Below are 102,633 nucleotides of genomic sequence, written 5' to 3'. Positions count from 1 at the left end.
GGAATATTTAATTGACATGAGCACCCTACATTTTATGGCTTTCTTATAACAAGCAACACAATATAGGAACGCATCTTTTATAAAGCTTTCTAAGAAGACTTTTCTTTAAATATTGATATCGATTAATGTTTATTTTGAATATGTTTTGGTACCCTTATGTGTAACATGTCAATTAAAAAAGAAGCTACTCTATCCTCATCCTGGGAGATCTTTTACTGACAAGAAATGATAAACAACAACACATTGAGCATAACTTTATTGTCCAAAGTTTTCAGTTTTGCAATGCTATCAAACATGTGATTTATTTGCTCTTGCGTTATCATAATTGTAAAACTATCTCATATATTACCATTTCAACTTGTTCTTTCAATTCCAAAGTATTCTTTGAAATGATACTTTCATAATTTAAAACTAGAAATATTTTCATGAAATGTATTCAATTGATACTTTCGTACGTAAAAATCAATACCAAGACAAAGATTAAAATTATCATAGAGTTATGAATAAAACTGATATAGATATATATATATACAAAATAGGCTAATTTAAGGTGCAAAATCTACAAGCTTTTGCTTTGGATACAAATCATCTTTTAAAATGTAAAGACATAAGAAAGAGCTCAATCACAGAAAGGAAAAGGACTTTTACAAAATTAAAGACAACAAAATAAATAAATGGGAAAAATCTTTCAATGTGTTCATTTGCATTTTCCTCCATTTCTAACCCTTGATAATATAATAATAAATAAACAATTCCACATTCTAGCCTTTCAAACATCCTGACTGACAACAAAACGCTCAGTGAATACATATACATGTTACGACATGAAGCCTGATATAATACTTTGCCATGTAGCATGAGCAAGAAATCATATATTGTGTGCTTCACACTTCGTCCATCTTTTCAGTATAGAAAAGTTTAAGCCATATGAATCCTTGTTTTTGTTCCGTGGATTCTTTTCCTTTGCCATATAGCTCAAAACGGCTAATAACATTTCCACCTTTATACGATCTTCGATCTCCCATAGGTATTGTATACTGTCCAACAAATTCGTCTTTTATCATGTTGCTGTTCCACACCTAACAGAAAATGATAGTAGTATTAACAAGTGTCTATTTTGTATTAATATATCATGCATTGATTTTTTGTTGGGCTAAAAATAACGAGAATTTTATACAGTAACATAAAAAAAAAACCAAAACACAAGATCTACTCCGGTCCAATTTTACCAGATCTGGCTGAATGAGGACGAAAAGAACAACTAGTACTGGTCATAAGAGCTGTATTTATTGATGCCCGTACGAACCTCGACAGATTAAATTCTTTAACGTTTGCATTTCGTTATGAACTTTCAAATAGTTTAGTATCGAGAAAAATTGAAGAGACAATATTTGTCATAATGGTCATGTGGTGCAGAAGGTACCGTTAAATGTTATATTACCGAGGGGTTGATATCTGGTTGACTTTTAATCTCCAAGGGTATTACAAGCCCAATAGCTTCATACTTTGTAGCTGGCCTGGAGGAACGAATATTGTTTGTATGAAATATTTAGGGATGAAATGTCGTAAAATATTTGCAATTCAGGAATTAATACCCTCATGCATAGCTCTGGTCCCTTGTCTGTATTTAGCTAAACTTCCTTTTCGGCTATATAAGCTTCTGAACATTAATATTATGTTTTGGATTTACAAAACGATTGTCCTATTATTATATGCCAAGAAAACAATTTTGGATAACCTTGAGGTCAAAGATCATGGTCGAAGTTTGATTTTAATTGTACATAAAATACTGTCTTATATCGTTCCTGCATACGATCAACAAGAAAACAATGTAAAAATATGATGATAGGTAACAAGACACAAACAGAGTAATATTACAAAAACGATAACAATGAATCAGGATAAAACAATGTGTCCACTTTCATTTTAAAGGGAGACATACTAAAACCGACACAATGTGAGGAATAAGATATGGTAAAAAATATTGGTGTCACTTCAACATTATCGATGATTTGTTTAAGAAATTTTGCACTTAATTTATTTTAACATAAAACATTGTCATATAAAACCACACCTCTATAACAATGTCTTCGTCTGGTTTCTTCAAGTAAAATGTGACTCTTTCATTCCATTCAGGATTCACAGTATCTCTAACAACTTTTGTTGTTAATTGTTTCTTCTCACAGTAAACTATGCAATAACCATCAACAGCTAATTGATAGGAATAAAGAAAATAAGATAAATAATAACATTTAAGGAATTTCTGAATTAGATTAACACAAAAATATGACACTTATATGCTGATCGATGACAATAAAAGTATTTGAGTCATGAAATAGCAGTTTTTTTATAATATAAGTTCCAAATGGAAGAGATATTCATGAATACTATTTCCACTGGAATAAATAGTATAGTATTTGTTCCTCACGGAATAAATGGTGTTGCCCGGAAATTTATATACTATCCGGGTAAACTTATCAATCCATTAAATAAATTTATTGTTATAAATATTGATTTTGTTATCAGTAGATTAAAATCATACTAAAACAGTTTTGTTATACACGTATGCACTTTAATGGTACTACTATCTGTCGATACCTTGATTCTGGCATTGCACAAGGTCATGTTTTTCTCTTACTGTTAATGACGTCTTTACACTAAATCCACTGGATGTTGGATGTGTACTGATTGATATTTTAGTCTTAGATACATGATCGTTTTATTAGTTGTAAGTTGTAATTGGCTTTGAACTAGCTGTCAGTAACTGTGAGTACTCTCATATCTGCACTTAGTGTCCATTTTGTTGTTAGGGATGAGGGATGGATAAATACCCTGGCACGTCGTCCGGTCTGTGTTTTTGTTTGATTGTTCTGCTTTGTATCGATCTGATGAGTTAAACCTTTTTCAACTGATTTTATAGTTTGTTCTTATGTTGTGCTGTTTCACCACAGTCCCATGATAGGGGAAGGGTTGAACGCTCACAAACATGTTTAACCCCGCCACAATCTGTATGTGCCTGTCCCGAGTCATGAGCCTGTAGTTCAGTGGTTGTCGTTGGTTCATGTCTGTCATACTTGTTTTTCGTTAATTGTTTTGTTATAAATTTGGCCGTTAGTTTTCTCAATTGAATTGTTTCATATTTTTTTATATCGCGGCCTGTTATAGCCGACTATACGGTATGGGGTTTTTTTCATTGTTGAAGGCCATACAGTTGCCTATAATTGCTTACATCTACTTCATTTGAACTATGGTGCAAAGTTGTCTCATTGGCAATCATACCTCATCTCCTCATTTTTATAGTAAATTTGTTTCAACAGGAAAAGATATTCTAGCATTGTATATAGGGAAGTTTCCAAAGGAACATTTATTACGAGGGACAAATATACATTGACAAAAATCCCGCTATGATGTGAACGTACAGATTTCAATATCAATGTATGTGAAAATAATATCGTGTGCTCCAACAAAAGTATTCAATACTTCAAAACTGATATAGTGCCCATTTTTTACTATTTCTAACTGCAAAGACTTAATGTTGTTTACAATTAAACTTTTACACAAAGCAGCATTTAATTCATAATAAGACTTTATTGCACATTTATGTGTATATAGATTTTACGACTAAATTAAGTGAGATACGATTTTTCTCCAAGCTTGAGACAATTTTTAATTTCAAATTTAAAACTCAAGGCTTGCCGAGATTTTTTTAATATTGAACATTTAACTGTCGAGAGTGGAGAATATGGTATTGCACGAGATCCAGTAATTGAATCTGTTTCTTTAATGATTTTGAGACGATATGACAACAAAATTGTTTACTGGTCTGCAAAAGAAGATGTTCTTTATATTTAACGTCATCAGACATGGTCGTCTTTTTTCATGATGCCACAATAGGAAATTCAGAGGAAAGCGAGAAAATGAAGAACTGAGATCAAATGAACCACACGTTGATTATAAAAAAGTATAAATTGGATAAGAGTGAGAGAAAATCAGTTACCAGCAGTTTTGACTTAAAGGGGCACTAGCTGTCAAATTTATGTTCACCGATTTGACTCAAATTCTCATATTTGATTTTTAACAATGTAAAACATTTATCCAAATTATAAAAAGTCTAAAATAAACAATATTCCGGGCGTGGGCTTGATAATATGTAGCTTCGTTTCGTGTGTATTTTAGTCTTAACGCCATCTAATTAACTGTCGAGTTGACCCCGAAGACCTCCGATTGCCATATAAGCGATATAACATAAATAAACATACAAATAGATAGCAGAATCGTGCATTTGGACTTTTCTAGGTCTGTTTAATTTCATATTATAGATTAAAAATATATGTTAATCATCGTTTTTTTCCTGTATAAGAATGATTTTTTGTGGATCGAATCAGTCAATCAAATGATTTACCTTTGTTTCACTTTCAATGTTGATATTCTTTTCCTTTAAATAATTGAACACGCACAATGCATGCGGTATCCATCTCTAGCCAAGGGGTTAAATTGAAGTTCACATGAATACGGATTCAATAAGGTCGAATTAATCACTTGCAAGTGAATAATTCATCCTCAATGTTTCTGACAAAATTGAACCATACTGGCTGCTAAAAGCGATATATTATTTCACTATTTCACTTTCATTAATGATTGAACAAAATAAATCGTATTTTATATTTCTTATATATCTCGTAGCTAGCGCCCCTTTAAATACACCTAGTTCAGGCAAACTAATATCAGTATTTCATATTTATTAATTGTTATGCAAATATTACAAAATACCTCCATCTTTATCCTGGGGTGGCAAGCTTGTTCCTCGTATAATCGATATTTGCATAGCTCCAATATGAGGTTTAGCCAAGCCTTGTATGCCACAGCATTCGGGAGGCTTTGGTTTATCGTAAAGCAGTTCTCTGTAAAAGAAAAGATTTGTAATCAAGTACACGTATTAGAAAATGCTTATATATTATCTTCAGTGTACAATTTAACACTTGACAAAGAACCAATATGAGCTTTTCATTATTTATAAATGAAAGGCTAATGAAATTGTAGATTTCTAAATCACGACAATAGTTTAGTAAACTTGATACGATTTTATGCACAGATAGCTTTAATTAAGCCCTCAAAGGTGAGCAAAACTGGTCCAAAACTGTCTAGCTTTTGGATTTGAAGTTAATGATTCATTTTACTAAAAATATTGAAATAATCATTAAAGGTAAACACAAAATTCAAGATTGATCACCTATCAGTAATAAACACTGGAAACAAAGCCTGTTTTGGAAACTACATACCGCAAATCCATGTCTAGTGTACTATACATTCTAAGAACAAATTTTCCTAATTTTCCAGGATCAAAAGTTGAAGGAATAACACAGTATCTTCCTTGTGTCAAAGGTACCCTAGCAAATACACTTCTACCATTTGAGAATGGACCAGAATGTTCCTTGGTGAGTCTGTCGTGCATCCGGAATTTTCTATTCATGTCAGTCTGAAATAATTAAATATTTAAAATGCCTAATAAAAAGTGTCCAAACGTGATATAAATGTACCATGTTTAACAATATAAGTTGAACTGGGAAACAGCGGATGATAGAGAAATTGTGAAAATTAAATCGGGCTTATTTTCAAAACAGTTATTGTCTTAGTTGTGGCTCAAGCGTATAATGTTTCAAAACTAATATATCAGAAGGAATGCGCTATTTCAAATTTAGTGGATTTACATAGATGTTGCATAAACAAACCGTTTATTCCGAGAATAATCCACAATTGTTATTAAGTTACGTAAAAAGTAGAATTTGTAATATTTTTCATGCAAACGCATATAATTTTAAAGGGTATGTGCAGAGCGTAGAAGTGAAACGATGCCACTAACGTAGTCGTTTGGCATTCTTCCAAACCTTTAAACAGACTTATTTAGAAGGGATATAGTTACGATACTGTTGTCAGGTCATTAAAGATGGCATATTTTGGAATTAATATTGATTCACTCATAGGGTCTTTGCATCGGTATTCTAAAACCAGTTGTTGGCATGATACGGATTATGTTCTTCTCATATATTTTATGATGGTGTGATACTAAACCCCTAACGGGAGGGATTGTGCTTGATTTTCATATCATGAAGGCATTATCTTTCAATCAGTTTAATTGAGGTCTGGAGCTGGTATGTCAGTAACTGCTAGTAGTCCTTTGTTAATTCATGTATCATTGTTATTTTGCTTAATTTCTTCTGTTACCTATTCTGACATCGGACTTGAACATCTTTTAAACTGAGTTTTACTATGCGTATTGCTGTGTGTTTGTTTATTCTACATTGGCTAGAGGTATGGGGGAGGGTTGAGATCTCACAAAACATGTTTAAACCCGCCGCATTTTTGCGCCTGTCACAAGTCAGGAGCCTCTGGCCTTTGTTAGTCCTGTATGTCTTTTTTTAATTTTAGTTCATTTATATGTTTCGGAGTTTAGTGTGACGATCATTTTCACTGAACTAGTACACATTTTTGTTTAGGGGTCAGCTGAAGCCCGCATCCGGGTGCGGGATTTTCTCTCTGTGTTGAAGACCCATTGGTGGCCTTTGGCTGTTTTCTGCTCTTTGGTCAGGTTGTTGTCTCTTTGACACATTCCCCATTTCCATTCTCAATTTTATTAATTCTAAAAGGCCAGCAACTGTTTTCACAAAAAATCTTACGATTAAAATTGATCGTAAGTTGTACTGAATGTATGACTTACGAGTATTTTCATTCTTGAGATTTTTTGTGAAAAGAGTCGCAGAATAAGTTTGACTACTTTCTTTTTCACCGATTTAATCACCTACAAACTATTTTTAAACTAAAAAGAAAAATGTGTTGCTTTGTGAAAAGCGTTCGAGGATTTTATATGCATATTTATACCATTATGTATCTTCTATTAGTAATAAGAAACATTATCGCTATTTTACGAAATTTTCCTTTGATCTTACTAACTGATAATTTCCTTTCTCAGCACAGTAGAGTGATATGAAAAATTATCGCTAGAAACTAAAGGCGCACGTGCCGTTGTCAATGAAATTAACAACGTCGTCATAGGTAAAATAGCGATAAACAGATTATCATTGGTCATCTCAACTCGATTGCTTTTCTCACTTTCGCCGTACCGGCTCAAGCGAGAAAATCAATCTCGTTGAGATGACCAACGATAATCTATAAATATCATAACTCAGTTCTCATTCTTTATAGAATGAACAACCGAAACAAAAAACAAAACGTTTGGTTTTAAAATCCAGACACAATACACATAATAAAGCAGAAACAGTTTAATAATTATAACGATTTTCTGGTATCAATTGTTCAACCATTCAGTTGTCTTCCTGAAAACCAGAAAAAAAACTTTGCATGTGAAGTTCAAATAAATTATGTGAAATTAGTACAACATCTTACTTGAAAACACGCTCAGTGGCATGCACTTCTTTTAATTTTTTGTAAATATCATGATATAGACTATCCTTCTGCAAAGCATAGAAAATTATGCTCCCCATTCTTAATACATGAAAATAAATAAAACATATTTCACTTTTTATAGTGAGAACAAATGTTTTGTAGTCGATCAACTTAATGCAGTATTCATTTTCAGAATATATAAAATTTATATGATATAGCTCGATAATGATAATGTTCATAAGCTGAAACTGTTTTAGACAGACAAGTATAACAAAAATAACGAATTCCAAGATAAATTCAAAAAGGAGGAAGTCCATAAACTGACAAAATCAAACGTTAGACTTCATCAATCAACGGAACAAATGGAAAAAAGACCGCCATGTTCATGACTTTGTAAAGACAAAAGGCTTAAAGATATGAAAGAAATGATGAAGCAATAATATATAAATATCGAAACATTCAGGAGAAACAAGATAAAGTAAGCAAACCATACCTTCATTATAGTGAATCCAATGGTATCATTGGCCTTCCCTTTATCCATGTCTATTCGTTTATCCCATTGCTCTAAAGAAACCATTATTTCGTCCTTAGGTTGCTTCACATCAAATATATACTACAACAAAAGTATACAGAGTTAAATGTGTTATAAAGATCGTGCAAATGATATTGATTAGTAACAGGATTCACAATCAATCGGTTTTAAAGGACGTTATGTGTAGAAGAAGAAAAAACAATCAGTTAAATACATGCATTTAATTTTGAACTAATTTACAAGGTCTGACTACAATATCAGCACTGAGGTATTTTCTCCAAGACATTATTGTTAAATATTCTAGTCAGCTAGCGCTAGGCTTAATAAACTAATCAGAAAAAGAGCACTGAAACGTCAGAAAGTTACTAACCCATCTGTTCAAGGAAACACAAACCGAAAATATAGAGATAATCACATCCGCTTGAATCATCACAGGCACTCATAGCAAGCTGTAACTCACCCAAAGATTTGACGAATGGTGGTTATTGTCAAACACACACTGCTGAAAATAACGCTTACAAATCAAAAATGCAGTGATGTTCATGCAAGGCAGAACTGACAAAAGACAACCAAGACTGTGTATTGTGCGGTTCAAAATACAACTAGAACTAACTAAAAGCAATAAGAGTGTGTTAGTAATTTTGACATAAACGCCAACTTTGAAATTTTGTCTAAAATAAATGTTGTTGGTATTAAATCTGGCTACAATCTGATTCTTATCTATGAATTATCTAAGCATGCTTTTTATCAGATGCCTTTTATACGCCAAGTACTTATCGTTTTATATTTAAAATGAATTTGATATTTCTATTTGCAGGTGAACAGAAATTGCTTTATTTGCTTCCCATAAATTCTCATGACCATAAAATGAAATGAATATAAACAGTCCTTATAATCAATGTATTTTTTTTTCTTATTTTGGCATCCAAATAAGACAAATGCTTTTCTCTCCATTTTTATTTGACGATTTACCTGTGGATTGTTGAGGAATGTGCCATTGTTGGAACAGCCGCCACACCTGTCTAGTTTTCGCCATTCGCTCATTGCCTTTCCCTCCCTCCAAGTCTTTTTTAAAGAAAATATAGAGGTATTCATTAAGTGGCAAATGTCCATACTTGTGAAATATCGACAGAAATCTTCAAATGACATCCTACAATAAAATGTATAGCTATTTCACAAAGAGTGGTAGATACTGTACTGAAAAAAATCTTACATTTCCGTGACAAGCTTGCATTTGCTACACATATTCTACAAAGGACAGTTATAAGGGTGTATAGACTCCGTGATTTGTAGTCCTATTCACCTCTTTCATTATACATGAGATTTCAATTTCGATTTTATGAATGGACTGGCCTCCTTGACCTGGGGTCATTTCAAAAGTTAGTCTATTTGTATTTGTACATTTAAAAAATAATTGACTAGATGTTTTTCCAAAACTTTTTTTACTTAATCAAACCAAAATGGCTAAATTTTAGGTCCGCTTCGAACGAAACAAGTTTGAATTTCCTATCATAATCGAAACTATTCTTTTAAATAAATGAAAACAACACGTTATATATTTCATGCGTTCGAAGCGCTTTTTGTGACTCAACTTCATCAGGAACGAACAAAGCCGAATATTTGAAAGCCAATGATGTACAAGAACTGAAACAGTTGAAGAGCTATATGACCAAAAAGGACCTAAAAATAGCCAAATCCATCTAAGGTCAACTTTGCCTAAGGGAATTGAAAACTGAATCTTTGGAAACTTAAATATGTGTAGGCATTATATTTGTCAATATTTTACACTTTGTGTATGCTCGGCTTAAACGCTCGGTATAAGATATTCACAAATATAATACCTACCTATGAGGCTATGTTAATATTAGCATAGAGCGTTACATTAAAGAATAATTTCTTGACTAAACATAGAAAAAGAATTTTGATAAACTGAATCTATAGAACATGTTGATAAAAGCAGAATGGTCAATGTAGATTTAAACATTTGTTTTAAGAAGGAAAAAAATATGTTATCTGTACAAAACACTGGAGATCAAACATGTTAACAAACTGAACAATGAAGTTGACCTCTGCATATTCAAACATCATTTTTGAAAATTCTTATCAGTTCTAGCATTGTACATTGTAACAATATCATTCTGCACACGACTGTGATAGTTGTTATGTCATTTGCGACTGGTGGATATGCCCTGAACCATTTACACACAGAAAAACATACATATGCAAATGTTGTATAATACATTTTCACGGACAACAAGGCACTCCTTCATAAACATACCCTATTATCATGACTTAAACAAATCTGATCACGACAAAAAAGGAAAATAACACTTTATAAATTTATGTATTCCTGGATTTACCTTCACCAGGAACGCTCAAAACCAACTGTTTAAAAGCCAAGGATAATTGTGAACTGACACATGTAAAAATCTATATGACCAGATCAATTTTGCCTGAGTGAGTTGGAACCTTAGTTTCTTAATAATTATGAAAGTTCCAATAAATACATATATTTACAACTTATCACAGTCGCTAAATATATTTGTTTAAAAAATAGAATTAAAAGACTTACCAGAATTCTCCATTGTCATCAAAAGTAAGTCCTAAAGCTTTCTTTTCACTCTCGCTAACCTTTTTCCATTCTGGTGAACTATAAATAGCAATGTATGTGTATAAATTCAGATCTTCTATCAGTCAACACAATAATTTTTTTTTTTAAATGCCAAAATAGTGTAGCAGAACATCTTCAACCATTTTTTCCTCGAAAACAGCATACAAAATTATGTATGGAAAGAAAATTAAATTTTAGTTGAAAGACTCTAGCGTAAGGTTTATAGGATCGCACAAACATGGTAAATTTCTTGGGTTTTTTTTATTTAGATACAGCGTATTTAAAAGAGACAAACCTATAGCATGCTATACGGTATTGTTGAAGGACGTACTGTGACCTATAGTTGCGTCATTTGGACTCTGGTGGATAGTTGTCTCATTGGCAATCATTCCATATATCTCTTTATTTTATATACATAGAAAACTCTATGTTTAAGAATATTAACCTCTATTATTTCATTAGTGGACAACTCATCTGATGAATGAGTTTTCTATTGGGTTCGAAAATCATTTAGGGGAAATATACGGAGCTCGGAGTTCTGTAATGTTACGCTTAGAATTTTAAAAACTTGATTCGAATCAATTATTTGAATAAAAGCTATTTGATATGATCTGTTGTCAAATTTATAAAGTTTGTTAATGTCCAGTGTGGTTGAATTGAATTCAGTGTAACCTTTCTTGGTAGTAAAAATAAATTCCATCAGAAAATTAAAGTGAGCTCTTTGCTTATTTATAAGAAAACTATAAAACTATATTGAATTATTGGAAGCATGATTTATTGCCGATATTTATCTGAATGTGCATTTTTATTCCAAACCTTAACTTTAAATTCAGGGCAAAATGAATTTCTTTTTTAGTTTCTTGTCGCAAGGAATATTCACTTTGTTTTATTTAAAGTAAGTAGTTTGGGCGGAAAAAATGTTAAATGTTTAAATTCACTATTAAGTAAATTTCGTGTGTAAACTTAGTAGATATTGTATTTGAGGATATTCATTAAAAAAAGTTAAAAACACATTCGCGTGTAAGTTTTTAACCTTCGTATGTCTTAAAGGCTTGTATGGTTGGAATTATTTTAAAACGAAATAAAAATACATTACACCATTTCATTGCACATGAAAGGATAAAATTACGAAAAAATCATAGCGAAAATGGAATTAATATGAAAAAAAATGTTAATCCAATCAACAATAAAAAAAATTTCATACACACTGTAAAGTAAAACAAATAGTAGTCATACCCATCGCTCCATGCACCTTTCCATTCTGTGCCTCCCCATGGGTTACGACATCGGATCATTCTTATCTTTTCCCTGTTAAACACAGATATAAGACTCTTTCCCAGTCGTATTTTCTTCACGGCGTTTACACTGTATGCATGTCCTTTCACTAATCCACAAGACATTTCAGCTTCCATTTCATTACCGCATGCCTAAATGGGAATTAACAGGTACATTTATTCTTCTAATGCAATATTTAAACAGGTATATATGGTCAACAGTCATTTACCAATGTTCAAATCTCATAAATCGAGGTAGCAAATAAATTGAGGGAATCACATGAACTCCAAAGGGAGCGAGACCTGGTCCGTCGACAAGGTAAGCGTCTCATGCTTTACATGCATCACCCGCATTGTGAATCCATACTGAGTGAAAATATGTCACAATCGGGAATAGGACACAATCTGTAAAATTACAGATTAGACGATTGTTCTTCTATCTAAAGATTTCAGACTGCGAAAACATGTCGCTAGTGAGTTGATACACAAATATATCGTATCGGTCAACCAATTTGTGATGGTGATTGTAAAACTTTTGTAGTATTGATTTCAGTTGTTCTTCCTCGTAGCACTGTCCGAGCAGTTTTGTGAAAGTAGCATAGCTCTGCTAATGAAGTTCGTAAAGCATGAGCATACATAAGCGTAACGTATCAATTCAGATATCGATACGTTACCTAGTGCACCATAGATTAAAAACAAAAGATGGATGTGTCTGTTACTGCTGAGAAATGGGAAGTTGACAATTGTAAAATTGAAATCATCATGTTTGTCAGAGATTCTAGTCGTCCATCTGTGTCAATATCGTAGCAAAATCAAGATAGATAGCCGACCTTATTGTCGGTATTATATTACTGTACGGTTGTGAAGTATGGGTTATTGGAAATAATGAGATAATTGAAAGGGTACAACTAAAATTTTGTAAATTATTATTAGGTCTGAAAACATCAACACCCTCTTACATGATTTATGGGGAGCTTGGAAGATATCCTATAGACTTGGACATAAAAACTAGATTGATCTCATTTTGGGTGAAATTAAATTCTGGTAAAGAGACAAAACTATCATAAACTTTATATAAATTGTGTTATCATATGTCTATTAATGACAATGTGCATTTTTCATGGTTAAACAGAGTAAAGACTATTTTAAATAAATGTGGTATCCCCAATGTGTGGGAAACGCAATCTTTTATGAATTGTAAATGGTTAGTTTCATTCATCAAGCTCGGACTTAAAGATCAGTTTGTACAAGTCTGGCATTCTTTGCTTGAAAACTCACCAAAAGCACTTAATTATAAACTTTTTAAAGATTTTTTTGGAAAAGAAGATTATTTTGAAATTCTTGGGAACAAACTGTCTATTGATTTTTGTAGATTTAGGACCACAAATCACAAGCTCCCTATTGAACAGGGTAGATGGAATAATAAAGTTAGAAACAATAGACTGTGTCTTCTATGTAGTAAAAATGACATTGGTGATGAATTTCATTACATATTAGAATGCAAATACTTTGAAGAAAACAGGAAATATTGTATGTCACATTATTATTTTAAAAATGCAAATACTGTTAAATACAAGCAGATTATGTATTCAAAACACAAATCAGAACTGATTAAACTTTGTAAATTTATAAAGATTATCAACACAGGTATATGTGCTCCCGGCTAAAATGTACTTCATATATTGTCTTAGCAATTGTTTTGTTTGTTCTGTCTTATTGCAAATATTGTACATAAATGTCTTCTCTATACCTATGTATATGGTTTATTGAGAATAAAGATATATATTATCCTTAATCCTTAATCTAAACTTCACTGTGATATTTGAGGTCCAAGCACTAAAATGTGGGTTATTGATTGACAGAAGGTTTTAAACGGATTCTGCTTCGTTTGAGTTGGCAAATAGGGGTGCACAATTAGTATCACTTGGAATTCCGACTGTCTGTTGAAATATCAATCTACCCAACTCAACTTATATGTTGGACATTTTGATGATATCATCTTCGGTATATTTGTTTATGGAATCAGTGTGGTTCTTCATATACATAAAATATATTTAAAAAAAAATGTTTCCATTTTTTATTTTCCAAAATCTTTAAGAAATCCAATTTAAATGTTTTTGCATGTCTCACTATAATTTCAAAAAAAATCATACCACTATATCTTTTAAACAGCAAAACTCTACAATCACTATTTACAATGTTACATCTGCTTTAAATGATTGAGGAGGGTTGAATAAAATTGAGGCTCATGTATAATGGATTTACAGACCACAAGTCAGGAATCATTTTATGTTTGTCTATGTAGAACTTAATGTTACTGACAGCTATTTCATGTTTTTTTTTAAATCTTGATTCGAGCGCCACTGATAAGTCTTATTTAGACAAAACGCGCGTATGTCGTTCTATGGTAGAATTGTGAGAATCAGTTTTTTCCTGCAATCGACCTTTCTACTATACTAATACAGGTGTACAGATAACACGAGGCGTATACAGTCTCCTGGTATCCTGCTTCTGTTGCGAGTGAACGGTTATGTCAAACTTCTGTTCACGACACAGTTCAATTTGGGGTCCTCATTGCGGTCCGCGTTTGAGTCATGTCGATTTCTTTCAAAAACAAATTCAACGATTGGGATGGAAAAAAAAGTACAAAATTAATTGCAGGATAAAGACAATTACTGTTTAGTGTCTTTAAATATCAGCTGTATTTGTACTCGGTTCGAAACAGGAGTAATAGCTCGCTGAAGCTCGCATTACACCTGTTTCTTAGCCTCGTACAAATACAGCTGATATTTAAAGACACTAAACAGTTATTGTCTATCTATCTGCTCAGCAGTTTTACTAATGAGGAAGTCAGGGACAGCTTGCTGGCTGCTCCCTTTAAGGTATATTTTAAAGAAAGGGATTAAACAGTTAAATTAATTACAGTTTTAGATACAGGTTAGTTCTGCTATTTCTCCATGAGTATACTAAATTCTAATCAAAATAACTTTATTTGTATATAATAATGCTGAAGCAGTAGAGGAAATAAATCGTCTTTTAATATTTCCGTAATTATTATAAAAATAATTTACATTTACATAGTTTAAGAAGCACTGGTAAAATATTTCCATTACTCGGTGACATTTTCATTTTTTCAGGAAGTGTTTTATTCCTGAGTTTACCTGATAGAACATTATGACATTATAAAATCTTAGTAATGGTATATATGGGAATTTGTATTATTGTGTACAGTTTGGCATACGCTTATAACAACAGTTCTTAAAGCTAAAAAAAGAAGAAAAAAAGGATTATAAAAATGATAGCACTTTATAATAAATTATCATGAAAAATAACAACGATATCCCAATATATTCAGTTTGAAATAAAAGGATAAATTAATAAAGAAAAAGAAAATAAAAAAGAGATAAAAAGAAAACGAAAACGAAAAAATAAATAAGCTATGAAACAAATAGAGATGTCAAAAACTGTTTTAGATATAGACCTATCAGAATCACTTCTAGGAAAGAACTTTTAAATAGTTCTAGTGTTCTAGTTAGAAACGAAACGCGCGTCTGGTGTACCATTTATAAGCATTGTATCTTTGATTAGTATTTAGAACTGTACAAAACTGTTCTTGGGTAGACCAGAATCTGTTAGAAAGTGTTCTTAAGGTGCGAAGAGAACTATTCTGAAGACTGTTCTAGATAGTTCTCCTCACATTTCCTGGCAGATTTCAATAGAATTAAGAGGTGAACCCAACCGTAGAGTTGTCCACATAAAACATACCCTTATTGAAGCACTCATCAATGATCTGTCTTCATATGAGGAGCGTAATATTTTGAATAGTTTCTTTTTCAGTTCTTCGGTTCTATAATCCTCTAGTTCTATAGATTCACCAACACCTCCTGTCATGTCTACCATTCCATCTTTCGCTTTGCCTGCTGTTAGAGATTCGTAGTCTCCAAAAAGTCTACAGAAATATTAGAAATATATTGCTGTTAATTTAAATACTCACAAACTTACAACGATGATTTAATGTTTTTACTTACATTGAAGGAATAAATCTCTTTTTCTATAGTCGCACAGTTTTAAATTCTCAATTTTTCAAACAATAGCACCTCATTTTTTTCAAAAATAGTTTGGATGTATTCTAAACACTCACTTCACACTCTACCGATATACATACTGCCTGTCATAGGAAATTTTTAATAAAAACTCCACCTGTAAGAATGTTGTGTTTAATGGTTAATAATGTGGCACCATATTATATAAAAATAAAGAGATGTGGTATGACTGACAATGAGACAACATAGTTCATAAATGGAGTAAAGTTGCTTTTACTATGCAAATATACTTTGTCATTATGCGGAAAAGTAAAAACAAACTAAATTATTTTATGCAGGTTGGGAAAATATCTTGATGAATGACCGTGCGCACAGAGAAACTCATTTTCAGTTTCCATTTAAAATGTACCATTTGAAAAGTATCGATTTAGATCAACAATACCATTATAGGCAAGGTTACTTATTCATTCTATCTCCTTTATTTCATATCAACGATAGTAAATCATGTTTAACTGCTTTTTATATATTTGCACAATATCACACTTTAAAGGGGCATTTGCTGTCAAAGACATGTTCACCGATTTGACTCCAATTCTCATATTTGATTTATAACATACTAAAACGTATATCCAAATTACAATAAGTCTGAAATAAACAATAAACATTTGCATAGACTCGATAATATATATCAGCATTTCGTGTGTATTTTAGTCTATACGCCATCTAATTAACCATCGAGATGACCTCCGAAGCCTGCCGACGGTTACATAACCCGATATAAACATAAACATGAATATGAATAGATTGCGACCACGTGGAATTGGATTTTTCAAGGTCTGCTTGATTTCATGTTATAGGTTAAAAAAATAAGTTAATCATCGTTTTTATCTGTATAAGAATGATTTATTGTGGATCGAATCAGTCAACGAACTGGTTCACCTTTGTTTCACTTTCAATGTTGACATTCTTTTCCTTTTAAAGGCTGAACACGCATAATACATGCCTAACCAATCTCTAGCTAAGGGGTTAAATTGAAGGTCACATGAATACGGATTCAATGAGGTCGAATTATTCACTTGCAAATGAATAATTCATCAGCGATGTTTCTTACCTTATTTTGACAAAATTGAACTAAACTGGCTGCTAAAAGCGAATCATTATTTCACTATTTCACTTTCATTAATGATTGAACAAAAAAAATCATATTTTATTTTTTTTTTATATCTCGTAGCTAATGTCCCTTTAAAAACATGGATAAAATCTAACTTTATCACAATTGGGCACCTCTAACAAATGTTTCATTTGCTTAGCTGCCACTTCTTTATTCATCAATTTACAATTGCATTGACTACAATATTATGCTATTTACCGTGATGTGCTGTTCCCATTTGTAATAATATCATACTATTAAAATTTTCACGAGAGTTTATTCTAACCCTATCATACAATAGACTTACTTTGCATAAGCTTTTTCCAATAATGCTGACCAGAATTCATTTCTTGTTTTAGAATGAAGATAAATTAGCTGACCATATCTGGTAGGTAAATAGTCATCCACTACTACATCTATCCACTGACCACACTGCCAGAACTTAAAATGAAATATCCCACAATATTGATGTTCCTTTGTCCATCCTTGCTGGTGTATATCAGGAACAACCTAAATTAATGAAAATAACACTTATAAATGTCTTGCGTCCGAAGCGGTTTCCTGGGTTAACTTTCATCAGGTACGCTCAATATCTGAAATTCAGGGATGTATAAATACGTAGAAACGTATGGTACTTTATTACCAGAGACACTTAAACAGAATAGCAAAATTCATCTAAGGTCAACTTTGCCTGAGGGAGTAGGAACCTTAGTTTCATAGTAATTTATAACAGTCAAATATTTCATTGATGAACAAATAGTTATCCCTCGTTTCATTAGACAAAATCTAAATTATTGTCATCTTGGTGAAAAGTTATACAATGTATAAAACATTTAATTAGAACATCACTTCACCAGTGTTGCAGACTCGTTTCTTTTTAAATGATCGTGATAATATTATGTTGTCCGTCTGTTGTCCTTTTAACTTCAAGTAAGAAAGAGAACACCTTGAAACTAATTACTTTTATTGTTACGTAATACTAACAAAGGACATATTTTTTTTTTCCAATTTACGTACTTTATCGTTCGAGAACCCATTCCCAAGTTTGCAGTAAACTGCCAGTCAAAAATAGAGTAAAATAGATGGCGGAAAAAATCCTCAACACTCTATATAAACAAGAATTCTGAAAAATTTAAAATATCGACAAATAAGAAGTAGGTGTTCTACAGATTTGAAAAGCGCTCACATGTTACAAGTTATCATTGTTAAGAAAATGAACAAATATGTAGTTGTTCTGTTCAGCAGTACTTAAGAAAACTGTGACAAAAATGTAAGTTCATTTACAATATTGAACTATTCAAAATATTGACAAACAGGAATTAAGTGTTTGTCATATCTTTAAGTGCTCACACGCTACAATTCATTACTATTCACCAGCTGACCGAATACGTTCAGTCATTTTTGAGAAAAGTGTCGTGAAAATATTTGTTAGACGAACGGACGGACAAGGTGATTGCAATGTAGCTCCATTTAGGGTGGTTGTATAAAGTTTTAACATATTAAAATGAAATTTTATGTAGCTCACTACGAAAACATATAAATAGCATAACAAATGGTGTATCGTTATTCCGATAAAGCTGCATTTTCGTTGAACAGAGATAGATTGTAATCCTGCGAAATGGCGTATATCGTATAACATGTACTCCAAAACACCCTTTTTGAAACTCACTCAAAAATAAGGCCAAAGAAAATTCCCTATGCGTACGAAAAATTAACCACATGTACTACTCACAGAAAAATATTGATATTGTGTACATAACATATACACATTACTAACACTTTGATAAACAACATGTACATGGAAACGTGCAGCGCAAAATTTTTAAATTTCTTGATTTTTTTTTTAATGAAAGCGAAGAAAACGAAAATTAACTTTGTTTTGGATGATAAAAAAAAATGTGTATGCATTTAGAAATCGCGGAGTCTTATCTTAATTGCGAATACACATGTAGCATGTTTACATCCAGATGTACTTTTTTAACAAATCTATAACTCTGTTAGATGTGCATCAAAGCCGCTACCCGTTTGATTTAACGTCACATAAATATCATACATTAACATTATTACTAAAAATTTCCAGTTTTGCACTTTATGTACACGATACTGCGTATTTTAAGCAGCATGTTCATTTTTATCCTGTCTATATATATAATCTCTTTTACTATACATTTTACCTTCTTTAGGAGTTTGTGGTCTTCGGCAATGCAAGCGCAAGCTGCAACAAACCAACAATTTCCAATACTTCCTTGCGTAAAGTCATCTGCACTGGCTCCTTCAGTGAAGAATTCCGGATTTTGTACTATATCCTGCATGTAAAAAATATGCATTAAAACCAAGCTACTCTTAAATCAAATTCTCCCAAAATGATGACGTAATGAACAAGTATTTGGATATAAATAGAATTCACAAAGCTCATAATTATGATTTGTAAGTGAAGATTATAAATTATGTTTCTACAGTTTATTTTTTCAAGACAATATAATATATTAGAAAACAAGTGGTTCTTGAAAACCATTTGAATTTGCAAAGTACAGTATAAAAATTAAAAAAAAAACATAGCATAATTATAAAGATCATTACATATACAACTATAATGAGATATGAGAAATATATATATATTCATGAGAAAAATCCAAAAATCATCAAATAAAAATTTATTGAATCTAGCGTAAACACTGCTTCACTGATTGTATCTATTGTCTGAGAAAAGCACAAGACCAAAACAATGGAAACAAGCATTCTGGGAGTATTGCATGGCAATACATAGTCCCCATTCGTTTTACTGGAACAAAATGCTAACTTGTTCTATAACTTGTCATGGTGTAAACAAAAAGTAAATATCATGTCAATATCTTCAAGCATGACTAAAAACAGTGTGGAAAACTGATTATATGAGTGAAAAAAACATTAGATATGTTTAATAGTTCTCTAAAATTAGATATGATGTAATACAGTGTATATCTATTTTCAAATTATAATCAATTATAATTAATAGTTCCAAATATTTTTTCTTTCATTTGTCACAAACTAATATAGATTTGTAACTTATCTATAAAATGTCAACAACATTTATCTACACAGTGTAATGTATTGAAATATATACATTAATAAAAATAGATTATTATCTAATTAAAGGATTTCTCTTCATAAATTTTTCTTTATATATATATATAGCATTCATAAAATTAGTTTATACTAAATAACAAACAAACCTGCTAAAAAATTCTTCAAATAATTTAACAATGAATGTCTTTTTAAAAATGAGTTATCTCCCTTTGTACAGAAATATGGTTTAACATAGTACTCTTAACATTAGATATGGTCCCGAGTTATGGTCCATAACTCTGGACTAAATTATCAGACCGGAACAAAATTCGAACTTGATCTGTAACTTGTCATGATAAAACAATATACCAAATATCAAATCAATATCTTCAAGCATGAAGAAAAAAGTGTGGAAAGCTGATTTGCCGGACTGACAGAAGGACAAACAGACGGACAGACAGACAGACAGACGGACGGAGTGCAAACCTAAAGTCCCCTTCGACTTCGTCGGTAGGGAACTAACAAGAAAACTGACAGGCCAGCAAGGTCCCAACCTAGACATGTTTGATGAGGAATAAAGACTAATGCATGCAAAGCAATTCATGCCCACCGGGAATTAATTTAAGATGTGTTCTTGTAAAATATAAAGTTTGTTATAATCCAAACATAATTATATATTTTGGAGGGCATTTCTGAAAAGTGTAGTCAGCCAATAATTTTTGACACAGAGAATCATTTTGTAAGGGAAATTATACCTACATACAGATTTTCATTGAAAAGCTAGCAAAAACAGATGTTCACAAATTTATCATTTTAACTGTAGTAATGTCTTACCACCATTTTTATTAAAATCAGGGAACAATTTGTACTGCATATTAAACCTATATATCATTCTTTGCTGAAATCCTAACGCAAAAAGATGTTTCTAAAGTAATTGTGATTTTGTTCACAACAACGTATTGTTTGTCTCATATTTGACATCGCGAATCACGGTCTATTGAAATGATTCAAGAGAAACAGACAACACTTTGTTTCCCTACTTGTAGAAAACGACACTGAAAATAATATTTCCTTCATAAGTAATAGAACTATACGCTACAAATTCATTATTTTGGGATATAATTCTACATATTTTGTTAAAAGTAAGCCCGAAAATAAAACATTCTACATCAAAGAACAAGTGATCAGTATCCTAGAGTTTCTCATTGACAACATATTTGTTGAATTTGGGGGTATAACTTTCCTGCAGGTTGTCCGCATTCATATGAGAGCAACTGTGCACCTCTCCTGGTCGACCTTTTCTTATTTTCACATGAGTCGAAGTTCATTCAGACACTTGTAAAAAACAAGAAGATCAAAGAAGCTAGATCATGTAATGCCACATAGAGGTATATCGATGATGTTCTTTCCATTAACAATTCGTGGGTCCCATTAATATATCCTCCAAAACTAGAGATTAAAGAAACCACAGATATAGCTCCTCTGTCTCATTTCTAGACATTTACTTCTAATTTTATAACAGCAGTCATCTCAGTACCAGAAGCTGACAAACGAGAAGATTTCAAATTTGAAATTATAAATTTTTTCACCTAAACAGCAATATACTAACTTCACCGCGTATGGAGTATACAATTCTCAACTCATACTATATTCAAAAGTTTGCCGATGCTACACAGACTTTGTAAAACGTCCTCGGTGTCTGAGCAAAAACTTTTAAAATGAGCCAGGGTTTTGTCAAAGAACGTCTCGTCCTTTTTCTCAAAAAGTACCAAGACCTAATAGATTATATATTCAGCGTCTACTACACATGGTCTTAAGTTATAGATTCTATGTGCTGAAGTTGTGTATCTTTGTATTTACTTTGCAGTTTTCCCATTATTTGTCCTCATGATATTATGTTTTTTTTTTTGTCTTATGCACTTTGATGTGACTCATAATTTATGTACCCCGCTATCGGGTTTTTATTTACTTTGGTCGTTCCTGGTGCAGGTGGGTCCTGAGGTGCGATTTGGAAGCAAGATGTTTGTTTTACAGCGTTGTTTCCATTTTATTTACCCTTATTTTTATATATTTTTTTTGAAATTTGTACTTTACCGAGAAAGTGTATACTATATAATGTATGCACTATAAACTCCAAAAAACTTTTGTATCGGTGTCTTTTTTGATCAACTAAAAAACATTTTTGTTTGCGTCTTTGTCAAATTTATTATCAACTACAGTATAATTTTGTTGGCGTCTATATCAGATTTATTTGTATGTTTGATTGAATTCTTTAATTCAGGTGTGATGTATGTTTAGACAATTTTAGCTGCTGGGTTCAAATTGTCTTATGAACTTATTATGTTTGTTTGAGCTGCTCATCTAATTTTGTCAATATAACGGACAATTGTTTTTCACTCGTTCCGTTGACTGGTGACGTTTGATTTTGTCAGTTTTTACGGACTTCCCCCTTTTTGAAAAAACCTTTGAGTTTGGTATTGTTGTTATACTTTTTTTGTTATTCGGCATTTGTATTTCGACAAGATTGACTTATTTTTTTTTTAAATAGCATCCTTTGAGAAAATATGATAGATTGGATTTAAATTCGTATCCTTAATAACTTAAATTTAAAGAATATTGCATGGTTGTAAATTTGAATATATATTTTTTTCTATCAACCTTGTGAACTTTAAATTCACCTACATTATAATTTTTCCGTGCAAGGCCAAGTATTTTTATAAGTCAACTTCATCATAAAGTAAATTAAGATAATTTTTACTATAGATCACAAATATATGTGTTTATAATAATTTATTTAGTACAATCAAGAGTGGACATAAGAATTCCAATTAATAATAATAGGATCTTACACCCATCTGAATTCTAATAAGTATTGTACATGTTCCTTATATACTACACTACCATCTGACGACATAGTAAGAATCGTTAAATTGTCATTGGATCATTACTATCTGTCTAACTGCTACAACTATCCGTCAAATAATGAATGTATTCTGCTCTTTGTCGCTTTGCCAGCGAATGTCTAGACCTGTAGCGATACTGCTATCTTATTTGAGATCAGATTATGTTATAATTGTTTCATTTTCAGTTCAACGTACAAGGAATCCTTATTCTGTTATCTTAACTGTATCTATGTTATAATATGTAAATTAGCGATCTCATAAATTTGTTTTGAAATTTTGCATTTAACAATAAATGCCAATTTGAATGGCACCTGATACACGACATATGATTTTTTTTCAAGGTACAGAAAAATAGATGTTTGGTATACAAAAGAATAAATGTGTGGAATAAACGAATATATCACATATTTATCAGTAATTTTACCGTAAATTGTCATCTCTCGAAACCTTGTCTTTCAATTTTTTTATTGATGTGAATTTCGGAAATTTTTAATAACATGAAAATAAGGACATGTAGTTTAATCGCCAATGAAACATCTATCATGGGTTACCGTACAACCTTCAACAATGAGCAAAACCCATATACTATAGTCAGATATAAAGGGCTTGACATGACAAAAGGTGAAACAGGTCAATCGAGAAAACTAACGGCCTAATTTATGACAAAAAATTATCGAAAAACAGTTATAACAGTCTGCAACCAACCATTATCCCTGAATTAAAGGCTCGTGGTTAGGCATCCAGTTGGTTTGCTCCTACTTTGTTTCAATAATAACTGTGATTATAACATCAAACACAAGTAAGTAGATACCAACGGGTCGGTTTGATAATTGGGGTAACTAAAAGTGGGCAAACAAGGATGTAACCATAGTACATTATGTGAATTTTTTGATACTCTTACCCCACCCTTGTTTCCTTGTATTTTGGCACATCACATTGATTTCAATTAATTAACGGACGAACAACAATACGTTACCAATACGAAAACATGAATCCCTGGTGTTATGCCTTTCTGTCGTTCTTCTACGTTGACCCGTTGGGTTACATCCTGGTTTGCCCACTTTTAATTACCCCAATTATCAAATGGTTATATAAACAAAAAATACAAAAGGTTTACTGATTGGAAAATTGTATATATATATAGTCTGTTCCAGTTGTGTTGCTATTTAATTTATAGATATAAGAATATAGATACATATATCTCTGTAAAAGTCTATTGGATAAGTTTGTATGCAATTGATGCATCTTAAAAATGTATTTTTTCTTGCTATATTTGGTTGTGAAACGTTCATTTAATTGATTCTTTGAAGGAGATAACTAATGAAAATTAATAATAAATTGATTTTGATATATATTTTTAATAGCACTGAAACAATTAACATTGGCAATATTACATAAATATCATTAGCACTGAAATTTATCATTCATAATGCATTTAAGGTAGTATGTGTTCTTACTTGTGGGGGTTTTTAACGACCTTGACTGGCTATAAAGCCCTCGCACGGTCGGTAAATTATGGATTCTTTCGCCATCTTGGATAGTAAAATAGCAGAGCACAATAGGTATCATGATATGTCCATATTTTTAATCAAGTCAGCAAAATTTAGTGCAGGAATGCAATTAACTAATGCGATTTTTCATTTTAATGAACAAATTTATAAGATTTTAACTTATACATTGTGTAAATACTACTATTTTTACAAACGTAGATTATTTTTGCTTGATTTTCAAAGTTTTTAAATTGGCGTATTATGGGTGGAAACTCTGAAAATAGTACATTTTCTAAAGGAATCTATATGAAATTTTGCTATGTTTTCTTTTCATATTCTGAATGTATTTTCTAAAAGCTATCTTCTCGTATTTTATTTTACAATTCTATCATTTAGTTTATCTTCTACTCACATAATGATGCCTTTTCCTGTATAATCCATACACAATGTGTCATTTTTTCACAACCTGTAGCTTGAGAAAAAGGCATCATCTGCATGTGTCTCATGGACACAGTCCCCATTTATTTTCTTTAGCATCAAAAAGTTATAGATATCCTTTTTCTCAAATTTTAAATATTTATTTTACTTGAATCTAAAAAATGTGTTTTCATAAATTAAGATAAAGATGAATAGATAGAAATCTGAATACAATTATTTTCCTTTATTAATTTATAAATATTTGATTTTTTTTTGATTTTACAATCTCATTTTTTAATTATACTTATAGTTTTTATTATAATATTTTGTCCTTTTTAAATCTCAATATTAATATTCTTATAAAATTTATTTCTTTTTCTAATTATATTCATAGTTTTTGTTTTAATATTTTCCCTTTTTAAATCTCAATATTGAATCAAAAATATGTATTCTTCACACGATTTTACAGGTGAATTACAGGTAATTAATATGCCTTAATTAAAGAAACAGACTTTAATTGTTAAAACAACAATTCCCCTATGTTTATATACAAGTGATTTTGACCTTGACCTTTGACCTAGGAAGTTGTACATACATTAAGACACACCCTCTGGTGTTGGTTAATATACATGTCAAGTATAAACTTTGAAATCTTTACGGTTCTCTAGATATAGAGCGGACACAATTTGTTACGGACGGACGGACGGACGGACTGATCACTGTAGGGCGTTCGCCATTTGGCGGGCCCTAATTAATTGAAGTCTAAAATATAAAAATAAGAAGATGTGGTATGATTTCCAATGAGTCAACTCTCCACAAGAGACCAAATGACACAGAAATGAACAACTATAGGTCACCGTACGGTCTTCAACAATGAGCAAAGCCCATACCGCATAGTCTGTCATAAAAGGCCCCGAAATGACAAATGTAAAATAATTCAAAATTCACTTAAGTCATACTCACTTGTGGTCTTTTCCATACTATGTCTGCTGGAGCATGTCTGCTGAAATACAATGACCTAGATTGTGGAGGGAATTCCGGGTCTGTAAAAAGTTTACTTGCTCTAAGACATTCTGCCTTTAACTTTTTATATCTTTGTCCTTTGTATGCAATAGATGTACCAAACACCATTCTGTAAAAATAATACAAAAATGGACATTATATAAAAATCCATAATTGCTTATCCACTAGATTTTTACTAGATAACAGATCGTCTTTAGTCAATACCATATTACGTATTTGCCTTATCGTTTTAGATTTCTTAATTATTGGTAAGTTAAAGTTATCTTTTCGAAAGTTTTACAGGTGCAATGGTTATGGATAATATGTTTTGCAGTGCCATGGTCGTCTACGATTAATTGCTGTGCAATACCCTGAATATTTGTTCGCCGTATGGATAGTCAGAAATGACATGTATTATACTTTCTACAATCATCAATCTGCTAGGCGTTTATTCCACTGAATATTTGTTCGTCATATGGATAGTCAGAAGTGACATGTATTATACTTTCTACAATCATCAATCTGCTAGGCATTTATTCCACTGAATATTTGTTCGTCATATGGATAGTCAGATATGACATGTATTATGCTTTCTACAATCTTCAATATGCTAGGCGTTTATTCCACTGAATATTTGTTCGTCATATGGATAGTCAGAAGTGACATGTATTATACTTTCTACAATCATCAATCTGCTAGGCGTTTATTCCACTGAATATTTGTTCGCCGTATGGTTAGTCAGTAGTGACATGTATTATGCTTTCTACAATCATCAATATGCTGGGCGTTTATTCCAAAAAGTCTGTATTTTACCCAGAATCCCTTTTTAAAATCTGTTTTTAAGTGAGCACAAAATATATCATGAACCGTTGCACAGCATTTTGAGCGCAGAAGTACATTGAATGCGTTTGGATGATTTCTGCTTTTATTGAATTTTGGCCTCATCTATACCTAAAATATATGTTTGAAAATTTATAAACCGAAAATGCACGTACTGATATGAAAAAAGGGAATGTGGGATGCAAGTCAATAAGACATTAACCCAACGTCATAAATAAAAAAAAAACAAAAAAAAAACAACATCTAGTTGTCATCAAATAGTCTTCAAAGGTAGACCCGTATTACGAAAATTGTAAAGTTTGATTTTATTATAAAATTATAGAGATTTTTATTTGTCATTTCTGAAAAGGATTATAACATGGTATTTTTATTGTGATATAGTTCTCTAGGTTTGGCTATATTTTCCAAAGTAAACTGCACAAAGGAATAAAATATTTCGAATAGTAACTAATTTTTCTTTTGTATACAGAGACTTGAATCCATCATACTGATTCCCTTTCAGCATTGATATGCCAGTAAGTTCATGTCCTTTTGAAAATTATTATACCTAGCAACAAAACAATGTGTTTGCGCTTTTAGAAAACGGCAATTCGTTTTTGAAAAACAAGAAAGTAAATCCTAAATCAGTAAGGATTAGCTACTGTAACAGTTACGTATCGCCACAAATTCATTTAAATGTTAAAGGTTCTTCATTATTATAAGTCGATGTTTTAGTTGGTTGTCGGTAAACTTTGTTTATGGCACTTTGAGCATGGAATAAGATTACTGTTATTGAAAATATTTTTTATAAGTAAAATTAGGGGTTTTAATGATGTGACACAATAGTAAAACTTATCATGGAAGAGAAAATAATCGGTGTCCTAAAACTCTGAAAAGATGTATCCACGTTAAATAACGCAAACAAATAGTCTCCAATTTTCAGATACTATTTTTCTTTCTCACTATATGAATTTATGGGTTTTCGGAGTTAAAAATTAACATCAGAACTAATAAAAAGTAGATGACACCACACCCTACTGAGTGGAAGTAATTACTGAACAGTTTAGAAGATGTAGAAGATGTTCGACTATTTCGAGTTATGTATACTTTTCTTTACTAAAATGCAGCCGCACAATTCATGTTAACTTTTCACTAAGAATAACTTTTGGGGTAACTAGGACACACGGTACTGAGAGGTGATCAATTACAACAAGGATACCATTATCTTCCAATACTTTCTTTATGTTACAAAATTACATAATCAAATGAAGTGTTTTGGCTTATTTTCATACATCTGTTGTAAACACAATATAGGTTGAATGCCGAGAGAACATAGACCTTCGTTATCAATTACATATATTGATAGATTTACACAGAGATTCTTAACAGTTTACATTTGTCATAAGATGCAAACAATGGGGGGATCGACGGGTTGATTCAAGCTGCACGAATGACCTGCTTAATACAGCATTATACACTTACATGGCAAATATTTTACACACTTTGAGTTTCCTATACCGAAAACAGCAAAGGCTACAACAATGAAGGATTTTGAAACCAGATATTTTAAATAACTTGGATAATTGAAGATTTTCCTGTATGTTAAGCCCATGCATGCTTTGAATTGTAGCATAGTCAGGTTTTTTCATTTCAGTATATAAACATTATTAAAGTATAAGAGATCAAAATAAGCAAGAGAAGATTTCATTAAGAAATACTTAGAAAAGAATAATTTATAAAGATAGCTATGACAAAAATATTCTTTGAAAAATAAAATCACCTGAAGAAAGCAGAAAAAAAATGGTACAATAGAATTAAGACAAAATACGAAATAGATAAATACATTTTTCAAAATAGTTTTTTAAATAGAAAGACATTTTGTAAAATGCGAGTAAGTAACAATTTTCTCGGAAATAGAGATGAGTAGATATAAAAGAATTCAAAGAGAAACACATATATTTTGTAAATATTACAATATTAACGAAGTTTAAAATGGAGCCGATTTTTCTTTACATGCAAAATCAAGTCTTTACGGTGCAACTTAAACAAGAATTCTAAGAATTTTCTAAAAATGATAAATTGCAACTATATTTGTCATCATTTAAAATTACGCAGCTTGCTGTTCCATTCATCCAAAATACATTTTGGACGGTGGAGGAGGGACTCTATACCTGCACAAGTTATTGAATTATAACTTGCTATATGATAATGTTCATTTTATGATTTTATACATTGTGTTATTTGTTTTGAGAATATGCCATTAACCTCTAGGGGTATAAATGTGCATTTTTGAATAAGGAAATAAGTATATATTTTCAAGTGTACTCGAACTTTCCAAAAAATATTCAAAAGTAAGGTCATAAAGAGGGTACCTATTTACGTAGACATTGTAAGAAAACACTAAAAATTAAGCTAGTTAATGAATGAGATATGTGTGTGTGTGTGTGTGTGTTGGGGCCGGAGTATTACGTATATGTCTATGAGACAGCATCCCAACATCATATAAAACCATAATGCATCAAGAGATAAAAATTCTTAGTGTGTCAATTTGTTATATGCTGTTTAATTGGTTTTGAACCAATGAACTAGATTAACCTTAAGGTTTGAAAGGGGAAATAGTCAACATTGAATGCTGTAAAAGCTAAAAATGTATGGCTGATGAGGTTTCGTCACTTATAAGATACAAAATCTACTACAGATCCTAATTAAAGCGAATGTTTTATATCTATATTTCAGATTTTGGGGTTTAAACCGGAATAAGTCTGTACAAGATCAAATATGAACTATACCCGACCGATACTAATCTGTACTTGACAGTTTCTTTAGTATCTGGGATGTTGCGTGGTAAACAAGTTTAAACCTGGTATAACAATTGTCGAGTATACTACATGTAAAGTTGAAGCGAATGAAATTAAGAAATTTTCGGATTAGTGGAATAGAATGGCATGATTTTGATGATATAATTAACGTTTATGAAAGATTTGATTGTAGTAAAGTTTACTTGACCTGCTATGCTGTTAAATATGGGATCTTTTAGGGTTTGATGTATTGAACTGTTTTATGTATCAGCATTAATTTTCCAAACTTTCGTCTTCGAGCGCATTTGATGAAAAATGGTAGATTGAGTATTCAGTTTTGCCGTGCGAAAATTATTTTTTTCTTTTGTACATAATTATTCCTGCATTTTGAGTGGCATAATATTTATTTTCATCCTGTCTTGGGCAAGATTATTTATTTCCAGTTAATTCTTACCAGGCTAATATATTTATTTCTTAAACCCTCCTGTGCCCTTCCCTCTCAGAAAATCAAATGGCCGTCACTTAGCCACAAATGGAGTGGAAATTTTATGGTTAGCGTGCTCGTTTTGCTCACATCTTGTTTGCTGCTTGAAGGTGGGACGCAATCGTATCATTTATACACTTCATTTTGTGATAAGGATCGACCGATTATATAACGCACCTTCCATGTATATTGTTCAACATATGAATTTACACCTAACCACATCACTAGTTTGTGTAGATTACACGAATTGAACATAGAAGAAGAAGAAGAAGAAGAAGAAGAAGAAGAAGAAGAAGAAGAAGAAGAAGAAGAATATTTATTATTCCAATCAAGGGCCCTTGATGGGCAGCATAACATGTACACATAAAACAATACATCATGATTTGTAACAGAAAAAACATTTTTATATGTCTAAAAAACATAGATTATAAATGGACTAAGATATTACTAGAGCAAGTAAAATCCTTGTCGTCAAGTTATCCTGATAGATATTTTCTTATTTGCTTCATAGGAGTCCATCCGGAAAGAGAATTTTGTTTTTTATTTTGTAATATCATGTGCACTAGTTAATCACGTCGAAGAGGCTTTGTTTTTTAGTTTATTTCAGATTTTCATTTCAGTAGTTGGATTTTTTTTCTAGCTCTAAAAAATCGTGTATTTATATGCCCTTATGCATAACCTTGATGTATTAAAATTTTGTCTCGCCCGCTATGACAATTTTACTCTTTCGCAGAGGAAACGTACAGTTGCTTTTACTAATTTTACCATAAACTTGTATGAAGCGGGGTATGAAGGTAGAGATTTTATTTTCACGCTGAAAAAAAAGAGTTGGAAGATATTCAAAATTAATAAGTCGAGATAAATTGACAACGCCATGGCAAAAACCGAAAGACGACAAAAAGACGAATAAGTTAACAAAGACACTGCATAGCAAAATAAAGACTAAGCAACAAGAACCCCACCCAAAACTGTGGATACTAGGTGCTCCTGAAGGGTAGGCAGATCCTGCTCCATTAGGAGCACACTTCGTGTTACTCATGGTAAGTACACATTCGGTCTGAGCATTCGGTGAAGAGACTCTTCGGTGATGTCACAATTGACAAAAAGAGGAAGGGATTGTGGTTTCGACAATTACAAGTCATTTCCGGGTGAGGTGATATATATTTTTCCAACATTATTTGATATTATTCGTAGTAAAAGTAGGCTTTCATAAGGACCTGTAATAAATCATAATTATCACACACAAGATTTCGGGTAAAAGCTAGATTTTAGATTATTAATGTTTCACACTATGGTCGACAGTATGTAGTTTCTCATTATGATGAGTGCTAAATGGGCACTTATCCCGTGTCTCTTATTCCAATAGTAACTTATAAATTGCTCTTAAAATGATCGATTTATAAGACTTCCGATTTGTCATACTTGGTTTCTTGAATTTTTACTCCGTTGACCCTCATTTTCACTTGACGAAACATAGATGAGTCCATTATGCCTTAGTTTTAATTCAAGATAATGAATAATCGATTTGCTAGACAGATGTTATATTCGTAAAAAGTGTAAAATTTCTGTCTAGCCAAAAAAAAAATGATAATAATAATTATAACGGACCAATCTCCCATAGCTAGGAGCTGCTGCATATTAATGTTTGAAAGATACGTATATCATTCAGTGTGATATATACCATTGCAGAGTTTAATTACATGTAAGTAATTACAACAGAAGAATTATTCAGAATTTACCTGGATAATTATGTACACAATATCTATATCAAAGCCAACTCTAATTCTGATAATTACTTGTGTTAGAAATATAGATAACCCTACGGCACGTGGTTCCTGTCAGGTGTATGCAGACAGATGGTTTAAATAACATTGATGGACAGACCATCATGTTTATTTTGATATACGGAACTTTTCAAGAACCCTACTGTTTACCGTTTTACATGCAGAAGTGTGCAGCAACATGCTATCTATATCTCAATCATTATATTTGTAAGACTGCACTTAAGAGCTCAACGATAAAGTGTGAGTGATTAGAAATGACGATGGAATGCAACAAACATGACAAAGAAATAAACTAAAAAGCAAAGCAAACAAAGAAACAAACGGAAACCTGCATCTGATATATAAAACGGAAAATAAATCATGTAAAGCAATTAGGTTTTTAACATGTATTCAGATCCATTCGAAAACATGAAGAAAACAGATAATATTGAAAAAAAAAAAAAAACAAACCAGCTGAAATCATGCAGTATTTATAGAACGAAGGTCTTAATATCAATTATATATATCTTAAGTAGAAAGATAAAAATGCAGACGAATAGCTTACCTGTTTACCTTTTTTCAAATTAGTATTCCAAACTATTTTCTGTTTTATCAGTCGCACTGCAGACGCATCTCATACAACATTCCACTATAGTCCGCCACAGTATTTCTGAGTCATTGAAGCTCTTTATCAGTTTCTCTCTCATTCGACAAGTCTATCATCTAATCATACTATCTACCACGCGTCAGTATCATTTAAATTATTCACAAATAAAAGCAACATGTGCCTGAACCTTCTTAAATTGTGTCGTCACGCGCCCGTTAAAATACTGAAAGGGAAGTTAAGTTATGTCTAGGAAGTACGAGAATCATTAGAAATCAACCTCAAAAAGCTTTGAAATATATGCGTTCTTCGTCAAATACACGGTGCAAAAAGTGGTCGGCTCTGGTCGACTCTAAATAAAATATAAGATGAAAGCGTTATTTGTCTTCGTGTGGAATATTACCGCATTTACTACGTGTATTATGCGAAAAATCATTGTCAACGGGCCAACATTTTATTTTCCGATGTATAATCATATAACATTATAAAACAAGTTCTCGGTTTGTCGTATTTGCAGCTGGACGTAAAGCTACCTTGCATATATATCAATACGAATAAATGATGAATTTTAACAGAACTCCTACTCGACATCTGAAGTCGATTATCATTATAGTCAGTGAGGCATACTGGAGGTTGTTTAATACACAAGGAATGATAATATGAAATGGCCTGTCAAACCGAATAAATTTGAACTGACGACAAAATAACAGTGTGACCTCTGTTACATCAAGATACATAATGCAGTGCACAATGTCATTGTATAATTTTTATCAATTCATAAAAAGACATTACTGAAAAAAATAGAAGAAAACAAACAAGTAAACAATAGAAATCAAATTTAATGACGATAATTTTCTTTTGTGAAGTGTAAAGTGTACATGACACGGAAAACAATTTCTCGTTATCATTGCATTAACTATACACGGAAGTCAAACATTTTTTGTTTCTTATCTTCGTTGAATGAAAATTTCCGTTTTCAAAATGTATAAAAATAAGAAGATGTGGTATGATTGCAAATGAGACATCTCCCACAAGAGACCAACTGACTGGTTGGTTGGCTTTCCATCCAGACAAATGCACAGTCCTTACAGTATCATAAAAGAAACAGCAGTTTAAACATGACTATATCCTTCACAATCACAAACTTGAACTAGTCTCTTCAGCTAAATATCTGGGCATTACACTACAAGGAAACTTAAAATGGTCAAAACATACTGACAACATCATAGCTAATGGAAACAAATCTTTGGGCTTCTTAAAAAGAAATTTAAAAACATCATGTCAGAACATCAAAACCCAGGCATATTTGGCACTAGTTCGTCCTAAGCTTGAATATTCAGGTTCAATATGGGCCCCTCACACAGTTGAACGAACCTCTAAAATCGAGATGGTCCAAAGACGATCTGCCAGATATGTCTGTAACAGGTACCATAACATCAGTAGTCCTACAGACATGATAAACTCACTAAACTGGCCCACGCTACAAGAAAGAAGACTACGCACAAGATTGATAATGTTCTACAAAATAGTACATCAAATCGTAGCAATCCCATCTGCTATTATCATACCATCAGACAGTAGAACCCGCAAGAATCATAGTTTCACTTTCAGACACATTTCAACCAAAAAAGATACATATAAATTTTCATTTTTTCCGTACACTATTAATCAATGGAATTTACTACCAGTCAACAGTCGCTGTAACCACAGTCGACACTTTCAGAGAACAGCTTACACCAACTGTTCTCCACAAATTCATTTAACTCATTATTAGCCTATGTACATAGTTTTAATCACAATTTAAAAATTTTTTACGCACTCCAAATTCATTTTCAATTATTTTTGTGTTTTTGTAAATATATATATAGGACACGCAGCGCAAAACAGTAAATAATCTTCAGACAATGAAGGACTACTGAAAACCTAGAGAAGAAGAAGAAGATACAGAAATTAACAACTATAGGTCACCGTACGGCATTCAACAATAAGCAAAGCCCACACCATTTTTACCTGTTTCAGCTCATTCAGGTCGAGCACCAAATTTTAGGCAAGTCATTGTCCGAAGGCCCGTACTCTTAAATTATCAATAACAGTGTATTCTAAGATACTCTTCTAATGCCCCGGAATATTACGGAATACGACTCATAAACGAATTTGTATTTGCAATGAGTAATACGATGGGTCCCACAAGTGGAAAAGAAACTGCGTATACATTTCCGGATCATCTGAGTTCCAATCATGGGAACCTAAAAGAAAAACGTTCAACTATGTCTAAAAAGGAGGTGCACACCTTAAATATGTCTACAACCACTGTGCATAGTTCAAATAATGTTTAGGTAAAATGTAGGAACTAGGGATGACACAAAATTTGATGCCTCTATGTGTTTTGGACAGACGGAGTGAAGCGGATACTAAACCTGCTCTCCTTTGGCAACGCAGGTTAAAAAATAACGATTAAATAAAAAAATATTTGTTTAAATACATTTTAACTTCTACTTGTCCTATTTTTTTTGGAAAGAACACTGTGCATGATGCAATGGATTTCAAAGTTCATACTGGAATGGGATATTGAACTCGTCCATGTGCAATTGATAAAATTTATCAAAATCTTCATTTTGTTGTACTGTAAAATGGTTCTTCCAGTCACCAACAGTACCTGAAAAGAAAAACAACAAATCACAATCCTCTTCAGAATTGAATGTTTTGTGTTTTATACCACTTTAATGTAATTCGTGCGTTATAAAAGGCACCTACGTGTGACAAAATATTTCAAAAGAACTGTATATTAAGCAGATAAAGTTTAACAAAAATATCTACAGATCAACAAAAGGCCAATGTTTATACAGTAAGGTAAACTATTAAGTCATCAGCTGTCAGGTTCACCATGTTTATACAGTAAGGTAAACTATTAAGTCATCAGCTCTCAGGTTCACCATGTTTATACAGTAAGGTAAACTATTGAGTCATCAGCTCTCAGGTTCACCATGTTTATATAGTAAGGTAAACTATTAAGTCATCAGCTCTCAGGTTCATAATGTTTATACAGTAAGGTAAACTATTGAGTCATCAGCTCTCAGGTTCACCATGTTTATACAGTAAGATAAACTATTAAGTCATCAGCTCTCAGGTTCACCATGTTTATACAGTAAGATAAACTATTAAGTCATCAGCTCTCAGGTTCACCATGTTTATACAGTAAGATAAACTATCAAGTCATCAGCTCTCAGGTTCACCATGATTATACAGTAAGATAAACTATTGAGTCATCAGCTCTCAGGTTCACCATGTTTATACAGTAAGATAAACTATCAAGTCATCAGCTCTCAGGTTCACCATGTTTATACAGTAAGGTAAACTATTAAGTCATCAGCTCTCAGGTTCAACATGTTTATACAGTAAGGTAAACTATTAAGTCATCAGCTCTCAGGTTCGCCATGTTTGTAGTAAGGTAAACTATTAAGTCATCAGCTCTCAGGTTCACCATGTTTATACAGTGAGGTAAACTATTAAGTCATCAGCTCTCATGTTCAGCATGTTTGTAGTAAGGTAAACTATTAAGTCATCAGCTCTCAGGTTCACCATGTTTGTAGTAAGGTAAACTATTAAGTCATCAGCTCTCAGGTTCACCATGTTTGTAGTAAGGTAAACTATTAAGTCATCAGCTCTCAGGTTCAGCATGTCTATACAGTAAGGTAAACTATTAAGTCATCAGCTCTCAGGTTCACCATGTTTATACATTAAGGTAAACTGTTAAGTCATCAGCTCTCAGGTTCACCATGTTTATACAGTAAGGTAAACTATTAAGACATCAGCTTTCAGGTTCATAATGTTTATACAGTAAGGTAAACTATCAAGTCATCAGCTCTCAGGTTCACCATGTTTATACAGTAAGGTAAACTATTAAGACATCAGCTCTCAGGTTCACCATGTTTATACAGTAAGGTAAACTATTAAGTCATCAGCTCTCAGGTTCACCATGTTTATACAGTAAGGTAAACTATTAAGTCATCAACTCTCAGGTTCATAATGTTTATACAGTAAGGTAAACTATTAAGTCATCAGCTCTCAGGTTCATAATGTTTATACAGTAAGTTAAACTATCAAGACATCAGCTCTCAGGTTCACCATGTCTATACAGTAAGTTAAACTATTAAGTCATTAGCACTCAGGTTCACCATGTTTATACAGTAAGGTAAACTATTAAGTCATCAGCTCTCAGGTTCACCATGTCTATACAGTAAGGTAAACTATTAAGTCATCAGCTCTCAGGTTCACCATGTTTATACAGTAAGTTAAACTATTAAGTCATCAGCTCTCAGGTTCACCATGTTTATATAGTAAGGTAAACTATAAAGTCATCAGCTCTCAGGTTCACCATGTCTATACAGTTAGTTAACTTTTAAGTCATCAGCTCTCAGGTTCACCATGTTTGAAGTAAGGTAAACTATTAAGTCATCAGCTCTCAGGTTCACCATGTTTGATTGCTAGATTGTGTACCATTTTATTCAGGATTTATTTAGTTGTTTTTTTTCAAAATTTAAATAAATAACAATTGCTTATATTTCATGCCATAACAGTGTCTTGTTTTTAAGGGTTGTGTAGTTTTTTAGATTGAAAAATTTTGATGTCTAGTAAGAAATCACCAACACTAATGGGTTAATACACACATGATATAAACGAGGTCATACGAAAATCGAAATAAATATTCTGAAATCGAAAATACCACAGTATTGCTGCTAATTGAAATTGAAAATAAACCAAAGATACCGAGCTTATATTTTAGAACACTAGACTCGTTTTTCATCTACAGAAGACTTAACAGTGGCGTGTGAATCAAAATCAATGAAGGCAAAATCAATCATAAAATTGAAATACACTGGAAATGGATTGTACTACATCTGGCTAAGGCAATCTATGCCTGGTTGTATGAGACCCTAGTGTTTCGAATTAAATTGCAATTGATAGACAATAAATTTATAGAAAATCACCGTATCAATTATATTTCATACCAGCACAGGAGTGAAGATTACAATATAATTAGCTTATATAATATGAATATATTTTCTGATTTTCTATCTTGTGTTGGCTTGTGCAGAAAATTGTCCAGATTCATTCAAGATTTCATCCATACACATACCTTTCCGTAGTAATGGCGATATTTCACTATCAATAGAGTAAACATCTAAATGGTTGGTCATTGGATTATTACGCATGCTTTCAAAGCAGCAATTCTCACTGATGCGTTCTGTAGTTTTGTCGTCGAGTTGTTTTCCAAGAAAACTGCAAATTTTCACTATTTCTTTTTTTAGGTCCTGAAAAAGAAACAAACATCTAGACTAAGGTTTGAGACAAAAGTTTATAACTTTTTTCTATTTTCTAGGAATGGATATTGAATTGCAACAACTGGTCAGGGGACAACACAGTAATATTCGGATGATGTAACCTGAATGTTGGATCACCTTTCCCACCAAAAGTTTGCTACAACTGCCCTAGAAAAGTCGAACTGCCAATTTCAACAAGACTCCAGTCAGCATGATGAAACAGTTAAGTACACATTTTTTTTTATTTGATAAAATTTATGAATACAAAAATTCCGGTCTGCGCATTGATTCATCATTTTTTGTCGGTAGTTTAAAGAACACTTTTGCCTTTTGGAAAGACGTTTTGAAAGCCAACAGTTTTGATTTAAATGGTATTTCCAGTGGTTATCATGGTTATTTAATTCCATTTTTTAACAGTCCGTCTGCAGTGTATTTGAAGAATAATCGTTCTGCTTGTTCACACGCTTTATTTGTCGGACACGCCATTAACAAGCTGCTTGACAATGGGACTGTTTTAGAATTGAAAGATCAAATTCCTTTCATTGTCAACCCTTTAACCGTTTCAGTTAATGCTTCAGGTAAAGAGCGCTTAATTCTTGACCTTCGACATGTTAATGAGTTTGTTGAGAAACAAAAGTTTAAATTTGAAGGTGTGTTTGAAGCTTTAGAATTTGTGATTGAACATTTATGTTTACATTTTATTTGACCTCAAGATATCTTCATATAGAGATACACAAAGATCACCAAAAATGTTTGGGATTTGCATGGAAATTCGATAGTTTAGTAAGACATTTTATCTTTCGTGCACTACCTATCGGTTTATCCAACGCAGGGCCTAAAGTTCAAAAGTTCAAAAGTTCTAAGGCCGTTAGTGAAACACTGACGTTCGCAAGGCCAGAGGGTAATTATGTATTTGGATGACGGCTGGGACATTCATTCAGATTTCAAGTCTTCTAAATTGCTAGCGTTTCAAGTTAGAAAAGATCTTATATCATCAGGTTTTTTTATTACCAAAGACAAGAGAATATGGGAACCCACTAAAACACTTTCATGGTTATATTTTGTTTGTGATCTCAGCTCTTAAAGGGGCATTAGCTACGAGATATTTAAAAAAAATAAAATATGATTTTTCTTTGGTTCAATCATTAATGAAATTGAAATAGTGAAGTAATAATTCGCTTTTAGCAGCCCGTTGATTTCAATTTTGTCAAAATAGGCTAAGAAACATCGCTGATGAATTATTCACTTGCAAGTGAACACTTCGACCTCATTAAATCCGTATTCATGTGACCTTCAATTTAACATATTATCTAGAGATTGGTTACGCATGTATTAGTCGTGTTCAGCCATTAAAAGGAAACAAATGTCAACATTGAAAGTGAAACAAAGGTGAACCAGTTCGTTGACTGATTTGATCCACAAAAAATCATTCTTATACAGGTAAAAGCGATTATTAACTTCAGATATTTTTTTTAACTTATAACATGAAATCAAACAGACCTAGAAAAGTCCAATTGCACGAGGTCGCTATCTATTTATATTTATGTTTACGTTTATATCGGGTAATGTGACCGTTGGCAGTCTTCGGGGGTCATCTCGATGGTTAATTAGATGGCGTCTAGACTAAAATACGCATGAAATGCTGATATACATTATCTAGTCCGTGCATTGTTAATTGTTTATTTCAGACTTATTGTAATTTGGATATATGTTTTAGTATGGTATTAATCAAATATGAGAATTTGAGTCAAATCGGTGAACACGAATTTGACAGCTAATGCCCCTTTAATTGTTCTTTAGAGATCCCACAAGAAAAACCTGACAGATTTAAGAACGATATTTTAAGCATCACCGGTAATTCAAAGTCTTTAACAGCGAGGCGGTTAGGTGAGATTACGAGAAAGATTATATCTTTTTTGCCGAGCTTTGGGAACATATGCAGAAAAATGAGCAGAAACATGTTAATAAAGATTGCTACATCCCGATTCTGGGACGACACAGTTATGTTGAGCAAGGAATATGAAACGGAAGTTAAGTTTTGGTTAGATAATCGCGAAAATATTTTGCCCGGAACATATCGTCTATACTGATGCTAGCAATTTCGCTTGTGCCGGTTTTTCAGTAAACGGTGCTAATACAGTCGTTCACATGATGTGGTCTTCAGAGGAGGCTGTTTAAAGTTCAACATTTAGAGAACTGAAGGCCGTCTTAATAACATTGCATTCGCTGCTATATTTGTTACATTATAGATTAGTAAAGCTTTTCACAGATAATTAAAATGCCGTCCGTATTTTATCCGCCGGAAGCATGAAGGCCGAGTTGCAAGAATTGGCTAGCGTTATTTTTAATTTTTGTTTGAAAAACTCTATTTCTTTAGAAGCCGAGTGGATACCACGTGAAGAAAATGTAATTGCGGACGCTTTTAGTAAAGTCTTCGATTTCGACGATTGGTCAGTGTCAATTTACTTGCGATGTTTTTGCGGATGCAAATAATCACAAGGTGTCCAGATTCTTTTCTCCTTACTGGTGTCCTGGTACCGCAGGCGTTGATGCACTTTCTTTTGATTGGTCGTCAAACAATTGTTGCCGTTAGTTCCACCGACCATAAATGTCGATAGAGCATTAACTCATTTATCTGCGTGTCGGGGCTATGGAACTTTATTAATTCCAAAGTGGACCTCTTCCAATTTTGGCCACTATTATGGTCGTCATCACATAACCAATTTGTTAGGTCTGTTAAGTAAAGCAAGCAGATTTTTTAAAGTCGGATCAGACAAAAGCAGTATTTTTTACTCAAAATCCTTTAACTTTCAACGTCATGGGATATTCGTGATAAATACAATCGTCACACATGGATCTTTACTGTATATATTTTACATAAGTATCCTTGCTTAGTTAGAGTCCTTTATTTTGTTATCCTTTTTATGTTCCACGTTTCATGCAAATCATTTTTTTTTCTTTTGCAGAATATGTTCAATTTTTCGCATTGGCAACAATTGAAAACTTTAGATAATCCTCCTCTTCGTGATTTTGCAAATCGTTTGCCATCAATTTCAGAAGCTAGTAAAAGCATGTCAACAATAAAATCTTACGCTGATACATTCAAGAGATTCCGAGTTTGGTGTAAAAGTTACGACCTAGTAGCATTACCAGCTTCAGTTACTACAGTTGATATATACTTGTCACATTTGATTCAGAAAGAAGTTTCTAAGATCCGTTTTTCTTAACTGTTTCTATGCAATAAAATGGGAGTATGAGCTCAATCTTTATAGTACAGTTATTTCCGTGCCTTTCCTTTAGTTGATTCTTAAAGGCGGCGTAAGAATCTTATCTAAACCAGTGAATAAAAACTTGCCAATATTTAAACTTCGAATTTAAAGTTATTTCGATCACATTTGGAAATTTATATAGAAAGTAGCAACACTGACTTTTACAGACAGGGTAATACTGTAGTGATAGCAAGAACTCACAGTAAGGCATGTCCGGTGGTTATGTTTGAGCGATATTTACAAGCAGCCGATATATCTACCGATTCATATCAGTAGTACATTTTTAGAGCAGTTAGCTACTGAAAATCTTCTAACACATATACATTATGCAAAACGAACAAATCTTTATCATATACACGTGCTAGAGAGACATTGTTGAAAGTTTTATCCGATTTGGGGTTCGATACTAAACAATTTGGTTTGCACAGTTTGAGATGCGGTGGTGCATCTGAAGCAGCACACAATCGTGTACCTGAAAGGCTATCAAAATCTCATGGTCGATGGAAATCTGATTTAGCTAAAGACGGATACATAAAAGAAAATATGAGGAACAGATTACTGGTTTCAAAATGTCTCAATCTTTAATAATCGCTAACATATCCTTTGTTATCGAACTGGTTAGTGTGCCATCTCAATCCGTTGGATTTGTTTGTGTTATTTATTATAGAGAAATTAAAATGTTTTATATTCGTATGAACGAAGTGAAGTAGAATATAAAAAGTTTTAAAGCTGACTTAAATATGGCGGAATGCTTTACGTTTCATTAGTCAAATGTAAAAATATTCAAAGGATGTAACTTTCACATATCGTGAACAATAAATTAACTGTTTCTAAAGATACTTTGTGCCAACATGTTTTTTCCGGCTTCGTTGTACCCTATTTACAAGAATACGCGCTTCGGTTTAAAAAAATAATAATTGCGGATGCAAAGCTCCCATACAGAAAAATAAATGATCAAATTGCTTTCAAATAGTATTCAAATCTCTTTCAAATCGTAATTCTGCAATTTGTTAGTACCATTTGCTTGCGATTCATTAAAGAAATTATAAACAAATCAGAATTCGCCAAATTCCCAAAACTGATTTCTTTGTGATTTCTTTGAAATGTATGATTTGTTAGCAATTTGTTTCTGTTTTTGTGTGATTTCTTTATGATTTGTTTACTTAGAATATCGTATGAAATGATTTCAAAAAGATTTGTTAACTTTATTCGCTAACATTGTGTGATTTCGTTATGATTTGTTTACTTGGAATATCATAGGAAATGATTTGAAAATGATTTGTTAACTTTGTTAGCTATCATGGTGTGATTCATTGATGATTTGCTACAATGAAAACAATGTTATTGCATTCAGATTTTCTGGGTTTGTCTTTATCTCTGACTTCCGGTTGAGGTCAAATTCAAATTTCAAATACTGTTCTACATTAACTGAACAAAGAAGGTTGCAAGATGAAGAGTAAGATATACTATCAATGATGACAGTGGTAAGTATCTTAGTCATTAACTTATTGTTTCAGGAATTCAATTGTAAGTCAACTATGCAAACATGTCAAAGGTGTTAAACTTTTATATTCGGAAACTGTGCATTTCAATATCTCGTTATGTGTACTGTCTGGATAAATTTTTAAAAAAAAAATGTGTAAAAGACATGTAAACAGAACGAGACGAGCAATTAAAGAGTAGCTTCCCGAATCAGCAGACAATATGCACTGGTAAGTTTTATGTTTAAATTTTTCATGATGTTGACTGGTCAGGTATAGAGCTGTAGCAGATTTGGACCCAGACTAAGACCCATCGCCTACTAGTATTCGACATCCTTCTAGTAAACGTGGTTGCCCATGTTGTCAAATCTCGTTAGATTCAAATTCTGGAGAAGTGAGAGAAACTTTTCACAGAGGGAACAATTGCTCCCTCATGACAACCCGAAATAATAATCCCTTAACAATCAGAGGAGTAGCTAAGGTAAAATAAAGACAAGTGCACTTCAAAGTTTGGGGGTCTCAGGGGCAGAACAGATTTTTGATCCAGATGTAAATGATTTAATCTGTGAATCGATGATGATCTCAATTAATTGACGATTTGCTTGTGATTTGCTTAATGTAGGATTATGATTTACTTCTGATTTGTTAAAGATTTGATAACGATTTGTTTACAATTTCTTCATAATTTGAAAACAATTTGTTTGCGATTTGCTTGAGATAGGAATATGATTTCATTCTGATTTGTTAAAGATTTGTTAACAATTTCTTTATAATTTCTTTACAATTTGAAACAAATTTGTTTGTGATTTGCTTAAAGTAGGAAAGTAATATCCTATGATTTGTTAATGATTTCAATACAATTTCTTGACAATTTGTTTATGATTTGCTTATGAATTGGAAGCAATTTGTTTGTGATTTGTTGTTGTGATTTGTTAGCTCATTTGCATGTGAAATTTTATCACTTTCAAATCATAAAGAAATCATATGATTTGGTTATCATTTGTTACCATGATTTGTTCCTCACTTTTTTTTGTTTGGGAGCTTTTATAGTTTTCTTCTTGCTAATTTTCAGTTTTTATCAACTCTCAATGTATAGGTGAATGAGTCAAACCTTGAAGTATGTTTACGCTGCTGTCTCATTCCACATTGAGATTTAAAGAATTTTATACACCCAGGCGTAAACATTCGCCTTTCAAACTTTGATTATTTACCCTTTTCATATCCTCATAGAATACAATATAAACATTTTCATGTTGTCGCAGGTTCCACCAGCCACGTGTAAAATCAAACCAAGATCCATGATCAACTGGAATACAAAGACAAAACAAATTGTTATTACAGTCAACATGTAAACGAATAAGAAAGGATGTGAAATCTTAAATGACAGAACATAAATGATTTCACCAATAAAACCATATGTTTAAAATCTCGAATAGTAAATGTCTAACCTGACAACTGAAATAAGAGTAACATTTACCTTTTACCACGCTGAAAACGGTTCCTATGGGAACAAACTGTGCGCCTCTCCTTGCCGACCTCATCTTATTTTTATATGAGTCGGCGTTCCTTCAGACACTTGTCAAAAACAAGAAGATGGAAGAAGCCAGATCATTTCATTTCATATTCCGATATATTGATGACGTTCATTCCATTAATTATCCAAACTTTTCTGATTGGATTCCATTAATATATCCTTCAGAACTAAAAATTAAAGAAACAACAGACACGGCTGCCTCCGCCTCATTTTTAGACTTATTCCTCGAATTTGACAATATATTTGAAATATACTTCTAATTTTGACCAGAATCTATGACAAACGAGACAATTATAAATTTCCCCTACCTCAGCAGCAATATACCAACTTTACCTGCATATGGAATATACATTTCCCAACTTATTCGGTATTCAAGAGTTTGCAGATGCTACTCAGTCTTTATAAAACGTCACCAGTGTCTGAGCAGTAAGTTGATGAATCAAGGTTATGTCAAAGAAAGGCTCGTCCTTTTTCAAGAAAAAAGTTCATCGGAAGGTACCAAGACCTTGTTGATAAATATTCAGCATCAACTTCACAAATAATACATGATAGTCTTGAAGTATAGATTGTAGGTACTGACGTTGTTTATCATCTTAATTACGTGTTATAGGTGTCAGACCACCAATTCACTCCCTCCAATTTAGAACGTATGTAAAAGTAGCCCTACTCTGACACAAAATGGTGCTTTTGATGGCATTGTTTACTTAAACTAACCAACAAATTTGCAGAAATGAAACTTTTGGTGAAATAGAAATATATTTAGACCATTTTGAGCCAAAATTTACTTGTCTATGACTTTGCATTAAAAATTGAGGATTAATGTGCTCCATAGTATACTAATTTAAGATTTCCAGAAAACCAGGGGATATATTTAGTAGTAGTAGTTTGTTACATGTACAATTCAGGATATACATGGTTTCTATGAAGTTAATCTAAAGGTAATTTTTTAAGAAATCTGTGAAAATTTCAAAATTTGGTTGAATAGATAGGGATTTTGAATTGGTGGTCTGACACCTATAGTGTTCTTTTTATTACTTTGTATATTTTTAACCTTTACTGTTTAGTTCATTTTTGGTAATATCCTTTTGGCGTGGCTCGGTATTTATACATCCCACCATTGTGTTATTGTTCTATGGTCATTTTTGCATTCTTGTCTTTCATTCTTGCTTATGTGCTTTGTCTATAGAGTATCTTTAATAAATTATTTAGTTTTTTCTTAATTGACATAGTTATAAAAAGGAGATGTGGTATGATTGCCAATGCGAAAACTATCCACCCAAGTTTTAATGAAGTGGATGTAAGCAACTATAGGCAACCGTACGGCCTTCAACAATGAAAAAAAACCCATACCGTACAGTCGGCAGTTACTGACAGCTAGTTCAAAGCCAATAACAACTAATACAAAGTAATCATGTATCTAAGACTAAAATATAAATCAGTACAAATCCAACATCAAATGGATTTAGTAAAAAGACGTCATTAACAGTCAGAGAAAAACATTTCTACTTTAATGGTTTGCAAACTTCACCAATATAGGTAAAATTATGTTTCCCTCTTCTATTCTAGTAGCACTTTTGATGTTTACTTTCCTCTCGTTTTCTATTTTATTCAGCTTTTCTTTTAAAAAGTTATGCATGTCTTTTACAATCACTTCACCTTCCACTTCAGGGATATCATAACATATAAGATTTGCTTTCATTGCTTTCATCTGAACACCAATAAGTTCTTATTTCATTTTAACACTCTCGTCCTTCATCTTTTCTTCAGTCTTGTCAATTTTAATCTTTTTTTCAGACATTAGTTTATTGAAATGATTGTGACTTTATTTTATTTTTAACGTCTATGATTTGAGTTTCAAGTTCTGCAATTTTTTTCTCAGATCCTCATAGATTTCTCTTGAATGTTTTGTATCCCGATCAGAATCACACAATCTCTGGTTCAAAATCTGTGTATCATATTCAACTTGAATACCTTTACTACACTTTTTACAAGGGTTTTTATTTTGTAAAGTTTGTTCAGCCTACTTTCAATGTTTTTTATTTTTGAAAATAAATCCTCATCCCTGGGTGGTTACTGAGTCATACTAGTTGTTGATATTCGTTTGAAGTGTTGGCATTGTTTGTGGTGGTTGACATACTGAGTCATACTAGTTGTTGATATTCGTTTGAAGTGTTGGCATTGTTTGTGGTGGTTGACATACTGAGTCATACTAGTTGTTGATATTCGTTTGAAGTGTTGGCATTGTTTGTGGTGGTTGACATACTGAGTCATGCTAGTTGTTGATATTCGTTTGAAGTGTTGGCATTGTTTATAGTGGTTGAAATACTGTAACTGTTGGCTCATCGGAAAATAATAAGCTTCGATCTTGCACCATGTGCGATGAATTGTGATGACCGGTGTTTTGTTTGTTTAGATCTGACATTGCAGGTGTGTTGGCTGTTCTTGATTTACATTCAATGTTTTTCACTTCATTACTCTTAAACGTTTTGACTTTTTTGACTTTCTCTTTGTCGACTTTTTGACTTTCGGTTCACTTTAAAGTGTTATCACTACTCTCATTTTAACGTTTCCTCTCGTTTTAATTCATAATTCCGCAGATTTACACTAGACATTTCACAAACACCTAAGTGCGCCATGTCGCTTTCATCTTCTCATCAATTGAAGCCTGTGTTTTAAACGGAAAATATCTCGAAGGCGAAACAAAAGACAATATCTAATATTTGGTGCTATTTATTGTCTAATTTAGTATGTTATTTTAGTCATAAGTAAATTGATTACCAGGGAAAAAAGCTCGCAAATATCAGCAATCAATTATACATTCTCTGATCGAACTTTTTAAGCCCTGCTATCTGAGATCCTTTACGAAAATCAATATTACTGCAATTGATATTTTGGTTCCAAAGTTTTGCTAAATGCTATTAATTATAATGACATAGCACATATTTCAGAAATATAATTCATTTATGAAATATCACACAGACTGAAAAATCGTATTAGTAAATTATTCTTGCATCAGAACTAAGAGGGAAAGATACAACGAATTAACTTGTAATTTCCTGGTTTGAACATAACAATGTTATAATATATATGATTTGCATGATTCTTCTTACACTTTTTATTGGATTTCGCGCTTCTTATACAAAATATCAACGCTTTTACTTGCAATAAATCTACAAAAACATTCATTTCTTGAACAAATTATAAAAATGATTATTTTGTATGTGACTTTGCATTTATTCCTAAATTGTTTAAATCTGTGAAAAAAGAACTTTCTACACCACCAAATTGAGTTGTATAAATGTACATTAATAACCACTCTGATATAACATCATAATCCGGTTTTTTGGTAGGGTTCTTTGTTTATAGATTTTTTAGACTTGTTTGTCTTTATATTTTGCCTTTTTATTTCATGATTTTGCCGTTTTATGTCATGATTTTGCCGTTTTATGTCATGATTTTGCCTTTGTATGTCATGATTTTGCCTCTATTCGAAATATGAATATTGATTCTCCCTTTGGTAATTTTCGTCATTTTTTTTAAATTGACGGGATTCAATTATGGACTTGTTTGAATATGTGAATTATGTAACAAAGAGACTTCAGCAAGGATTTATTTTGATCGCATTATGTCCTGTTGTATTGCATAGCTCTTCAACTGTTTCGGTTCTTATACAGCCTTGGCTTTCAAATATTCGGCTTGAGCGTTCCTGATGAAAGTAAATCCAGAAAAACGCTTCAGACGCATGGAATTTATACAGTGCTGTTTTCATATTTTTTTTCTTGTTTGTAAATACTACACGTTACTTCATCTAACTAGAAACCAATTAGTGTGAATAATTCATTATTAGAAAGTATTAGCATATGGATGTATAAAAACTTGAATAACTTGCATTTTAACGGAAGCTTTACACTGAATTTTCTGGGTTTAAATTGAATGTCAAGCGTACTATCTTGACTAAATGTTGTGTTTGAATAGTTTAATATATAGTTAGGCTGTTGACACAAAAGCTAATCAATTAAATTGTCAAACAGTTCTTGAAAGGCTTTTTTTTATGTTGCATTTGTTGTAATACTTGACCAATGCCTCGAACACAGCGTACATTGTCTCCTGAAATGGTCCAACTAAGCATATATCTAAGATTTTTTAAAAAGCATAATGGAGATGATACATATACATTATTACAAGAAAACCTCTTACCATGCCCGTCTTTAAACATGTCTACGAATTCAGTCCACGTTCCCTTATAATTTCCGAAAGAAGAGCTTGATCTGTAGAAATGATAATATGAGACACAGAGATCTTTGGGATTCCGAAACATGACAACCACCTGAAGACATAATATAAATTGTTTTGAAACTTTGCATACTTTTTACCAGAATTCCAGCAGATATCTTCGTGCAAATTGCTTGGGTAAGTAACTTTTTAAATTCCGATTATTCCTGACTTTTCGTTATTTATATTTTGAACTTATTCACCAAAAGTCTTCATTGAAGTTTGTCAATGATACAAAACATAAAGATTACTCATCTTGTTAATTAACAAAAACGTTAACACTTTCAATTCGTCCTTGAATAGCCGATGAGAGCATGAAAAAAAAACAAAAAAAAACAAATACCCCAAAACAGAGGAAAAATAAGACAGCATTTTCAACTGATTTTATAGTGTTTTCTTATGTTGTGCTGTTACACTGCTGTCCCAGGTTTGGGGGTGCAAACATGTTTAATCAGCCACATTCTGCATGTGCCTGTCCCAAGTCAGGATCCTTTAATGCAGGGGTAGTTCAGGGGTTGTCTTATTTTGCTATATATCATTTTTGTTTCGTTTATTGTTTTGTACATAAATCAGTTAGTTTTCTAGTCTGATCTTGTAATAATATGCCATCGCCCTTTATGCATATGGATATATGAATAACAAATGGTACAGAGTTATGAGTTTAGAAAACATATGAAAAATATGTTTATCAATCATCAAAATCTTGGGTAGTTGTTTCAGGTGTAACTACGCTGAATAATAATATTAAAGTGTTAATGAAAATAGAAAACTAATACATTTAACATACAAGAATAAAACCGAAAGAGTGAAGAGTATTATTTAGTAAACAAACAAACAATATACACCTGTCTATACAGACTGTATGTTGCGCTCTAGATGTCTTTTGGTTGTTCGTGTTGTTGCCTTATAATCAACATATAACCCTCACCTCCTTTTATTCAACAAAACCGAAAATAAAAACAGACACAACACTATTTTTGTTGACAAATGAGTATGTTCTTGTGAAAAAATCTTCAAGTTTCCAAATATGTTTTGGTTGGTTATTTTATCTTTACTGTTCCACTTAAGTATAGCAAAGATGATTATTACACACTACTATAGTTCAACAAACATTACGGATAACTTTAAGTAATAGTATAGCAATAGTTTTAATTCGGAAAAAGTATTATATCAAAGTGTATTTTTTTCTCACCTTACATTCTTTTTGACACAGTTGGGTAGGTACAAGTTTTACTGGGAGATGCGTTTTAATAACTCTTGGCGATGGCATTGGATTTGCTAAATCTAGTCCAACTTCATTCAAAATATCATCTTTGAATTCTAGGAAAGGGGACCGGAAGTAAACCTGTTGTTTCGACGCTCTTTCAAAGTCTCCATCACTGAGAATTAACCATACTATTTCTTGCATCCATGTTGTACCTTTAAAAACAAAACAATGAAATTGAAAATTGAAAATAGTAAAAAAACATTTTAAAAGAGAGGCGAACGATACCAAAGGGACATTCAAACTCATTAAACTGGCAATGCCATGGCAAAAAAAGATAAAGACCCAAAGACAAAAACAGTATACAAAACACAACATATAAAACTAATTAAAAGACTGAGCAACACGAAACCCACCAAAATCGTGTGTGATCTCATGTGCAACTTCTCCAGAAAGACGCTACAACCGCTTATAAAAGTTAGAAGATACCAAATTCTAAAACCATAAGTGGAAGATTGACGTTAACAAAAAAATACAAATAGATAGGCACCAGCCCCAAAAAAACCCTCTAAAACTAAGCAACATAAATCCAGCAAAAACCGGGTTTATCCCGGGTGCTTCGAAAGGTTAGCAATTCTTGCGCATCCGATGTGTTTCTCTGGATCGTGACCAGTAAACATCAGCTGATAAGTGATAAGACTCATTAGTTGATGTCATAAGCGACGAATGAAGGACAGGATAGACTTCGACAAATTAAATCATCAGTGGTCATATGGGACATATTCCAAGATATTCCATAGCTGTCAGTTAAATCATGGTGTCATTCATTAAACCTTTGAGGAAACTGAATGTAAGCATAAGGAGTTTTGGTGTGATTGCCAATGAAACAAATATCCACAAGAGACCTAAGGACGAGGAGAAAAAACAACCATAGGGCACCATTCGGCTTTCAGCAATGAGTAAAACCCACTCCGTATGATAACCCATAAAAGGTCCCGTAATGACAAAAATATTAAACAATTCATGCAGACGGCAACCAACGACCATCACGGAATTAAAGTTTCCTTGCCTGTGACGTTTACAAAAAGAATCGTGAGATTTAGGGGAAATGGTGTAACAACAGCACAACATAAACAAAACTTTAAATATCAGTTGGTAAATGCTTGAATAATCAGATCGGAAATAAGCCATACAAAATCCTAACAAAAAGACAAAAACAAAAGGTCCCGATCTTAGAGTACTCGCAGTCACAAAAAGTCAGTTAAAAGCCATTTCAAATTAATAAATAAACCATATTATCACAGACTAAAATTCAAATTTCAATTTAGTCAAAGTCACCTTTAATTAACCTTGGTTTCGGAGTTCACTTATAGCTTGTAAACAACAACTCTACCTAAAAATGCATGTTGTCGTTTGAAATGCATATATGCACATTATTTTAGCGGCGATTTCACGATTTTCTCGTGGTTGCTTATCGTCAGCTGCGTGCAGTTTTTCGTACATAGATTTTCAGGCAGAATTCGTTTACGACCCTGGAAATAACATGATAATTTATGGTAGAAAAGATTTGTTTTAACTGTTTACTGTGTTTATATAAGGCAATACAAATACGTTGGAAATCATTTTCTTACCTGCTTTTGGATAAGTTACAATGAAAACATCGTCGTCACGAACTTCAAAATGTTTTACAGCATCTAGAATGTCTGGTGGACTGTATCCAAAAAATAAAATACCTTCGTACCAGTGCTGACCAGGGAGAACGTGTCGATCCGTCATTATTTTAAGTCAAAGAAAAAATATATTAATAAAGTATCGACTTCGGCCTCCTATCACTAAATGTTGCTAACATTTCATTGGTCTTTCAGTTCAAAGATAGTTAAACATTTATTGATTAGGATTTCCTCAAATAAAATATCGTTAGGATGAGAATGGTTTAGTAAGTTTGATAGATACTTTTCAACTGTTATGTATATGCTTATAGTTGAAAAAGGCTTGCATCTTATAAACACCAACTATTTTCATGTTCAACTATGTTAATATTAAAGTAAAGAAAGCAAGACAAGAATACAGAAACAATTCAAACTTAACAGTACTAAACTTATAGTGAACACAAGAATGTCGTTATTGAAACAACCCTTTTTTAAGGGATTCCCTAGCCAGTATTATTACTTCAAAATGTGCAAAACTACAATAAGGGGATTCAATTCTTAAATACTTATCACTTGAACAGTTTTGATTAGATACATTTGATGACGTGCTAACCCCTGTAATGCATGTCATATATAGGGTCAGTTAGTTTTTTCCCTGATTTTTGCAACTGTATCATGTAAAGGCCAATACAGCACACGCATGTGAAATTTATACATTGCTCCATTAACTCGTAGTAAAATTGGTACTTTATTTCAATCCTTCGTATTTAAATCAAAAAATGTCGATGAATCTATAAAATTCATGAAAGACAAATCAAATTGCAATTCCTCATTTACAAATTCTTCAATCCATTATTTTGTTTTATATTGCTAGAAATAAGGCATTGAAATAGTGCTTGTTATTCATTATAAATTCCATTTAGAAGCCGTTTATCGTGTAACGGGATACAGCATCCAACTCTAAATTCCAATAAGAATTATTTCTCTTTTATAGTGGCCATCGGAGCTTATAAGTACATCACTTAAAAGTCTGAAAGTAGTTTATACAAACATATTTCTAGGATAAGATCGATATGTTTATAATATTGATCGAGATTAAGATATTTATAAAAATTAATGTTTGATATTCGACAGGTCTAATAACACTAACGATACCAATTTTACTGTACCAGATGTATGCAAAAATATCAAAATATGATTTTGTTTTGTTCAATCATTATTGAAAGTGAAATAGTGAAACAATAATTCGCTTTTATAAGTGTGTGATAACATTTTGTGAGGGAATTCGATGTTTGCTATACCATGGTTCATTTCAACGCACTTTATGACAATACCACTATACCAACCAGAATGAATTTGTTTTTGCAGTATTTTAAGAAATGATTTTACTTTATATCCATGTATTATTTGTGAAACATTGAATTTTTTAAAAGGGCGTATTTTCAGTATCGTTTTGGCTTCATCAAATCAAAATGGCTGCCTTTCGAACGTGTATTATAAGCCCGCTTCGATGTATAAAAGTTCTAAGTTTTCCTATTAGAATCAAAATAATTCTATCATGCCATGCTCTATGCTCATTTTAACAAATTCACTAGGTTCGATTCCCGGCGTCGGTGCTTTAGTTTGATTCAGATCCATTTGAACATATACATATAAAATTTATTAAGGGAATTTTAGTGGTACAGTGCAAAACAACAAATGTAGCTTGTCTAGCTGAGACAAACAGAACTCCTTTGCACTTAAAAATTCAGCTTTCAACTATAAAATTTCTAAACCACATTGTAAACTCATCTAATTCATTAGTCTATAAAATATATAATGATGTATAGAAAACAAGTAAATGGGTTAACATTGTATAAGACTGGTTAAATAAATTAGGATTTGGCCATCTTACTTTTGACCCCATTAATATGAAATATTATATAAAATTAATACTATCAAACAAAGATCGTTGACCAGGCATATCAAATTATGAACTGTTCTATCCTTAAATGTGAAAAACTAAATTTCTTTTGTAAGACTAAAAAAAATGGAAAAAGAACCCCGTATATCGATATATGTAAATAAAAAACTGACAGATCAGTTTTCAGTAAATTTAAACTCAGTGCCCATTCCCTAGCAATTGAAAGTGGGCGTTATACCACTAATGAAAGAAAAGAACGCATTTGCCTATCCTGTAATAGGCAAGAAATTGAGGATGAATACCATTTCTTCTCAGTCTGTCCATGCTATATATCATTGAGGGATACCTATATACAAACATTAATACTAATCTTAATTTCAATTTTATTAAATTGCAATCAGCTATAACACTGAGGCATATGACCACACTTTTGAAAAGCAGTTTGCCAGTCATTATAAAAATCCCACAAAATATATTAATGATTGTCTTTTATTGAGAAAATCTGTATAACTTTTATTTTTTTATTTTTTGATATGTATCCTTTTTTGTTCATGGATACAAATAATTGTTTATCTGTCAATAAACACATATTTGTAGTTTATTATTTCAAATGCACTATACTGTATGCCATAACCATTTAATGTAAATGTGTTTGTGCTATTAGATATTGTCTGTTCTCTATTGTATTAGATTCACCTCGAGGGCTTTAGCCCGAATGGGTGTATCAAATTTACACTAAGATACTATTGCCAATGCAGAATGATAGTTTTCAATAATTTAGGAGTGAGGTGTTTCAGCGATTTGATCATCTCTGGAACTCTGGGCCATCTCTAGCACACGGATGTGTCGTATGGCTACCGTCAACCGCTTCAAGTCACCAAATACTTGAAACATGGTAATATAAAACGGCCAAGCTGATTTTTAATACTAAGATGAATATTCCAAAATCTGCTCTTTTCCTAGACTTGGGATGGGAGCCAATAAACGATTTTCTTGATAGACAAAGGGTGTTTTATTTTGCTAGGATTCAAGGCCTAGACACAAGTAAATTATGTCGAATTGTATTTGAAGAGCTAAAATCCCTAACGCTTCAAAGGGGTGGGATTATCCACAGTATATGATCAATTTGTTTAATATGGTTGGTCTGGACCACTTTTACAACTCGAATGTTAACTCGAATATGTCTAGGTTAGTCTATGGAAAGGTATATACTATGAAATTTAGAGCGAGGGGCTTGTCCCGAGCTCTTAATTTCATAGTATATACCTTTTCATAGACTATCCAATTTAGCACATATTTACAACTCGAGTAACCTTTTCATTGGTCTATTGATAGTTTATTTTGGCTGACTACTTGTATCACAGGTGTTTTTAAAACGGAGCTCATTAACGAAGTTTTGTAAATCTACTCACTAGTATCATTGTAAAATATGTGATTTCAAAAGGCCCTTCACTCCAGAATGAAAAGATGGTAGCTGCTGGTGTAAGTATGTATACTGATATAAAGCGGTGTTTTACTATACATGTTCTTCTTACATGGTAAGATGACAAAATAAATTGACCAAAAGCAGGCAATAATTAAATTGCAGTGGAAGCTTTACATGTTTTGAAAACATTTTTTAATTTCACAGTAAAACTAAAGCTATAATAAATTTGAAACATATAGATAGTTTGTCCCCATAGATATAGTCTAGCAGATAGGCATTAAAAAGCAACTACCAATAGATCAGAGATTATAGGTTTTGTGTTTTGTGCTTTTTTTTATTATTTCAAAGTAAAAACTAAAAGATTTATCAGAATATGTTTATATATATATATAGGTGGCACATTATCTTCAGACATAATCACAGTTTTTCAATTCATGACATCGTCCTAAACATGCATGAAATATTTGCCACTGGACATTAAGCAACCAATAATCAATAAATCAATCAATTCATGACGAAATACATCACCTTCCTTAAGAAAGTTAAAATTATCACCAAGTTGCTTTAATTTTCCTTCTCAAGGTTTCATAGTACACACTTTTCTGTGTACAAAGTAATTGCATGGATGATACATTATCATAATTTTAAGATATCGTTGTACTCTAATCAAGGTATAAAGAACCATATGTATTAACCTTTATTTAAATGATAAAATTTGCAATTGTCAAAAACATTTTTTAGATCCAAAGATTTTAATAGCAGGATATTTAAAAATCAACGTGAAAACTAATTACAAACTATTTAATTTAATTTGGAACACAGCATTTTATTTCAAAATAGCCAGTGGCAATTTTTGTTTTAAATATCTTGATTACGATACAATGAAATCTTACCCTTGTGGTCATTCATGCGTAGTTACTTAGTACACAGGAAAAGTATGTACTATGAAAATTAGAAGGCAAATATAAGCAATTTGATTGGACGAGAAGTTGTAAGTATGTGCTAAATTTAAACAGTTTCTTGGAAGGTTTGTTTGTAGAAGGGAATATCAAGTGATAAATAATAAAAGCAGTCTAGATGTTTTCTCTAAATTTAATTTTGCACCAGTATCTGTCGAACTTGTGTGGAAGAGCTATATTTTTATGTTTTAACAGTTAATTAAGGTTTTATGTTATTAGACTATATACTGAATATATTCTATTTACATTTATTATAATTTGTAGTCTGCTAGTTTATTCAGGTAGAACATAACCTATTGATTAATTTCTTTTCTATTGGTCGATCAGTATGATTTAGGCGGGAATCTTTTGTTTAACTTTTCTTTGTTTTGGACAGTTGGCTAAAGTCTTTATATGAAGTGGTAGCCATTTTCTTCAGCTCATTAGGAAGTTGTTATATCTTTACTTTTGAAATAGTCTAGGACTATTATATTCTTATATAAGGTATTACATATATTGTAGAGAATGTAAACTGATTCAAACCAATCAGTTGGTGAAGCAAAGAAATTTGCACTACATGTGAGGGTCATTTTTCACTTAGAATATTTACATGAATTCTGATGAAATAAAAGAACCAAAGACCCATACAACGTGTCTGTGTTTTATTTGAATACAAGGGAAACACGACTACACTTGCTTGACTTTAAGTCTGCAAGACTAAAATTGTTAACACGTGAACAAACTGTTTACCTGTGAATCAAGTCTTAAATAGGATGAATCTTAGCGAGAGTCCCACTTTCCAAATGTTTATGTAAATCTGACGAGTCCGTTGAACACTTCCTACTTGAATGTTCCGGATTTTCTTCTATAAGAAATGAATACTTTACTGATATATATAAATGAATATCTAAGTTCTACCTTCCCAGGCCTCAGCATTCTTCACAGAGCTATCATCCTACGATAAAATACAAATACTGATAGGTGATTATTTTTATCAGGTTGATCCCTATATTAGTAAAAATATGGACAGTTTATTATAAGTAAAAAAGTGTTGAGCAAAATGTACTCTCACAGATCATTGGTTTTGGAACCTAAAGTTTAAATGTGATTTGTTTGTATAATATGACTTATGTAACTCTTAGTTTATTTTTCTATGTTTATGTTGTACATACTGTGCTATTTCTTTTATGTAAGCTGTCTTATTTTACAATGTACCAATTTTTAACTCTAAATTTTTTGAAAATGACATGTATATATTCATTGCATATGCTGTTAGACGCATTTGTGGATACCCTGTACGCAAGTGCCCCCGGTCGTTGTAAAGGGGTAGTTTCTAAATAAATATATTGAAAGCATGATAAACGCAGGGTATCCAATTTCATTTAACGACACTTATGTATACATGAACATTTACCGCTGAGGATAGTAAACTAGGATTTGATAGTAAATAGTAAGTACACGTCATTTCTAGTATATTTGAAAAACACAAAAAAAAATGAATTTAAAAGAAAATGAAAAAAAAAACCGGATTTAGAAAAAAGCTGAAGGCTAAAAGTACCTATAGTATGCAAATAAGCAGTTGTTCCACCTAATACACATTTGTTTACGCTCTATATTTAACTGCTTTTGCTTATAACAGTTCTCATCGGGGCACGTTGTTTAGTGCTTAAAGTAAATAATAGAATCTGTTAACTTTACCTATATATAGATTTTAATAAAATCACAGGAACTATGATAAAAATAGTTCAGTAAATTCCACAAGCTATTTTTAAATTTATTTATATTGCTACCAAACAGTTATATATAACTGATAAAAATGATATCTTTTATATTATTTTCCATTTTATGTTTAATATGAAGTGTTTACAGTGTTAACACGAAGAGGAAAGTGGGTGCCTAGAAATCTTTTATTTTCAGTTTGTTGATGGGTGATTTCCCCAGATTGAATAGATATCAGGAAGAAACGAAACCAGATTTATCTCACAGTAAGTAATTTGTATATATACAATTAGATCTGGTTAGTTATGAGATTCAGTTTTCGCAAATGAAGAAATAAATCTTTTCGTTATTTTTACATCTTTTCATTCATCACTTACATAGTCCAACGTATACTGGTATATCATGTAAATATATATAATGAAAGTTATGATAGGGGATTATCGCCATTATACAATTCTTACTTATTCTATTTTCCTGATAAATTGAAAAAAAAACAGCAGCGACTATGATTTGATTGATTGGTGGATATGTGCTATTTCGTGGTGGTCACTTTTTATTGGTGGAGGAAGCCGAAGTGTCCGGAGATAAACCACCGACCTTCGGTAGGAAAACTATGAAAGATCTCCCCGCAATACAAAGTTCCCAATCACCAAAAACATTAAGATGTAATGTTAGCTTTTTTAACATATAAAAATAACCGAAAAATGTATCCCCAGATAGACAAAAGTGAGAGAGGGGACAATGTATTATTTACCCAGATCAATATTCGCATTTCCTTTTTTTATAATTCTATCAACAATATTCTATACATTTCAAATCACACAATTACATTTTATCACATAGAGTAAATTTTCAAATGGATGATCGAAAGTATCACTATATCTTGAATAACATAAAAATATGAAGATGTGGTATGATTGCTAATGAGACAACTCTCCACCAGAGACCAAATGACATAGCAGTTTACATTTTTGCGCCTGTCCCAAGTCAGGATCCTGTAGCCTTTGTTAGTCTTGTATTATTTTTAATTTTAGTTTCTTGTGTACAATTTGGAGTTTAGTATGGCGTTCATTATCACTGAACTAGTATATATATTTGTTTAGGGGCCAGCTGAAGGACGCCTCCGGGTGCGGGAATTTCTCGCTGCATTGAAGACCTGTTGGTGACCTTCTGCTGTTGTGTGTTCTATGGTCGGGTTGTTGTCTCTTTGACACATTCCCCATTTCCATTCTCAATTTTACAACTTAAGGTCGTCGTATGGCCTTCAACGATGAACTAAACTCATACTGCATAGTCAGCTATAAAAGTCCCTGAAATGACAAATGTACAACAATCAAAACGAGAAAACGAACGGCCTTATTTATGTTCAAAACAATGAACGAAAATCAAATATGATCTACAGCAACAAACGAAAACCACTGAATTACAGATTCTTGTCTGGTTAGGATTATGGTACTTGTTATAGAATCTCAAAGAACTGAGTTATGCCTAATTGAAATGAAATTCTAGTACAGTTGCTGGATGCTTTAAGTAAAATACATTTCATTAGTTAATTCACACATTTCTGTAGGAATCTGGGAGTTTTTGTGAGGCATACGGTTTATCTTAAATCTAGTTAGCAATCACATGATATTTATCTCACCACGTCAATGGGGTGATTCTAAACCCTTACGTTGATGGTAAAGTAATGGGAGTGGTCTTTTATTTTCTTGCTGGGTTGCTGTCTCATTGACTCTTACCAACATCGTATATTATTAGTAGTTATAAATGTGGAAGACGTAGACAAAAAACATTAAAAAATAGAGGGGGGATAATTGTGTTCAGAAAACCTTACAATTATTTTCTTGTTATTATATATATTTGTATAATTAAAGTCCATTAATTTTTTTTCAATATATCCTTGTTGCATAAGAAATGACGTCATAAGAGTAAATATTTGTTTAAACGGGCTTTTGAAATTGTAATTTAATTCTTCCCGCTTTAAATATTTCCCGTTTCTATTTCATTATTTGATAGTATATTCATTTCCTTACATGTTATTTTATTTAAGTAGTTTGGAAAAATGTCCTGTAAAACTTAGGTTTTTTTAAGAACCTTTTCCTTCTTTGCGTCGCTTATTGACATTTTCTATGAAAAATGTGCCACTATTTGAGGGTAAGTTTGTAGACTCAATCATATATTGAGTATGTAACACTATCATTCACCGTCTGTTAGTGTATAGTCTGTTAGCGTATAGCCTGTTAGTATATAGTCTGTTAGCGTATAGCCTGTTAGTGTATAGTCTGTTAGCGTATAGTCTATTAGCGTAAAGTCTGTTAGCGTATAATCTGTTAGCGTTTAGTCTGTTAGCGTATAGTCTGTTAGCGTATAGTCTGTTAGCGTATAGTCAGTTAGCTTATAGTCTGTTAGCGTATTGCCTGTTAGCGTATATCCTGTTAGCGTATAGCCTGTTAGCGTATAGTCTGTTAGCGTATAGTATGTTAGTGTATAGTCTGTTAGCGTATAGCCTGTTAGTGTATAGTCTGTTAGCGTATTGTCTGTTAGCGTATTGTCTGTTAGCGTATAGTCTGTTAGTGTATAGTCTGTTAGCGTATAGTCTGTTAGTGTATAGTCTGTTAGTGTACAGTCTTTTAGCGTATAGTCTGTTAGTGTAAAGTCTTTTAGCGTATAGTCTGTTAGTGTATAGTCTGTTAGTGTATAGTCTTTTAGCGTATAGTCTGTTAGTTTACTGTGTGTTCATTTAATGTATCCAGTCCAATACTTTCAGGTTTTTTTGTATCAAATCAAACATCTTTTCAGTTTTAAACTTTTTACCGTAGTATATTTTAAGAATTACACATTGTATCCTCAAGTATTCTTATATACACCGATTATGAATTTAACGGGGTAGCTCAAATATAGCATTATCTTCCTATATATATTTTTTTACCAGTCTTTTGCACTCACTTATAAATCGTACTTGCTTGAACAAGGATGCAATTTAAAGATACGTTTTAAGTCTTAAGTTTGACTTAGCTAATGACCAATCCCCTATAGGTAACCACGTGACCACAGAGAAGATGAAACTTATATGACGTACAAAACAAAAATATGAATTGACTGTAGATGCCTTTTGTTTAAAGTTGCCTTCATGTTTTAGAGATGTGGTTTATACTTCTATAAATAAACATCATTGAATTCACGAATACTTGTAATATAAGGGAGGGGGTGTATGTATAAGAAGATTAAGAGAATCTCAATGGCACTTTTAAATGATTCATAGATTTATCAATTACAGTTAAAACATATTTTATTTGCAAAAGTATCAAAAGGGATTAGACACAAGTTATAACAACATCAATTATCAATGCAACTTTGAGATGCTTTCTCAACAATTTTGTTCATAGTTTTGAGACAATAGTTTTAATGACCATCATGTCTGAACATATATTATGATTTAACATTCTGTTGAAGCAACCCTTCAGATGTTCTTAATCTATAAGTATAAAATTTAACCCCCAAAAAAGTTTGTCATTTCTGAATTTTTGTTCAAAGACTAAAGTTAGCCTTGAAGGTTACTAGGAGTCAAGAATTCCAAACAACTGGCTATGCGCAATGTTACAAATCATGTTCAAAACATTTTTCAAAAATAATTAAGAGTACCGGGGTAAGATGAGGTTTATCTATATTCTTGATAACGTACGTTTTATTACGATACATGGAACATTAACAAGGATTGTAACGTCACAGTTCCCAAATTGTATCCATTTTGCAAAAATAAAAAAAAACAGAGGAAATCTTATAGGTTTTCTTAGAGACTAAACTATTCGTATTTTTATAATATGCCATTATGCTTTTCTTTCAACATAGCTATATATACTTATAAACATATACAAAACGGTCACATTATATATCAACAGATAAAGTCGCCAGTCAAAAAAGTAAAATTTACGGAAACGTTGCATGCTATTTCTACAAAAAGGCTACTTTAAAATATGTCACAGATATCCATTTCATACAAGATGCACAACAAACAAGGAATATCGTTAAATTGTTCAAAAATTTTAAGAAATAAAACAAAACATCTGCTATTCGATGTTTACTGGTGTGTTGTAAAGCAATTTAGGTACTCCTCATTACAGAATCTTGGATTGTTTAGAGATCGGTTCATACCGATTTTTCTATGATTCAGTATGGATTCAAAATTAAATTTGTGGAACTATATAGTAAATAAGGACACATCTACAAATAATCACTGAATGGAAACTTTTGTGTTTCTTGAATAAACGTAGGTGAAAAACATGTAAAAAAATGTGAAATTTGGGTACCCTCACGTTACACATTTTACACTGCATGATATTCAAACTGCATAGCAAAATAAAGTTTTTTTGAAAGTGGCGTTTATTGAACAGAAAATTAAATAATCTGAAGATTAATAAAAAGATTTTAATGATAAAAATGTGTTGAACATTATTTCCAATTACATATTTTAGTTTTTTCCTAATATGGCGACCGGTAGAGACCCTAATGGAAAGGACGATGAAGATCCGTGGTTAAAAGCCGTAGAAAATGCAGAAGTTTTTGTAATGTATAACAATGACGATGAATACGAAATATCTAAATACATTTTTACTATATTTCAAAACAATGGAGTGGCGTATGTTTCTCCAGAAGAACACATAATGCCTGGATTTAGAACGTACCAGGCAATTGATCAGGCAATTTCAGCGAGTAAGAAAATGCTGTTAATTCTTTCTAAAGAGAGCATAGAAAATTTCTCATTTTCACTGGAAACACTTTTAGCATTGGAAAAAAGTTTGCAGACCAACAAGCTCCGGCTTATCATTCTATTGAAAGATGGCCTTGTTGAAGAGAATATTCCAAAGTTACCCATGCTACAGTTAGCAAGTCATGTGATCCTCCAAAGAAATTTACATGAAAAATGTATCTGGAATGTTATTGAAATGATTCGAGGTTAGTACTTAAGATATTAAACAACCAAATGGCTCAATCTTATACATTTTGTTTTAACGTTATTAAAAATTAGACGAGCGCATTTTATGAATCTATTCAATAAGCGTAGCGTATACTTAGACACAGACACATGACACATTTTCAAATGATAATAAATACCATAAATTATTCCTGGTGAAATAAGCATATTGGATGTAGGTACATGTCCCTTTGGAAAAAACCAATAGTGACTAAATGTTTACAACCTTATTATATTAGTTGAACTTGACAGCCAACTGAAACACCTCTAGTTAAACTCTACTGCAATATTTGCGTTTCAAATCTGTAAAATAGTCATAAAAGATTATCACCGGAAAAATTTCACTTTTCAATACTAGCCAATTCTTAATGGTTAAATTGTAGAAGTCGTTTATGTTAATTTCCGTATTTAATCAATTTTTTCATCTTTATAGCTGATGTCACAATTGACTCTGTGTTGCCTGCTGGTAATTTGGCCGCTGGAATGGCATGGTCACATTTCACAGGGTACCTTGAACTTGTTCTTCCAGGTATTATTTTGTTTATGGTTACATTGTGAGAAAAAAATGTTCGTTACATCTGAGTTTGCATAGCAATTATAATCAAATAGAATTCTATTTTGGTATATTCAATTTCGACACCGACATTTTAGACATTTGTATGCCCCCGCCGTGGAGGGGGCCTTGTCTGTCTGTACGTTCGTCCGTCCGTACGTCCCGAAATTTGTTTCCGTTAACTTTAGTTTGCCTCAACCAAATGTTATAAAACTTATACACAATGCTTATTACCACAAAACACAGATCAAGTATGAATTTGGGTGGCGTCACTTTTACCTTTCTAGAGTTATGCCACTTTACAAATGGAGAAATTGCTGAAATTTTCGTTTCCGTTCTCTAACTTAAGTTTGCCTCAACCAAATGTTATGAATCATATACACAGTGCTTATTACCACAAAATTCACATCAAGTACGAAATTGGATAGCGTCACTTTTACCGTTCTTGGGTTATGTCCCTTTATAACGTTATATGCAAGCGGGGGAATCATTGGACACATTCCCCATTTATTTTAATCATAAACAAACAAAATTTCACTAGCATACATGAAAAAGACTTTTTTAAAAATCAATATTAAAATAAGAATATGTACTATTATTGTCAATGAGACAAATATCCACCAGAAAACAATTCACGTAGATCTAAGCAAGTATACGTAACCGTATAGCTTTCAGCAATGAGCTAACCAATAACGTATAGTAAGCTGCTAATAAAGGCTCCGCCATGACAAAATGTTAAACCTGTGAAACAATTCAAACGAGAAGAACAACGGCCTGGTTTATGTAAAAAACAATAAAAAAAAATAAACCCAATATGATCGACAGCGACCAACGGCAACCAATGAATTACAGGCTCGTGTGAAACTGAAATATCTTATTCTAGGAAAGGACAGTAATTCTAAGTAAGTTTCCTTGGGTATATGTCGGCAGTAGATTAAGATAATTCTTGCTTATTTAACGCAAAAGTATAAATGCGCGTGTTGTTGAATTTATCAATTAAATAGAATTCTGGTGGATCTGTATCCAGTTTGGCTATAAACTGTGATGCATTACAATGCAGGAACAAGTCTGCTATTATAGGGGTGCAATTGGTGTTCAAAGGAATATCTACAACTTGTAGATAAAATTTATTGCGGAAACATCCAAATATGGTATCAAAAAAATATGATATGTTGTAACACTATGATTGTTTTTCTATTTGACTCTCTGAGGAACGCACGGTCCTGAATGTAGAAGAATTTATAATTTCATTCTTAACGTAAAAAAAAAAACCCATTTCTTTACGTGTAGCATTTACGTCATATCACCACCACATTGATGGCTGCTATGTCGGCGTGTACGACCACAAACCGCTTTGTGAGTACCTGAAGCGTGTTTCTAACTTTCGAAAAGTGCGTATCAGTAACCCTTTTATTAATTTCTAAATTATTTTCAAAATGTGTGATGTTCATGTATCCACAATATTAAGAGAGAACTTTTTCATATATTTTTACATTTTTATTATTAAATCTTATATATATTTAAGAAATTGGTTAACCAAATAAATATTGTCAAAGGTTCAAACTGAAATTCATATGATTTCATTTTATGGTCATAACCTTTTTAACTATTAAAACATAAATTAATTTTTATAACGTTTTGCTTTACAAAAACTGATGACCCAAATAATATTGTGAAAACATTCTCTCAAACTGAATCGTGACTTTCGTTCTGTGACGTTTTGTTAGTGACTTTTTTTAGTGATTTTATCGTGTGCTTGTCTCTTACATTCTTGAATTAGGACTTCACATATTTAAAACATATCATCAATGAATCAAGTTGAATCAAGTTGAGCGTTTACTCATTTTGTTTTCGAAAAAAATCGTCAATGATAGCAAATTACGAAAAAAAAGGTTTCATAAAATAAATGTAGGCCATGTCTTGGCAATCGTAGACACGGATTGCACGTGAAGTATCTTCATAGAATTTGAATAAAATTGAGAATGGAAATGGGGAGTGTGTCAAAGAGATAACAATCCGACCAAAGAGCAGAAAACAGCCCAAGGCCACCAATGGGTCTTCAACACAGCAAGAAAATCCCGCAGCCGGAGGCGGGCTTCAGTTGGCCCCTTAAACAAAAATGTAAGAAGAACATAACATAAGAATACTTTTCCTGTCAATGTTTTGAATACTATAAATAAGGATGCAGGCAGTCTTAGAATTGAAATCATCTTAAAAAAACTAAATATGAGTACTGCGAGCAAAGCTCACAAATAATATCACGCCCTCAAATAAAGCAAGGACAAAGTCTATGGTATGTTTAGGGAACCTTTAAATATAATTCATGTAAAAAAAATATAGGAGGGGCAAAATGGTTGATATTCTGAAAGTTTCGTGAAATGCCAAAGTAAATCCCCAAAACCAAAACCTTTCGAATGAAAAAATGAAATGAAAGGAGCAGAATTACATAATGTGAGTGAAGATTATGTGAGATATTCGTAAAATTCTGTCAAGCATTTCAGTAGCAAATGTGGATACAACAGTGGGACGAACTACTATATACATCCCGATTTTAAAAGAGGAGGTATAGAAAGGGGTAGGGAAAAGATAAAAGAGAGTGAAAAACAATTATAATACAAACATTGACAAAAAAATAGACTTAAGATAAGAGAAAAAAAGGAAAAACTGGAGGAAAGAATGGGAGAATGAAGAGAATCAGTTTCAGAAGGGAAAAACATGTCTCAACTGAATAATGGTGATGTTTAATATCACACCCAGGAATTGATCCTCTACGTTCCTGTGTAGGACGTTGAGAATCGCAATCAGTGAAAGTTAGTTTTCCTCTCTTCTGCGTTAATTTGTTTTAGTATTTAGCACACTTAACTCTCAAAAATGAAAATCGGGACTTTCTACTGTTATATTTAGGACCCCAAATAGGATCTTGGTAAATACTGCTAATAGTAATATATTCCCCCTAAATAGAAAGAAAATTTAAAAGGAATAAAAGACAAAAATGAATACAGGTAAAATTCGAATAATTATTTTCTGGTTTTCCATTGAAACAGTTGAGCCCTTCTATATGCTGCTCTTCATTTACCCCTAATTTATTTTAGAAACGACAAATTAAAGCAAGACTATGGTGTGTGTATAGGAGTTGTATCAACTTCTATTCAATACTTCTATAAGTTGGGAGTTCGAATAGATTTACCTACCTGCCATGCCAAATAATATTCGTCGGAACTGTGTTAGCGATTGCATCTGTTGTACCGATTGCAGGTATTATGGTGTGGTATGGTAGGATGTAAATTGAATCTACCATGATTTTTTTTATGTTAAATCTTCTATCCTGTCCCTCTCTCGACATAGAACAAATGAATTCGTTAATGTGTTGATACACCCTTTTACCGATTATCGGTACTGCAGATGCAATAGGTAACACGTACAGATCAAACTCTGATGTACACGATTTATTTGTATCCATTGTATTCGAAAGCAAAACAATTGTTTTGAATGGCAATCATTAACACATATCCTATTGAGATTATATAATAATGTTTATATATTGACTTACCTCAAAACGAGAAATATTAGAAAATAGAATACATGTTATATTTAAAATACAGCGCAACACTGTTGAAAAAATATCTCTATTGGTAAACAATAGCTCGGCATTATTACTTAGACTGTCTTAATATATAATAGTTCCTCTTTCATATCAGAGTGTCTAATTATAAGGAATAGTTTAATACTTTGATATATTAGTATGTAACTTTTCAGTCTATCATGTCAATAAATATTATTATATATGTAATAGGCCGTAACCATCTATAATAATTGTTAATGAGTTTGTTCCAATAAAATATTTGTATATGTATTTATTGTATCTGCCGTAGTAACAGTCGGTACACATCCTATTACCGGCTATCATTGGGTAATACAGATTAAAACATGCTGTACACGATTGCATAATCAATTATATTTCAATGGCATTTTCAAACAGCAGACACAAATCTGCTGTACACTTTATCAAAAATAATGTTTTGAAATGGTAATCGGGAGCACACATCCTATTGAGTCTGTCATAGTGATAGCCGGTAATAGGGTGTGCCACTATTACGGGCTATCAATACGGCAATTATTTAGGGTATGAAATAAATACCAAACGAATACTAGATCTCAGATGCTCAATGTAAGAATGTTTGCATAAAAAATTTTGCAATTCCTAACAAAAGTGAAACAAAACACGATGAATGTTGACCTATTGAAATTGTGATCTTGATGCCATCATATTAGATTACATTGTTACCTGAAAAGCTTGAATTTGATCCTGCTTAGAATTAAAATAATAATTATTTATTATAATACAATATTCCAGACGTTTGCTATACTTTATTATTTTTATTTGTACTTTCAGAGCTTGCGCAAGGAATAAAAAAATCGGACTGGTTTAATGACAATCCTGGACATATGCCTCTCTGTCTGTTCATGTTATTACCGCATAGTGGAAGAAGTACAGGTAAACTTGGAGATGATGATCGAGACGTTGAGGAGGTTGGAGAAATTGATATAAGAATTAATAACAGACCATACAGTCCAAAAGTGTGTAAAGTTACAGAAAGGGATAAGAACGGACATGTTAAAAGTGTAAGTATGTTGTTATGTTCTACAAAGCGTTTTTATATTTTTTCTCACAAAATGTTTTGAAAACGACTAGTATAAGTTGTGTGGTAAATGTCCATGAGACAACAACCCAGCGATACAAAATACCCAAAAGGACTTTTATTGCACGTCTTGATATTGATAAGTTCTATTTTCACGTGTACTCGTGCCTTGAAATTATTTAATATTTCCATTATATAGAACCAACTGAAAGGCAAGGTACATATCTCTACCCTAAGCACCTTTCTTTTCAAATTACAGTCGAAATACCCGCTATTCACCCCGGTCACAAATCTTTGTGGAAATAATGCGATTGATTTATAGTTCTATGCATGACAAATTTGCCGCTAGACGCATGGCAAACATCAATCAACATTTAAAACCCACTCTAAAAGTGGGGGCTATATTGCAATCCTCTTGTCCATCCCTTCGTCCTTTTGTTTATCAAATATTTTCGTCTCAGAAACTACTGAACGGAATGTTTTCATATTTGGTCATCATTGAAGAGTTGTAATCTGTCAAGCTATCTACTTTCTGTTTTCCAATGCTTTGAAATACGAATGGGGATGTTTTGCACAACAACACGTACATTCTAGTTTGCAAATCTACGGTATATGGTCTTTTGGTTTGATAAATTCTACAAACAAATATTTGAATATTTTTAAATGTTATAGAAAATTCCGAAAGACTTTTTTGTTTGGTTTTGTAAATGCTGATTGAAATGTAATGTCAATTTTTTGTAGTGTTCATTTTTTTTAACGTGTTTTGCATAGAATTTTATTCACTTTTATAGCTACATTCCATGTGTGTAATATGCTTATCTGATAGCTTTGAGACGACTAAAATTATAATTAAACTTTATTATTTACTGTTATTTAGGAATACTTCTGTGTTGCTCAATACCCAGGGGCATTTTGTGCACTTGGAACAATTAAAGAGGAAATCTTATGTAATTTCACCAAAAAACAGAGAGATGTGGAGGTTCAAAGGTTTTACCATTACCTCAATGAAATCCTAAACCATGAAAAGTACAAACAGTATGGCGTATTGACTAAAATGTTGATGTATGATGGTGAGTAACTTTAGTGCTTACAACTGCAATGAAATATTTTAGATTATCATACTCCAGAATGAATTTTCTTTTAAAATCATAATAAACGAATAAATTTAATATTGTAACTAAATTGTCAAAAAATAAAACAATTTACAGGTTAATAGATTCAAAACAATTTACTGGGTATGTACTGGAAGCAAACAATTTCCCGTACTTTTATACAGATTGTGTAATAAAAGTACGGGATCATTTTTGTTTCCAGAAAATAGATTTTGAAACTAGTATCCGGTAAACATTTTTTTTCACGCAATTTCACCACCCAATTACTCTTTGAATATTAACACACTTATTTACTGGCTATTCGGACAATAACAAGTTAATTGTCTCCCTCGACACCTTCTTTTTCCATCAGTTTGCCTTGGGAAATAGTTGGTGTCTATAGAGGACAATAAACTTTCTATTTTCCTCTTAGCCATTAAAAATAAGTGTATACTATTAATGTTAATATGATATCCCAGTCCTTTGAGAGTTAACACCGCCTGTTTCAGTAACCGTTGCATGCTGTTCTCAAACATTTCTTGTAAAAAAAAATTCTTAAAAATACAATTCCTTTAAAAGAAATCTAAAAGTTTTGTATAACTGTCAAGTAGTTAAGTTCTAGGTCATGAGATTAAAAGTCAATTACCAGAGTTTTGTTTCAATTTTAGATGAAGAAAAAGGAGAATCTGCTACTATTTCATACCAACTCAGACAGGGCATACATGACGTTATTAAAGATCAACTCGGAAAACCAGGGGTATGTCGTAAAGATATTGACATATTTGTATGATTTTTACACGTCGTCTGTTCTTCCGTCTGATCGTCCTACAAATATTTCCGTCATACTTTTCTCAGAAGCTACTCAACCGAATTACTTCATATTTAGTCAGCTGCTTAACATTGATAAGTTTTAAGGTTTGAGTGCTTTTCGGATCTGTCAGATATCTACTTCCTAGAAGTTTGTCGATACTTTGAATCTATACTGAATACAACTATTTTCGCCACTCTGTCAGTCTGTTCTCAGGAATTAATGAACCTACTTCATATTTGTTCAACACTGGCAGTGATTAGTTTTTTGTCACTTGTGAGCGCTTTTCGAGTCTGTAGGACACCCACTTCCTGTTTTCCGATACTTTGAATTATGAGCGGAGTATGCTCAGCACGACAACGCGGAAAACATCTCGTTTTATTTTCAATTTGTTTAATATATGATAAACATATAGTTGTACAATAGAGCCTATGGGAATGCAGCCAGAGTATACATCTCAATAACCGAAAACTATACCGTAGCTATGTATGGTATAATTTTCACAATTATACCATAGTTTTGTTATATCTAAACTTCGTGAAAAAAGAAAGAAAGAAGAAAGCAAACCGGAGCGACTTAGCTGAGGCTGACTGATTTTTTAAACATAGGATCAATAGAGTCGACGCTGGGCCATGAGGCAAATCTGTACGCTTTGCACCAGCCTATATAAATGAATACCTCGGGTGGGAATCGAATCCACGTAGGCCAAGCTCGTTGTCCTTTATATGAAATAAACATAAAACCGCTCCGAGAGCCAAAAACAAAACTTAATAGGCCAAATAAACTTCAAATGTGTTGAAGGTAATATAAATGTATATATATATAACGTATTAGTTAGGGTAGGTTGAATTTTCGGTTATTGTTATACTCGGGGTTGCATTCAAATTGGCTCCATTGTATAGCTATAGTATATGTTAAACAAAAATAATGTATAATACACAGCTGACATCTGACTTTAATTATGTTGCTTTAGAAAGTAATAATAAAAATGTTGGACCGTGAAAGTCAGATCCTAAACGAAGATTAGAATGTTTAGGCCTATCTACGCAGCATGTTTTCTTAATCATAACCAATTTGAAAACTCTTTTCATTAATTAACGGTTTGGTCTATTGATACATATTTAAACGTGGTATGATTCATTCAAAATCTAGGAAAGATTCCTGTGAAATAAGTTTTCTCAGATTTATGAATATTTCATTTTAAAATAAAAACGTTTTAAACTGAATGATTTTGATTTATAAAGAACTAACCCTTTGCAGTTTAACTTTTAATCTGGGAATCCAGAACTCTTCAAAACTCGGAAATCTGTCGTCTTTCGTCCATGAAATCTTTGCTTACTCTTGAATCTCTATTGCAGCGTTCTAATCTTACAGATAAAGAGAAAAGTAATTACGGCTAATGCATATGTTTCTTCATCGCATTTAGCATATCTAGAACATCTTATTCCGTCTATAACGTTATCCGACGTCATTATAAATGCGTCCATCGCTGTCTAGGAATTTTGTCTATCTGATATACATGTACCCGCGTTCAATAAGTCCGTCCTTTTTTTTTTTTTTAAATAGGCGGGGTTTTAATTGATAGGCTCGAAAGGGTACATTTAAACTGATTCTTATGAAAGTTATTTTAGAGGTAAAAGAAATAGTAATATTTTACAATTAATTATCTTAAAAAAAAACTTTAAAAGTTGACAAGGGGATTTTAATTCGATAAGTTATGGCCGGGGGTTTCAACAAAAACTATGGTATAATTTACGAAACACCGAAAAACTATCCAAAATATATGTTGCTCAGTCTTTATTTTTCTATGTTGTGTTATGTGTACTGTTGTTTGTCTTTTCGTCGTTTTTCGCTTTTTGCCATTGCGTTGTCAGTTTATTTTCGACTTATGAGTTTGAATATCCCTGTGGTATCTTTCGCCTCTCTTTTATAACATACGCTTGTAAATATGTCCCTGCAAAGCGTCAATCCAACATAGAAATCATATCAAAATACAACAAATAATTGTTCATTCTTTATGTACTATTTTGCTTTAGTTAAAGGGGCATAAGCTGTTAAATTCATGTTCACCGATTTGACTGAAATTCTCATACTTGATGTATAACATACTGTAACGTATATCCAAATTACAAACAGTCTAAAATAACAATTAACAATGCATGGACTCGATAATATTTATCAACATTTCGTGTGTATTTTAGTCTAGACGCCATCTAATTAACCATCGAGATGATCTCCGAAGACTGTCGATGGTCATGTAACCCGATATAAACATAAATATGAATATAAATAGATAGCGACCACGTGCAATTGGTTTTTTCTAGGTCTATTTGAATTCATGTCATAGGTTAAAAAATATGTTAATCATCGTGTTATCCTGTATAAGAATGATTTTTTTTTGTGGATCGAATCAGTCAACGAAATGGTTCATCCTTGTTTCATTTTCATTGTTTCATTATTTTCCTTTTAATACCAGAACACGCCTATTACGTGCGTAACCTATGTCCAGCAAAGGGGTTAAATTGAAGTTCACATGAATACGGATTAACATGTGGTCGAATCATTCACTTGCAATCAGCGATGTTTTTGAGCTTATTTTGACAAATTTGGGCCAAACTAACTGCTTGTAACGAAATAGTATTTCAAAATTCCGCTTTTATTAATACTTGAAACAAAAAGAGTCGCATTTCAAATATTTGTCTAACTCTTAGCTAATGCCTCTTTAATGTTGCACTTGTTAGCCATAAAAAAACAGAAGTTGCAATAATTTGAAAATCGAGACAGTCTTGAGGCTAAGCGATATGCGATTTTAATTTATGGACACATACAACAATAAGTTAATAACAACAGATGATTTAAAGAAGAACTATCTTATGGAGGCGACGTTGTTGAGATAAAAAAAAAAGTAGGTTTCATAAAATGAAAAAAAAAGGCCCGGGCCCCCTCTTTCGTGGGAAAAATTTGGTTGATTATATAGGGAATCACTGAAGCATGACTGGAGCGGGCCCCCCCTTAGGTCAGTCAGCCCCCCCTCCCCCCCCCTTATGAAAAGTTCTGGATCCGCCACTGGCTGTGGTATTTTGAAATGTGCGCTTTGTGCGCTTGTCTTTCGAACTAATTGTATGCTTGTTTGTCTTTTATATTACTGAAATAAGGTTATACATTTGTTGAAGCAAAATCTTTGGTTTTCATTTATTCACTACATAAATCAAAATACTGGTCTGTGTTTTGTGTAACAAGATTTATCATATCTAATGTGAAACAGAATAAGTTCTTGTTACCACGATTTATAACACCTGCCATTATGAGTATTGCTTACTTTACCAACTTTAGAGCAGAGTCATGATTCACAGTAATAGGGAATCAAACGACGCCTTTTAAAATATATTATGTAACTTTGAAAACACTCCGTGATTTCTTAAAAAAAAAGAAAGGAAAATTTATGTTGCTGCGCGCTTTGAATACTTACTCTTTTTCTTAACAGGAAGGAGTGAAAAAAGCAGATGAAGCAGAACGTTACAGGGACGAAGTGTGTTTATTATATCACAACAAAGACAAGCATTTGGTCTTTAAAGTAAAAGATCACCTTGACAAAAACAAAATCAGGTATTCCCAGGCACGACCTGCATCATCAGGCGAGAGAGATGGTGATTCTTTGTCTGAAATCGAAAGACGTGTACGAGATGCACGATGGGTCCTATTGTTCATCACGGAATCATCACATAGAGATATGATCAGCATGTTTTTGGCAGAGATTTTAAGCATTGGCATAGAGACGAACTCGTTGAATGTAATTCCGATATTGAATGGTATCACACCAGCAGATATCCCCTCATTCATCAGATGGGCTAGGCATATATGTATAGACCGTGACGAAGACTACTTGGAAATGATTGTTGATGCTGTTAAAGGTACATATCAATGAATACGGTGTGTACGATATATCTACTATACCTGAACAAAAAGAGATATGATAAAACAATTGAAGCATTTGATGTCCGTATTTAAGTTAGTAAATTTGAAGTTTGATAAATGACCATTTCATTTTTCTAGATTTCCATTTGAAAAGAAAGGTTTGTCACCTAAAATAGGTTTATAAATGTTAAACTGTAAATTTCTTTTAAAAGAAACATGTAAAGCTGCACAAATTAGTAAGGAACAATGGTAAATATTTACCTAATATTAAACGAGTATGACATACTTAAAAGTAAGATATAACCTCGTTCTTTTTAGATGCATTGTCGTGTTCTTGGTCAAATGCTGCTTACTTTATGAATTTTTGTTTCTTTTTGTGCAAGCACCAAAATGTTTTGGGAAAAAAAACAAACAGAAAAGTAAAGACAGATACCTGTAATGAATTAACCGTACAGTTTGTACAGTTTGACGCCAGTATTAACAACATAATCCTGAGTGTTCAATTATAATTGAGAATGGAAACGGGGAATGCGTCAAAGAGACAACAACCCGAACAAAGAGCAGGAAAAAGCCCTAGGCCACCAATTAGTTTATCTGACAAGTTACACATCTGTATATTTCGACTTCAAAATATATTTTTGAAGGTCCTAAATGGGCGGGTGGTAGCAGAAGTCTCTGGATGTAGTGACTGACAATTTAAGAAAGGGTGAATAAACTCAAATTCTTTAATTGAATATCTTTTCCTGTAATAAGTCACCGATTACAGCTACTTTGATAGCAAATCATTTTTCCATGTTTTTGCATGCAACATGTCATGTAGAATAGACTTGAAAACAATTATCTCTCTGCAATTGTTTTACTTGATTGATCTTTGTTTTACCATTATCATATCATTAAATCATCTATACAATTATTTGTTTCCTTTCTTTAGGAAAAGATGTGTCAATGAAATCCCAAATTCCAGTCGGAAATATTGCATATGGATTGGCGTGGGGTTTCTTTGTGAATTATTTAAAGCACGTACTTCCAGGTAGGATTAATAAATCTATAGTTTCCTACATATTTTAACATATGTGACGTATCAAAATGATATTACTTATACTACATATGAAAGAAAAAAAAGATGTCTGATTTTAAATCAAAATTATTAAAATATTCAGTTTTAAAAGTTAATGTGAGCATTACGATCTGTCTCGTCACACAAACTTTTCAAGTGATGTCAAAAATAAACAAAGTATTTTTGGTAGATTTTAGAGAACGTGTAACTCAATGTATGTCGAAGGATCCAATACGTAAATACAGAGAAAAAAGTAGGCGCAACGTAGTTGTCTCACAACAGATGTGGGAGATCATTCCAAAGAGTTGCAAGTTTAGACCGACTTTGAGTGAGGTTGATGCAGAAATAAAAGGTCCATGGAGAGTCGAAAAAGTAGAGAAACATCTGTTTGGAGCAAAGCGGATATTCCCATGTAATCTGTGGCATATTTGTGTAAGTTTAATCAAACACAAAATTTGAACATAGCGAACTAATATGATGCACAATACATATTGCTTTTATCTTCGTCATTTGAACTCTGGAGGATATTTGTTTCATTTGCAAGCATTCCACATTTTCTTATTACTATATATTGTTATAAAAGCTCCTATTTTAATGCAGATATATCATATCTCCGCATCTAGAAAATAGTGACGTAGCCTTTTATGATTTTGACAAATGTCCATATTTAAGGTTTCAAAAAGAGTTGGTTGTTCATTGAAATAACCTTTTTCATGGCTAAATGTCAATAAAAATGAATCTGTTGACTGTTGAACGTTCATAGAATTACATGAATATTAATTTTATTAGATGACTATAAATTTTTTGTTTTCTCATTGGTTAAAAGCGTAGGAAATCCTCTTTGATAAAACATTATATTCACCGCGGCAAAAATCCCGAGAGGTTAATATAAGATTCGGAACAGTGTCTGTATACCTAAATATAGATATTCCAAGGCAACGTCAATGACGTAAGTTTATAGCGTCGTGTAAATTTCCGTTTTTTGTTTCTTCTTGTTTTCGGTGTATTTTTTTAGTAAACTTTATCGAATATTTCAACTTATGAAAATTATCAACTGCAAAAGCAGATGATACATTTAGTATAAAAACAGGGAACAGTTTTAAAAGTATCTTGAGCAAATACTGAAAATTGGAGAAGGATAAAAAGTCATATAATAAAACAATTGTTGACTTTTGATTTCAGTTGATACAATGATTTATCAACCCCAGCGATATGACATTCACCCTCGGCCGTTGGCCTTGGTGAATATCATATATCTCTGGGGTTGATAAATCATTGTATCAACCTCAACAAAAGTCAATAATTGTATAATATCAATTATATTGGACTGATCATTGTTGATGTATAATGAAATTTTTAATAAAAATTATAGAAAAAGTGCTTGACGTCATCTAAACAAAGATGAATATTGTTTTAATCAAATATGGCTTTGTGAAAGGATTGTCCTAACAGTACTAGTTGTAAGGACTTTGCCTATGTGATTCTATATGGGTTAATGGTCCATGTTTGGATGCAAATATACACACGCTAAACTGAAAGATTTCTTTTGCATATGAATGTTCAAATAATCATAAAATATTGACTATAGGTTTTATACATAACTCACAAATAATTTATTTTGCAAAATATTATTTTGACTTTAAACCCTTAGTTTGTAAAAGTGTTTGGTAACATTTGCAAACATTGTTTAAACACATTTTATGCTATTAATAAATTTAACTTTTTGGTTTTTAAAGACAAGAGATACAGATTATTATTTTGCGGCTGAATATCTTACTCCTGTGAAGACATTGTACAATATGCATATCTCAATGATTGCTGGACTTAGTTATGAGCAGATGATGAACCAGAGGGAGGACTTGACAGAACAACTGAGGGGAATTCTAAACACGGCTTCAAAAAAGGAGGAGTATGAAGAAAGATGTGGAATCATTGTATATGATGGTAAGATTTAACAAGTTATTCCACCTTTAGTGGTTTTAATTTGGATATACGTTATGGACTGTCTGTTCGATCATATACACCTCTCTCATCTCCTTTTACACCAGTAATTCGATGGAAATAGCTTTAAAAAATCTTCACGATTTAATTCCATTTGTGCAGTTTTTTGTTTTGTTTTAAATGTGTTTTAGGCATTTTGATTTTTAGACATGAACTTATAATATCTTAAGGTAGCATAATTCAAGGGCAACTGACAATTCTTTGTTCGCCTATTGATTTATCTTATTTTAGAGCTTTTGATTTTGCCATTTGATAAAGGACTTTCCGTTTGAATTTTCCTTGGAGTTCGGTATTTTTGTTATTTTACTTTTTACTTATCATATTTGCTATTACTGTACTCTCTTATCTATGTTGTTTTTGCAAATAACCACAAAATTGGGTAAATATCGTCATTCAAGGGCAAAAATACTATCAGAAATCGACTAACTATTTAGGAGTTTTTGCTCATTTGTAGGACGCAATAAATTTATATTATTATTTTCATTTTTCATTATTTTGCTGATATAATTTTACTATTTAATGTTTCTCTCTATCAACTTTGGTTTCTGCAAAACATAAAATGGGTAAAAATCATCGTTCAGCGGCAGTTATTCCTCGGAGAAAAAGAATGATGATTTCGGCCATTTGACTTTTTTGTAAATCTTTTTTGCAGATCATTTGTGCCATTAGAGTTTTTCTCTATCTATTATAGTTTTCAAGATAATAGTCTAAAACATATAAATATCTATTACTCTTACACAGAGTCGTCTCACAATTTTGATCTGGATATACAGTAAAAAAGTCTTGACATTATTAACAATTTTTCTCATGCCACATTTTCTCTATCTATGACTGTTTTAAAGATAATACCATTTTGCGGTCATGTTGGCTGGTAGTCGGGAACATTGGGCATATTTTTTAAAACTAAAGAACCCACGGATATGGGCAGTAAAGTTTGGTTCCGATCGGTCATGAGTTTTAGAGGAGATCGTTGCAACTGATTACGGACGACAAACGACAGACAATGATAAATATTGTTCACTATGGTCTTCTGGGCTAAGTGAAGTATAATAGGATAAGCATATCCAACTTTCGGGGTTATCTGTTGAAGTGGTAATTTAAAATGAACAATTGTCTTAGCAATAAATATAACTATAAGAATATGTGGTACGAGTGCTAATGAGACAACTCTCAACCAGGGAATAAATGACGTATACGTATAGATGTTAGAAACTTTATTTCTGAAATGTCATATATTTGTAGATTCATCCGACGAACCGTTATCAACAGTTATAATCAATACCATAAAGAAAGAAACTGGTCATAAAGCAGAACACGAAAGTTTTCTGAGATATCTGAGCAAGGACGAAGAAAAGTAACAGAATGAAAGTTAAACATGTATCCTGGTTAATACAGGTTACAGCTATTCATTTTGACAGTATGACAATACACATTTAAAGTTTGCGTGTGGAATACATCATTGCATCTACAGTCTTGAATGTGGGTACATCACTCTTTTAAATTTGCCTAATTATAATTTTGTTTGTGTTTGGAAAATCATCATTAGAAGGATATCCCTGTATCATAAAGTAATAAACCTTTGTTATTAACTTGATAAATTCGAATTCTAAAAAGTGTATATTTCAATCTTGGCAGACATATTTTAAGGATGTCGGATTCACAGTGCCATATGCGCACTAGGCATATTTGTCATATCTGTTGATTTCTATATTGATGCATGCCCTTTTATCTTAACTCTTAATTTATTTTTATTTCTTATACACATCCACCCTCCGTAATTGCACAAATTCGTAACTAATTTACCAAGTTTCTATGAACTACTCCTTTATTTGAATGCATCTTATATATTTGAAACATGTAATGTAATATCTTTTTATTTTTGCAAAATTATTATAGAAGCACCATCTTTTCTGCTTTTCTTCTCTTTACTGTTATTTTGTAAGGGTATATTTTTATTTGTATATGTTATTTGTATATGTAAATGTTTTCATACAATAAATGAATTATTTAGCCATGATTTTTTCGATGCTTTCAAATCTTTAATTAATTCAATAGACGAAATGAATTTTTTTCCTGATTATTTTTCAAATTTTTTGCTCTAAAAAGTGACGCCAAAAAACTATATTGGATGGTTTGTCTTATATCTTGGTGGATTTTGAAAATTTAAACAACGGACAATTAGGCGATCGAAGGAATCTTGACACACAAACCAAAAAGATTCAGACAACCTTAAACATATCTTTTAAAATATATCTAAAAAAAAATTATTAGAATTGTTCACTTAAATTTGAATTTGATCGTTACGAATAGGTTTTATTAATAGTAGAGTTGTTTGATTTGTTTGTTGTGTTTTATAGTATATTTCTGAAAAGCCAAAAGATTTAAACATTGCTTACAACACAAAATAATAAAAAAAGGTCAATTCCGTTTGATTTAACAAGATTTTGGTTTTGTAAACCGTTCTCCAAATAATAATATTAGTGTGATTACCACATATCAGCTGATTTTCAGATGGTATATTTTCTACCTTGTTATATTATTATTCCAACTACGATGATTCAGAAGACTCATTTAAGATTTGGACGACCTGACCCGCATCACAGTGGCACACGCATCAATGTTCAAATACGAAGTTGGAGAGCAATGAAAACCAAAAGTTCCAAAATTAAAATCATTTTTAAAACTAGATTTTTATTTAGTTTGATGCATAACTGAAAGCAAGACTATTTACTATAAATTTGACATTTAAAGTGAAACATACATTTGTAAAGTTAAACGATATATCAAAGCGTTAACATATTAAAAGGGGGCATTAGCTTAAATTAAGACAAAACATCAAAATTTTATTTGATTTCAAACATTTACAAAAGCGGAACATTGAAATAATGTTTCGCAAGTAATTGTCAGTTTGTTCAATTTTGTCAAAATAAGCTCAAAATCATCGCTGATTTAGTGTAAAACTTTCAATTATTCAACCTCAATTGAATACGCATAAATGCGATCTTCAGTGTTCCCCTAGGCTTGAGATTGGTTGTGCGTTGGCCACCAGAAGAACCATTTCAATGACTGATTTAGCCCACAAAAAATCATTCTTATACTTTTGAATCTATATTAGGAAAACAAGCCGATCGTTGTCTAGAGAAAACAATCGCCATTAAACGATTGCACGTGCATACATCATAACGAGTCCATGTATTGTTGATTGTGTCTTTTTTGACTTTTTGTAATTTTGATATACGTTTTAGTATGTTATAAATCAAATATGAGAGTGTGGGTCAAATCGGAGTACAGCTTATGCTGCTTTAAGATCAGAACTAGATAGAAAATTTTAATCTGGTTTTGTAGCTATGTTTGGAATATATTTTTCCTAAAAAATTTGAAATTATTCTGGTCAGATTTTATCTTCAAAATTCATATGATACGAGTTAAATTTAAACATAAATCACGTATTACTAACTGTATATTTAGATGAGATTTAAAGAGACAAAAATAAGAGTACCAGGTAAAAACCTTGAGCAGACGAGTAAGAATAATTAAAACAAATATTCCGCATAAGTATGTAAAACTACAATTGAATGTAAATGATTGTCTTTTACTAATTACACAATGGTATTGGTATTTTTCTTTACATTTTATTTGATATGACATTTAGAAATAATTTGTAAGTACTTTTCGAAATATTATGTGTTGTTTCGAATTATTCTGTTTCACTGAGCGGCAGTATTCAACTGCATGTAGTAGCGGGGATATGTTTACCCTGCTTTCAAAATCATGTGCAGTTGTTTATAGCTCAAGCGAAACTGGTGCTTGATTCATCTCTTACGATGCCATTTTCGTTGCTAGCCAAGTAATGTCCTGCAAGTAGCTATAATACCTTTCGAATACCAGTTGTAGATTGATAATGTTCATTAAAGTCTTTGAAATCACTGCACTACAGATAATCACGGATAAGGACAGTTATTGATGTTTTTATAATATTCATTTGAAGTAAATTTCCGTAGTCCAGTCAAAGAAGTATTCTTTATTATTTAAAGAAATAATATCATCAAGGAAACAGTAACTGTGATTACTGTTTTTCTATTAAATGGACATTTTTACGGATCAATACTGAGTTTTGTCATAAACTGTGAATCTTAACAATACAGGAACAAGTCTGTTATCTATAAAATCATCATTGATACCAGACTTTAAAATATTATACACCAGACGCGCGTTTCGTCTACAACATACTCACCAGTGATGCTCGTAAAAAAGTTAAAAAGGCCAAATAAAGTACGAAGTTGTAGGGCATTCAGGACCCACAATTCCGAAAGGTTTTGCCAAATATATAGAAAATTGAAAGCTTTAATCGTCTCAGCACAGTTCCAGTAAAATTACCTAGCATATGTACCTCTTTATTACATAAAACTTTAAAGGAGTTAGAACAAATAAATTTGAAATTAAATTTTTTTAAAAGACCCTTTGATTATATGAAAACTTCTGTTTGATTAGGTTTTTTGGAAGTGTACTGTAGAGAATCACACAATAACCCAACCGAATTGAAAACACCATCAAATGCACGTAATTTATCTAAAACATCCAAGATTATTTTACACTCCAAAAATAATTAATTCTATCCTTTGCTTTAGTACAAAAAAAATAAGCGATTTAATTGAAGTCAAGGAACTAAATAAACGGACATGAAGATCTGTTATAGAACACATACGAGGAGGCTTGATGAAACGATCTTTAACGTTTTTTTATGTAGTTTTGGTAGCTAATTCATAGTAGGGAGCATTCAAATTTTCAGAGGAGGCATTTAGCCTAGATGTGAAAACGATATGATTGTCTTCCATTTGACTTTGTGTTCAGCAAAAGGTCTTGAATGCAGAGGATTTTATAAATTCCTTCTCGCGAACTTCCGTATAGTATTTAAATCATTCCGCTATCACAGTGCTGACTGCTTTGTCGGCCGGTTCGAAAACAAAATGCTTTGCGAAGTTTATTTTATGTCCGAAAATGTGATTATTATTTACCCTTTTATTGTCTTATCCTCTTTTTTCGAAATGTCATATGCTTATATCCACAATATTCATACATTTATTCAAATAAGAATCAAGTGTTTTTCTCCCGTTTACACTATCTTTAATTACTCGACAAGACTCTATCCAATTTATCGATTGAGGACCATATTTTGGTCTCATGTTGAAGGAAATTTATTTTCAATTCTGACGTCTGATGTAACTGATGTATCATAAAATATTAAGTTTTTACTAGTTTTTATATTTTTTTATAAGCATAAGAAATAATTGGTGGCTCAATGTTATCAAAATAGGGAGGTATAAAGTACAGCTATGAAATATACGAGATAACTTAATGTGAATGTATTTTATTATTTCGAAATGTCTCTTATGGTATTCAGGATATGAATACGAGGCAACAGCCAATATGGTGACAAACATCTGTTATGATAGCGTACACTCAAAGAGAGGACCGAAAAATGATATTGTATCACATAACATCATGTAATTGACCAAAAAAGAGATGTGGTATGATAGCTAATTAGACAACTTTCTTTCTTTCTACAGGTATGAATCGCCGTTCTAGATCGGCGCACTCCTACATAGTAGGATGGCTAATGCGCTATATACAAATATACACCCGCACCCACTAAAAACTCATATTACACACAAAGGAACGTGCCACTAATCCACCAATTCATGCATATATATATATATATAACGGTAACGGTAAAAGCGTGCTGCACAAATACTGTGTTGTTATTTACATATTATATACATCGTACATTACAGTGAAGTTACGATTAAGACGGATGTGATCATCTTCACTGCTCCATGCTTAAAATACTAGTTGCTAATTTATGCTAGGTGTGCGAATATATACATTAGCTTTATAGCAGTCTATAGGAAAGCACTAAATGTTAATGTCTTATACTTTGGACATACTGTTAATATTGGATATATGCGTTCATCTGCAGAATATGTAGATATATTTTAATTTAGGTACACTAAAGCACTATGCGGTAAATATGAAGGAAAAGAGAATGTTAAAGTACTATGCTGTAAAATGGCCAAATAAACGATACATGTAGGTAAATAGCCAGCCGGATTGTCGTTATTTTTTTTTTAATAAATAATATGCTTCTACATAAACTGTCACTACACCTTCACCCCTACCCTGCCATCTGCCTCATTCTACTGGTATGCATGTCGTAGCAGAACAGTCGTGTGAGGTTTTCTAGCTCTATGTGTTGTTGATGTTTCATATGGAATCCGTAGTTAATGCTTTTGTGAGTACAGTCCATCAGAATTTGTACAAGCATGTTACAGTTAACTAAGTTCTGGTAGAGACCATTCTTTAAGTTGTCCAGGTATAATTTTATTTTCTGGAGGTGCCTTTCACGTGTATGCGTATGCCTATTGCATGAGAGTATGAAGTGTTCTAGGTCTTCATTTGCTGTATTACACAATGTACATATTGGGAATATATTCTTATTGTGTTTAGACCTAACTTTCTGTAGCATATACGTTTGTGTTACTAGCCTGCTCTTTATTTCTCCTGTTTTCACATTTGTAGGGTTGTTTCCTGTACACTGCCAGATATTATGCGGCATAAATGATGGGTTTTCCTGTATTTGAAGATATGCCAATGTCTTTTTATTGGATTGGTCTTCAAGGCATATTTCATGCCAGTATTTATTTTGATGATATCTAACTATCCTTTTCCATTTTTCCTTTGATTTTGGGTGTTTCATAAGATTCTCAACCGGTTCCATCCTGTACTTTGTCAGAGCTTCCTCTACTCTATTTATAAATATGTTGCTTTTTTTATTTTTCATTGCAACTTGACGTTCCAGGATTTGAAATTCTAATGAGTTATTGTTTCTTATTATGTTCATCAACAAGGATAGCATATTTCTGTCTATCACCATACGGATTGGTACTGCACCAATTAATTTGTAGACTGCTGTGTTGGCTACCTGATTGGGAAGGCCCTGTAACTGCTTTAAGATTTTCCGTTGCATTGTTTCCATTTGGTCCATTTCTTTTTTCTTAATTGGCATGACCTCCAACCCATATGTCATTTTTGGAACAGAATATACCTTCCACAGATTGTGGGATACAAGAGGAGAGAAACCTTTCCTTATATGGAGACCAGCTCCTAACATACCATAAATAGTGGCCCTTCCTACTTTCAGTTTTTCATCAATATCAATTGTATTCTTTTCATTTCTAGTTATACCTAGGTGCTTTGCAGTTTCACTCCTACCTATCTGAGAATTGCCAATGTTTACTACTCTGTCCTGTTTGGTATTATAGAATACAAGATCCGATTTCTGTGGGTTGATTTTGACCAGGTCCCTCTGTGTATGGTGGTATACAATGTCCATAATGCCTTGTAGTTCACATTCAGTGTTTGCTAGTACTAAAATGTCATCTGCACATGTAGGTGTAGCAATGCCTATTGTCCCCATATGGCATCCTAATCCACTTTCTGTAACAATATCTAGAATGGCATTATTATAGCATTTGTATAGGGAGGTCGAGAGTTTTGCTCCTTGCTGAATTCCTTGGTTGACAGATATTTTGTCAGAAACAAGATCGTCCCATTTAATTCTAATGTTCATTTCTCTATACATATTACGAAGTAGGATCCACATGTCACCGTCAATGCCATAGTGGTAGACCTTGTTGAATATAATCTCATGTTCCAATTTGTCAAAAGCCTTTTCTGTTAGTAATAGGACTTCCTGGTCGTCTTCACTAGATTGTATTATAACTTCTGATGCCAGGAATGCGGCAAATATCATGGGTATTGCTTCCGTAAATCCTCGTTGTAGCTGGTTTTGGATTTGGTGGATCTTGACATCTATTCTTGATTTGAGTACACTCTGAAGGATTTTAGTGAAGATTTTGGTCCCTGTTATTCCTCTATAGTTTGCCGGGTTTTGACGGTCCTTATTTTTCTTCAATACTGGTGTCATTATTCCTCCTTTCAGCATCTGTGGGATATCAAGTTGTTCTATTACTGTATTGAGGATATGCAATATGAGCGGTAGAAGCTCAGTCTCAGCGTTTTTGTAGTGTTCGGCTGAGATTTCATCGATATCTGAGGATTTCCCGTTTTTAAGTCTTTTTACAGCATCATGTATTTCCTCCTCTCTTATTGGTTCAATTTAGCTTTCCCCTTTTCTATCTTTTCGATTATTGTATTTTGCAGAGATGAGAGCTCATATTTTTCGTAATCAAAATCCTGCTTATAGTCTGGATTTGATAGCTCGTAGAAATAATCTGTCCACATATGAAGAATGTCCTCGTTTGTTTCAGCCGTCTGATTATCTCTTCGTAGCGTCTTTGTAAATCGGTTTCCATCTGACCTTTGCGTTCTCAGTAATTTGTGGAAGAGTTTATTGTCTGAGGAAGATGCTGTCATTATCTGGTTTGCCAATTTTTTTCTATGAGCCTTTCGTAATAACCTTTTGGCTGCTGTTAGCTGTGATTTTAGAGGATTATTTTTGTCTTTTGGTGCTCCTCCATTTTTCCATAAGGCATGTTTTTCCTTAGTATTCTTTGATGCTTCTGATATATTTTTATTCCAAAGGGATTTCCCAGTGCTTTTTGTTCTTATTGATTTGTTGTAGTTCGGTATAGCCTCATTGCATGCATTATGCATTACCTTTTCTATAGATGTGATGTCCTCCTCTATATTTTTGTTACTAGCTTGAAGTATTTTTTCTACTCCATCAGATATGGTCAGTTGATCTTTTTGTAGATTGCATTTTTCCCATTTTGTTCTTACAATGACTGATTTTGGTTTGTTGGGTTTCTAATTAGTTTTCTCTTGATTGTAGCTATGACAGATACATGGTCGGATGTGTTTTCTGCTTCCATATCTAAGATCTGTACATATTGTGTTAGGTCTTTACTTGCTGGGAAAAAATAATCAATTTGTCCAGAAGATTTTCCGTTATGATGGAAAAAGGTTTCTTTCTCTGGGTATTCTTGGTTTAGTTCCATGAGTTTTCTGCCAAAAATTTCTTTAATAAAGGATCATGAGATGTTTTTGATCGATGTATAGACCCGTTCAAGTCTCTACATAGCAGAATATCATGAGTGTTCCTGTATTTTTTTTATTATTTCTGTCATTTGTGCAAGAGTATCTTTGTACTCATTATCCATATCTTTGATGTCAGAAGGCATGTATACATTAATGAGACATAAGGGTGTGTTGTCAGTTTCCATTTGTATAACCTGGATTCTATTGCTCCCATCAACCATTACTGATATTTTGTCATCCATTTCTTTTTTCCATAGTATGGCTACTCCGCCATAGCCTCTACGGGCAATCATACTCAGCTCTGGATTTTCGTCATCTATGCTTTTGGCTGTTACAATCATATTTGTGTCAATATCGTGTAAAAGGTGCTGTTCTGGTTTAAAAAGCTAGTGCTCTTGTAGGCAGCACAAATCTAACTTCTTGAGGAGTTGCTTTAAGTATGTCATGTTGCCTTTTACACTTTGCACATTGAAAGTTCCTATAGTGACTTGCGTCGCTTCTTTCTGTTTCCCGGGCCTATCTCTAAAAAATGGTTCTTATTCTCCTTTGATGGCCTCATGTTTGGTATACTTGGTTTTGGCAATCTAATCTCGGTATTTTGGCCGTTGCTTCCATTGCCAGCTGATCTTTGTGTTTGCAATTTTTCATTAATCTCCCTTTGACTAGGGTATTTTTTGTAGTAGTTTTCTAGTACATCTTTGCCATTTATGTTGTTAACATGGTTTTGTTCCGTTCTTATGAGGGGAGGTGCTCCATGGTATCTTGTTGGCGCATTCATGTACATTTGAGCTCTTTGAGCTCTTCTCACAGCATCTTGGTCTTCTATACATGTTCTGTTTTGTATATATCTGGTAGGTTCACTATTATTCTTCAGGATGTATCTTTCATTGCTGGTTCTTTATGTTCCTAAGCTCTCACATTGGTGTTCTATTTGCTGATTGTTTTGGCAAGCAGAGGTTTTATTTTGTTCATTATTAATACAGTCTCTGATTGATGGGCTTTGATCCTGCACAATATTAGTAGGATGTATGTTTGCTATATGTCTGGATGTACTATAGCCTTCATCATGAAGCTTAACATTTGTGTCTTCCTTGTTGATTTTCTTTTCTAATCTATCAGTAATGGTTTGCTGCATCTCTAACAGTGACACTTTGTTTTTTAATTCCGTCATTTCCATTTGATGTCCTATTTTGATGTCTCTTATCTCAAGTTCATACTTAAATTTCTCGAGCATGCCTTCAAGTTTTTCCTCAATGTAAGATTCCTTATTTGCATGTTGTTTTCGGCATAAGCAATGTTCTTGTTCATTATTGGTCAAAGTTGTGTTCTTGATTTCCAGTTGCGATCTGAGTAAATTGATGGTGTTTTTGTAATCTCTATTTACATCTTCTAGCATAGCTATTCTTGCTTTACATTGTACAAGTTGTCCCTCAAGTTGTCTTTCTTGGCTAGATACATCGTTTGTTTTATTAGGCCTTTTTGGTTTTTGTTTTATTGGTATCTTCAGGATGGTGTCTTCTTCAGAGACAATAGCTGCTGTTTCCCCTGTACATGCCGCTCTATTTTTTGCTGCTGTGTGGTTGATTGTTATTTCAACCCTGTTGTTTTCTTGACTGTTGGACATAGTTTGGTCCATTTGTGTACATGTAAAGCATATATAGTCATTATTCATGTCCTCTACATTTGCTACTCTATCTTTTTTACAGTGAGCATGCATGGTTTGTTCACATCGGCAGCAAAAGTATGTTGGGGTGACAAGTCCATTCACAGATTTTGCACAAATGCTACATAGTATCATCAGCAAGTTGTTCAAACTATTATCAGTATTAGTCATATTAAGCTCTATGGATTTATCCAGCGAGGCGTCCCCACTAGATTGTTGTTGTCCTGGCAGCAGGGCGTCCCTACTAGCAGGATTCTGACTAGATTGTAGTATTTTTTCCAGCGAGGCGTCCCCACTAGAACTCTGATGTAATATTCCTCTTTCATATGTTTTGATAGCCAGCAAGGCGTCCCTACTAGCTTTATCCAACAAGGCGTCCTTACTAGATTGTTGTGATCCTGCCGGCGAGGCGTCCCCACTAGTAGAATTATGTCTAAGTTGTGATGTTTTAACCAACGAGGCGTCCCCATTAGATTGATGTGCACTAAGGCTCTGGCTACTAGCTATATCCAGCAAGGAGCCTTACTAGATTGTTGAGATCCTGCCAGCGAGGCGTCCCCACTAGCAGGTTTCTTTCTGAGTTGTGATGTTTTTACCAGCGAGGCGTCCCCACTAGATTGTTGAAATCCTGCCAGCGAGGCGTCCCCACTAGCAGGTTTCTGTCTAAGTTGTGATGTTTTTACCAGCGAGGCGCCCCCACTAGATTGTTGAAGTCCTGCCAGCGAGGCGTCCCCACTAGCAGGTTTCTGTTTAAGTTGTGATGTTTTTACCAGCGAGGCGTCCCCACTAGATTGTTGAGATCCTGCCAGCGAGGCGTCCCCACTAGCAGGTTTCTGTCTAAGTTGTGATGTTCTTACCAGCGAGGCGACCCCACTAGCCTTCAGATCATTGTCCTGTGTATGAGTTACCAGCGAGGCTTCCCCACTAGTTTGCATACTCTCTATACATTGCGTAATTTGTTGTTCAAGAAGTTTATTTAGTTGTGGGCAATTCCCTTTTCTATCCATACTAGCTGCTATATCCTGCAAGTGCGTTAGGAATTCCTGCCTACCTCGGCCATTAACTTCTATCCGGGATGTTGTGTGGAAGAGATTTATGCGATACTGCTGTTTATTGCTGTTTAAATTTATTACAGAGTATGAGGTTCTGGTGCAAAGCCCATGTTTATCTTTTTGGTCTTTAGCCTGTATCTTGTAAATGTTATGGTTAGCAAAATATTCTGTCATGGCCAATTTAAGGAGCTCATATGCTGCTAATGATAGTTCAAGTATGTAATTTTCGTGTTTATACATAAGTAGAATATCAGCTTGTCTGTTGCATGTTCAAGCTTTTTGTCCATGGCCTTCCTTTTATTAAGACTAAAATTTTCATACCTTGATGGTGTAAATATTGATGGTTTGACTTTATTTCTTGCGGATGTTCGTGTTGCTAGTTCCATATTTATTTATCAAATTTTTCTTTTTCTTTTTTTTTTTTTTTTTTTTTTTGACTTTTAGTTGAGCTGACATATATTATTGACTTTAATAGTACCAGGTGCCAGTATATATATATATATATGTATTGATTTTATTGTTACTAGGTGACAGGTCCAGCTTTATTTTGCCTTTTTTGATTTTTTTTTGGATTTATTCTTTTTTTCTCTTTTTAGGTGGTAGTTGTGAAAAGCAGTCTTGCAGAGCTTTAGTAGCTATTCTTCTGAGCCAGAGCCTTGCGAGTATTTTTTTGGGATGAACTCCGTCGTCTTCAAGTAGTGAAAGATTGGTATATGTGGTGGTTTTACCTTTAGGGTTATGGCCTTTTGACCCTCTCCAGAGATCTTGCATAAATTTTGGAGACCTGTTTTCACTACCGTTTAGACGACGTATTTCAAGGTTGAGTTCATCTAATTGATACTCAAGGTGCGTGTCTTGCTCTTGATAGTCCTGGTATTCAATATGCCCTTTTTTGTAGTTCCAATGTTGTATTGAAATTGAAGGCACCTCCAGAAAAACAATATCCGATCGTATGATTCTAGAAGTAATAGCTTCTTTCAGCTCTTGAAATTTACGGATAATGTAGTGGATGTTCCTGTTGCTATCAGAGTCTAGGGATATAAGTCTTGTGCTCTTGTCTAAATTTGTTATGTCACAAATTAAGTTCCCAGCCAGATGTAAAAAGTGTAGGTCTCGTTAGCATGAAATGTTGTGGTCAGATTTTTCTCAACCCAATCTATGCATTTCTGGACAGTCCATCCACTTTTCACTATAAATTTAATATTCAGGCAGTGCTCTGTAGTAATTTCCCTTTCTATGTACTTCCCTTTGCTGTCGGCTAGTATGACAGCTTTTCTAGTGGCTTTTTTCTTATTCATTTCTTTTGGATTGATATAGAATGTACTGCAGGATTTTAATATTTTATTCTCCGACATGTAGAATTCTTGTAGTTAAGTTGAACGGAGAAAAAAGGGAGGGGGGGAGGGAGTTCAAATATGGCGCCCTTTTGTTGATGTATGGCCAGGGAAGGGGTGACAGGTGCGAATCGGAAATTTAAAGTCCCTGTGTTGATTTTCGTGCCAAAATAGTTTTAAGTGGAATGCGTTGAACACAAATAAATATACGGTTTGGGTGTGGGTGTGTGACAAAGGCTTGCAAACAATATTTTTCTGTGCTCTGTGAGTTGTGTAAGTCTGTCTTCACCAATCACGTGACACAGCAATTCAACTATCCTCCAGGGTTCAATTGAAGTGGATAAAAGCATAGGTCACCATACGGCCTTCAACAAATGAGAAAAATCCATACCATATAGTAGCTATAAAACGATTCACCACGAATAATATGAAATAATTCAAACGTGAAATACACACATTGCTAGAAGGCACCAAAAACGAAAAATGACAATCGGGAAAAAAAAATCGTAAATTGTTGTAAGGAGCGTTTCCCGTGAGAAACTGAAATATCCGAATCTAGAAAATGACAAATAATTAATTGATGGTCTTCCTTTGGTCTGATGTGAAATTAGTTCCATGTTGTTACAATTGATACGTTTTCCATTAGACCTGTGGATGTCCACAATATTTATGATATAACTCCTTATTTTGATAACATAAAGATAGTTTAAAATATTTTCACTGTCCAATGAAATTGTATTTTAAACCGAGTTGATATGTAACTAGTTGTATTAATTTGATACAAGAAAGCTCTCAAATCATTTACTGGAATACTATAAAAGAGGGAGGAAAGATACCAGAGGGACAGTCAAACTCATAGATCGAAAACAAACTGACAACGCCATGGCCGATATCATTCTGTGAAACGGTTATTCCATAACGGTCAACCAACTCGTGATGGCGTCCGTAAAATTTACGAAGGGATGATTTCAACTTCACCATTTGGAACTCTTGGTTTAATAGCTTCCCTGTGAGCAGCAATCCTCTATCAAGGGAATCATGATAAGGAAATACAAGCCCGGGAATATCGTATCAATTGGGAGATATAAACTCCGTATGCATGCGCTGCTGGAATGTTGCTACATAGAAATGAACAGTTCACAATTGGGAAGATGAAATCATCTCTTGTCGTAAAGTTTTGTTTTCAACCGACCCTCATTGTCAATTTCTAGATGTAAGTCTAGATAATAAATTATGAGGCAGACTTAACTGTATCTGTAGTATCCTTTATCTCTAGTTCGATGGGATAGATTCGTTCAACATAGTCACCAAATTTTGTATTATTTAGTGAGAGAACATCATCTATATAGCGGAACGAAAAGCTAAAAGATATTGCTAACTTTTTATCTTTCTTCATAAGAAGTTCCTGTATAAAGTCAGCCTCATAATAATAAAGAAACAAGTCGGCAAGAAGAGGGGCACAATTGGTTCCCATTGGAATTCCGACAGTCTGTTGAAAAACACGTCCTCCAAACGTAACAAATATGTTGTCAATCAAGAAATCAAGCATCTTGATAATGTCAGTTTCAGAGAATTTTTGTTTGAATCAGACTGATTCTTTACAAAGTAGGATTTATCCCTCCCCAAGACAAGATACTTGTATCTACGTTCGCCATTCTTTTTAATGAAACAAAGTAATACCAACTCTTTCAATTTGTCTTTTAGTTTTGAATGGGGAATACTTGTGTAAAGTGTAGAAAAGTCAAATGTTTTAATACTATTGCAAGATGAGAGAGTCTTAGATTGTATGTACTCTAAAAGATCTTTGGAATGTTTTAGTATCCACATCTGATTCACGCCACCTCTAGAATAGGCAGTTTCGCAATAACTTTGGAGCCCGGCTTTAATTGCTGATAAAATAGATGTTAATAATTTTGAAAGAGGTTTCGTGGAGAACTTGGAAGACCCAGCAATATACCGTTGTTTGTAAGGACACTTATGTAGTTTAGGTATCCAATACAGTGATGGAAGATCCAGTTCTTCATCTTTGGTTGAAATTCCAAAGGAACATAGAACAGACCTATGATTATCCAGGATTTCCTCTTTGGTAAGTGTCGTGAGGGTATATGTTGAATTGTCAATACCTAATTCATTTATCAAGCAGTTTATGTAATGATATTTACACACATAGACATATAAGCGTATACACAGAGTATTTATTTCAATCATATTTGATGTCGGACGGATAAATGTCTTATAAACATCTGAAGGGTGTTATTTGGTAAATTCATAATACTTTTTTTTTTATTTTCGAATTTAAGGGGCCAAGAAAGTAGCCTTATTATAATTTTTCGTTTAAAATGCGAATTTCAATTTCAGGCAGTTGCATTTGAGTTAGGAAAACGGGTTTTAAAGCACGTGATTATTCGTGAAGTTTTTAATTGTTTTTTTTTTAATTTCTTAATATCGCTATTGTCTATCTTTAACTAGAGGCTCTAAAGAGCCTGTGTCGCTCAACTTAGCCTATGTGAATATTCAACAAAAGACACTCTGCAAAAGTGTAGACGAGAATAGAATTGATGACAAAAATCTGTTTTGTTGATCTTGTATTGCTGATCCTTAGTCTGTTTAGTTTCTCTTATCGTCTTTGGTTTTTGCTCAAAATAAAAAAGAGGGTAAAAAAATCCTCATTTAAGGGCAATCACTCCTATAAGGAGTGACAGTCTACTAACTATATCGGCAAAATTTGACTTGTCAGTAGATCTTGCTTGCTGATAATGTTCGTGATTTAAAATGTCTTTTTATCTATTATAAACTTTACCATGTAAGACAAAACGCAAAAAAAAAATGATAAATATAGATTCTTACATTGATACCAGTGGATTATCGGATTTATCCAATCAAGATAGTTAAATTATCAATTTTAAAGTCCGAGCCTCGGATAGCCTTAACTATCGAAATTGGATAAATCTGACAATCCACGAGTAACTATGTAAAAATCTGTTTCTCTATTGATTAAAAAATAAATTTTTATATTTTGTTTAACGAAAATCCCCTTGGAGTGCCTTCCATATTCCATGAAGTTGTCAATTTCATTAACACCTGTTGCCATATTTTGATTCATCTAGTGTGCTGATAAAGGTTATGACCCTTAAATTCATCCAATCATCTTCTGAGATCACCGGCAACCACACGTTGATTAAATTTGTTTATACAATGGGTTTGGAAAGGGATAAATTTCCATAGAATTAGAGAAAAATCATTATCAAAGGGCAAGAACTCCAACAAGAAATCATCGCACGAATTCAAACATATTGTCTCATTGTAGATCTTGTCTTGCTGATCATTTTTTCTTATTTAAGTTTCTATCTATCTATCATAATTTTTAAGATATAAGGCAAAAACGCAAAAAATTGGTAAAAATCGTCATCATTATAGTTTTCAAGTTAAGTAGCACGAGTTCGAATCCCGGCCAGGGAAGATCTAATATTGTTGGGCTGTTGTTAGACGAATTATACACACAGAATGTATTTTCAGCCTTGTATCACCATCACTGCTGGTGATCCGATGGATAACATCTGTTGTAGAGTCGTCACTGGTTCAGACGTACTTATATATATATATTTGGTTTCGGTTCCCTAAACCGTTTCGTGGCTAAGTATTTTTAAAAGTATAACGCATTTCTATAATATATCGACAACATTATTCCATAAGATCATTTGTTTTCGTATCACAGTAAAGTAATAAAAGAATGAGTGCCTTTTCCGCATGATTTTGAAGCTAGCAAAAATATCTTGCAAATGTTTATATGATAAAAAATTTCAAAAATATATTTCCTAAAAGTCATATTCGGTTCTTCTAAAAGTCCTTTCATGATATAATTCATATTTTGCTTAAAATACTGTAGGTTATATATATTTTAAAATATTTATGAGATAAGCTCGCACACCTTACGTAGAATGTCACCACTAGTATGTATATACAAAAATGAGTTACCGGTACTTGTTTATCACCCTTTTAGTTGACTAGTATAGGAGGATTAAAGAGATTTTGCGGCAAAGATATTGTTTCTTCTATTATGGAAGTGGTTAGTTTTCCCATTTAACCTTTTTTTATCCACATACAATCTTGTATATATATATCAAACGTCTAGTTAGGCGTTCTACTTTTGCTACACTGGTTGGAGAGAGTTTCCTTGATGTTGCTACCGGTGTGATGTCCAAATTATTTGCAACTTTTCATTGTCCAATAGTTCATTAAATTGAATTCCAAAACTGTTTAGTACAGCAACTATTTCTAGAAGTATGGTATTCCTTCCATTTCGGAGTTGTTCACACAGTTTAATATGAAATGTGTCACAGTTTCATCATCCTTTGAGCATAATAGGCATTTCGGATCGGTTTCGTCCTTGTACATTTTTATTCGTTTGCTCTGTAGAATATACGATCCAGTAAGCAGCTTAAGTTTAACCGGTAGTCTTGTCGTATCTATGGCCGAATGGCAGTTAATTTTGAAGAGATGGTGAATTTTCTCTTTTTCCAGGTTTCCCGTTGTAAGATGGGCAGTCCTTTATATAGTGGCAGCAGTTGCATTATTGTTTTACTCCAGTAGTTATGTATTGTTTTCTTGATGTTGGAGGTCCATAAGGATTTTTTGACGGGGTTGTCTAGGTACCATTTAGCCTCTTGTAGATCGTACTTCCTGAGCATATGTTTTATAGCGACAAACCAACTAGAACTTTGGTTAAGTCTTGCTAGCGATTTTTCTATGCTTTCTTCGGGCTGATTTCAGATGTTGTTGAATAGTCCAAGGGCTCGGATATGTAGTTCGGCTTCTATTGGTAGTATCCCGGTTAGGATTTTGATAGTAACATCTACTACAGAAGTTGGTAACGAAAGTATTTGCTTAAGTAGTTTTTATGCCCCAGCCGTAGCGGAGGGGGCATTAAGTTTTACCCGTGTCCGTCTGTACGTACGTCCGTACGTCCCAAAATTGGTTTCTGTTCTCTAACTTGGGTTTGCATCAACCAAATGTTATGAAACCTATACACAATGTTTATTACTACAAAATACAGATCAAGTTTGAATTTTGGTAGCGTCACTCTAACTGTTCTAGAGTTATGCCCCTTTATAATTAGAAAAAAATACAAATTTTTTAGTTTCCTTTCTCTAACTTAAGTTTGCCATCTACCAAATGTTATGAAACTTATACACAATGCTTATTACCACAAAATACAGATCAAGTTTGAATCTTTGTAGCATCACTCCAACCGTTCTAGAGTAATGCCCCTTTATCAATGGAAAAATTACAAAATTTTTAGTTTCCGTTCTCTAACTTAAGTTTGCCTCAACCAAATGTTATGAAACTTATACACAATCCTTATTACCACAAAACACAGATCAAGTTTGAATTTTGGTGGCGTTACTTTAACCGTTCTAGAGTTATGCTCCTTTATAAATGGAAAAATTGCAATTTTTTTAGTTTCCGTTCTCTAACTTAAGTTTGCCTCAACCAAATGTTATGTAACTTATACACAATGCTTATTACCACAAAATAAAGATCAAGTTTGAATTTTGGTGGCGTCACTTTAATCATTATCGAGTTATGCCCCTTTATAAATCGAAAAATTGCAAAAGTTTTAGTTTCCGTTCTGTAACTTAAGTTTGACCCAACCAAACATGATGAAATCTTTACACAATACATATTACCACAAAACTCAGATCAAGTACAAATTTGTGTAGCGTCACTTTTATTGTGCTTGAGTTATGTCCCTTTATAATGATGTATGCAAGCGGGTGCATCATGTGTGTCCATGGGGACACATTCTCCATTTATTTTATGGAAGTTTTCGATTAATGCTAGTGAGCTTGTTGTTGGTAGTATTAGCTCTAATCCATTGAGAAGTACTGGAGATACGTATATTTTGTATAGACACACCATTGTCTCTACATCTAATCCGTTTTGACCATGAAATCCTCCTCCAAGAAGGCTATATGCGCTTCGCCTTTCTTTTTTTATATTTTCTTCCACGTTAGCAGTCATGTTTTCTTTTAGTGACGTGGTTCTGATGATTCCTAAGTGTGTAGCACTCTTTACCGATGGCATTTCGTGAGGGCCCATAGAAAAAGTTGTTATTACGGGGTCCTGTTTACGCTTCCTGTTGGTTATGTTGAGGACTACACTTTTGGTAGGTTGTAATTGGTAGCCTTCCATATATGCATAATCACATGCCATGTTTATTAGCAATTGCGCTTGGTGTGGTTCTTCACTGATTAGTGCGATGTCATCTGCACATGCTGTACTATTTACGCTTCTGTTTCCGATTCTGTTTCCTGCCTCAGTTGTTTCGTACATATTTAATAGTTGGTTAATGTATATTTTGTAGAGGTTGCTGATTAATATACCTCCTTGTCGCACTCCCTGGTTAACATCGAATGGCTGCGAGATGTTTCCTTCCCATTTAATAGCACTTTTAGCGTTTTCGTGCAGATCTTTAATCAATCCCCAGTGTCCATCATCAATTCCTGCCATAAATGCTCTTCGGAGCAGGTGACTATGAATAACAGTGTCAAATGCTGATTTTGCGTCTAAGAGTACGTGGTGGAAAGTTGTATTGTAGTCGTTGGATTCTCTGTAACTTTCTTCTATTCGCAGTGCCGAGTTCATTGGTGACGATCCTGCAGTGAAACCTCTATGTCTTTCATTTTGTGTTTCTATTACTTTGTTGTTCGTACGCTCTTTAATGACTGTTTCAACTATTTTGCCTATGACTGGTAGTACTGTAATTTCTCTATAGTTGATAGCATGCCGTCTTAATTGTTCCTTTATTTTTAAAACTGGTGTTAGTAGTCCAATTTTTTACGATGCCGATACCCTTCCATGCTTGAAGATACATCCCACGAGTATGACTAGCATTGTTTCTGTGTCAGATCCTGCATGGATAATATGCTCTATTGTTATGCCCAGGAAATCCGCAGATTTTCCTTTGTTTATTGATCTGATGGCGCTGTTATATCGTTGTGTGTGACGTTTCTGATGTTATTACGTTGCACAAGTCTGTTTATACTCTGTATATCATCTTCAACTTGTTATGATATGTGCTATCTATGTCTGTCTGGTTGTTGAATGTGGCGAGATATCTGAAATGTTCTTCAAATCCAGTGATGATATTTTCACTCTCCATGTATTTGACTCCGTTAACCTCTAGCTCTTGATTGCAACATTTCCTTTCTTCCTGTTGTTACGTACAAGTTTATGGAACATTTTGGTATCCTTTGTTCTTATTTCAAGAATGGTTTCATTCTCCTTGCTTCTTATCTCGGCAATCTCTATTCTTATTGACCGACGGAAGTCCTTTTTTGTTTGATTTTTCTCCTGAAGCATTACAATACTTTTGTTGTTGGGTCTTCCGTGATTTTTCCAGACTTTGTAGTTTAGCTTGCAATTTTTAATGCTGCTTGTATTTCATGCGTCCATACTTTTAATTTTGGCTTTGCGTTGAACTTTGCCTTTGATGATGATTTGAGGTTAGCTGTTTCCCTCAAGAGTTCACATAATTTCGATCAGGCTTGCTCTATTGCTGTTTCTTCCATATTTTCTCTTATTTAGAGGCTGTCTATATGCGAGTTGATGTGAGCAGTATACCATTTTTTGTCTACTTTGTCCCAATTGACACCTTTTTGCTATTTTGCTGTTAGCTTGCGCATGACTGTTCTTTGCGCTTTCATAAGTGAATTTGGTACTCATACGAATTGTTTGATGATCTGATGTGTTTTCTGTCACGTTGTTGAGTACTTGCTTGTTGTCAAATTCACCTTCTGGTAGGTTATGCAAAACATAGTCTATTTCTGATGACTCCTGCCCAATCGAGTTAAAAAAAGTTCTTTCTTTATTGTCGTATTTCAGGTTACATTCATTTATGAAATCATGAAGATAAGGATTGCGTTTCGTGCCTGTTTGTACATTAAGGTCTTCATTTAAATCGCCTCTTATGATGATTTTGTGTGTTTCGTTATATTTTTGGTATAATTAATCGATTACTTCTTGGTATTCAGACAGATGACTTTTACTCCTTTTTGCTGGTAGATAAACTGATGTTAATATTATGTTTGAGTCATTTTTTTCCTTTATTTCAACACACTTTATTCTTTCTGACTTTAGTTCTATTGGCTTTATCGTGTGGTCAATTTCTTTCTTCCACATGATAGCCACTCCTCCATATCTTGGAGGCATACATATTGGTAACAGCAGTTCATTTATATCGACTCCTTTGCCTATGTAGTTTATGTTTTCGTGGATTTCGACATGAAGATGTATCTGGGTCAATATCCCTAATGGACCTTGAGATGAGGAACACAGATTTATGACTCTCATTAAAAAATTAGTCCGCCATACAATTGTGGAAGCTGTGATTTTCAAAATTGACATAAATGAACCAGGACTGGTGTTTTATAGAGCTGATGTGATGTGAAAAAAAGTATAAAAAATAAACCTGAACAAATAATTACAAAGGACATATTTTTTATGGTCAGAATTTTGGGATTATTTCCTGAGGAGAGTGACATTTTTCACTATCTTTCGGGGTTGGGCACTTGACGGGAAAACGAATCACACTTGCCACCCCGAAAATCGCACCACACATGTGCAAGTGTCTCAGCTTCAAAATGAGCCATCATACATATTCAAGTTTACGATATGGTCTGAGCAACAGAAGAAAACGTTAACATTACCGCCTATGGAGAATCTATTACGCATATTGCCCCATCTACGTTTGAAATAGCCAATGTTCTTGAATACGGATTATGTTGTTAGATTGTAGAAGTTTGTGTATAAGTGGTCCACATGATAGCCACTCCTCAATATCTCGGAGGCATACATATTGGTAACAGCGGTTCATTTATATCGACTCCTTTGCCTATGTAGTTTGTTTTCGTGGATTTCGCCATGAAGATGTATCTGCGTTTGAAACAGCCAATGTTCTTGAATACGGATTATGTTGTTAGATTGTAGAAGTTTGTGTATAATTGGCCCACAGGTATTTATGTTTTTATACGACCGCAAAAATTTTTTGCGGTCGTATATTGGTATCACGTCGTCGGCGTCGTCGGCGTCAGCGTCGTCCGAAGACATTTGGTTTTCGGACAATAACTTTAGTTTAAGTGTATGGATCTCTATGAAATTTAACCAACAGGTTCAATACCACACAAGGAAGGTTGGGATTGTTTTTGGGGGTGATGGTCCCAACCGTTTAGGAATTAGGGGCCACAAAGGGGCCAAAACAAGCATTTTTTTAGTTTCAGGACAATAACTTGTGTATAAGTATTATGATTGCTCTGAAATTGTACCACAAGGTTCAATACCACAAGCAGAAGGTTGGGATTCATTTTGGGTGTAAGTGTCCAAACCGTTCAGGAATTAGGGGCCAAAAAGGGTCTAAAACAAGCATTTTTCTAGTTTTCAGACAATAACTTGTGTTTAAGTGTATGGATGTCTCTTAATTTGAACCACATTTTACAAAAAGAAAATTTCTTCAAAATTAACTTTTTGAAAAAGGGGGGTGTAAATTTTTTTTTTTTTTTTAGGGGGGCAATTTTTTTTTCCTCAAAAGAAAATTCTCTTCAAATTTTATTTTTTTGAGGGGGGGGGGGGAAACATTTTTAATTGAGGTTCATTTTTTTTTCCCTCAAGAAACAAGAAATTGTCAAAGAAAAAAAATTGGGCTCACAATTTATTTTGCTAATTCTTTGTATATAGTCTGAAAATTGTATTGATTATTGAGTATTGATGTAAGCTCCCTTTAGAATTTTATAAATTTAAGATTTTACGTTTCCAAGTTATGGGTTTTATTCATTAAAATAGGGGGGATTTTCCAGTTTTTGGACAATAACTCAAAAACAATTTCACCAATTTGCAAGAAACTTTGGTGAATTGTTTATTTCTATCGACATGAGCTCCCTTTTGATTTTTTTAAATTTTAGACTATACGTTTCCGATTTATGGGGTTTTATTCAGCATTTTTTATGAAACTTGGGTAAATTGTTTATATCTATTGTTGTAAGCTCCCTTTTGATTTTTATAAATTTAAGATTTTACGTGTCCGAGTTATAAGATTTTATTCATAAAAAAGGGTTGATTTTCAAGTTTGTGGACAATATCCTTAAAGTGCTTAGAGCAGTTTTCATTAAACTTTGATGACTGATTTATATTTATTAAGATAACCTCCCTTTAGTTTTTTTTATAAATTTCTAATATAACATTGAGAAGTTATTGTTTGTTTGTAGTCTGACAACAGATTTACCAAGTATTCCGCAACAGCACAGTGTATTGCACAACAGCAAGAAATCTACAATTGAATATAAATTCAAATCATACAACCAATTTCAAGTTCTTTGACACATTTATTCTGTGTCAGAAACCTATAATGTGTCAAATATTTAATTACAATCCAAATTCAGACCTGTATCAAGCTTGAATATTGTGTCCATTTTTGCCCCAACTGTTCAGGGTTGGACCTCTGCGGTCGAACCAGATGCGCTCGGCGAAGTAGTTTATTACAGTTGAAAGAAATTAGATGCAATTGAGAACTCTCTGATTTCTTAGGTTGAGGCTCCGTATCGCTAAAAAAAAGGCTGTTGAGCTGGAATTTGAATAGTATTCCTTAAGTGTTTGGTTCTGGATATTCTGTACTTGGGGGTACATGAAGGTATGTGTGCACGGTTGTATGTGTCGAGCATCGTGATGTCCGTTCTTTTGAGCTTCTTTTGTTGAGCTTGGTATGTATACTGGTGTTGCATTATAACGCTTGCCTGGATGTTTTGGCGATTGCGGTTTGTAGATAAAGGGTTATCTAGCTGTTGTGTTGCTTGCTTGATATTTGCTATATTCTCCTTTTGAGGCTTTTTGTTATCAGTCGGAACGTTTCCTTCTTGACTCCCGGATTGCCTTTACTATTTCTCCAGGTGTTTGCGGACAGTCATCAAAGAGCTTGATTTTGTCGATTTGTCGATCCATTTCATCTATCACGATGTTTGATAGTTTAGTATGTAGCTTTGTTAGTTTTGCATCGAGTTGCTCTTTCATTTTACAAAAACTATCTTGGTTGCCTGACATTGACTCGTGCGAGTTGGTCATTGTTGGTATTGTTAGGTTGCTTTTAGACTTTATTATTCTCTTGAGCAGTTTAACTGTCTGTTCTAGTTCGAAGTTTCTTGCCTCTATCTGTTGGCATCTTGACTCAATAGTACTCTATCATTTCGCATCTCATTTAATGACTTCTCTTTGATTTTTAATTGTTCTTCCGCTTTTCTTACTTTGAGTTCTCTTGCTCTTAATTCACTCAGTTTAGGTAAGATTGAATCCTCAGAGCTTTGTTGGTTTGATCTTAATTTCCTGGGTTTTGGAGTTGGTTTTGGCTTTGTTGTTGATGTTGCTATCACTGACGTTGGTTTGCGTGATGTTTTTATTGGGCTTTTAACGCAGGTGTTGTTGCGAATACTTGGACTGGCTGTGATTTTGTCATTTTCTTGAGTCTTAAGTTGTAACTCTTCTTGGATCATTATGCAGGGTATGCATATTTATGCTGTGTTTATTTCTGTCATACATTTGATGTGGCACTTGTTATTGCATTGCTCGCATATATCCCATTCTGGATCCATAAGTATATTATCACATACTGTGCAATTCTGCTCTTCTTGAGTTGTGTCGAGTGTCTCGTCTGTGTTGTATCCTTTCTTAGCTTCAGTTTTCTCTGTGAGTAGTAGCTGAGCATTTGTGTGGCTCTGTGTACCCCTTCTAGAGCTAGCAGATTAGATTTTGCAACAACGCAGGGTTTGCATTCGTAATAATCGCCACTATTGGAGTTTTCCGCTCCCTGTATCTCCACCTCCGTTAGTTTTTGGCACTTATAGTGGACCCAGTGGCTTCCTTTGTCGCAGTATGTGCTCCTGGTTTTGCATTTTTTGTTGCATTTAGTGCACGTTTCGTTGCTGTCGTCTACTTCTGGTTTTTCATTCATCTCTCTTCTGTTGGCAGAGTTGTTGTCTTTGTGTAAGAGATTTGCAGTTGGTTGCCAAGTTATCTATTCAGCTCTTCAGTGTTCAGTCCTTCAACTCCTTGCTCACGTAGGCTTTTGAGTACGATGTTATTTATATCTTTGTCCAAAAATTGGTTGGCTCCATTTCCATTAATTAATAGCCGGCTAGTTGTGTTGTATATGTTAATTGTATAGCTAGCTTTATTTGATGACACTTTGACTATATGCTGTACTACTGTTGTTTACGACCTATCTGATATTTCTCTGATGGTTGCTTGGCCTTTGCTGTCTAAAGTTTTCAAAATAGTTTTAAGGTTGCTAGTCTGAGCAATTCAAATGTAACCGCATCTGCCGTTAGTACTATTCCCCTTTTGTGTGTACTTAGATTTCTTTTGGTAGCCTCAAGTTTTTTGTGAAGAGCCTTTGTGGTGTTAAAGTGTAGTGTTGGATACAAGTTTCTTTAATTGCTACTGTTCAATTCTGGTCCGGGATTTATTTGTTGCGACTAGAACAGCCAATGATTATCAGTTTGGTTGTTATCTTTCGGACTGTTGACAAGGTTTATAATTATACTTAAGTGCTTCAGCAGCGTGGCTTGGTCATCCCATGCCTTCTGATCCACACCAAATATATTATATGTTTTTCGTTTAACGCCAACAGTCTGTCCTGATTTGAGAAGAGAATTCAGCGTGCCAAGCTTTGGCTAATATAAGCTTAGGATGTATCACGTCAAGGTAAAGCTGATAGATAATATACTGCTTGCGCGGTTTGTCTTCGCCTCTTTTTACTTTTTTACTTGCTTTCAAGTGTAGGTTAAGAAGTGGTGATCGTACTTTGAGGAAAACGTTCAGTTCTTGAATTTTCAGATTTATTTCTACTATTTGTTCATGTATATTTTCGAATTAGTATTTGAAATTTTTTTAAGTTCTTCGAATATATTGTTAGCTGCATCAGAATGTTGGCTTGCCAAGGATATAGTATGGTCTTTATTTTTTGAGTTTAGGTCGCATGTTCAAAGCCAGATGTATAAATGTATGTTTCCTAATTCTTTTATTTTGTTTTTGATGTTCTCTCCAGCCAGTGTAGGGAGTTTCTGATGTTTGCTCCACCATACAATTTGTGGGTCTTCTGGATGATAGCCCCCTTTACTGTCGGAAAGTACGACGGGTGTCAGTGACTTGTTGCCTACTGTGGACGATCTTGATTTTTGTAAATAGTCTCGTATTTTCTTCTCCGACATTAGCGGATTGTAAAAGAATTCGCCGCGGTTAGGGGATCGGCGGGTGAGTATTTATACTAATATTTATTATTAAATTGTTTACTTTGAAGTTTGTTATGTTTTATATTCAATATGGCGCGAAAAACTTTGTGGGTGGCCTTGCCTGTCAGGCTCGTTGTTATTTGCTGGATAATTTTAATTTGAAAACT

At 33.0% G+C, this 102,633-nt stretch overlaps 3 protein-coding genes across 5 annotated transcripts; 1 reads left to right on the top strand and 2 right to left on the bottom strand.

Moving 5' to 3' along the window:
* Positions 1–241: 241 nt before the first annotated feature.
* On the bottom strand, positions 242–32,787 carry LOC127737858 (calpain-5-like). 2 transcript variants are annotated; one of them, XM_052248807.1, is made up of 13 exons: positions 32,298–32,787; positions 25,830–25,998; positions 19,186–19,317; positions 17,319–17,521; positions 15,584–15,767; positions 11,781–11,971; positions 10,506–10,583; positions 8,906–9,083; positions 7,895–8,014; positions 5,280–5,476; positions 4,771–4,901; positions 2,075–2,211; positions 242–1,079 (listed from the first exon to the last, which is right to left on the bottom strand). In XM_052248807.1, exons 2-13 carry the CDS (start codon positions 25,995–25,997, stop codon positions 885–887), a joined length of 1,914 nt encoding a protein of 637 aa, XP_052104767.1. In that variant the 5' UTR covers position 25,998; positions 32,298–32,787; the 3' UTR covers positions 242–884. The 2 variants fall into 2 exon arrangements, with proteins under 2 accessions (XP_052104767.1, XP_052104769.1); XM_052248809.1 differs by having other exon boundaries at positions 32,306–32,787.
* Positions 32,788–33,265: 478 nt separating this feature from the next.
* Positions 33,266–51,193, bottom strand: LOC127736898 (sulfotransferase 1C2-like). The gene is made up of 6 exons (XM_052247463.1): positions 51,049–51,193; positions 49,406–49,632; positions 48,139–48,268; positions 43,619–43,713; positions 37,474–37,648; positions 33,266–34,992 (listed from the first exon to the last, which is right to left on the bottom strand). Exons 1-6 carry the CDS (start codon positions 51,191–51,193, stop codon positions 34,880–34,882), a joined length of 885 nt encoding a protein of 294 aa, XP_052103423.1. The 3' UTR covers positions 33,266–34,879.
* Positions 51,194–57,123: 5,930 nt separating this feature from the next.
* On the top strand, positions 57,124–78,106 carry LOC127737857 (uncharacterized). Of its 2 annotated transcripts, none has more exons than XM_052248806.1 (11): positions 57,124–57,318; positions 61,525–62,005; positions 62,458–62,553; positions 66,971–67,200; positions 68,095–68,287; positions 68,977–69,065; positions 72,601–73,027; positions 73,963–74,061; positions 74,279–74,520; positions 75,825–76,032; positions 77,332–78,106. In XM_052248806.1, the coding sequence occupies exons 2-11, from the start codon at positions 61,537–61,539 to the stop codon at positions 77,445–77,447; spliced, it is 2,169 nt and encodes a 722-aa protein (XP_052104766.1). In that variant the 5' UTR covers positions 57,124–57,318; positions 61,525–61,536; the 3' UTR covers positions 77,448–78,106. The 2 variants fall into 2 exon arrangements, with proteins under 2 accessions (XP_052104766.1, XP_052104765.1); XM_052248805.1 differs by lacking the exon at positions 57,124–57,318 and adding an exon at positions 59,174–59,206.
* Positions 78,107–102,633: the final 24,527 nt, after the last annotated feature.

This window comes from Mytilus californianus, unplaced genomic scaffold (genome assembly GCF_021869535.1).
Source record: "Mytilus californianus isolate M0D057914Y unplaced genomic scaffold, xbMytCali1.0.p SCAF_4, whole genome shotgun sequence".
Taxonomy (NCBI): domain Eukaryota; kingdom Metazoa; phylum Mollusca; class Bivalvia; order Mytilida; family Mytilidae; genus Mytilus; species Mytilus californianus.
The sequence above is the reverse complement of the archived record's forward strand: the minus strand, read 5'-3'. Positions and strand labels throughout refer to the sequence as shown.

Bases quoted from the DNA above. Each gene is read 5' to 3' on its own strand.
- LOC127736898 (XM_052247463.1), bottom strand. From the start codon at position 51,193: ATGACGGATCGACACGTTCTCCCTGGTCAGCACTGGTACGAAGGTATT. The intron at 43,714-48,138 runs GTAAGAGGTTTT...TTTGTATTCCAG, and splicing joins CATGTTTAAAGACGGGCATG to TTGATCATGGATCTTGGTTT. The intron at 37,649-43,618 runs GTAAATAATCAA...TTTCTTTTTCAG, and splicing joins TCTATGAGGATATGAAAAGG to GACCTAAAAAAAGAAATAGT.
- LOC127737858 (XM_052248807.1), bottom strand. From the start codon at position 25,997: ATGGTGTTTGGTACATCTATTGCATACAAAGGACAAAGATATAAAAAG. The intron at 9,084-10,505 runs GTAAGTCTTTTA...ATTTTATTGTAG, and splicing joins GATGACAATGGAGAATTCTG to GATGTCATTTGAAGATTTCT. The intron at 4,902-5,279 runs GTATGTAGTTTC...TTTCTTTTACAG, and splicing joins ACACTAGACATGGATTTGCG to AGAACTGCTTTACGATAAAC.
- LOC127737857 (XM_052248805.1), top strand. The intron at 62,006-62,457 runs GTTAGTACTTAA...TCATCTTTATAG, and splicing joins TGTTATTGAAATGATTCGAG to CTGATGTCACAATTGACTCT. The intron at 67,201-68,094 runs GTAAGTATGTTG...ACTGTTATTTAG, and splicing joins AGAACGGACATGTTAAAAGT to GAATACTTCTGTGTTGCTCA.